Here is a 144,179-nt window from a genome sequence, read left to right on the forward strand (position 1 = left end):
AGCAAGTCATGCTCTTCTTCCTCTCACTTTTTGTCTGTCTTGTCTTTTTAGATAGTTCCTTCCCTTCCCTAAAGCTTATGGTCTCCTATTGTGTGTCTGTAGAGTGCCAAGCACAATAAGGTCCTATCTCAATTGTAGTCTCTAGGTACTATAATAACATAAATAAGTGACAATGGGTAACATTTTTAAAAGTGCTTAAGTGAATTAGTAGCCTAAGGCCCATTTTCTTTCAGTGGAATATATATGCATCTGACAGACAGACATGACCTACCCAAGAATAATCATTAGCCCAGTAGTTAGAGTCCTCACATGGTTTGTGGGAGACCCCGGAACAAATCCCTACTCTGAATCAATGTCCTAACACTGATCTACAGAGTCGGTCTCTGTTTGGCCCAATGAATATTTAATGATTTACATAAATTTGATCAGTTCCAACTTGTGAGAGAGACTGACTCTTTAGCTTGGTTTGTCAGAAAATGGAATGAGTGTTTTCCAGCTAGCTGTAATAATCACATGTATAAGCAAATAAGCAGATCTTCAATATGTGTAAGGGAAAATACCTCCCCCCCAATGATACTCTGAAAACAGAATGACTTCTTATGAATTTGATGGGAACAACGTTATCTACACAACTGGAGATGAGACCTGTTATAGAAACAGTGCAAATATCTATGCTTCAGAAATTGATTTCAGACTTACAGAATTGCTGTCATAATGGTGCATGAAAGCAATGCCATTCATTCTGAGACAAGCTAACACTAGGAGGAGGAATAGTACTGACAGCAGACACAGTCATAATATCTGTGTCTATGAAAAATGAAATAAGCTAGTGCATATCGGGGACATTTAGGAACTGAAACCACTTCCAAGTTGTTTACCAACCAAACCCAAATGAAAGCACCAAACCGATGAGAGGGAATTGAAGGACTTGTATTAAATATTATTGTCATGAGTTTAATTACAGGGTGGCATGGAGAAGAGGTGTTTTCTAAATTTTTTAGAAAGGGGGGGAAGAGGGACAAGACTACCTCTCCAGAGTCAGTGATACAGACCCCTGCCATCTGCATAACCCTTTGTAACTCTGACCCCTATTATATGATTAGGGCTAGGAAATAAAGATTAGTATTTTCCCAATACTCCTCTGTGTCACTCTTTTATGTGCATAGTGTCAGAGTAAACTGAAAATGTGTGAAAACTGGAGCAAATGAAGCTACCCAATCCCTGGGAAGGGAATCTGGCAGAGAACTGAAGGAGGTGATTGCAGATATTGCATACGTTCCTGGTAATGAAGAGAAGTCAGAGATGGTAGAATCGTCCCAGGCAGTTTCTTGTGATAGGAACAAAGAGGCTTTGTACAGACATGCTAAGTGTAGCATAATTGGTTCAAATTGTGGCATCTTTTTTAAAAAAGGAGGTTAAAAAAAGTATCTGTCATTAACAAAACACATTTAGATTTATGGGCTCTTCATGTACTGTAAATGGGATGCATATTTTGTCCTGCAGAGGTGACACTAAAATGCAAATTTACACCAATAAGATCTGCCCGGCAGCTGAACGTGCCCTAAAAATGCAGAGTTTAAAATACAACAGAAGAAATGCTGATAAATCAGCCTACCATTTTGTAACAGTAATGCAACAGAATATTGCAGATAGTGGGTAAGAGAATTTCCACCTCGAAACTCAGATATGAAATAGGGTTCTGAAGGAACTAACATCTAGATCTTTAAATGCCATATTACCAGGTATAAAAATCTTCTTCAGCAGGATCAGAACACATCTTCAGGAAACCGATGAGACATTTGAGTGTCTGCCAGGCATAGATACAGGTATGCTGCACTCAACTGGACAGGGTTTAAAGGAGATGGGATATGAGCCAGAGTATATGAAGTCAATACCAGACTTTGAAAACAATGAGACGAGTCGGGGAACAACAAAAGACAATTGACACTAACAAGGAGGCTGATAAACATATACAATAAAATGAAACTGGAGCAGATACTGATCAGTTATGGCTATGCAAATTAGTAATGTCTATGGAGCTACTTCTGAATTTACACTGGTCTCTGACCCAATATATTCATCTTTGGGGCCTCAAAAGGTCAAAGTGCATTACTGTACAATGCAAATGAGCAGAATTCACAAATAAATAATTAAGAGCTAAAAGAGGGAAAATATTGCATTTTGATGACTGACTGATTTAGATGTGTTTGATTTTCTTGTACAGAATTGAGAAACAGGGATACAATGATATACTGCAAAAGGCTACTGTGGTTAATGTTTATTGTAATATAATCTTCCCAATGAATAAAGGTGAAGCACAGATTCTCTCTTTTATTCTGCTGTTCTACAAGACTGATCAGAGATCTTCCAAAAACCTTCTTCTTCCAGATGAAATTGAGATGAAGGAGTTTTGAAAGGTCTATTTCACACACAAAGAAACAACTGACAGTATTAGGCTATTCTGAGAAAATAGTTTATTATGGGTTACTTCAGTAAAACACTCTGCTTGAAAACTGTTCTATAAAATATGAAAAATCATATTCACATATCAGCCACAAAAGCACTATCTTACAATGATCCACACAATTCTTGGACTGTTTCTCTGGCTCTTTAGTAATAACAAATTAGCAGGATTTAAAAACAGAGAGATGCATGGTGATACATCTGTTTAATATGGAGCTGTACAAATAACTGATTTTTTGGTTTGCTGCCCAAAAAGATCAGTTTCAGATCACCCCCAAACAATTTTTTTTTCACTTTTTTCACAGCAAACTAACATTTTTTCTTCATTTGTTTTGGGTCAAACTACGTTTCATTGACTTGAAAAAGGCATTTTGTTTTCTTTGACCTTTTAAAAAAAATTAAAATAAATTGGAGCAAATTTTGACATGAAAAGTTGTTTCAAATTGATCAAAACATTTCATTTTGAAAATGTCAAAATGAAATGTTTCAGTATTTTCTTTATTTTTAGGGGGCATTTTTTTTCGGCAGTGTCACAACAATTTGGTGAATTTGGCAAATGTTTCATTCCCCAAATCTGCATTTTTCAGCAAAAAAATGTTTTGGCCAAAAAATTTCATGCAGCTCTACTTTAATAAATATTTTGGTCACCACTTATTGACCTAAAAGTTGACATCAGTATTGACTACAGATAAGGGCAATATTTTCATCATTCAATATAAATTGCAAGACCATAAGGGATCCATAAGGGATCCAGAAGAGCTGTCCTCCAGGTGGATATTGAAAGCTGTTTATTCTCTCAAAATAAGATACAAAGGGCTTCTAAAAATATCCTCAACATCAAGATGGATAAACTGTATTGGAAAACTTACATTTCAGGGTATAATTTTTTTATCCCATAACTGATGGTCCAGAGGCAAAAAGAATGAAAAATGAAAGAATTCGAGCAATGCAGATAAGTGAATTACCTTTGCACAAAATAATAGAAGCCACCTTCATTTTGTACTTGCATATTTATTCATAATTAGTTAGAGTTATATCATCCCTTGGTATACATTTGCTCCAAAGAGCAGTTTCCAAAAAAATCAAGAGGGAATCTCTTGTTCATTGTTACTTTATGTTCCCAGTGAAATACCTTGATGGGTAAAGTAAACGAAGTTAATTTTACTTATTTGTTATGATAATTAACCAAAGTCATAAATACCACTATAAAGGGTTATTTTTCTATAATTCATTTTCTTTGAATCACCAACTGAATGTCAGAAACACCTACAGCTTCAAGCAACAAACTGTTCTGCTCTTCATAACAACTCACCTGAAATAGCCAACCAACCAAAGTTGGTAAATAAATAAAATGTCTCCCAGCAAAACAAAAACAAACAAAAAACCCACATCATCCTACCTTAAAAATGAATTGGTTTCTGCCAGCTTTACTCACACAGAGTATCATCTTACTCCTAACCAATGAGTATTCCCACTGGGGTCAATGAGTGTGTGCTCCCTACTTTGTCCATTCAGCTGTCCTGGTCTGTATGGAGGCAAGATGGGTCCTTTGTTCCTTTTGGATATGCCATCCTTTTGGATGTTCCTTTTGGATATGTACATTAACTTCCTACAGTCCTTACCCTCCATGAGTGCAAGAACTATAACGATGGAATTGGTTATTTTCAATCTGGGCATACCTGCTCTGCAGTCAGAAGTTCCTTTCACAGTTTAAGGCTCTATCTACATGAAAATACATACAAATTTCCAGCATTCGTGTCCTCTGAAAGGAATCAACCTGCAGAACAAGGCCAGAAAGGTAAAACACAATTCTACATCAGGAATTTGTAGAACTGTCTGGGGTCCTTTTGCTTACTGAAAATTCCTACATTAAGTCAGATCCCATCCTTTTTCTTTCCACTACTGAAATCATGAAGCCCACAAAAATTTCCAAAATCACTAAGACAGGAATAACTCCACTTTGTGTCCCCATTCCCACAGTGGAATGAGAACTGGCTCCCTCCACTAAGTGAGGAGGAGGAAAAGAGATTTTTGACTCACAATCAAGTAATCTATTAGGAGGTGAGGTTCTGTCCCATCCCCCCTTCATTTTACTGCAGATGGTTGAGGCTAACAGGATATTCTCTGTTAAGAGGCAGATTTTTCACCAGTACTTGCAAGTTCACGAATGCAGAGTTTTGGGGATCTCATTTAAGCCTCCTAGATGACCTCTCCATTTCAGCAGTGTCAGTTAAAGGAAAGATGAGCCAGTCATAGAAGAATTTACATCAGATCGTGCACTGATAGCTATGCATGGTGTCCTATGCTCACTTGGACCATGAATTCCCTACCAGTTTGATTGAAAAGTAGTGCCTAATCTTGTTATAGATATAGCCACCAGGGGGCATAACATAGCTTGCATAATGTATAAAAGTGACTACAGAGACATTTTCAAGACACTCCACTTGCAAAGTGTGCTTACACAAGCATACACCTTCATTTGTACATGTAACTCAGCCAGCCATCCTTGAAAACAACTCCATGTGTGTGCACATGGACAATTAGCAGAGCAGGGCACAGAACAAATAAGGGTGAACAGAGGCCAGCCCATCTTGTACACAAAACGCTCTGAAACGGCAACCTATTTTAATCAGCATGGATTTTCTGATACCCAAGAATTGAAGGTGATTAAGACAAGGGGGTCGGAGCTGTATTATTCTGAGTACAAATGATTTGTTCAAATGAAATGGAGAATATTGTTAAGCATCAAAGAAGGACTGAAATAGAAGGGACTCTGCTTATAGTTTCTCTCTTCATTTTTTCTTCTTTCATTCATTTGTTTAGAAACATTTTTTTCTGACTAACTAGCCTGTCATTTGACTTAATGGGTAACTCTCCACTGATACTAGATAAAAACCGGATGGTATCAAGAAATAGGCTTTGTTGTCACTTAGTTGTCAGAAAAGCTGTGTAAAGATCTTAGCTTCCTCTTTGATAAACACTGCATCTAAATAAATTATCACGACCTACACTTTGAAGCTGTAAAACATATAATAGAATGAACAGACTTAAGTTTGTTCAAAAGCTTTTAAGTTTTCTTTTTAAAACTATTCTACAAGAATAAAATAGCACTGGTGTATCAAACTCACTAGAATGTATTCAAATGCTCCATATCATTGAAAGATTCCTTAAAGAGATGCACTAGGTCCTTTGAACTGAACGGACTGCATATTTCTCCTATTCAACACTATATACGTACATGCCTGACACCGAAGAGACAAAGGATCTCAAATAAAAGACTGGCAGCCAGAAATATGTTCCAAACTCATAGATTCATAGATACTAAGGTCAGAAGGGACCATTCTGATCATCTAATCCAACCTCCTGCACAGCGCAGGCCACAGAATCTCACCCACCCACTCCTATGAAAAACCTCACTCATGTCCGAGCTATTGAAGTCCTTAAATCATGGTTTAAAGACTTCAAGAAGCAAAAAGACTCCCTCAAGTCAACCATGCCCCATGCTGCAGAGGAAGGCGAAAAACCTCCAGGGCCTCTCCAATCTGCCATGGAGGAAAATTCCTTCCCGACCCCAAATATGGCGATCAGCTAAACCCTGAGCATATGGACAAGATTCACCAGCCAGATACTACAGAAAATTCTTTCCTGGGTAACTCAGATCCCATCCATCTAATATCCCATCTCAGGGGATTAGGCCTATTTACCCTGAATATTTAAAGATCAATTACTTACCAAAATCCCATTATCCCATCATACCATCTCCTCCATAAACTTATCGAGTAGAATCTTAAAACCAGATAGATCTTTTGCCCCCACTGCTTCCCTTGGAAGGCTATTCCAAAACTTCACTCCTCTGATGGTTAAAATCCTTCATCTGATTTCAAGTCTAAACTTCCTGGTGGCCAGTTTATACCCATTTGTTCTTGTGTCCACATTGGTGCTGAGCTGAAATAATTCCTCTCCCTCTCCTGTATTTATCCCTCTGATACATTTATAGAGAGCAATCATATCTCCCCTCAACCTTCTTTTAGTTAGGCTAAACAAGCCAAGCTCCTTAAGTCTCCTTTCATAAGACAAGTTTAACATTCCTCGGATCATCCTAGTAGCCCTTCTCTGTACCTGCTCCAGTTTGAATTCATCCTTTTTAAACATGGGAGACCAGAACTGCACACAGTATTCTAGGTGAGGTCTCACCAGTGCCTTGGTACTAAAACCTCCTTATCCCTACTGGAAATGCCTCTCCTGATGCATCCCAAAAGCACATTAGCTTTTTTCCACAGCCATATCACATTGGCAGCTCATAGTCATCCTATGATCAACCAATACTCCAAGGTCCTTCTCCTCGTCCGTTACTTCTAATTGATGCGTCCCCAACTTATAACTAAAATTCTTGTTATTAATCCCTAAATGCATAACCTTACACTTCTCACTATTAAATTTCATCCTATTACTATTACTCCAGTTTACAAGGTCATCCAGATCCTCCTGTATAATATCCCGATCCTTCTCCGAATTGGCAATACCTCCCAGCTTTGTATCATCTGCAAACTTTATTAGCACACTCCCACTTTTTGTGCCACGGTCAGTAATAAAAAGATTAAATAAGATTGGTCCCAAAACCGATCCCTGAGGAACTCCACTGGTAACCTCCCTCCAACCTGACAGTTCGCCTTTCAGTAGGACCCGTTGCAGTCTCCCCTTTAACCAATTCGTTATCCACCTTTTGATGTTCATATTGATCCCCATCTTCTCCAATTTAACTAATAATTCCCCATGTGGCACGGTATCAAATGCCTTACTGAAATCTAGGTAAATTAGATCCACTGCATTTCCTTTATCTAAAAAATCTGTTACCTTTTCAAAAAAGGAGATTACGTTGGTTTGGCATGATCTACCTTTTGTAAAACCATGTTGTATTTTGTCCCATTTACCATTGACTTCAATGTCCTTAACTAATTTCTCCTTCAAAATTTTTTCCAGGACCTTGCATACTACAGGTGTCAAACTAACTGGCCTGTAGTTACCCGGATCACTTTTTTTTCCTTTCTTAAAAATAGGAACTATATTAGCAATTCTCCAATCATTCGGTATTACTCTTGAGTTTACAGATTCATTAAAAATTCTTGCTAATGGGCTTGCAATTTCAGGTGCCAATTCCTTTAATATTCTTAGATGAAGATTATCTGGGCCCCCCGATTTAGTCCCATTAAGCTGTTTCAGTTTCGCTTCTACCTCAGATATGGTAATGTCTACCTCTATATCCTCATTCCCATTTGTCATGCTACCATTATCCCTAAGATCCTCTTTAGCCTTATTAAAGACTGAGGTAAAGTATTTGTTTAGATATTGGGCCACGCCTAGATTATCTTTAACCTCCACTCCATCCTCAGTGTTAAGCGGCCCCACTTCTTCTTCCTTAGTTTTCTTCTTATTTATATGGCTATAGAACGTTTTTTCTATTGGTTTTAGTTCCCTTTGCAAGGTCCAACTCGACTTGACTTTTAGCCTGTCTCACTTTATCCCTACATGTTCTGACCTCAATTAGGTAGCTTTCCTTGCTGATCCCTCCCATCTTCCACTCCCTGTATGCTTTCTGCTTCTTCTTAATCACCTCTCTAAGATGCTTGCTCATCAAGCTTGGTCTACAACTCCTTCCTATGAATTTTTTCCCCTTTCTTGGGATACAGGCTTCCGATAGCTTCTGCAGCTTTGATTTAAAGTAATCCCAGGCCTCAACTACCTTTAGATCCATAAGTTCTTCAGTCCAATCCACTTCCCTAACTAATTTCCTTAATTTTTGAAAGTCAGCCCTTTTGAAATCAAAAACCCTAGTTGCAGATTTATTTTTGTTAATCCTTCCATTTAGTTTGAACTGAATTAGCTCATGATCACTTGAGCCAAGATTGTCCCCTACAACCATTTCTTCTATGAGGTCCTCGCTACTCACCAAAATTAAATCTAAAATGGCATCCCCTCTAGTCGGTTCAGAAACTACTTGATGAAGGAATCCATCAGCTATCGCATCTAGGAAAATCTGAGCCCTATTATTATTACTAGCACTGGTCCTCCAGTCTATATCTGGGAAGTTAAAGTCTCCCATGATCACGCAGTTTCCATTAGTATTTACTTTATTAAAGACATTAAAAAGGGCTCTATCCATATCCAGATCCCGGAGGTCTATAGCACACCCCAAGCACTATCGTAGGAGAGGCTTTACTAGTTATCTTCCCCAATGTAATTTTTGCCCAGACGGACTCTCTCTTATCCATTGCATCGCTTCTTATTTCTTTACATTCTACCTCATCATTGATATACAATGCTACTCCACCCCCTTTACCTTTGTTTCTCTCTTTCCTAAACAGCACATACCCTTCAATACCTGTAGTCCAGTCATGACTACTATTCCACCATGTTTCTGTTATCCCTATAATATCTGGTTTCACTTCCTGCACCGGTAACTCTAGTTCCTCCATTTTGTTACCTAGGCTCCTCGCATTGGTGTATAAACATATTAATTTTTGCTGTTTGGCCTCGCTCACATTTTGTACCCTATTAGGCACAGTCATTCTACAGCCAGTATAACCTATTGGACTAGTATCCACATCGCCCTCGCTCCTTATATACATTCTCCTACCAACGGATGTATCCTTTCTTACTTCGTCTTCTTCCCTCTCAATGCTAAAATCTGGTGTGGAGATTTCCTGAACATCTCCCATCCATCTCCCGCTAATTCCTAGTTTAAAGCTCTCTTGATCAGTTGTGCCAGCCTTGATCCTAGAAGTCTATTTCCTTCCCTACTCAGATGAAGTCCATCCCGAGAGAACTGTCCTCTGTCCGTGAATGCCTCCCAGTGGCCATACATCCCAAAGCCCTCCTTATAGCACCACTGCCTAAGCCATCTGTTGGCAGTCATAATCTTGTCACATCTTTGTTGCCCTTCTCTAGGAACAGGAAGGATCCCGCTAAAGATCACCTGAGCCTCAATTTCCTTAAGCGTCTTCCCCAGCCTAGCATAGTCTCCCTTAATACTTTCCAGCGAGAATCTAGCCGTATCATTTGTTCCCACATGAAGGATAACTAGGGGATTCTTTCCCGCTCCCTTTAGGGTCCTTTTCAACCTCAGGTCTACATCCCGTATCTTAGCACCCGGAAGACAGCACACCCTTCTATTCTCAGGATCAGCTCCAGTTACAGGCCTGTCTATTCTTCTCAATAAAGAGTCCCCGATCACATAGACCTGCCTTTTCCTGGTGACGGTGCTATTCTCCACTCTCTCCCCTGTTCCCTCTGGCTGCAAGTTCTTTCCATTCCTATTTTCCTTATAGTCTTCTTCAACCCATCCTGTATCCTCCTGGGGCTCATATTTGGTGTAGTCTCCCTTGACTCTTCCGCTTTTCCTATAGGACTAGCCTCTCTTTTCTTCCTTACCCTTCCACCTTCAACAAGTACCTGCTGAGCCCCTTCTTCATTTTCCAACTCTGACAACCTATTCCTAAACTCTATTTCTCCTTCACTAGCCTGTCTATTCCTCTTCCTGGTTCTTTTAGTCACACGTTTCCACTGACCACTTTCCTCACTCAGTCTCCCCTCAAAATTCCCCAGCCCTGCTTCCATCTGTGAGTCTGAGCTTTTCCCTTCAGATACCTCATATCTTTGCTCCATCATCTGCTCAAACCCCTTCCTAAACTCAACGAGACTTTCCACCTACATCTCCAAACCTCAGATCTTTTCCTCCATCAGCTCTATCAGATGGCATTTAATGCAGAAAAAACCCTTACCGGTTCCCCCTTCCAGGATCATGTACATACCACAGCTTCCACATCCAGTCATCCTCAATGTGTCTTCCACTACAGGAGTCACTCCCACAGCTGCCTCCATATTTGTCATCGCCTTCCCACCCAAGTCCTGTTAATCTGGGAAACACAAGCCACACCAAAAATACCACCCCCCCAGCAAGAGCAAACCCCAAACAAGCACCACAATCCAAACTCCCCTGTTTAGAGCTCTGTTTGCTAGCTCCTGTGCCGCTGCAGCTGTCTGTGCCGCTGCCTGACTGGCTGGCTACCTTTATAGGACCCCTAATCAGAAGCCCCACCCCCTAAGCAGGGCTCAGCTGCTCTCCCAGCACAAAGCCCCTATACACACACAAATACTAAAAATACAAAACCAAGTACAACTACCTTCTCCTCCAACAGAACTCCCACTCAAACTCCCCTGTTTAGAGCTCTGTTTCTCTCAAACTCTTCTATCAACACAAATATCTACTAGGAAAGCGATTTTCTTCCCATAGATATAATCGCTGAAGAAGGACAGACAGTAATTATAGTATATATAATACACAACAGGCAGTGTAAACAACTATTAAATATATTTGTATTCATATTGCTCATGATTCCCGCCTTCCAATCAACCATTAATCCTGGCAACAATAATTACATAAAGTTTAAGATTTCTTCCAAGGGTGTGAGGAAAATTCCTTCTACTGATGACTCTAATGTTACCCAACGATGGAAAATTCCCACCAATTGTTCTAAGAGGCAACTGTTTAGCTTTCACTATGGTCCACCTTATAAAAAGCATATATGTAAAAGTCTACATTCACTTTTATACATGTCTAACTTCCATGTGCAAGAAATGTTGCTCGGTGCACACAAACCCTGATTCATTTGACAGATGTATATGCCAGAGCTGGGTAAATCGGTGATTTTTCAGTTTGATGACTGAACTAAAAGATCCCCCCAAAATTTTGTTTTGGAGGAAACTAAACATTTCATTTGACCTGAAATAAAAATGTTTTGTTTCATTTTGGGGTTATATTTTACCTCCTAGTTAAATCTAGATAAAATTAGAAACAAAACATTGTTTCAAAATGAAAAATTGAAACATTTAAAAATGTCACCCGTTTGGAACTTTTTTTTTTTTGAGTGAAACCATTTGCCAAAAGTGACAAAACTCACAAACAGTTTGATCAAGCCAAAGCTGTCTTTTTTAGTGAATAAACATTCCCCAGCTCTACTATAAGCAAGCCTGGAAATCATAATATGCCTGGAACCTTATTTTGTAATCATTATGTTGCACAATCTGAATGATTGGGGTGTTCCCTAAGAACTTCATATAACTTATATTAATGTTGCCATTAGAAATGGCCAAATTGACAGCCAAATAAGATTCTCTAGCTTGCAACTTTATGACCTTGTTAACTGATCCCATCAGCTCTGGTAAACTAAACACAATGGGGGCTAAGCCAGGGCAGGGATGGGACACTGCTATGAATACCTAATACGGTAAATGCTATAATGAGTGATGTTGCTCATTCAGTAGGTGGCAATATTCCTTCATGACTCATCATTGCACCAACAATCCAGCAGGCTTTTGGACTATTCAGAAAGCATAAAGATATCATAAAACTGAAATAATGAAATCCTACTGTGACCCAGACTGCCCTTTGTGCCAGCTGGCAAAGGGTTCACACAACACTGTTGTCACAATATTTAGCCAAACAGTGTCTTGTAAGGTATCATATGATATGATAACAAATGACATGTTGGTCATTAATATTATAATGTGATATATATACAGCTTGTGTGTAAAGATTTCTCTGTTCTAAAATACGTTCCTAAAATACGGTCTTTGGCGACACCAAGCTTAATGTCTGTGAGTGACCAGTGGGAGGGACTGGACACTAGAGAGATACATTTCTGGAGAACTTGGGAATTGGGGTTCACTGAATGAATCCTGGAAGGCAAGGTTTCAACTGGCAGAGTCTTGAGGAATTTGCTAGTAAGGCAGATAGACTTCTCCCTGTGCATTGCCAAGAGAATAGGTTCCCAAGAAGAACACAATTTTAGGTATCACTCAACAATTCATATTTTCTCATACAGAAATATTATAAAAATTGCTACAATATTTACTTTCTTCATTGAGTTTAAAGCTTTCTATCTAGAAAAATGTGATAGAAAGAAATGCATTGTATTTATTGAGATTAAATCCCAATATACACTTTTTTAGAGCTGGCCAGAAAGACCTCAATGAAACAGTGTTCTGTTGGAAAATGTAGTTCCATCAAAATTAAAACTTTGATATTGTTAGAACTTCTCCCCTTTTTCACTGAACCAAAATTTCAGTGAAACTGACAAAATTTCACAAAGTCTCATTTTGACTGTTCCAAATTGAAACATTTTGATTGATCCTTAGTAAATGACTTGATTTTTTTTTCAGAATTTTCTTTCATACAGAATTTAGAAACATTTTGGGTTTTGTTTTTAATTGGAATGAAAACCAATTTTCAAATCTCAAAATCCTTTGCCAAACAAAATTTCTGTTCTCTGCCCAATTCTAACTTTATATAGCAAGCCAAGAGGAGAAATATGATGAACACTTGAAGAGCTACTTAAAGAGATGCTCTCTCCAACATTTTGGGGGGAAAGGTTTATAATATAAATTACTAGACAGAAGAGTCAGAATTTTCGAGAAATTAATTTTTATCTGCATCTGAAAGTTATCATATTTATTTTAGAGATGAAAAAATAAATGATCACACGTATAATTCACTTGTTTGGCTGTCTAAATTTCCCTTTAGGCATATATTTCTTTACAAGGTCTACAGTGTCCCCCATGTTTATTGCCTTCTGGTATGATACCTCTTTTTAGGTATGGTCTCCCAGGAGGATATGGAAAATGGCTTTGATGTCAGCTTCCATGATTTTACAATATCAAAAACAGGCAAAATTAATGATTACAGTGGAGGAAACAGCAAAGCACAGTTTCTAGAGATCTGAATTTCATATTGTTTAAGCACATGCCTTAAAGGATTGCTTCTGTGAGTGCCAGTGATAGTTGGAGAATAACTTGATGGTTTATTTATTTTATATAGAAAGAAATATCACCATTTGTACTAGCTCTGTCACTAATGGGAAGCCTTTAAGCAATTGAGTAACTAATGGGAGATATTCACAGTTTGCGATTTACAGTTTAGCTAGATGAAATGCTCAGAAGAAATGGACACTCTAAGAATTGCAAAACTTACCTGTCAAGTAAGCTCTTTCTTGTTTTTACCCTTACAAAGTTATCCAGGCTTCAGAGCACAGACTGAATTAATTAAAGTTAGAGAGTTTAGAAGGGAGAAAACACTAAAGGGTTTCTTTTTATTTTAAGAAACCCCCTTTCCCCCCACCTCCTCAAAAATATCCAAAACAAAACAGTGCACAAGGCCTGAATATCAGCTTGTGCTAAAATACTCTGACTGGAAAGATAGCTGAGATCTGGATGCAAACTCTGTCTATAATGGACTGAGCCAAACCCTACCACATCTATGGAATGTGTGAATCCAGATCTGAGCTTTGCAATTCCATCTCCATCTCCAACATCTTCCTCCAATACTTGTGACTTATCACAAGTTCTAATATGTAAATGGTGGGGAGGAAAAAACGGTGCATATGACTATGGCAAGCCCATAAGGACTAATTCAGAAACAGGTAAAGTATCATGACTTACATGTAAAATGTAACCTTTGGAATTCCTTAATGTGATCTGAGGTTGCTGTTATTCTGACTATGGAGATTTAGCCAGTGGCACAGCATGTGATTCTCTATTTTGAGCCAAGCTGTTTAGGTCAGTGTTTCTCAACATCTGATCCATGATTGGTGCTTGTCCCTGAGATCTCCCGGACACAGTTTAGGAAGGCAGCAAGTTGGTTCCTGGTATGAAAAAGGTTGAGATATACTGGTCTAGATGTATTCCAATTGGGATGTGTAAACCTGTTGGGCCACAACTCCATCTAAAGAAGGAGATGGCTAAAATCTGCTCCATTTTATGAAAATTAGCTTCAACCCCCAGGCTTCTTGCAGGTTTCCAATGTGGCCTACAGTCAGACAAAGTATGGGTAAATCTGTTAGCCCAAGATGAAATCTTAAGTATCTTTTTTGTAATTTGCCTGTTCCCAATTTGCTTCCAACAGATGCTGTTAGCAAAGGTTCATTCCAGTTGCTAGTTATTCACAGTTGCCAGCACGTTAATTGTTTGACTTTCAAACATTAGGGATAATGGCATTTTTAATTTAATGTCTTCAGCTATTTTTGCCTGCCTTTCCCTGAAAGGACTCTCCAAATCTTGCCGAACACATTAGCATTGAGGCAGCATGTATGGCATTTATCTTGCTTGATGATGAACAGCAGGGTAGAGCTCTCTATGTTGTTTTGATGAAATCCCACAAAGTGAAATTTGAATAGAAAATAACGCAGTTGCAGAGCTTTCAAAGAGAAATAAACAAAATGTGAAGAAAGACTTGGAGGTTGCGTTTGAAAATCTTTGAAGAAAAACATCATTGTTGCCTCTATAAGTCTCAGGAAGATGACAGAAGCTTTTATAAAGCTCATTTAATTATGAGTTTATTAAAACAGTAGTTTAGAATGGTGCCTGTAATCTCCTAATTCACTTAACTTGGAATCCCACCATTTACAAAACAGTATTAAGGAGAAAAAAAGTTTACGTATGACAAATAGCTATATGACAGCATATGGGGGAAGATTATGGTTAGGTTGCTTTAGGAATTTAGACACTATCCTGTCATTTAACAGAAACTGGGATGTCAGACAGTATTAGAAGATGACAGAATGTGCTCAGAGTGCATAAAAATATCACACTTCCCCATGCAAACCTCACATGGGAGTCAATAGTGTTTTGTCTCAAAGACTATATGATCAGGCCCTAAGTGTGCATCAGTTGATCATCATTAATCAAGCAACAGTAATTACCATAGAATAATGGTTTGTTTATCTTACAGTTGGTAAGCCAGACCCTCAGAATGTCAGCAACATAAATGGCCAAGCCCATGGTAACAAGGAGCTGTCAGGAAACCACACTCCTTCTCCGGTGAGTGAACAACAATCATCTGTATCCTCTTGCTCAGCCCTCGCAGACTGAAAATCTGTAGAGCTTTATCTGACTTTCTGACTTTTGGTTTCAGAGTTGTTGATTAAACTCTGTTGACACTGTGCATGTCATGAAACATTCTGTGGGAGCAGCAGTATGTCACATAGTGCATAGGAGAGAACAGTGAACAGTGACATTTGATGCTTAGCTATAAGATATACTTAGTGCTTTACATAATCAGCGTTAAATCTTTAAAAAGAAAGGTGAACATGAGCAACAAATTTCAGACAATGTAAAAGGCGTGCAGAAGACCAGAATACAAAAGGGGATTTAAAGATTAGATCACTTACAATGGGTATGTTTTCAAATGTCATTGAACTGACATTCTAATCTAATTGTTTGCTTCAGGCAACAGAAAAACTTAGAACTATTACTGAGTTTTAAGTTGACCTCTTCAAGCACAAGCAGTGAAAAAAAGACAAAAAAACAAAAACTCCAGACAAATGCATTCTGTAAAATCACTATCAGAAAGCCAAGAGAAGTACAACTGGCCTTATGGGGATGGTATATAAAGTTGGCCTGTAGTTCCAAAGTACTAGGTCAAGGTCAAGAACAATAACAGAAAGAAATGTAAGAAAATCTTGCTGCCCCATAGAGAAGAAACTGTTGTCAGTTTCTCGTAGATGATGCATAGTTATACAACTAAGCTGGTTGATAACTCCCTTTGATACACATAGCATTATTCCCACTTCTTAATCTCATTGTATTAATACTAATTCCTGATGATGTACAAAGTGTTGAAACAAACATCTTTTCCCATCACTTTGTGCATTATCAGCCATTTATTTTAGTGTTTTTGTGCCATCAGCATTTCGACTAACTGCTCTTTTTTCATTTTTAATATTGCCATTGCATAAACAAGAACATACTGTGTTAATGGTTTAGTTTTAGAAACAGCATTAATCTTCACTTAGTTGGGAATGTGCACATTTGTGGTTGCATCACTTGTGTTTTATGTTCTAATCTTCATCACCTAAATCATGAAGATGAATCAGATACCTAAAAATAAGTTATCACTATGTGTGTTTGGGGTTGGGAGTATATGTGTGCATATAACATGTGATGACAGACTCTGGGATCCTGGTCTTGGTTAAGTAAATACTGATTCTAAAAGATTTATAATTATTTTGTTTTTAGAGCCAACAAAATCCACTTAAAATGGCCAGGATTAGGGTCAAACATACATTAATAAATGAGCCCTTGTGTTTATGTACCACTGCTTTCTATTACATGGAATCAGAACTGTTTGCCTCTGTCATAGGCTCTCTACTATTAAATGCTAATGGAGAGATTCACCTTTAGTCCAGGTGGTAGAGACCTGTGTTGATGGAGAGGAAGGGCCTCAGCACTATCTCTGGTGACAGTGTAAATCTCCACGTGGCCTTATGGTGCAACATAACACCAACCATCAAGTTTTAGTCAGCCTAGAGTAGTTATGATATTCTGGTTTAACTCTTCTTATTGCCTACTCTGCAAATGAGTGATGCAGGGATGCTTGCCTCGTAATCCAGTATAAGGTAACCTTCATGTTGCAGTAACACATTTAGAAGAAAAAAAACTGTATTTGAGATATTACACATCTAAGGCCTGATTCTAAAATGTGCTGAATACCCTTAATGGGAATTGAAGGGATTCATCTTTCAGGAGATACTCAAGACACGATAATATTTGGCCCCTTCTATAGCTTTTGTGGTATATTTCCTTGCTCTTTAACTGTTTTCATCTCCCTAGTAGCTCTATCTGTGACAGCTGCTGTGTACCAACTAAGCACACAAAGAATTAGTTATTACATAGAGGAATATTTTTGTAGTCAACAGGACATTCCTTTCAGCCTGATTTGGAATGAGATAATTTGGATTAAGGTGTTTGCTCAGGAGTCAACACTTTGTTTTTTTGCCAGACCATTCCCCTCTCACAAAAATCTGATTCCAGCACACATACCGTGCACAGAGAGTTAGTAGGCCACCAAACAGAAATAGTTTCCACCTGAAAACTGAGAAATTGACTTTCAGTCAATCTCAGTTCAGATGAAACATGAGGATTTTGCCCATTGAGTGTTAACTAAAATGATAGGAATTTTGATTAAAACTAAGCTAAATGCTTTGGTTGGATCTCCCACCCCAACAAAAAATATAACTTTGATTGAATATATTTTGCTTCAGGGGAAAGGATCCCCCCACCCAGTATGAATTGAATTGGTATTCATAAACAGTTATGTACTATGGTGAAGATGAGAAACTTCTGTCAAATATATACCATGGTTTTAGAAATGCAGATAGACAGGAAATAACATCGACACTCAGCAATTTTCATCCAGACATCTCAAACCACTTTGAAGTTATTATTATGCATTATTTGCATTGCAGGAGCCCCTAAGAGCCTCAGTCATACACCAGGACCCCACAATGCTAGGTGCTGTACAAACACAGAACAAAAAGGGTAGTCTGTGGCCCAAAGAACTTACTATCTAATTATAAAATAAGTGAATAAGTATTGTTATCCAATCATCCACAAGACCCAAGTGCCCATAGCATCTGGGAAGATCAGGTGTCAGTCAGCACCTACATATGCATGATTATACAGCCTACAATAGCTTATGTTGCAAAGAGTGCGTACCTTACACAGTAGGTAAGCTTACTTATGAGAGAATGCCCCTTTATTGTTCTTCTCTTCCATAATATTTTTTTTAAAAAACACACACGATTTAGTAAGTAACATATTACAACTTCTAATTTAACTTTCCTTGTTTTTCCGGTTGCAGAGGTTTGTTCCTTTGTTTTGGACGAAGAGGCAATACTGGGAAAGAATTTGGAGATTTCAGAACAGAAAGCATGGAGTGACAGTATGGCAATATTTCCTGCAATATCCGGAAAAGACCTTATTGTATTAAGTTAATGTATAATTGTGGGTCGGGATTTTATGTAACCTCTCTGGGGGTGGAGGGACATGAGAGATATTGCAACCTCATGCAGTATCTATGGGTTTAATTTTTTTAAATGAATGGTTTATGTATGACTGTGTTCTGTTCCATGGAGGAGTGTTCCTGCAGCTCCTCCAGGAACTAAAAACAGCAGGTGGTGATTAATGCAAAACAGCCAGGTTGTAACACCTCCCCACTCCAAGAGGTTCCACCTCGAGGAAGTTCACATATATTAGTTCAACTGGATTCTCCAGAGGCCAGCAAAGAAAGGACTTTTGGATAAACAGCCTGGGTTTAATCTGATGCAGGGCCTTTTTTCCAATCCAGCAAATGAACAGGAACTTGTGTCCAAGGGAGAACCCCCAATCCCTGCAGAAGGATTGGACTGACTTGACTTATAAGGGCACCAAAAGACTGATGGGTGACCTCTGGTAAGCTCTCTAGCATACTTATAGGGTATTTTATTGTTTTCAATATGTTTTCTCTGTAACATATTCACCTTAAGAATAAATGTGCTTACTTAGAAGGAGCTGTGTGGTAACTTATAACTGCAGACAATTATGCTGTTCATAGCCTCTGCAAGAAAGCAAAGAGGAGACATTGGCTTTTTAGGCAGTCTGGCTTACCGGGGATATTACATTGTAGTCAGGGTACTATGCAGCCTAGGGAAAAAAAAAAAACAGATGGGAGGGAATGAAATGTCATCTTTGTCTAATGCAGGTGATTGCTGGAAGCCAGAAATTTTAGCTGTGTGTCCTCAACAGAACACAGAATGGAAATAAAGATTCAGTTATCCTGAAACTGATGCATGGTACCAAATTCTCAGTAACATTTCCCTATCAGAAATCTTAAGGAAAACAGAATGACTATGAATAAGGAGGTACAAAAGTACACATACTAATTATAGTTAAACTTTGTCATGTTAATAAAAGATGGCAGGAGCATATTATTCTGCTAGATGAAGTTTCAGCCTTTTATTATATGATTTGATTTTCTTGAGATCCATGCAGATAAACAGAAATATTTAGTGACAGCCAATTTTTTTACTGCCTTCTTCTCAGACACAGATCAAAGAAAGCAGGCCTACAATTTATTGTATTTGGCACCCTAATAAAATTCAGAATATTTACATGATTGAATCACTTTCTCAGTTCCAGTAGTTTCTTATCTATCAAAATTAGTAGTTCATATCTCTGGGTAAACAAGATATCCACAAAATTAAACAAAAATATAAATATGACGTTGAGAAATAAATGGGATGAATACATTAGAGACCAATGCCAGTCGGAGCACTATGGTTAATGTTCTGTCAACTTGTCCATTTTCTGCAGGGTTTACAGCTTAGCTGTAAAAATTCACACTGGACTGTCAAATATCTTTCAAAACACTAGAATGAGGAACATTTGGATTTTGCTTATTTGACTAGCATTTTTTAAATGTTATTGATCCATAACAAGCTTTCATTTCTCCACTTAATTTATATGATTTAAAATACAAAATGTGGTTATTCTGTGCAACAATATATATTTTAAGTGTTCTACTTTTTAAAAAGCCAGTTAAATGAATAATGTAGGTGCCTTTGGAATATAAAAAATGATATGACTGCTAAATTATTTAACCTTGGAATACTGACTTTTTATTATTTTCCTTGTGCTTATGTAAAGAGATATAGTATTAAGAGAAGTTATTTATAGTAAGCAATGCAGGAGTTATTTTTAAACTGCCCCCCCTTTTCTGCAGCCATGAATGTGTTAGGTGCTTTACAGAAACAAAAGTGTAATGTTTCTGCCCTGAAGAATTTACAGTCTAATTTCAATCTTAACACAATTATATGGTGACCAAAAAATCAGAGAGGAGAGATGGAAGAAGAGCCAGTGTTACAAAACTGAGATCATGAGGGCACTCAATTTTGGTGCAGACACATGTGGAAGATCTGTTAATTGTATTGTTTGTTTTTATTAACTCACTCATACTGCAAGAGTGAGTGAGTTTTAAAGAGTTCATGGTGTCTATTAAGTAAAGTCTACACTTGAAGGAGTTTAGTTAATGTTATTACTAGAGATAAACTCAAGCTGCAAACTTCACATCCTGATCTGAATTCTGCTACAGTTTAGGGATCTGCAGAGTTCAGATCCAGATTTTTAAAGTTCAGCTCATTATAGACACAGGGTTTGATCCTGTGAATACTTATGCACATAATTTTACTCACACGGGCAGGACCACTGTAATAAAAATTAATATTGAGGTAATGAACCACTCAGATGCTTAAGTATTTACAGGATCAGATCGGTGATGGCAAGCCACGAAGCTGAGATCTGGATCCAAATTTACCCCATACTTTGGAGGTGTTCAGAACAGAAGATTAGATTTGGGTTCCGACACATCTGAGTTATAACATCAAAACTTATAGCTGTAACTAACTACAGGTCTTGCTCACTTGTAATATCCATGACTTTATTGCCATTCATGGGTATATATTTCAAATCCCTTTCCATTACTCTTTTGCTTCATTGCACTGGGTCCATTGCACCGAAGTTAATGGAAAAAATCCCATTGTCTTTAATGGGAAGAGACTAGGTCCTCTATTATCAGTTAGACAATAGTGAACAGGTCTCTGTAGCACCTTTCATGGACAAAATGCTATTGTTTTCTTGTGCCCTAGTGTTGTGTGGGCAGGGAGCATCATGTGACATGCGTGTAGTATGCCATTCAGCTTGAATGCAGCAAATGAAGGGCACTACTAAAATATGTCATGTCAGTCTATCTTGTAGTAATGCACTCACTAATCACTTTAGTTTTTCCAAATTTAAATATAGCATAGGGACTTAACATCACTTTTAGTTCAAACCTCCTCTCCAAAATGATAAATTAAGTTTTACTATAGTTGGGATGTAACAATGTCTGAAATGTATTTCCCCAGTAGACCAGAACAAATTCTTTGCAGCAATTTAAATCTGTGTGGATAAGTAAATCTTATTTCCAAATAAATTAAATGGCTTGGCATCCTAGAAGGAGCACAATGCACAAATGCAAGGGGATGAGAGTATGGAATATTATTTTCATCATTATTATTATTTGTATTGTAGTAGCTGGCCCCATTGCACTGTACAGATGTGTCATAGCCAGACAATGGCTGCTGCCAGTGCCTCACAATCTAGGACTATACCAAGATGCAACAGGTGGTTGAAACAAAGAGATGGAGGGAAAAGAAACAAAGTAACAAGAAGATAACCTCATTTTTCATAATAAGCTTGCCAACTGCCTAGCAATTGATTTGAGCTTGAACCTTTACTGCCACTGCTCTAAGGTACTCATCTCACTCTCCAGCCATATCTGTGATCAATGCAGGGAGCAACATTAATGTACTCTAGTAGGAGTCATGTTCACCCTCCTCAACTCTAAGCGTTATCCAGAGGCAAGCTTAAAGATGGCAAAATACAGGTGATAGGAATTGGTGGGGGGAGATCCTGGGAGCGACGACAGGGAAGAGGATGGTCCTCCCCATGGGAAAGAGTTGTATTTAACTGATAAACTGAAACAGCCACAAAGGAAAGGTAAGGATGTGAATCATGTCATATTTTTCACAGCCATAATTCAGTTTTTGTCTATGTGGTGATACAGTATTTTGTGTGTTTTACCTGATACCATTGAGAGCTTGGTTGTAGAAAAGTGTGTGTGTGGGGGGGAGGTGTTCTTCTGTTCCTCCATTTAGATACATTCTAAATTTTGCTACTTGGCTACTAATGCATGTGGAGGGGCTGGGGGGGACTCTTTTTCTTCTTTGCTAATTACCAGTGAAAATCCTTTTGGTGCTTTCATTTGCAGCAGATTCTTTTTGAGTGAAAATCTTAAGTACATCACTTATCTTCTGTAAAAAGCCTAAGACTCTTTAATATCTCGCAACTGAAGTGCTAGATGTTTTCCCTTGAGGAATATAGATTTTCTTGACATTTGCCTATGTGTGCGTCCTTCTATAGAGGAACAGAATCTTCCAACACCTTCCTAGCAAATGACAAGATGACATTGTTTTAGATAAGTACAACCATTTATTTTCTAATAATCACTTAGGTAGGGCCATTTGTTTAAAATCTGGCTGTTTGATTTAGGTGACAACTCATTTAAAACTGACAGTTTATTTAGAAAGATAAATAAGTATATGGTAGTAATGAGGCTTAGCACTAATAAAGGTGACATACAGAGATTCACTAACAAAGATTTGCTCACTACAGACCTGGTAGAGCAGTTCTGATGAAGATAAGTGGTACAATTACAAGAATGGACTTCAGAAAACAAATTCCGCTTGTGCACACGTGTACAAATCTGTATGAAGTCAATGAGAATCAATCCCTTTCATCCAAGGGCAGGATTACGACCTAAAGTCCTCCCCTCCCCCCAAGACTCTTAAGCTATTGCTTGCACTTTTAACAAAGAATCTATAGTTAATGTTAAAGATCTGTCTGTCTTAAATCAATGGAAGAAGGAAAATTAACAAACTGTGATTCCATCCTGAATTCACACCACAGTGTTGCAGTATAACTGGAACATAAAATTACCAACCACAGTTTACAGTGTCTGCAATGTCTAAGAACAAGAGGATGAAGTAAGGATAGAGTGGCAACATTAAGTCAGAATGTTCCAAGTCTAAGGTAAAAAGTTTAGGTCTCCTGGAAAGTGTTTGTATTTCACAAGCTGCTAGAACCAGCTGCCAGGGCAGAGCTTTAAAGACCCATCTCCTCCAGTAGTCATAGCAGCAGCATAGCCTCTAGTCGTCTGCATATTTTCTAGATTCGCTCCTTCTGATATTCCTGCTTTCCTCTGAGTCAAACAGCTCCACACAAGCATCCAATTCTACAGGACATCTGAGGATTCAATGTTATTGACTATTTGCTTATTTGTTCTGATCCAGTCCCATGATACATGCTCTTACTGAGCACTTTCAATCTTTTTTTAAAATCCTTTGCCCTTTTTCTTTTATAGACAACTCTTATTTGTTCTGATCCCAGTTCCTCTTCCCTGTTATTCTTACTCACCCCCTCCCTTCCATTGTCTTCTTCCTATACCTTGCCAGATCATGAGGAAAAACTCCCCAACAACTTATGACCCAGGAATCCCTCAATACCAACTGGCTAGTGTGTTTGAAAGAGGGAGAGGAGGTTACAAAAGTAACCTGATTTTGTGGTGTATGCATTCTGGTTCACCAAATAACGAATGTTATGTGAGGTCTTAAATGAAAGCCACCATCACACTGGTCATTCATATTTTTGTATCTTATATGTACAGATAGGTTCCAGGGAGTTATGCATGTATACTAAAAATACGTTCTAAAGTCTGCATCAAGACAGAGTTAAGATTTTAGTTACTCCCTCTGTCTCTAGGCATATAAATTAAGCATTGTAAGCCAACACATTGTAGAGTCAACAGGAAAGGAAAAGAAAGGAAAGGAGCCTAAAGAGAAAAAGAATCCAGAGGCGATGGGACGGGTGGTGAGGGGCTGTTAATCCAGCAACATGCAAAGACAATGAACTTTGGGGAATATATCTAGGAGGCAAAGATGACACCCCATCATCCTCCACGTAGGAACTAATTGGACAATGCAATTACATTCAAGAAAAAGGACAAACAGCCTTCGCTGAAACATTGCAAAGAACATTTGGGAAGAAACTTCATTAGACTGAAGACTAGACTAAATTAAGGTTAGTCTTTTGAGATTATGTTATGATTTTGTTTTATATGTAACCTTTTGTTTTCATTATTCTTCCTTCTATCTTTTGAATCTTTGATAATAAACTTACTGATGTTTTCATTACACATATATCTCCGTAATGTGATATTATACAAGGAGCTGATCTTGAGTTGAATCATAACAGACTGGTGTGTACACTGTTCCCTTGGGAAGAGGGGACCTAGTATTTCTGAGGGTTCAGTGGAGAAGAGTCTGGACACTGCAGAGGGATGCTTCCAAGGGGCTCAGGAATTAGGGTGTACTTATTGTTAACCTTCAAAGCAAAGGAAGGGCTGGCACATCCCAAGAGGAGAGTGCTTAGGTCTCCCTTTCCTGAAGGCTCAGGGGAGGGGAGCTAACAAGGTGACACAGTACTGGGTATCCCAAGAACTGTCACACAACCACCTTAGCACACGCACAAACACCCCTTTAAGGGTTGGATTATGGTGTTCATACCACAGCTCTGAATAGGGAGCAGTTCAGACCCTCAGTATTCCAGGAGGGGCACAATTCCTTCTGAAGCTGCTTCATGAACATGGAAGGTGCACAGTCTGCTTGAATCATTATGATCGACCAGGCTGCTTCCTCCCAGGGACCCAATGTGTAAAGTGGTAGGGGCCATGACCCTGCCCCCTTTTTGTTTACTTACTCCCCACGGGAAGGTGGAGGACAAACTATAAACAGTCCCTGGACTCTTCAGGCAGAGGCTATTATAATGGGAGGTCTTGTGCATCGCCTCAAAGTCAGGGAGAAGCCTTCTTATTTACTTTCCCCTTCTCTGCTCTAGGAAGTGGTAGAAGGGCAATTATAATCTGGCTCTATACACATAGTATATTAAGACAAAGATTTATAATCATGTAATTAATAAGTCACATATCCATAGGTCACCGACTCCATGGGTGCTCCAGGGCTGGGTGCTGAGCACCCACGGAAAAAAAATAGTGGGTGCTCAGCACCCACCAGTTACTCTCTGATCCGATATTCGGCAGCAGGCACTGGGGGGAAATGGCAGAGTGAGGGCGGGAAGAGGTGGAGTGAGAGTGGGGCCTTTGGGGAAAGGGTGGAATGGGGGCGAGGCCTTGAGATGCAGTGGGATGAAGTGCATTTCAAAAAATGAAAGTCAGCATTTGTGCACATAACTATCATCACCTTTATCACGTTGCTTGTATGCGGTATCCCATTACCCACGTTCATATGCCTCTGTTTAGTCTGTCAGATCTTTGGGGCAATGCCCATGTCTTCTGATGGGTTTATACAATATCCATCCCCCCCTCTTTTTCTCTGTTGATCCTGCTTGTGCCCTGTGGGGTACTAGCAAACTGTAATACAATTAATCATCATAACACATCAGTTCCTTCAGATCATTCTTGCAGCATCGATTGCCTTCTAGCCAATCTCATTTGTCAGTGGGACATAAGCATTGTCGTCTGGTCCCTATGTTACCCCTTTAAAGGCCTTTTACTTCATTTTGATGTGATCTGGGACATGGACTCCAAGTCTATTCCTAGCGTAAAAAGTATGCTTGCAGTGGGGACCACCAGCCAAATATCAGTGATAGAAGCTTAACATTCAGTGATTTGGAAATCCTGACTTATGTCATATAATTATGTTTCCTGAATACTAAAAGGCAAGGCTAGACGTATTCCCACACTGCACTTGGAAAGTGGCATAGGCATATATGTCTTCTCATTCTAACAAATGATGAGCACTCTGATTTATTTTAAATGTTGCAACCTGTAGGGGAAACAGTAAGACAAAATATCCGATATATTTCATTTGTAAAATTTGTACATGAGGCAAATATCTAGATTAATGATACTACTTTGTAGTACAGAAAAGTGCACACCTTCTTACTTGTTTTACATAAACTGTATGGTGAGAAACATTCCTAAAGTCAGAGCGTGACAGAGAATGAGAATATCAGTTGCTATTGTAACATTCTATACAGTGACTGTTAAGATAGTTAAGGTTGCAAAGTGAAGTACTCAAACCCAGGAAATGCCAAAGCTGAGGTGACACATTTATGTTGAACTCTGTCTCCTTGAACATTATGATTTAGTCTTTAATTTAGATGACCATAAGAAATAACGTTACCACGTAGACACTGTATTGTAATATACATGCAAACGGGTAGAGTTACCATTAACTCTAGCATTACCAACCTTTTGATTATTTAAATATTTAAGTAACATTCTCTTCACAGAGTTTTTTAGCATTGAATTGTACATTGTATTTGGGGAATGATTTGTTTCTCTTTTGCTTTATTTTGTGGTGGCTTTAGGATTTATTTGGGAGATATTGCCCGTACATATTAATTAAGATACACACCAGCCTTTGAGTATTGGGCATAAAAAATAGTGGGGAAAAGAAAATTTTCTTTTCCCCATGCTCACACACAGAGTTTCACCCAAATGTATTTTTCTGGAATATAAAAATCTAGATTTTACATACAAATTCCCTATGGCGTGCAAGGCTCAGAGCACTGATGTTTGATATCCAGTTCTTTTATCTCTGATTGTAGATACAGAGATTTCAATAGTACTGAATTGGCTTTTAATTGAGGCGTCGTATGAAATTTCACTTCCTTTGAAACAAGATTTCAAAGTTATCATGAAAAGTTCTGGGGGTACGATTGAAGGGACAGAATTGGGGAGCACCCTCAAGTATCAGAGTACTCCTAGTCATGAGTATCAGAGGGATCCTTCTTTAGCTAACAGACTGACAAGAGCAAGGCTGAAGTTCTGGTAACGTATATGTTTGATTTTGCAGCGCTTGAAGTCAATGCCAAAATGCAGACAGACTTCAACAGGTACAGAGGCAGTTCCATGATAGGCTGAATTTTCTCCATATTGCAGAGACATCTTTGATCTACAGATCACGGAGATGAATTCATCACAGGTTTTGGTACAAGTTGCTCCATACTGTAAGCACACACTTACCCCCTGCAATGCTGCCACAGCTCTCTAACTCCTCTACTCCCTTCGTGTAATAATTCTATATCTGAGCTCAATCTGCCCTGCTTTAACATTTCATTCTTATTAGCCACATCCTTGGATCCCTGGAATAAAATGAGGGTGGAGTAGGTTTTGAAATATCCTGCCATTTGGCCTAAAATATAAAATAAAAGATGATTTAATAATTTTGATTGATACAGCACCTATCCATTGCTCTAGGCACCGTACAATAAGTAAAAGACAAAAGTGGGGCAAAGTGCCCCAGAACGTAGTATATATGGGGGTAAAAAACGAGAATCATGCTTCTAATGTGATAAAGAGTTTCCAAATGATATTGTTTTAAAGTGTATGCATTGTTTTAATACTGTTTGCTGATTTTTCAAGATTTAACGGACCTTGTCAAAATCACAATGCAAACACAGAAGTCCATGAGCTTCATATATAAATACATATATAAAGTCCAGCTTTGGCTTTGTAGTGCCATGTAGGAGCATTAGGATTCTAACCAGGGATGAGCAAGCCACAGAAAGGTTCCATATGAAAAGTGCCCAAGGGTATCGATGCTTAGCCAGACATCAAAATTATATTGCATTTTTTAAGACGTTCAATAGTCCTTATCTCCCTTTCTCCCCAATAGTCCTTATCTTCCTTTCTCCATAAAATTGGCCCCTTGACTTCCCCTTCTGATAAATTTATCAGTGAGAAAATCAGGGTACTTATTCACCTACCTAAATCCAGACCAAGGAAAATAACTTTAAACGCCAGTTTTAGAAAATCTTGGTCTAAATTGATATTTGTTAAATTCAGCCATCCTGGCCCCTATGTGGAGAAAGAGGGTCTGGATTGTATGATGAGACTGAGGGAGGTTAGCCATGTAGAAATAAGGCAGTCTTTGTGTGATTTGATGAAGGCTGGAAAAGGGGCGGCAAAGTCATAGAATAAGAAAACTCCCTTGATAATAGTCAGAACAATTGATTCTATATCCTTAAGAAATCTTAATATTCTATAAGAACTTCTACAGAAATGATTGAATAAATCAGTCACTTTAAACAACAGATAATTAATTTCTATGTCTAATGCTACTCCACTCTGTTTAGCGAAAACATGGTTCAGCAGGATGAGCACTCGGTCTCCATTCTACTGAAAGAGCTGTCTTATTAAATCCATTGACATCAGAAGTTACCTTCCCTAGAAACATTGCATTCTATGGAGCTCCAATACACTTTGGCCTATTTATTTGTTGCTTTCTCCAGTATATATATATAAACTGTATATATGCTTTCTTCAGTATATATAAACTGAAATAATATATATTAATTATATTATATTATTCAGTATATTTTATATATATATATATATATATATATATATATATATATATAAAAACACAAGGACAGATGTAGCCTTGTCAAGCAAAGTGAAATGAAATGCTGAAAGGATACAGAAACCAGAAAAAACTATAAATGTATATATAAGCCATTGCAGAATAACATCTTTCTTCTGCTTCCCCATTTATCACATCAATGTCTGACACTGAGTGAACGGATTAAAACATAACATTTTTTAAAAGACTCATACAGAGTGTTTGCTACACCTGACCTGGCCAATGAACCATCAGCTCTAATACTATATTGTGCCTGAAACATGGACATATGCAAGAGGTGATTTCAGGATACAGAGAGCTACAGTATAACTGCAATTTCTGCATAGTCAGGAATATAATCAGAATTACTTTGCTATCTGACATACCATGTCCATTTAACAAAAATCAGGCTTACTCTTGTGTCAGCAACTTTTATCAGGCTTGACATACTCACTAAACCTAACACATAGTGCTCATGATATACACTCAGAAGGTTACCTGTAATGTATCACTGGAAAAATAATAACTCACTGATCATTAATATTCTTGCATGATGTATGTATGGGAAGTACAAAGAGTTACGAACATATGCTAGAATTATATTCTTGGAAAACACTGCATAAGCACAGTATCCCTTAGACAAAGGAATGTATAGTTGTCGTCAGGCAAAAACAATGAAGGCACAGTTAATTGAAAAGTAAACAAAATGTATAATGCAAATACAATACCCTTGAGAATTGACTACTTTACTGACCTAGATGCTCTATCTTCTATTTATCCTCTGATAAAGTGCACACAGTGAGCTTCCCTCACATTACCCTGCTGATGTGCAAGGAGGAACACATCTCGGGCAGACAGTAGTCAGTACCTCATCACCTTGATTGATCAGTCAGTCCATCAGCCCTCAGAGAGAGAGAGAGAGCACACACTGATCACAACACCTCATTTGTGTTGTTGTCGCCAGTCCTTCAGCCACCCACTGGCCAGACTGTAAGTGGCACTGACAACCAATCAGCATAGTGCATCACAGGCCAGAACCCCTGAAAGATCTGCCAGCCTCAGCCTCCTAAGTAGCTAGGATTAAACAAGGATTGTTAATCTCAGAGACAGTGTATGTGTGTTGGAATAAGAGGTACACTAGCACCAAAAAAAGAGTCAAACACAACCTCTCTATTAAGCTAATATTTTAGCATATTTTCCCCCTGGAAAACTATGTAAAAAAAGTAACCTTTTTACTCAACCGATTTCCTACTTATGTGTATTCAGTCATACCTTTCTACTGTGGTGATTTAAAAAAATGTTTTTCTTCTATTAGCCCTGCAGACCCAACACAGTTAAGAGAGAGTGAGTTGGACTCTATTCTTTCCAGGTGCCAATGACTTTATATTGGATGGAGGCCTATGTAATCTAGAGCAGATTTTTGCCCATTGTTTAAAGATGAAATCTAATTTGCTGAAAGGGAAAATTCCATTTCTAGACATTTAGCCTTCACACACAAGTAGATGGCCCACAGGAGTCAACGTAGGCAATTAAGGAAATAGTCAAAGGATCTTCAAGGTACATGAATGCTCAGTAGCAAAATGTCAATGAGGTGGAAAATATGGTTTTGGCACATGATAACATAATTACAGTGCTTATCAAGGACAATATGAGGCTCTCCAGTAAAGTTGACAAGCTCAAGAATTAATCCAGGATTAAGCATTTAAGGATTACTGGTGTCCCAGAGGGGAAAAGAGACAGGGATTTAGTAGTCTTTTTGGCAGTGGCTCATAACAATTAAAGGGTGGTGGGAATATCCAGAATGACAATTTGCTGCCTTTCCCTTCTCAGCTCTGTCCAACCTTCTTTCTGTGGCCATCTCTGGAGTTGGTCCAGTACCTCCATTAACCAACTAGCAAAGAGCAGATGCATTACAAATTGAGAGTAAAAAGGTATACCCAATTTGGACACACATTTAAATGCATTTATTCCTCCCACTAGTCATGCATGTAAACACACACACTAAATGCATACCTAAGTAGCTATAAGAGTATGAAAAGGAAGGTTTGCATACAATTCTGTCTGTGGAAAGATAATTGGGCCTTCTGTGCTTCATTATTATACAATTTATCCTTCTGATTTGGTTAAATGATGAAAATTAGAAATATAAAATGTGCACATAATTTGAATACCAGATCTCAGATGCTAGCCAGCTCATTATGATTTTTTCCTACTAAAAGAGTCACTACATGAATTGATGGCTACATTCCCAGATGAGCATAACTTTTTATTATGTTGAACTTTGCCATGAAGCATCATTTTATTATTTCATCTTGGTGCTTGTTACACAGAAAATGAGGCTGACAAATGGCATGAGTCTCATAAACCAGCACCCTTCACATATCTAACACCTCCCACCCCCGCAAACACCACCACAGATAGAGAAAGTTCCTGCACCACGAAAAATGTGAAAGGATTTTCACCTATTTTCAGCTAGGAAAAGCAAAGCTAATTTATAAATGTGCTGACATGTGTTCTGGAAATTACATGATTGCATTCTAGTGGATAGACATAAGCTGTCACTTTCTGTTGCCGTGAAGGCCTAAACCTGAGCGACATGCCCAACTTGACATAACTGCTGTATCACATCTGATTGATGTCCTTTGCCTAATAAAAAATGGCAAACAGCACTGCAGAAATTGTTTCTGGAGATGAGCAATGTAAAATTTGGCTATAACTTGCAAAATACTGGTGGCAAAATAAAGATAGGGATGCCACCTGTTCCACTCTGAATAAGTCAGTCCTGGTTCTCTGTACTGCACAACCTGGGACATAAGTTAAGAAGAATGAATTATGTTTTAATTTATACCTACAAGGTTGGCTTTAGGACAATCCTACAAAATTGAGGAAAAAGATGGGACAGGAGATAGCAAGTCAAGTTTAAAACAAACAGCTTTTGATGATCAACAAGGGAGTCAGGGACAATTTTATAAAACAACATTTCTCAATCTGAATCTCAATCTTTAAAGTAGTACTAGTGGTAAATTTCATTAAGCCACCTACCCCTCTGTGTTTTTGTTTGCTTGTTTGTTTTATGTTCAGGGGAGAGACATAGGAGGCCTTATTTGTCAGGTCCTGGATCATAGATGGACAGGCCTGGTGATTGGAATGGTAGTCAAAGCCAGATGTAGGGTCAGGACCTGACTGAGGGCAGTGATGAAACCAGGGCCTGGGGACAGGCCATGGGTCAGAACCAAGGTCAGAGTCCACAGACATGCAAAATCAGGATCGTAGTCAGGAAACAGGTCGAAGGCCAAAGCCAGGTAGGAGTCAGCCAAGGGTGACTGTTCCAAGGGGTACAGGAGATGGGTGCAGATCAGGAACAGGGCTGGAATAGGATCGGGTAGAACATGGACAAGGCTGAATTAAGCTAGAACAAAGTTCAGGCCAGGGTGGGGGTAGGAACAGGTACCAGTTCAAGAGCAGACTGGATGCCTAGGAAGTCTCATACTGACGCAGCAGGAGGGGTCCTGGCAGAGTACTGTTGTTGCATAGAGTAGGGATGCAACTTGCAGCTCTGGCAGGATCAGTGAAACACCTGGGCCCAGTAGGGATGGTGGTCATCTGACCTGGGCCTTCCTCAGTGATAGGTTGCTGCAGCATGCTTGGGGGCTGAGTCGCCACAGACTCTATTTAGGAGATTAGTCAGTTGCTGCCATAAGCCTGAGTGATGAGTTACTGCAGGTCTGCTTCATGTTATTAGGTAACATATTAACAGAAAAGAGTCTTCCATGCTATTAGCATATTTTACCAGAAAAGTAATTCTGAGCCTGAATAATTCAATATTTTTTATAAACCCCAGCATTAAAATTAGGAACATTATGGTATTAAGAATCAGTGGCTGCAGTGGGAGTTCAGGACACCCAGAACTTTCCAGAAATCATGTAGGGCCTCCAGGACTGAGTATTAAACTCCTACACAGACATTGTAGGAGAAAATACCACTATGAATCTACACGAGAATGTCTCATCTCTTCAACTATAAACAAAGGAAAGCTAGAGGAAAACACACAACGTGCTTTTCCTTAGACTAAAGTGAAAGAGTTAATAAAACAAGAAGAGATGAGAACAAGGTAACCGTGAAATAATTGTAATTAATGTGATAAGCAGGGGTCACAACACATCAGCTGTCTAACCATTATCAAGTGGTTTGTAATCATCTAAGCAGAAGAAAGTTTTAAGAAGGGATTTGAAGAAAGACTAATGCCTTAGCGGATTTTTGTGGGGGTCCTATTTTCATGCACAAGAAGCAGCAAAAGAGAATGAATAAAAGTGCTTGTCACATTTTCCAACAGTCAGACAATGTACGCTGACATTGTTGGCAAAGAGTAGGTGAGAGTCAATGTCTCCAACCATAGCAAGTATGATAAGTTGGGCAGGGATAGGCCAGAAAGGGTTTTAAATGTGAAGGCAAGTTTTTTATGCTTGATGTAATAGAGAAAGGGAAGCAGCAGGGGTGGGGGGTGGAAGCAAAAAGGGGGATTAGTAATAGCTAATCCTAACTATGAAGGCTTGGGTGGTTTATGTAGATTGCGCCATGCATATTAGTAATGGATTTGTCGCAGAACGGCACCCAAATGTGTTTATTTTCCTGGAAATTATGAAGTTGAATCTGTCAAACTGTTTTTGAGTTACAAGTCATTAAAAAGTACTCAGAATACAGAGCTACTCCATAGCAGCTCAGTAGCATAGTTAAGATTACAAGCAGGGTTGTAGTATAAACCACTATGTTCAATCCCTTTTTATTTTGCACACAAAAATTATTTTTGTGATTGCTTTCACAGAATACTCAGAAGTTCTTTGCACAATTTGAAGGCAATTGCTCCAGCTATTAAGTCAGATGTTTTAAAATAGCCCTCTTTTGACACTTTATAGAAGCATGAAATGTGGAGTACCTTTAACTAAAAGAAAAAAAGTTTGATCACAATTCCAGATTTCAGAAGCAGTTAGATAACACTAAAACCTAGGAAATAGACCTTTTTTTAAAAAATAAAAAGGTCTGTTTTATCACTTGGTGTAGTGATACACATTTTATTAAGTCCATACAAAGAATTTTTGTGTAGGGAAAAGTAAAGCAGATGAGAAATGGCAAGCCAGGCATTGCTACATAGGGCACACACACCTTGAAATCTGCAGAACTCCAGTTCTCCACAATGGGATGGGAGGAAAGAGATTGGTCTGCTAGCCTAGTAGAGCTATCTTCCAACTGGGGACAAAATAGTCAGCTAGGCCCAATTCTATTTTTGCCTTATGTCCAGATTCTTTTATTCTTCTGCCATACACCCACAAAAAAAAATATGGAAAAGTAATAGTCCTGACCTGGACTAATACTACAGTATCCTCTACTTCCCAGGAGCTCAAGGTTCAAAGCTTTCCTTTTGTTTCAGAGGAATCATAGGGGTTACCCACTCTGTCATAACCATTCAGGAAAATATTCTAGCCCTACCTTCTCATCAAAAGCTGAGTCTTCACTTTTATCTTTCTGCTGGGAATCAGAGCTAATCATTAGCTTCTGTTTAACTGGATCTGTTTAGTCCTAACACCTGCCTGCTAGACTGCTCCTTAGGCCAGGGCTTGCTGCTCCTTTTTCCAGAGTCCCTTAAAGGGGAAGATTGCCCTACTACAGCCTTCATGGCAGTTTTAGCTAGGGAGAGCCAGGAACCCTGCAGAGCACTTAAATTCCACATGACAGGGACAGCTGAAACCCTGCAGAGCTCTTAAATTGTAAGACCAGAGAAAATTGAAAGAGTTGCTAGCAACTTGTGCTGCTCCTAAACTCTATGTTGCAAGAGAAATAGGAGAGCTGGGGACCCTGTGGAGTTTCTAGCAGAAATTGTCAGAGAACTGCAATATATGATGTAAACTAGCATTAACTGTTTTTGTTAATAATGGTTAGAAAATGAGGCCAAAGAAGGACATTCATAATCTGTGAATACTTCTTTATAAACCCACGCCCCAAAATTAGGCACATAACTACCTTTCTGTAGCAAAGAAATGTGTTGGTAATGAAAGGTTTGGAACTGTGTGTTCCTTTTATACCCCAAGCATAAATGGGTGCCTGCTTGTTTATTATCCTTTTAGTAGGTGTTCCTTGCTGTTCCTGAGTTCAACGTCGTTTAAACATGTGTTTTATTTAATAAAGTTTCCTCCCTGCAGAGATTATATTAATTAACTAAAAAAATGCTCTTAAACTTCAAGTGTGTCTGAATCTATATACTCTATTGAGTCAATGGTTCTTGTATTTGTTCCTTTACTATGTGATGCTTTTGAACGCCTTGAATATTTACACAGTGATGTATCTGAGAACTGTTCAATAAAATACTAAGTACAGAAATGGAGAACACCAGTGCTTAGTAGCAGAATATGAATCCCCACATCTCATGAGCAAGCCCTAAATCCTGCAATGGGGTTCTGTGCAGGCAGAACCTGTGAGCATGGAGAGCCTCATTGCAACAGGAGTGCCTTAATATTGAAGTTAAAGGTTCTGCAACCCTACCATTTTCCTGAGCCATCCTGTCATCAAAATGAGAGATTTCAGTTATAATTGTTTATTACATTTATAGTATACATAACTGAGGTAAACAGGTACAACATTGGGAAAATTAAGAGTATACAAGAAGTAATTTATTCTTGCTTTGCTATTGGCTTCAAAATTACATATTTAAAAGTGATACTATGCCAGGGGTCGGCAACCTTTGGCATGTGGGCCAGCAGGGTAATCCGCTGGCGGGCTGCAATACATTTTGTTTATCTTGATTGTCCGCAGGCCCGCCCCCTCCCCCTCCCAGCTCCCAGTGGCCGCAGTTCGCCATTCCAGCCACTGGGTGCTGCAGGGGGCCGTGCCTGTGGATGGTCAATGTAAACAAAATGTCTCACACCCTGCCAGTGGATTACCCTGGTGGACCGCGTGCCGAAGGTTGCTGATCTCTGTACTATACCATACATATCCTGTACACATCTCTAAAGATGTAGAAATATATTTAAACTTGGTATCTATTTCATTTGAATTTGTCCATTGTCTGTGGATAGAGCTGCAGAGAAAAAACTATATAGCTTGTCTAAACCTTTAAAAATCAGCCCTTAAAGATAACTAGACATGGGTGCTAAGTTGTTTTTCCAGAGATAAAACAGAATATTGTATGGAAGCATCCTGACTTATAGTGGTAAAATGACTTGGATTGCTAAATAATGTTGACAAACTGTTGTCAGAGTCACTTAATTCCCTAACAGCTTGAATTTTATCTTACAGGTGACAGTCAGGCAGTTTCCCAGTAGGTATGTAATGTTCCTTTTAGATAATCCTAATTTTTTTCCATTGTTGTGTCTCTGCTTCACAGAACTGCTTAAGATAGGGACTTCTTACTCTGCTGTCACATTCCAAATCTTTCTACCATGATGCTCTGAGTCTATGTGGTTATGCTCATTAATATCCACTGCTTTTACTCCTTTATTATTTCTCCACTGCCTGTTATTTCTGATGACTACATTACTGGCTTGTGTTAACCCTCTTCATATGGAGGTAACAGAAGTGCGAGTAGGAAACGGGAGACCTAGTTCCCTCCCACCCCATTGCCCATAAATATTACCATAAATTCACAGTCTCTCCTTGTCTCTCTGGTTGGAAGGGCAGGGAGAGGTGGTATGGAGCCAGGACAGCAGCTCTTCCTGAAGTTCCATGCCTTGGACCAGGCTCCCCACAATCCCAGGCTACTATTCCCTTATGCTGCCTCCTCTACGTCCAGGTATAAATATGACAAAAAGATTCAGTCATGTATGAAGATATATGATTTAGGGTACGTTCAGGGTGAATGCACTGTCATTGTTCTATGGTGGGGAGGTAATCCCTATTTGGAGAAAGTGGCCCATTCCCTCAGAAACTTAGAGGAGAAGAGGGGAATGGTGGAGGGACAGAGGCAGGCACGGGGAGCCTGAGATAAATAGAGAGTCTGTGAGCAACCTGAGAGACACAGGTTGGGTGGGAAGGGGACAGCGAGAGGGACAGGGGGGAACCAGCACTGAGAGAAAACGAGCAAGAATGGAGAGTCTGAGGTTGGGCAGGACAGACAGATGTGCAGAAGAGAGTCCCACAGTTTGTGTTTGGTGGTGTGTTCCTGTACATCAGATCCGGTTATCTCCTGTCATTGATTTTTGCTGCCCCAGAGATCCAGAACAGGCATAATGTGACAGTCTATACCACTATATTCACCACTATATGTTAACAAGTCTATGTCCAAAATTCATCAAAGTTTGCCTTGTGAGGCATCATTTGAAAACTCATAATCCGCTGAACATTATTGTCCTGGTAAAATGTGTGTATGTGAAATAATAGGATTCTTCTGTAACACATTGCTGTAACATGTTCCAAGTTTAGAAAAGTAGGCCCAAACCAGTTTCTCAGAAACAAAAGACAGACCAATACCCAAGCCAGGTATCAAAGTCAAGTAAAGTATCACTAAGTTAAGCATCCATTGTTTGGCAGGAAGAAGGGTGTGAGCAAGAGATTTGCATATTGGCAAAGACACAGTTGGGGGCTTCCATTCCGCAGACCTGCCGTCACCTGTACCCAGCTGGAGATATTCCTCAAAGAAGGGAGAATTGTGTAAGAATAGAGGACACACACAACTCTCTCTCTCCCCTCATCTGTACTCATGGCAGCTACAATGTTCAAAAGACTGAAAAAGCATCAGTGAACTAGAAGAGGGGTGTCCTGGCTGGAAGGCTTTTCAATCTGTACAGACTGCTCTGAGCACATGGTGAGACAAAACTTTTTTGCTTGAACTAATAATAGTAATTAACAACAACAACAAAACCCTGCAAGATAATAGCCTGTACATAAAGAAATAGATATAGATTTTTTCCCTAAGAGGTTTATATTTAGTTAAGTACACTTAGTAGTAAGTTATAGTTTGTGTATTCAAACTCTTAAATATATAAAAAATAGCATTATCATAGTTCTGTTTGTTCTAATTTAAATAAAATCCCTGTTATTTTTTGACAACCAATTATTTTATCTACCATTAAGTAACCTGATGTTATGGTTTAAAACTCCTGCTCCCCTCTCCCCAGCTCTCACCTGCCCAGTAAATTATACTACCACTGTGACAGACCATTGCTAAATCTTGGTCAGTAGTTTTGGAATGGGGTGACCCTCGGGTGTTTCAAATTATAACACAATAACTCTACTCTGCAAGGTCAGGACTGCTCTAGAAGGAGAGATAGCTCAGCAAGGACATGGCCGGTAACCTACGCCCACTCCTTAGGAAAATTCTGGTTGCACCCCTGAGAGGGGGTGAGCCAACTTCTAATACAAAGCACAGCCCATAAACTCCACAAGATCTTGCCCATCCCCACCACTGGGAAAATCCAGCATTCTTATATTTCTCACTCTTATTTGCTTTCATAATGTCTCCCTTTTGTAGCCATACTCCTATAAGCTTTAAATACACAGTAAATGCTCTGCAATCTTTGTCTCTCTTTTCCAAGGAAAAAAAAATGGTATGATGGGTTGTAGCAGCATCCCTGCAGAGCCCTCCTAGCTCCTGCCCCCACTGGGCTGAGAAAATCACACAGAGATCTGTAGGTGCAGTGCCCACTTAGTGCTTTTATTTATAGGCTGTGCTCCCACCACCTTTCTACCATACAAGTAGTCCCTTTGTTACGCTCCATCAGCAGGAGAGAGGGGGCAAGCTATCTTTTACTTCCCCAATTGCCTTTCCTCTACTGCAGCTTTTCTCTTCCTAGCTCCCACTTGGCTTTCTTCCCCTGGGGCTCTTATCCAGCCCCAGCCTGATGAGGCAGCAGCTGTTCAAGCTTCCCCAATCAGGGCTAGGTGGTCTACCCAGCTCCAATTCATCTCCCTTAACTGGAGCTGGAGTGACAGAGGGTTGGCTAAGCAGTTTTCTGCAAATTTCACTCTAAAATCCAGCCCACTGAAATTTTCTGCATTGTTCCTCTCCCTCCCCTTCCCAACATTACCACATTTTAAAAAAAAAGTGTCTTTAGTGTGTGCCAATGAAAGAGGTTGGGTAGTCTGCACTGGAGATAACTATTCACAAAATAGATACACAGCAATACAGGCTACCCACACTGCCACCAACATGCCTTGACTAAAGGTTCTAAATATGAAGGGGTCTGATACTCTTTTAACATATACCGATTTTACACTGGCATAACCCCATTGACCTCAGTCATTCCTAATTTAAACCAGGGTGAGTCAGAGGAGAATCAGGCCCAATATCTCTCCTAGGACTGCCAACTTGATTGTCATCAACTTTGTTTAAAGAAAAACAATCATTTGTATTACAGGGCCTGTAGGCACCACCTGAGATGGATTCCCACTGGTTCTATGCACTTTACAAATACACACCAAAAGATATTCCCTGAAGAGTTTATGAGCCAAATAGAAAAGGCAAAGGGTAGGAGGAGAAGTAAAAAGGTGAAGTGACTTGCCTAAAGTCACATAGCAGGTCAGCAGCAGAGCCAAAAATAGAACACAGGTGTTCTGAGTCCCAATGCAGAGCCCTAGCCACAGAAAGGGTGGTGCCACCCAACCCCAATGAGATAACCAACTCATTTCACAATGTACTACATGAGAAATAATTTATGTTACTAGTGCTTGAATTAGTGATCTAGCGGTTGTGCATACTCCCTTAGCTATTCAGCAATGTACTGGTGAAAAGTTTTGACTTTATTCCAGGAATACGAACTTTGTTAAAAGCTTAAATGCTGCAATTATTAAACTAAGTAGTGAACATCAAGTACTTAACACTGCGCCATCAAGTACATAACATCATATACCATTTTTGTTTTGAAAATAAAACTATATAATGCCCTGAACTCGAGATGCCTGTCAGTGGATATAATTTAACAGTGTAATGAAAATATTCCCTCACAACAAATGTTTTTTGGCTACAAATCCAATGTGTTTACATCATGATGCTTTTAGATGTAATGAATTAGCAGTGCTAATGCAAGATTTTGGGGGTGGGGGAGATATAAATTGATGGTTTTAATTTTCCTTTAACAGACATTATTAATCATAGTGCTTTTGCAACTAAATGTGCTCAGTCAGTTCCATTTACAAGTAAAGTATACATTCTTAACATGCAGGATGCAAGATTAAAGATGTGGCTATACACTTCTTTAATACCTCACAGCCTTTAATAGAATTTTATATATATATATATAAACAAGGCTGGGCTATATATATGTCTACACTGCAACGTAAGCCCAGGGTTCAAATACGGGTTCAAGCCTAAGCTCCTTCCATCTATACACAAATTGTGTAACCCAGGACTTGGACCCAGGGTCCCCAGACCTCATGGAGGTGGGGGGCTGAGCCTGAGTCAAGCTGGGACCAAAGGGTTCAAGCACTATTGCTTTGCAGTGTAGATGCAGCCCCACTGCATTTGGACTCTGGGAGTCCTCCAAAAGTATTCCACAGTCCTATGGGATGACGTTTTTGTCCTTTTGACAGTCATGTTTGGTGGACAGTCAAGTTTTCACATTCTGAACCATGAACAAAGGGCTAGAACATCCACATTTTTGAAGGGCTCTATGAAGTCTGGCATATGAGTGGTTGGACTTAGGCCTGCAAAATGCAATGTAGATGCTGAAGCCCCAGGTTTCAGCCCAGGGTTCAACAATTCCTAACCTGAGGTTACAAATGAATATAGATGCTCAAGCCCTAGCTTAACAAACCCAGGGGCTGCCAACTCAAGTTCTACTAACCCTGGGCTTACATCGCAATGTAGACATACCCTAAGGTACGTAGGACCTTAACTGCCACTGAAACTTTTAGGAAAGTAATGACAGGCCAGCCCATATGAGGGTAGAACAGAGACGAAGAGAATCCTTGTGCTCTCCCGCTGGGAGCACCCATTCAGGACCGGCTTTAGTCTTTCTCCTTAGTAATGAAATGAACATGTACATGCATCAGAATGAAGTTCACTAATGAATCACGCCTTCAAAATGGTGACTCTGAAGCAATACTCCTAACACGCAAAGGGAGCTCTAAAAGTTGTCTAGTTTATTTTGATTAGAATGCAAAAGGAAAAAGGAAACTTTGCTTTCACTTCTCAGCATAGCTCCCATCCAGTGCAATAGTCTCCTTAGGTGAACAAATTATATATCTCTGCAGGACATTCTCCTACCCATAATCCCTCAGTTTCTCATCAACCTCAAGAGCATGTTTTACTACTGCAATCACCATAAAATGTCAATTCTCACTGTGTTACTTCATGTTATCAGAGACATGACAATGATTTCCTATTCAAAATAAAGAAATAACTGCACTATATTGGGTACTATTGTGAACATTGTGCCATAACTGAGAAAATGCTCATTGTTTGTTAGGCCTAGTAGATACAATAGTACTGGAGATAGGTGAAAAATCTTTGATCAATGAGTAGATCCTGATTTTCTTGAATGTATTCCTTGTTTAAAATTATTTGCCAAATATTTCTTTATTTATTGATTGCTCATGAAAAGTCCTCTCTGATATTTTGGCCTATGAAATTCAGGCTTTTTAGATTGAACACCTAACCAATATGATAGAATCGTAGACTTTAAGGTATGAAGGGACCATTATGATCATCTAGTCTGACCTCCTGCACAATGCAGGCCACAGAACCTGACCCACTCCTGTAACAAACCCCTAACCTATGCCTGAGCAATTGAAGTCCTCAAATCGTGGTTTAAAGACTTCAGGGTGCAGAGAATCCTCCAGAAAGTGACCTGTGCCCCATGCTGCAGAGGAAGGCAAAAAAAACCGAGGGCCTCTGCCAATCTGCCCTGGAGGAAAATTCCTTCCCGACCCCAAATATGGTGATCAGCTAAATCCTGAGCATGTGGGCAAGATTCACCAGCCAGATACCCAGGAAAGAATTCTCTGTAGTAACTCAGATCCCACCCCATCTAACATCCCATCACAGGCCATTGGGCATATTTACCACTAATAGTCAAAGATCAATTAATTGCCAAAATTAGGCTATCCCATCATACCATCTCCTCCATAAACTTATCAAGTTTAGTTTTGAAGCCAGATATGTCTTTTGCCCCCACTTCTTCCTTTGGAAGGCTGTACTAGATCTTTACTCCTCTGATAGTTAGAAACATTTGTCTAATTTCAAGTCTAAACTTCTCGATGGCCAGTTTATATCCATTTGTTCTTTGTGTCCACATTGGTACTGAGCTTAAATAATTCCTCTCCCTCCCTGGTCTTTATCCCTCTGATATATTTACAGAGCAATCATATCTTCCCCTTGGCCTTCTTTTGGTTAGTCTAAACAAGCCAAGCTCCTTGAGTCTCCTTTCGTAAGACAGGTTTTCCATTCCTTGGATCATCCTAGTAGCCCTTCTCTGTACCTGTTCCAGTTTGAATTCATCCATTATAAACATGGGAGACCAGAACTGCACATAATATTCCAGATAAGGTCTCACCAGTGCCTTGTATAACGGTACTAACACCTCCTTATCTCTACTGGAAATATCTGGCCTGATGCATCCCAAGACCGCGTTAGCTTTTTGTCACAGCCATATCACCTTGGTGGCTCATAGTCATCCTGTGGTCAACCAGTACTCTGAGGTCTTTCTCCTCCTCTGTTACTTCCAAGTGATGCGTCCCCAGCTTATAACAATTTTTTTCTGTTCCCTGATGGTTTTGGGGAATACATTAATGAATATGAATGTTAAATTCAGTTTCTGTGGATACTCCTCCATAATAGCTTAAGATATAGTGTTTGACAAACATGCCTGCAAGTAACTTTGTTTTGACACGCTTTAGTTTGCAGCAAAGTAATCTAACAGATACAAACATAGTTAATGTGATTTTATTTTTAAAAATGAAAAATTAGGCATTGAAATTTGCGTGGCAAATATTCAGTTACTAAACTCTAGCAGGCTTGTAAGTTTTCTTTCTTTAATTGCTCAGAACTTTTTATGAAGGAAAAGAAGAATAGCACAGGATTACAAAGAGGTTTATCAAAAGCTAAGGAATTGTCTCTAGGCAGCATTTACTGGTGGGGGGGAAGTGGTCCCGGCAAAAGCATCACATCTACCAATGTGATATATGCCATCATGTGCCAGCAATGCTCTTCTGCCATGTACATTGGCCAAACTGGACAGTCTCCACGTAAAAGAATAAATGGACACAAATCAGACCTCAAGAATTATCACATTCAAAAACCAGTCGGAGAAAACTTCAATCTCTTTGGTCACTCGATTACAGACATAAAAGTAGCAATTCTTCAACAAAAAAACATCAGAAACAGACTCCAATAAGAGACTGCTGAATTGGAATTAATTTGCAAACTGGATACAATTAATTTAGGCTTAAATAAAGACTGGGAGTGGACGGGTCATTACACAAAGTAAAACTTGTCATGTTTATTTGTTATGTTTATTCCCGCCCCTCCCCCCCACTGTTCCTCAGATGTTCTTGTCAACTGCTGGAAATGGCCCACTTTGATTATCACTACAAAAGGTTTTTTCCCCCCTGCTATCCTGCTGGTAATAGCTCACCTTACCTGATCACTCTCCTTACAGTGTGTATGGTAACACTCATTGTTTCATGTTCTCTGTGTATATAAATCTCCCCACTGTATTTTCCACTGAATACATCTGATGGAGTCAGCTGTAGCTCACGAAAGCTTATGCTCAAATAAATTTGTTAATCTATAAGGTGCCACAAGTCCTCCTTTTCTTTTTAAAGTAAAAATAAGCTCTCTGGTTTACTAATGCATGTTGTTTGAAAACATGGTCTTAACTGAGTGAAAATCTACTCTATTTTATTCTCTGAACAAAGCCAGCAATCTAAGGCTATGGAATTGTTTATTCATTTATCTAGACTGGGTTAATTACAATTTCAACTAATTAGTGACTTTCATGTGGATTCAAAAGATCACAAATAAAAATCTGTGCACTCCAGATTTTCACTCAGTAAAATGAGCTATCCCTTTCCCTCCCCTGGTTCAATGCATCAGACATAGGCTATACACATTGCGCAACAAGCCAAGTCAACTCCTGTTCCATTTAATTAGATGACACAAATAAGTCTAGCTGTATCAAGCCACTTAAAGATAAAATGGGTTGATATTTCATGAAACTAAAGTGGGAAAAAAAGATAATTAGAGAGTTTTATCGTGCCCTGGAAGAAATTGTGGATTCAACTGCATTGTAGAGTAATGTAAAATAAATTTAGAAATATTATCCAAACCCAATCTAAATGCTTTGATTATAGTTAAATTACTGGTAACCTTTTTTTATTTAAAAACATTAGCACATCTTTTCCAATAATCTTCAGACTTTTTTAAAAAAAATAGTTCCAGTAAATAAGAAATAAATGGGTTTGCAAATAACATTTGAGCTGTCTGATAATGTGTTAGCCAAAGAAAGCAGTTCTGAAACTCTTAGGATCTGCATTGTCATTGTGATGTTGTATGAATGAAGATGACCATTTAAATCATCGTTGCTACCACTGTTGCACAAGTGCACTACATTTGACACAAAGTATGTCATGTCAGGTATCAATAGAAAAGTTATGAATTTTTAAGTGTGATTATCCTCTTTATGCATGTATCACTTTGTATCTGATGTTATGAATATTGGCTGTGCATTGGTATATCAAACATTTCTAAGTGACAACCCAAAGGTAAATTTTAGCTATTTGTTGATAGCCCATTAAGGACATCCACTCTCACATTGGGCAATTGAAGAAACTGATCCCATCCAGTAGGCCTTTCCTGCAGATGCATCACACAGTGAGGGTCACCCTTTAATTCAGGAAACCATATAAGGACATGAGATGAGGACACCTGACCTAAGACTCCATATTTTATCAGTAACTTTTCATGCTCATGTGACCCTGGACTCAATCTTGGGTCAGTATCTTTCCATTCAGCGGGGCTGGGCTATAAATTGCAAGCTATGACATCTCTACTTTTCCTCACTCCTGCTCCAACTTCTCTAGATTGTGGACTTTCAATTAAAAGGAGTATTTTGAAATATGGCCTGAGAACCTTCCAGTCTTTTGGGAGTTATCAGAGAGACTTTTGCAAGCCAGCTGTCTATTCCATCGCTGCTACAAACCTAATATAAGGATTTTGTAATTATTTGCATGCATATGATCTATTAACCATTTATAACTCTTCTTTTCCTTTATTAATAAATGATTATTTAGTTTACTGAAGATTGGCTGACAGTATGATATTTGGGTAAGATCTGAAATACATATTGACCTGGTGGTAAATTTCAGATTCTTTGGGATTAGTAGAACATCACCTATGATGAATTGGGTTTTCAGTGACCCCTCACTGTATTAGACTTATTTGGCTGGGAACCAATGGGTGGAATGGCTAAGAAGGACTGTTGTGGGCTTCTGGTTAGGGGACTGGAACACATGACTTATGAGGAGAGGCTGAGGGAACTGGGATTGTTTAGTCTGCAGAAGAGAAGAATGAGGGGGGATTTGATAGTGCTTTCAACTACCTGAAAGGAGGTTCCAAAGAGGATGGATCTAGACTGTTCTCAGTAGTAGCAGATGACAGAACAAGGAGGAATGGTCTCAAGTTGCAGTGGGGGAGGTTTAGGTTGGATATTAGGAAAAACTTTTTCAGTAGGATTGTGGTGAAGCTCTGGAATGCGTTACCTAGGGCGGTGGTTGAATCGCCTTCCTTTGAAGTTTTTAAGGTCAAGCTTAACAAAGCCCTGTCTGGGGTGATTTATTTGGGGATTGGTCCTGCTTTGAGCAGGGGGTTGGACTACATCACCTCCTGAGGTCCCTTCCAACCCTGATATTCTATGATTCAGTGTGGTACTGCAAAGCTCTTGTTACTGCCTTGGTGAATCTAATTATAGAATAAACCACCAGTTTGGGGGATTGTCTGCCCTGATTCTTGCAGTCTGCCCTGAGTGGGGCATTCTCAGTGTGGTCCATCCCAGGCCTCTGGTCACAGTCATTAATAATTCTTTGCATTTATACAATGTTAACTTTTTCCCTTAAGGGCTGTAATACCCTATTTATGTATAGGTCCATTTCTCAATTCATGGCCTATTCCAGCTTCCATGAAAGTGAAATGAAATACTCCTGTATGATAATTCCAGTGGAAATTGGATCAGGCTCTCAATTTTTACCCAGATGGCATAACTTGCTTCAGGGAATCATTCTGTAATGCAGTGCAGACACCCCTACATCTTTAAAGTTATGCTGATGTTACCCTGAAAACAGATTTAGGGTACCCCCAGAATAGCCCACTTATTGCCCTCTTTTGGGTTTACCGAGGGTTCTCTCAAAAACAGCCCACCTCTTATAAAACAGTCTCTTCTCATCAGGGATTGGTCTCTATGGTGACTCAGGAAATATTTGAAGGGCATGGATTCAGCCTTCTGATAAACAAATGATTGACACAAGCAGTGTTCTTTACAAAACAAGGCATCTTTTATTGGTGCAAAGAGCTGTCCCTGATACAATAATTAATCTAAAGCACAAATACCTTACAAATTAGAGCACCCCTAAACCACAATAACATACAACGGAGGTTATTCTAATAAACTGTACCCTGTTACAGATTACTAGGCTGTCACAGGTTGCTGACAGCAATTCTTAAATGGTTTTAATCTTATACATTTCTTTCACTATCAACACATACACACTAACACTATACAGTTCTATACTATAATTATAACCGACAGGCTTACTCTGCCTGCTGACTTCGCTTCAGTGGAAGGACTTCCTCTGGTGCTGGTTTTGCTGTTGCTGCTTGTTCCCTTGCTTCTTTGCCTTCAGCCACCAGCTGCTCTGTTCCACTCTGCTTGCTACTTGGCTCCTCATCTCCTTGCCTCTCAACTCCCTAGCTGCCCACTGACACACTGGCTTTTATACTATCTTGTCAGAACTTTCTAGACACTTTTGATAATATCTTTCTGTCAGATGTTTATTGCACATGCTCAGTACCCACATTCAAAGGACGCCCACTTTAGCCTGCAACTGGTGTTTACCTCAGAGTTATGAGCTGCTGACATTTCCCTTGCCTTTGATTACACTTGCTCAGTGACCTGCGGCTTCTAATGCTGATTCAAAATGGAGATCAGGAATGTGAAGTGGAATCTGGGGAACTTCTCTTGTATCATTATGTCTTTGCCAGATTTTGTACTCTTGTTTACCTCTTTGTGCTCTCCTTTCCTAGTGCTTCTTTAGCAAGAACTTTAGCAAAAACATACAGTTACTAGTTTCCCTAAAACGTCTTTCCTTCATGACAACAGGCTGCCCTTCTATCATTTCAGCAGGCCTATTTTTGTCATATGGCCCTACTCTTATTCTGTCCAGCTGGGGAAGTGGGCTAAGCCTGGCAAAGTTGCAACAGAGCCCCAGATCCCATAAAGGGTCACTAGGATTGTAAGAAGTAAAGACAAGACTGAAAAAACACAAACTAAACAGTGTGCCAAACAAAACGTTGAAAGGAAGGCAACAATCATGATTACTTAAATCAGGATACAGGAATGCAGATATGCATCCTGCATATCTTGCTTTATTCTTTCTGACAAAAGACAGGTGCACTGAAAAGAACATGCTCACTACTTATATTTGTTACATACGTATTTTATAAAATGTTTCAAGTAATGAATATTATAGAAGAAGTTAATGCAATTTAAAAATTCTCTTGCTGAGTGTTTTTGCTTTGAGGAACATAACATTCTGTAGCCATTAACTAAGCCTTGAAAAATCTTGGTGAAGGAATTATGTATTTTCTCCATTTAAAAAAAAATTGACTGATGGGAATGGAGGGAGAGAACATATGTATCCTGTTAAAGGCCATGAAGACAGAGAAGGAGTCCAGAATAGAACCTGTGCATCTGTCTCCTGGTCCCCTGCTTTAAACACTGGCTTGTGATCCCTCCCTAAAAACTCTATTGCTTTGATGTAAATAGAGTGAGGGTGTGCACTGTTTGGATTTCAGAATATCCCATATTAGGCCAAGGATAGATTTAGTTACTGAGGGTAAAGGATATTTGCAACAGAAGTAGTTTTCCAGTGGAGAACAAAGTTAATCTAAGATTGATCTGATTGATTAATATAGATGCTAAAAAGCTCGCTAGAAATCTGGAAGATTTACTGCTTCCATTGATCAACTTGAGCCTTTTTAATCAAAAAAGATCCTCAGTTATCAATGTTCATTGCCTTCTACCCATGATTTAATAAAAAGAAATAAGTTAAATATAAAGCTGACTTCATCTTATTGAATTCTTAGAAAATATGACACATCTCTTGTTCACAGTCATTTATTGGCAATATAAAAACCTTTATTTTTATGCATCCAAACTTTGAAAGAAGCAGTCAAAATGACATTTAATATTGATTTTGTGTACATGGCACTGAAGTTGTCAATGCAGCTTGTGCTGAATCTCTACAAGGCTATTTTTAACCGCATACTTCTGCATTTACAAAACAAAGCCAATACCCCTACCTGTAGGTATTTATACCGTACTCATCACCATAGTAACTAAGCACTCTACACACTAACAGCCAGTCTACACAAGAATTGCTACAGAGGTGCAGCTGTAGCGCAGCTAGTGCAGACACTCTATGCCAGGGATCGACAACCTTTGGCCCGCGGCCCACCAGGGTAAGCCCCCTGCCGGGCCGGGCCGTTTACCAGCCGTGTCCACAGGTTCGGCTGATCGCGGCTCCCACTGGCCATGATTCGCCGCTCCAGGCCAATGAGGGCTGCGGGAAGCGGCAGCCGGCACATCCCTCGGCCCGTGCCGCTTCCTGCAGCCCCCATTGATCTGGAGCGGCGAACCACGGCCAGTGGGAGGAGCTGCGATCTGCCGAACCTGCGGACATGACAGGTAAATAAACCGGACTGTCAGGGGGCTTACCCTGGTGGGCTGCATACCAAAGGTTGCCGATCCCTGCTCTATGCCACTGAGAGAGCTCCTTTCACTGACATAACACTGTTCATACCAGTGCTTAAATCTGTGTAACTTATGTCACTCCAGGTGGTGTCTTTTTCACACCCCTGAGCCACTTAATACTGAAGTAAGCCCTCGTGTGTACAAGTCCTAAGTCAATATATGCCAATAATCAGAGTATGTTGCAAGAGCAAGCCTGGAAGTCATGGGTGCATAGATTACAATGTATAACTGTCACCTGGACTCTGGTAGGACCAATTCTTCAACCACCCACTTTAGGGGAGTCTGTGTGGTTACCTTTTATCACAGCTTGAGCTCAGAACAAGCACCCTACTAACATGATTAGTTCCCTTTATATAGTCTGAGGGTCTTTGATCTGAGTTTCCAGAACCAAGTAATTAGTACACAATGGTTTTCTCTCCCCAGTGCTTATCTTCAAAAGGTTGGCTCAGAGAGGGAGAATTTGCATTCCCCTCACCCCAGAAACCACCCCACCCCAGTGGTTTTCCCAAGAAAACCACTTCACACATATTGTTCCAAAAAAGAATTTTCTAATACCTTTCAGACTATTAGACTGCTCTCATCTTGTCTCCTGCTCAAAAAATTCCGTACAATCTCACAACAGTACATAAATATTTGCATTTCTAATACAATGTACCTCAATGGTATTAACATTAATTCAGTAAGGTTTAATTTAATTCATCAAAGTTACTTTGGGATATTATATGTTATTGTCAGTCTGTCACAGACTCTGTCTAGTAATCAAGAAGGAGAGATCAGTTTTATAAGACCCCAAGACTACAAGTCAATGACACTCAGTAGACAGAAACCCACAGGTGAAAGTAGAGCTGATCAGGAAACAGATTCGGGTGTTTTTTGTTTTTGTTTGTTTGTTTGTTTATTTTTTACACTACAACGTAGCTTAAATTTTAAACAAAAAGCCATGGAAAAAATGATTTTTTCATTTTGAAAATGTCAAAACAGGATGTTTTTACATTTCAAGACTTTTAAATTCTGGGGATTTTTTTTCAGTGGGAAATTTGTCAAAACTGATCCTTTCCCACAAACAGTTTCATTTTAGACAAATCAGCATTTTCCAGTGGGGGGCAAAATTAAAAAAAAATATGGAAAATGCAGTTTCTGCAAAGTAGAAATTTTAGTTGAAAATATTTGATTTAGCCAATATATATTTTCCATTGAAAAATAATTTTTCTGTCAGGAAAATAAAATATTTCATGGCAAGTTGGTTTGACTTAAACGGGAGTATATTTTATTTTTGGTTTTTCAACTGACCAAAAATGTTTAATTTCAAATCAGTTAAACAAACCATTAGATTGCATTTTCCTATAATGGTGCATTATCTTAAGGAATTATAATTTAGTCTTCATCCTGTGTTATGGGCCCGGCTTCTAAGAGGCAATGCACTGATTTCACTCTGACCAGGCTGCATGGTGTGTCATGGGAGTTACCTGATTCTGGTTGCATTATGGAGGCTGTAGTCCGCCCAGGGACTCTGGCCTATATAGGAAAAAGGGGCATTGGTCTTCCAAACTAAAACTCTCAGAATGCATGAAGTCATGTGACTCCCATGATGCAACACCATAAGGAAATGCTGTTTAATGTTGAAGTGACACAAAACCAAGCATTTTAGCACATTTCAAAAAACTGAAATGAAATATTTCAGTTTTGAGAATGTCAAAATATTTTGTTTCCATCAAAAATATTGAAATGAAACATTTCAGCATTTCCAATTTAATTTTTTCAGACTTTCCATTCTGCAGAAATGTTAACATTAATTTTTCATCCTGTTTTCGGATTAAAACACATGATGAAATGTTGGAATTTTGCTTAGCTCTAATCATCAATGTATGGATGGAATCATAACTCCTTTCAGTCTTTCTTATGGGCAAGACAGCGATAATATCTCACTCTATGAAACTCCACAAGCAAGTACCCTAAGGGAGAAAGAGCAGTTGCTCAAAACTAGAGTTGGGCAACTACTGCAGAACATTTTCCATGAATATTTGTTTAAAGCGTTAAATGAATTGAGTTCAGCCATACTCACAGTCTTTTTGTGTATAAACATTCATGCAGCCAAGTTGTACTGGTAGAATGTTCATGAAAAGCAAATTTCAAACTAATATAAAAATTTAAAATTCAGACCTTGGTAATATCCTTGGAAGTGCTTGCACTCTCTTCAGATCAGATCAGAGAAAAGAAATATGATTTATCTAACGAAAAAGAGTTACTGTAAGGAGAGTGATGAGCTATTACCGGCAAGAGGGGGTGGGGGGAGGAAGAAAACCTGGGAGAGGATGGGTCATTACACAAAGTAAAATTATTTCCCCATGTTATTCCCCCTCCGACCCCCTACTGTTCCTCAGACGTTCTTGTCAACTGCTGGAAATGGCCCACCTTGATTATCACTACTAAAGGTTTTCTTCCTCCCCCCCCCCACCTTGCTGGTAATAGCTCATCTTAAGTGATCACTCTCCTTACAGTGTGTATGATAACACCCATTGTTTCATGTTCTCTATGTATATAAATCTCCCCACTGTATTTTCCACTGAATGCATCCAATGAAGTAGCTCATGAAAGCTTATGCTCAAATAAATTTGTTAGTCTCTAAGATGCCACAAGTACTCCTTTTCTTTTTGTGAATACAGACTAACACGGCTGCTACTCTGAAACTTATCTAACTAAACAACAAATATATTTGGGTTGATGGAAATCCTGATCTATTGGCAAATATTCTGCCAAAAGGGAAAAGGAAAGTAACTGGCATCAATGACTCAATGCAATCAGCTTCACTCAGCATAATCTTCTGTTTTTTCCACCAAATGCATCCGATGAAGTGAGCTGTAGCTCAAGAAAGCTTATGCTCTAATAAATTTGTTAGTCTCTAAGGTGCCACAAGTACTGCTTTTCTTTTTGCGAATACAGACTAACACGGCTGCTCCTCTGAAACCTGTCATAATCTTCTTAGAATCCCTTCAAAAGGCAAGTGTGATGTTGCCTTAACAGAACTCCACAAACTTCCATTAGGGGCTGCAGTGTCTTATGACCAATAGTGTTGAGTCACTCATAGATCTAACATCAGCATAGAATCCAGATGCTGTCCATTGCCCTCAAATGATCATTGGATGAGGATGAGATCAGAGTACATTAATAATATATTAATGTATATTATAGGGTCCACATGAACATATTGCAATAGGCTAGTACAGGTGGATTCATACCCCAGCTTGCTATGGTCTAATTGTTCATGTAGAGCAGCATCAATTTGAAGATTAGGGGGCCATATTTGCAAGGTATTTAGGCACCTAATGATGCAGGTGGACACCTAGTGGAATTTTTCAAATTTGCATAAGTGAGTTAGGTGCCCAAGTCCCATTGATTTCCATGGAAGGTAGGCATCTATGCTGCTTAGTGTTGTTTGTAAATCCCATTAGGCACCTACGTAATCTACATCCCTTATACTACAGCATTTGACTTTGTTTCTCCCAGGAAAGGGGAGAGAAGCAGCGGGGAGGAGACCTACATTTTAGCTGGACATTCTGTGTCTCTCCCGACATGCAGAGGGCAGGGCAACCCAGAACAGGGTATGGCAGTTACCTGTCATGCTCTATGTAGGCAGTTTCTGCTTTGGGGGGAACCCAGTTGTCAGGTCAAACCCTTGTCACTGTCTGAGAGCTGAGCCAATCAAAACACAAGAAAGGAAAGGTTATAAATACAGGAGTTAAAGACGGCCCTGTGGATTCAACTGTTGGTTGATGCAGGTCCAAAATATGTGTGTGAGTGTGTGCATGCTTGGACACACTGTTAGGGCTGGGTCCTGATCCCTGTACCACTTTGGATACAGACTACTGAGTTCTGTTTCACCTGCAACTGAGAGGAGCAGCCAGCTAATAAACCAAGGGTTGGAATGCTGCTGGCTGTGGAGAGCCCCAGCTTGTTTGCTGACAAAGAATGGAGATGCTGCCATTTCTCAAACTCTGAACATGCAAGATACCACACACACACATAATATTGGTACACAATAAAGACTGAAAAAGAGAGGATCAGAAGTATGATGATGTATGTGCTAAAGTATAGAAAATGTTATATTAAAACCTTATATTTGAATATTTGTGACAGCAACAAAAGGGGAAAAGTCTGCATAATGAACACCCATAGATTTCCTATCTAATAGCTTTTGTTTAAAAGTTATCCATAGTATTCTAAGCATCATTTACAATATTTTATACTACTTGCAATGTGTTTTGTGTGCATTAAATGTTTGCTTTACTAAGAAAGTGTATGGTACTCTCTCTTTGGGGATTATTCATATCTATTTACCTTGGTTTTACATACAATAGCCCTGAGGTTTAACTCTTATGAAATGTTTTCTCAAGAATCCTGGAGAGATTGAACTCTGAGCTGTGCTTCAGTAAGTGATAAGATTAGATGGAGAAGGAATGGTAGTGTACAGTTATACAGAATTTTGCCTGAGCATTCTCATCTCCCCTGCTCCCAGACACCTATCTGTATCTTTAGGTACCTAAAAACCTTTGCAGATTTGACCCTAGGATCTTAACTAGTACACTTCCTAATGGAAGTGTAAACACTGAATGTTTTCATTCCATTAATGTTGAGTTATTAGCGAGAAAAAAGAAAGTTAACTTTTTAAAAATCTGAATATTTATATGTATTTTATTTACGCTCCCATACATCAAAATAACTCAAGCAATTTTCCTGAAATTTCCCTGTTAAAATATCTATGTTTAGGGTGAAAGCATGCGTAACCCATGTGCTTTATATGGCAGCATTTGTTTCTCTGCACTGCCTTTAGTCCAAAAAAAGGCGAGAGAAGCAATCGGAGGGAGACATTGATTTTTGTCCCTGCACACATGCAGAGTGCAGGGAGGGGCAAGAAGGGTGCAAAAGCATCCAAAAGTAAGCTGTAGCAGTTGCTAGAGGTGCTCAGTCTCCACTTCTGAAGCTTGATAAGAAGTTTTAATTTACGTCAAACATTCTTGTGCGTCACATGCATTCACTATCTGAAAGCTGGGGGCAAAGGGGGGGGGGAGGGTATAAATAAGGGAGTCAAAGACAGCCCTGTGTACTCAGCAGATGAATGATACAGTATCAAGAGCTGGGTCTACTGTGGAAACTGTGGCTCAGTACCTGTAGCACTTCAGTTAGAGGTTACAGATTGCCCTTTCATCAGAAACTGAGGAAAGCAGTCAACTATTAACCCAAGGGCAGGAATGCTGCTAGTTGTAAGGATTTCCACACTTTTGTTTACTGACAAAGCTCAGAAGTGTTCGCAAGGGGACTGAGAGGCTCCCATTCTTCTTAAGCTCTGACGAATCCACTATACTACATATTATACCACATTACAGAGACTACGAAATAATCTCTGCCAGAGCAGAAAGGAAGGTGGGTGGGTGTGCATGCGTGCTGAAATTTAGTAGTGTAAATATTATGTTGGAACTTTGTATTTAAATATGCGTAGCAGCATCTGATGTGAGGAAGGTTGTATAATGAACAGTAGATTTACTCCCTAATATCTTTTGTTAGGAAATTATTCATAAGTATTCCAAATGCTATTTACAGTAGTTGGTTTGTATGTGTGAAATGTTTGTTTACTAAGAAATAGTGTGGTACTCTCTCTTTGAAGCTGACTAGGAACTATTATTAACAGCTACATTCAGATTTTACATACACTAGCCCTGACTCCTTGTAATGCTTTCTGACAAATCCTGAAAAAACAGAACTCTGGCCTTTGCTTCAACAAAAGTTAAGCTGAGATGCAAGAAAAAGGGAAGTATAATAGAGTTAAGCATTATTTAATCTGCTATATGAGCATTGAAAATTTCATCCCTAAAGGAACATTTTCGAGAAAGCTCTGAGCATGTGAAATAAATTTAGTTCATTTCCAGAAGTTACAGAATTCCTCACAATCCCCAAACACGTGTTAGAGTCTTCTAACTCAACTATAACATTTTGAAGCTTATTCAGCCGCTGATGTGTCCAGTACATTTTATAATATTATCTTAAATGCATATGGTGATTTGATACCACTCTTTTCAAATATATAGACATACATTTGTGCCATTTAAAATGGCTATAGCTTTAAATCTCTCTCTCTCTCTCTCTTTTTTTTTTAAACTAATGAATAGCTCTTTCCACAGAGTCTAATCTATTATATTTCTGTTTACCATCTTCTCCCCATTTCTGCCTACCGGGATATTTTGTGTCACTGTGTAGGGCTGGACTATTTTGAATAAAAACTCTGTATAAGCAAGAAGTTTCTTGTCATCAGAATAGAATTTCTATTAACAGAGTTGCACATTTGCCACCTGGAGACTTTTGGAAGAGAGACCTACTGCTTACAGCATTTTGGCTCTTAGCTGCAGCTATTGCAAGAAATCTGTTTCACATGAGCACTGGCTTTCGGTAAATACTGGACAGTAAAATACCTGTTTTTTTCAAAGTGATCTTTGATTCAGAGAACCTGTTCCTTCATCACTGACAGTTTAATATTGAACCCTTAATTGAAGTGTTTGTCCATGTTAATGTTTTAGTTAAGATATTTCTTATATTATTTTTCTAATGGATCCAATATCACTTTCCAGGATTTAGACTTGGGAAGGAGGAGAGGAAGAGATGGAACTCCTATAAAATTATGCTGTGCCTGTAGTAGGTCAGCAGCTATTTGGAAGAAAGAAAGCATCAGAAACAGAAGCTGCAATTTCTTTCATTTCTGATCCTTTTGTGTGGGTTTGTTTTGTTTTAACTTAAAGGGAACAAGATTGGATTTCAATAACAACAAGAACCTAAGATCTAATTATCCATTTGTGACATTCATTTGCTTGGGGACTCCAGAATTGTGAGACCCATGTGTTACTCCTGTCAATCTCATCAATGAGAGTTTCCCTGTTGTTAAGCTGTATATCAGCTCCATGACAAACCAGCTTGTCTGTATTGCCATCAAACTCTTGAGGACTCTGCCAGTCAAAATTTTGCCTTGCAAGTAACAGTCAGTGAACCCTGATTCCTGACTTGCTTAGAGACGTCTCACTGAAGTGTCCAGTCCCTCTCGCTGGAGGCTCACAGAAGTTAAGTTTGCTGCCTCTAAAGAGACAGAGTAAACACCAGTATGTTTGGCAAGCTGTTTGCCCACCAGTTTCGTACACAGCACTGAAATGGTTTTGTAATACAAGGACGATATGTTTATTAACAAAGACTAGTGTCAAGGTTCCTTCCCCACTCTGAACTCTAGGGTACAGATGTGGAGATCTGCATGAAAAACCCCCTAAGCTTATTTTTACCAGCTTAGGTTAAACCTTCCCCAAGGTATAAACTATTTACCTTTTGCCCCTGGAATTTATTGCTGCCACAACCAAGCGTCTAACAAATATATAACAGGGAAAGAGCCCGCTTGGAAAAATCTTTCCCCCCAAAATCCTCCCAAACCCTACACCACCTTTCCTGGGCAAGGCTTGATAAAAATTCTTACTGATTTGCATAGGTGAACACAGACCCAAACCCTTGGATCTTAAGAACAATGAAAAAGCAATCAGGTTCTTAAAAGAAGAATTTTACTTGAAGAAAAAGTAAAAGAATCACCTCTGTAAGATCAGGATGGTAAATACCTTACAGGGTAATCAGATTCAAAATATAGAGAATCCCTCTAGGCAAAACCTTAAGTTACAAAAGAGACACAAAAACAGGAATACACATTTCCTCCAGCACAGCTTATTTTATCAGCCATTTTAACAAAACAGAATCTAACGCATATCTAACTAGATTGCTTATTAGCCCTTTACAGGAGTTCTGACCTGAATTCCTGCTCTGTTCCCAGCAAAAGCAACAGACAGATTGAGAGAACCTTTGTTTCTCCCCCTCTCCAGCTTTGAAAGTATCTTGTCTCCTCATTGGTCATTTTGGTCAGGTGCCAGCAAGGTTATCCCAGCTTCTTAACCCTTTACAGGTGAAAGGGTTTTTCCTTTGGCCAGGAGGGATTTAAAGGTGTTTACCCTTCCCTTTATATTTATGACAACTAGAAAGCTTAATGATATGAAGCAGGAATGAAAGAGACAGGCATTACAAGCAAAACAAGACATGCTTTCTCATGACTAAAACTTAATTTCAACAAGTTACAATCTTTGTCTAAGAAGGTTTCTCACTTACAGCAAGATTCCAGCAGCTCTTGCCTTCCAGGCCAAGAGGATCCAGCTTTTATAGGCTCAAAGGGTATTGTACCCTATTATCCCCTAAGGGAAGAATAACTAACATGTCTCTTGGATCTCTTTATATTTCCTAAAGCCTCTTGCCTCTGTTTCAAGAACCAGCAGGTTTAGTGGGGTGCAGATTCTGTGTCCTGGTGTGATCATTAAACAATCTTTTCACCCAGTTATTAGTTTGATGGCTTTGTTTATCTTATAGGTAAATGTACTTTCATTGTCTTCTGCTGGTGATCAAGACATTCAGACAAGCATATATACATTCCTCTGTCTAGGACAAGATGAGGCTTTTTGTGCTGCTTCCCAAAAACAGTTAAAAAACTTATTTCCAGCTCACTCCAATACCTCTTTGTGCACAAGTCATACATAAATCATGCAGTGATTTTTGGGACCAGAGTGTCACCAGTTTACATATGATACTTTACATGATATCTTTGAGATACATATTATGACAAGAGTGTGTTGGGGCAATAAGTATGTCAGGCCTGATGTAAGTACAGTATGGGGCTGGGGGTAGGTGTGGCAGTTGGCATTGATGGGCTCCTAATGTCACACCATTATTTAACCCAAGACCTATTATTTAAATTGTCTTTCTCTTCTTCCCAAAAAGGAAAGTCAGTTAATATAATCTTTATTACCATCTAAGAAGATTGCAAAAATGTTTCTGCCTATAAAAAACTCCATGAGACTAAAGGGAAAAGGAATAAGGTAAATGGTAAAATGAAAACATGAATTTTTTACATTTCACATCCTTTAAATAGTTTTGGAGTTTTTTCTTCTTTCTTGTTTGTTTAATTAAAGGTTAAAGGTTTTTAATGGTGGTGTCACAATGGGAGTAAGCCACCATTAACCTTATGCAAAACTCCAGACCACACTTCTTAGCTATTTAGTCTAGTAAGATTAAACAAGAACTGTATTAACACTTTAAAACTTGTTGTAACCCAACATACCCTTTCATCAGTAAAACACTCTGCAGCCCACCATCAAATGTTATGCAAAATGCTCATAAACTTTAATGTGGTTTTATATGCAGAATAATGTGCAGATAGGACCCATATTAAACATTTAGATATCTATCCCCTTCCACCACCAGTGTCACTGACTGATATTTATTTATCCTGCATTTTGTAGCAGTCATTCATTACTCTTTTTCATACAGGATAAAATTTAAAGAAACACACCAACAATATTTTCTACTTGTTACAATATCTTTTTGCAAAAAAATCTTAATATATTCAGGGCCTTATTCTTATTTACACTAAGGTATCTTTATAGTGCTTTTATACTGCTCTAGTAATGTAAAGTAGGTGGGGAAGCAGTTTACATCCCCTTTTACATTTATACCACCAGAGGTATAAGTCCTTTAGTGCAAATGAGAATCAGACCTTGAACACTTTATTTCATATTTAATTCATCTAATAATATAGACACAAACACATGATTGTAATATGATTACTTATGTCTCCTACATGGAGTATTTCTGTACAAGAACAGGAAAATTCGCAATGTTCTCTTCACATATATTCTTCCTAATTCTTCCATTTTATGGTGACCACAGTGTGCTGCTCTGTAAAAAAAACTGGGGGATTGCCCCCACAAATCAGCAGTTTCCTGGAGATATACAGATGTAAGAGCAAAAAAGACCCAGTAATTACAAGATGGCATCTCATTCCTACTGGGGCTCTGAGTCCGTAACTCCTGCTTGACCAGACTGCTGAGTAATCTCCTATAAGTCGCCCAACCCCACAAGATTCCTCATTGCCAACAGGTAAGGTAGGTAAGTAGACACTTCATTACATGTGAATCCCCATCAATTTAACTGGAACTGCTTACCTACTTAAGGACATGCTTATGTGCTTTCCTGGATTACGGTGTAAATGATGAAAGGGTTAACAGAAGCTTGCGGACAAATGCCACTGTTATGTTTTGGGGTTCAACCCACACTAATTAAAGGTTGTGTCATTGCCAGCCCTATAACCTTGGGTAAATCCTGCTGCTGTGATTCACAGCCTGGACATCAGACAAACATGCAGTTCCCTGAGTATCTGTGTGCTGTGCATCAGTGGTTGAGTACTGTCACCCCAGCCTCTTGTGTACAACACAAAACCCACTCTGGTTTACATCAACCTTGGTTACTACTTGCAGGGTGACCCAAAGCACCTCCAGTCCCAACTTTACCCAAAACATTCTGCCCTGAAATGTCCAGCCCAATTCTGGAACATTTTGAGAAGTAATAAGGTTTGTTACTGGGTTTTGTCTCTTTAAAGGAGCAGGGAATTGCTTTAACTGGAATTAACAATCATTTCAATTCAAATACAGCACTGGGTTGGTTTATATTAAAAGTAAAACAAGGTTTTTTAGTAAAAAGAGAGCAGTTTTAAGTAATTACAAGTACATGGGATAAAGACAAAATGCTTACAAGCCAATAAAAGTAATATACACTTTCCAATGGTTAAGACCTAACAAGCTACAGACTAGGTTCAAGGTAAATTTCTTACCAATGTCCTCATACCAGGCATGGCTGATTCTCTCTCCATCAGAACCTTCTGCAGAAGTACAAGCTGATGGTTTCCCTTCTCTAATTAGGTGAAACATCTCAGCCTAAGCAGGTTTCTCACCTATATTTCATTCCCAGAGACTGCAACCCTGTTGGTTAAATGACCCATATTTCTCAGCTTGCAAGATTTTGGACCCATTATATCTGTTCAGTGATGGATACCAAGATAGCTTCTTCCTTTTCCTTATATTTTCCCAAATTCAGTATTTTTTCTCAGACTCAGGATAACCTCATGCTGTTCTTCCCTTCCTGTGGACTTCCCATCCCTCTGCTGATTTGTATGTTAATGGGGTTTCCATAGTTTTTGGTCACATCTTGCTTAATTTCCCTGGGGATAGCTGCCTTCCCTTCTGTCTGCAGGAAAATCTGATTCTCCATGTGTTTGATCACAGACTTCAAGCCATAATATCCTTTGATATTTATAATTTCTCATAGAGTATTAAAACATACATTTTATAATAATATAAATCACCAGTGGCATTAGCTTTCATAAAACACCTTATTTGATACACTTTTATAATGCAGTAATATTGTATAAAATCAGTTGATTCAATTATTTATCAATTGAGGTTCAGAATTTTCCTTCTTTATAGTCCAGATCTCCCAAACATACTAGGTTGATGGCTTTGTTTACTTTTTATGTAAATGTATCTTCATTGGCTCTGCCTGATGACCAAGCTGGTGAGACAAATACTCATTCCTTTGTCTAAGGCAGACTGTGCTTATATATTGCTTGCCAGACATATTTCAAGAACATAAATCTAGTTCATATTCATAATTCTTTGTACACACTTCATACATACTGCATGCAAGAGTATTAATGATCCATGAGTTATTAGTTCTCCAATGATATATTACATGACACCTTTTAAATTCTGACTGATGCATTAGGAGTAGTGATTATGTCAGGCCTGCCAAGAGATGCTGATACACAATAAAAAGAAAAGGAGTACTTGTGGCACCTTAGAGATGAACAAATTTATTTGAGCATAGGCTTTCATGAGCTACAGCTCCCTTCATCGGATGCATTCAGCTGTAGCTCACGAAAGCCTATGCTCAAATAAAATTTGTTCGTCTCTAAGGTGCCACAAGTCCTCCTTTTCTTTTGTGGATACAGACTAACACGGCTGCTACTCTGAAACCTGATACATAATAGTGACCCATCAGTGGGCCTCTATATCACAGCTCATCGTATTTCAAATGGATGATATACTGGAAACTGGCCATCTGCCATACCCTAGGTTACATTCCATTCTAAATTCTCTTAAGTAGTCTTGCAGAAGAGAATGGAGGAAACAAGATCCAAACTATGCCCATGCATAGGAAAGATAGGAAGTATGGTAATACCTCACCCTTGACTTAATCCAGAGATCTTCAATGACCTAAAACTCAAAGAAGACTCATACAAAAAGTAGAAAATAGGTCAATACACACACACGCGCGCGCGCACACACACACACACACACACATATACATACATATTTAGGGGGAAAATTAGGGCAAGATACAAAGCAAATTAAACTAGCTAGGGATATAAAGGGTAATAAGAATATATTTATAAATAAATTAGAAGCAAGAAGAACACCAAGAACATGGTAGGCCTGTTATTCAATGAAGAGGGAAAGACAAAAACAGAAAATGCAGCAATGGCCCAAATGTTAAATCCCTTTTTTGTTTCACTCAGTTAGGGTGACTAATTTAGTGAATATCAGTGTAAATGGGGTAGGATTTGCGGCTAAAATAGGGAAAGAACAAGTTAAGAATTACTTAGATCAATTAGATATCTTCAAGTTGGCAGGGCCTAATGAAATACATCCTAGAATACTTAGGAACTGGCTGAAGAAATCTCTGCGCCATTAATGAATATCTTTGAGAAGTTGTGGAGGATGGGACAGATCCCAGAGGACTGGAAAAGGGAAAATATAGTACCTATCTATAAAAAGCGGAATAAGGACAACCCAGGGAATTATAAACCATTCAGCTTAATTTTGGTACACAGACAGATAATGGAGCAAATAATCAAACAAACAATTTGAAAGCACTAGAAGATAATAAGGTGATAAGTGTCAAGAACAAATCATGTCAAACTAACCTGATATCCTTCTTTGACCAGGGTAATAAGCCTTGTGGATGTGGTGGAAGCAGTAGGTGTGATACATTTCAACTTCAGTAAAGCTTTTGATATTTTCTCACATGAGTATCTCATAAAGAAACTAGGGAAATACAACGTAGATGAACCTACTATAATGTGGGTGGACAACTGGTTAAAAAAACATACTCCGAGAGTAGTTATCACAGTTAAGCTGGAAGGACATATTGCTTGAGCTCATGCAAATCCAGTTCTATTAAATATCTTCATAAATGATTTGGATAATAGCATAGAGAGTGCACTTATAAAGTTTGTGGTCAATACCAAGGTGGAGCTGGTTCAGGGATGGAGTTTGCAAGAGCTTTGGAGGACAGAACTAGAATTCAAAATTATCTTGACAAACTGGAGAAATGGTCTGAAATAAATAGGATGGAATTCAATAAGGACAAATGCAACATACTATACTTGGGAAAGAATAATCAAATACACTAATACAAAAAGGGAAATGACTGCCTAGGATGGAACACTACAGAAAAAGATCTGAGGATTATTGTGTATCACAAACTGAATGTGAGTCAACAACGTAACACTGTTGCAAAAAAACTGAACATCATTCTGGGATTTATTAGCAGGAGTGTTTTAAGCAAAGCACAAGAAATATAATTATTCAGCTCTACTCTGCGCTGATTAGGCATCAACTGCAGTACTGTGTCCAGTTCTAGGTACCACATTTCAGGAAAAGATGTGGACAAATTGAAGAAAGTCCAGAGGTGAGCAACAAAAAATATTAAAGATCTAGAAAACATGACCTATGAGGAATAATTGAAAAAAAGTGTGTTTGTTTGTTTGTTTGTTTGATTGATTATTGATCTAGCCACCTCAGTGCTTGTGGTTGGTTAAGTGCTTTTTCATTTTGATTTCATTTACAGAGGGTGAGGGCAGCAGGTCACAATGACACCAACAGTTAACAATGGTAGAACAGGTAAGCTGTCTGCAGCCATCTCTTCTGAAATACTGATTGTCCTTGATGTTCATGTCTGGTGGTTTGCTATTGCTGAAGCAGCAGATAATATGTTGCAGCTAATGGTGGCAGCACAATGCCTTAATATATTGAATTATTTCCTCTATCCAGTGGCTGAGTCTGTGAAGCTTTAAACATCTAAATTTTTACATTGGATTGAGGAGAAGCATTATCAATCAATAAAATCACCTTGCATTTTAAGATACTTATGGAGTGGAAAAACACTAGGGCAGAACAAATAATTCACAGTGAATAATTTACTTGTCAAAGTTAGCCTCTTTTTCTCCTTGTGTAATGTCCATGGGAGGATTATAACTTCCTCACACACATGCATTATATGAATGTACTTGTCAAATATTTGTCCAAATTTCTGTCTTTACGTATTAGTTACAATTTGCTGGAAGTACTGAATTCTCAATGTAAGATGTGTTAATACACTGTAATTGCTCAAAAGTCACATGATATTGTTTCCGTTCCCTGAGTGGAGAAATGTGACACCTGTAACTAGGAATAGGACTTGAAAAAACTCATTGAGGTTTTCACTGTCAACTTATCAAAATTTTATCATGAGTCTTGCACTATTTGCTGTTTTTCTTAAAGCCCCAGCCAGCTGCTGGAATCAGATTTTTACCTAAGAATCTCAGCTTTCTTGCTTTTTTTTTTTTTTAAATAAAGGTAATTTTGTAACTGTCTTGGTTGCACGGAAAAGATTGAAAACATGTTGAGTTGCTTACAACTGAGTGCCTACCTCAGAGTAGACTGTCAAAAACAGGGCTGACACCCCAAATTGATGGGGTATTCTATAATTAGATTTCACTAAGTCAGTAAAAATGTAAACTCCTGGATCACTATAACAGTGTTACCATGGAGTCACAGACGGATCTTGCCACCTGAACAAATTGGATTTAGAGATAAATAGTCACCAAAAATCACACCACATTCAGGTTGCTTCTACTCCCAAGAGATTAGTCAATTACCCCAGATCAACTGGTACCCTAGTTCTGACATCAAGGACAATGCCTGTAGCAATCCTGTAATAAACAATCTAAAGGTTTCTTAGGAAAAAGAAATGAGAGTTATTTACAGGGTTAAAGCAAGCAACCAAACATACACACAAATGAGTTATATTCTAAATCCTAAGAGTGACAGAGTTGCAGTGATCTGTCAATTCAAACTATCTTTTAAGGCCAACCAGGGGGCAGCTTCTGTGGATCTCTTGCCTCTGTTTGGTGTCTCTAGCCCTGTAAGAGTTCAAACAGCCAAAAAGATGTTTCTTTTTTCCTGTGACTTTGTTTTATTTCCTTAATTCGGCATCCAAGTCCATAGGAAGAGCTTCCTTGCACGTACCATTTCCCAGGTGTGATAGGGCCATTATGATGTTCCTTGATGGTCCATCTGATTTTGATAGTCCTTCTGGATGGGCGGGAGGTGTAAGGTTAATTTTCAATAACCCAGGGAAGAGTGACAATTTAAGGAGAGCTAGCAGATAAATTGGATTAGGAAATTTTGGAAAACAGGAGACCTTTTTCTTATCTGAATCACCATACATTGCCTCATGCATCACTCATAGAAAAATTAGGCAATTCACATTTATTGACTGATAACAGAGTATACATTTAATTTTGTCTCATCCCAATAACAAAGCATGTGCCCACACTGAATGGTGTGACCAAATCCTGACCTTGCTTGTTGGCCTCTGTATTAGAGGTCTAGCAAGGAGTTTGGGAGCCTTGTCTTGCTATGCTAAACAGTAAACCATCCCACATAAAGTACACCTTTTCCAGTACAAATAGTCAATCCTGTGACCTTTAAATGATCTTTTCATGAGCATTTATCAATAAAATTCAAGAGCTTGAACGTTTGGATCATAAACAAAGGAGAATTTACACTAGGCTTTTTTGCCAAAAATCTGCTGTCACTAACTTTGCACCAGCGTGCAAGTGGCTTTGTACAGCTTCATCTTGATCCCTCATTGCTGCACTTTCAACTTCCACCCTGACTAATTGTGGGTATGCATGCATCAGCACTGGCATCTGCATTTGGAATACCATTCTTCTCCTTAACACACCCACTGGCTTTCATTCTAAAGTTATGAGAAAAATGAGCTAAGTCTATAACCTGGGTTTCTGGAAAAGATGTTATCAGAATGACTGATATCGGCAATGGAACACAATGGGGAAAAGTTTATTGCACAGCATAAGGGCCTAATATACAAAACTAGTAGTAATAGGTAGCTGAGTGTAGAATGTAAAGTAAAAAGAGAACACCACTCAGACTAGAGCAGAAGTGCAGTACAGATAATGTTCTCATAATTTCAGTCTCAATACAGCAATCACACCTGAAGATGGATTGAAATCTATCTTTAAAAGAATCAGGGGTTAGCTGGATTTATAATTGTAGCACAACAATTCCCCATCTCTCATCCTCAATAAATAGAGCAAGAGAAGATAAAAGTAGATGAGAACTCAAAAAAGCATCAATTAGGAGTAACGGTGACCTGCCACAGAGTTAGAGTGGCAGTCAAAGTTTACCTAATACAGTACAATGCCAGCTCCCAAGAAAGCATCAGTGAATAGTAATATCTGAAATAATAGGAATTATAATTGATAAACATCAGTTTTGATCAGGTAAACCAAGATTATCACATATTGTGAAGAATAAAATAGTAATAATGATCAAAGACCAAACAAGTCAATTTCTAATCTCAGGTTTCAGAGTAGCAGCGTTGTTAGTCTGTATTCTCAAAAAGAAAAGGAGTACTTGTGGCACCTTAGAGACTAACAAATTTATTTGAGCATAAGCTTTCGTGAGCTACAGCTCATTTCATCGGATGCATTCGGTGGAAAATACAGTGGGGAGATTTATATATGCACACACAGAGAACATGAAACAATGGATTTTATCATATACACTGTAAGGAGAGTGATCACTTAAGATGAGCCATCACCAGCAGGAGGGGGGGGAAAGGAGGAAAACCTTTCATGGTGACAAGCAAGGTGGGCCATTTCCAGCAGTTAACAAGAATGTCTGAGGAACAGTGGGGGGCGGGATGGGGGGGGAGAAATAACATGGGGAAATAGTTTTACTTTTGATTCATCCACTCCTAGTCTCTATTCAAGCCTAAGTTAATTGTATCCAGTTTGCAAATTAATTCCAATTCAGCAGTCTCTCACTTTTGAAGTTTTTTTTGTTGAAGGATAGCCACTCCCAGGTCTGTAATCGAGTGACCGGAGAGATTGAAGTGTTCTCTGACTGGTTTTTGAATGTTATAATTCTTGATGTCTGATTTGTGTCCATTTATTCTTTTACGTAGAGACTGTCTAGTTTGACCAATGTACATGGCAGAGGGGCAATGTTGTCCAGTGTGGGGTTTGTATACCACATCACATGGTGTAAAACAAAAATATAAATGAGAGGAGAGTTTGGCCCATTGGGCCTAATTCAGACCTAGTGCAAGTGTTTGCAAGTCTGCCTGTTCTGATGGATCAGATCAGTGGTCCGCCTAATACAGTAACTTGTCTCCAGCAGTAGCCAGAATCAGATGTGTCAGAGCACACAGTCAAAGAATCATAAGGGGTCGGTGAGACATGATTTTCCGACTTGTCCACTCTATCAGGCACTCTTACAAACTTGATCAGTACACTACCATCAGAACAAGATACAAGAGAAGATAGATTCTAGGCTTTTCATTACATTGATTTAAAGTTATTAAGAGGAAGATGAAAGAGACTTAAAACACCTAATTATTTTTGCCAGAATGGGAGATAACCTCCAAACTATAGACCTATTAATAGATATGATGAGAAAGAAGGTTAAGAAATCCAATGTTCAAACACTGACCTAGAGGAGTAAATCAATCACTAATTAACTGAACTTTATTGAACAGCAGATGTTCAGAAGTCCTTCCTGCTTACTACAAACTAAGGTTTTGATCCTGTAATCTCTATTTACAAGAGCCATCCCGTTAATTTCAACAAGACTGCTCATGTAAGAATTACTCATGAGTAAATTTGAAGAATCCAACTCCCAATAGAAAAAAAAAGAGGAATTATGGACCCTATCTTACATATTATTGAATTCCCCCAGCTCGCACTGAAATCAATGAGATGAGGGCAATCATCAACTTCCAGGAGACACTAACTTTTCTGAACTGGGCCATGTATTTTGAGATATTTGTTAAATATGATTTTAAATATTTCCTTTTGAAAGCAGAATCAATTTTTAAAATGGTAGTATTAAAATAACTAATGTTACTATACCAGAGGATTTCTGTATGAGTTTTAATTGTATAGTTTAAAGATCCCAAAGTAATGTTAATTAGAAGGTCTTTCCTTTTTCCTTTCTCTGTGAGCGGTTTGCAAGGCCAAACTGCTCAGCACATCCTGGGACAGAGAATCTGTTCTCAGAAGAGATAAAACTTTGCAAAAACAACTGTTCCTCGGAATAGCACACAGAGACTCTCACCCTTCTCACGTTTTTTTATCTTGCTTGTTATGTATGTTATATGGTAAAGGGGTTAAGCAGTTTTGTTACACAAGGATTACTTGTTTACTGTGCCTCTTTTTGTATTCACAATAAACATGGCATTTTGTCTTATCCCCTTTTAAAAGATCCTGTTGGGTTTTATTTTATTGGTATAACAATAATACAAAAAGCCATGTGCATTAGTCCATTAAAATTCTGTAAATATGTATACATAAATTGTATCTGTCCTTCATTTGGTGAACCTAACCCCATATAATGCATACCCTAAAATGTATATAGAAAAGGAGTACTTATGCCACCTTAGAGACTAACAAATTTAGTTGAGCATAAGCTTTCATGAGCTACAGCTCACTTGCATCCGATGAAGTGAACTGTAGCTCACGAAAACTTATGCTCAAATAAATTTGTTAGTCTCTAAGGTGCCACAAGTGCTCCTTTTCTTTTTGCGAATACAGACTAACACAGCTGCTACTCTGAAACCTAAAATATATAGTTTACTTTAATTTCTGGTAAACCATTAAAATTACATCACTGTTAATACAGATTACAAATAATGCTTTAAAATCTTACTGTTTTATTCATCCTATTTTTCTTTGTGTTTGCAACATCAGAATATATTTATAGGGGTAACTTAAAAATATACATGTACATATTATGTTACAAAAATTTCCTTGAGATTAACTGGAATATTTTTACATTTAATTTGGTTAGGGAAACATTCCTAATGATAACAGGTAAATTACATGTAAGTACATATGACACTAATCTTCTTTTCTGTGGAGATGCCTGGAGGACAAATATTAACGGACTTGACTTATTGACATTGCGAATGTTACCATAGCCAACACATATCATATGAAGATAAAAATACATCTTCCGCATCAAGATTTTTCTCTTTAATTTTTTTTTGGTACAGTTATCTAAAAGCTATGTTATGCCTCTGCAGCAAAATACTGTGCCAAATGCCAAAATGAAACCTGGTTGTCTTCAACCCCTATACACATCAGCTTTATAAGCTACAAGAACCACCATTGTTGAGATGGGATCGTATAATTTTGCCCTCCAACAGACAATTATGTTTTTTTCACAGAATATAATTGTAAGCCCTTTGAGGCAGGAAATATGCTTTTTTAAACACATGGTGTGCGTTGCTTTAGATTGGAATTTCTCTGTACACTACAAGAAAATCAGTTTTTAAATAGATTTTAAAGTATATAATTGTGACTAATGTACAGGGCTGATGTATAGTTGAATGATTGGAGGTTTTTTTCTAGAAAAATGCAATATAGTTTTATTGAGTCCATTTGTGGGATTTTATTTTCTTTAGATTTTGAAATACTGAAATAAATTCACTTTAGCTTTTTAAAGCAATATTTTAGACTTACTCTTTATCCATCTGCTAGACTTGTCATCACTATGAGACTCTCCATTCCCTTCTTCAATCCAACACAGTAGCTAAACAATCAAAAGGGGAAGAGCATACAGAAGAGCACAGTGGCATTAAGTATTGTTAAGCTACTGATTACAGCTGGTTATGGTGGTAATTACTGAATAGGGGTCAACCTTATGAAAGTGTGGCCTTACTTTTAGCAGGTATAATATCCATAAAAGCTTCATTCTCACTTTGGAATCTAGAGATGAATTGAAGGCAGAAATCCTGTCGCTTGCACTTCTAGCCTGGGTGCAAAAATACAAGAGCATTTTTTCCTCGGCTCTTGTGAAAATATATAGTATTCTTTCTTTACCTCATCTTCCTTCCCTTTATAAAACAAGCTCAGTCAATGAGATTTAAAAATAAAGCTTTGTTAGTATTATTGAATAAACTCAAACTTTTAAATAAAAAGTAGCAATACTACAGTAATTAATTATCTTATTTGATATTTTGTAGTGACTCTTCTTAGGTTGGCACTCTTGAACTACAGAATTAATTGCCAATACATAAGCTAGAATAGAATAAGTTAGATCTGAAAACCCATGGACTGAACACATCAATCTTAAAAAGAAACTAAACATGTTCAAGTATCTCTATCTTTTATCAGAGAGAGTTAGACTATTTTTCTGCTTGGTATAATGCACTTTTTCTTCTGATCTGTATTTGGCAGGGGTTCTCACTTCCAAGATAAGTCCGAACAACTATTTTCTGTATTTTCTCCTAAATGCTCAGGGGATGATCCCATGGAGGTTTGCTATTAATGGATGTTTTGATAGATATCTAAGGTAGTGAGTACTTGCCTGTTCCAGATGATACTTTGCAAGAATGGATTTGAATTTATTTGTGGGAATGCAGGATGGTTCTTTATTATGGATGTTAGGAAAAGATATGTGTTTAATCAGAGGATTCGACTGAGTATGTTTCAGTACCTACATAGTATATGGAGATAAGAAATGAAGTATGTGAGCAGGCATTAGATGGGTTTCATATAACATGTTTACCATAGATATATAAAACTTCATAACATAGTAAAAAGGAGATATATACTTAATATCAAACAAACACCATCTCACCATTTCTACTTGTATGGAATAGAATAATACTTGAGATTCTTGACAAGTGCTCCTTGCATGTATCTCTGAATTAATAAAGCTAAAAGATAAACCCATCACAGATATTACATTTTTGGGAGAAGGAGCGGGAAGAGAGAGAGCAAGTGTGTGTGTGTGTGTGTGTGTGTGTGTGTGTGTGTGTGTGTGAGAGAGAGAGACTTATGCTCTCCCAATGTCTGTTTTAGCCACTACCACACTCTGGCTTTGTTCAGGAGACCAGAATTTCAACCTTTGTGTAATGTAAGTGCATGGCTTCCTTTAAACTAAAGGATATTTCATACAACTACAAAAAACAATGTTGCAGTTGGGTTAGTGAGAGTAAATGTTTTTTGGATGAGAGTTCAATGATTATATCAACAATAGTCATTTAATCATCTCTTATATGTTAAATCCAAAGCATGGAAACACTAATAATGTCAGAAAATATGATTGCTTCAGAATACTGGGGAACGGAGAGTCCTGGTTAGACAAGCATGACGTAGAAGGCTAAAAGACTGAAATTCTGCAATAAAGCAGGTGATGAGGTGATATGCTATGTATCTTTTAGCACTAACAGTTCATATACATTCACAGAACACACAGCTATAAAAACAAAACCTATGAAATGCACTATGAAATGCAGTATGGCCGAAGTTTGGCAAAGCGCTTAAAGCAAGCTTAAGTCCCACTGACTTCAAGCAACCCTATGTGCTCATCAATTGATATACTTAAGTTCTTTGCTGAATACTATCAGACTTAAGCATCTGCAAGTCACTTTGTTAAGGTGGAAGAAATGATATATACCTCCTTTGTAAAATGCGTACAAGTGTAATGCACTATTGAACAGCTAGTTGTTAATACCATATATGTGTTTTGCTGTGCTGAGGCCTATATAAGTATGACTAGGATAAGCAGAAAAGGTTTGTGTGAGCTCAGTTCTATGCATCTGAACAAAGGGTATTCAAAGTAAGTGGTAACAAATTCTAGAGTATTAATTCATCAGCTAATGTAAATGCTTCATGGGCTTGCTGAAAGATGGACTAAGCCCTTTAATGTAATCAAAGTACATATACATTGGCTGACAAAAAACACGGTGCAGCGCCTTCATACTCATTATTTAGACTAAGCAGCTATTAAAATTAAGTGTAATTATTATTTATGTTTATAACCATTTCAGTGTGCAGTTTATTTGTAAGAACTCATTTATCTTAGAGCTCACATCAGCCGCGCTCAGAATAAACATACAAGTACTAAACAAACTATCACCAATGGAACAATTTGGGTAATGGTACTACTCAACATGAGTGAGGGTGGCAGAATTAAATCCTTGGGGTGCTCCAAGAATGAAGGCCAATATATGTGGCTATCTGCTTTCTTGGTCACAAATCACAATCCAAAACCTACCCAACTCCTTTCCTTACCCCCATAATATTTTTCATTTTCTATTTGAGTCTAATACAAGATTTTTTTGAAAATTTATTTGAAAACAACAACGAGGAGTACTTGTGGCTCTGAAACTTGAATTTCTAACAGAGCCACAACAGTTCATTTCACTCCTGTAAAACTGAGTGACTTAATCAAAAGCACAGTACTTTATTAAGAGTGGAGGATGTAGAGTGTTTTCAAGATGTTAGTAAGTAACTTTGCTAGTAATAAATTGTAGTATGCCTCAGAGTAGTAGCTTAATGAAATATGAAGACAGTTTCACTTCATAATAATCTTTTCATTCACATATAATTTTTATTGCCTGCTTTCCACTGTGCCATTCGGTTAAATGATTGTGTTTGAGGTTGATTCTAATTGGGTTATTGGCATATAGAATTGGTTGAATGGTAGAATATACTAGTATTTAAATAATTTATTTGAACATCATTCACTGAACAATGTGATTGACAATTAGTAGCTGGCCTGCTCTAGTGGCATGTCAGTTGCTAAATGGGTTTAACTATTTATGACATATTGGTCTTGTACCACTGTAACTGGCATCTGAATCTTCCCTTGTGCATCTGTGCCACAATTGTTATAACATTTGTATTTACATGCTGAATATTCTAATTACAAATTTTCAATTTAAAAATTAACCCCCTAAGTAATGCTTTTGCAGCCATGAGTTTGCAGCTGACAGAGCCAATATTCTATTTCCACAAGCAAACGGACATGAAATTAGAATGGATGGTAAATCGTTGAAAGGTATGTGGATGAGGTACTTGCATACTTATGGTTGAACACAAAAAATGATCAAAGCCAGGTTTCTTTTATATGTTGTGTTGTAATCACTCTTTTTTGCCTAAATGGAGAATCCCACGTAGGACACCTCCACTTGGACATTGGTTCCAAATGACTATCTGATCATCCAGCTGAAGAGTTGCTCGGATATGCACCTCTAACACAAAGAGGGTTTTACTGGGTAAAATCCTGGGAAATCATCGGAGTTTTGTCACTGACTTCAATAAGCCCATGATTTCACCCCGTGGGTGTATTTTGAAGCTAAGTTAAGACATATAGTCACACACTAGCTAAGAAGTAGAGTGTGACTGGCCTTTACATGATACAAAGAGTCTGCCTGACTCCCACCTAGTTCCACAACCTGTGCAAGTTCCACAACCTGTCACAATTGCTATCTCTGCATTATGGGGAACTCGGGTCAATTGTTCAGACACACTTGCTGGAGCTGACTGGACTATCTCGCTACACACCAGAATGCTTGGGGAGGGAGTCTGTCCCTCCAAGAGCTATCCATGAAGTTATGCAGCTTCCCTCCACAGTCTGTTCATGCCAGTGGCTAAATGCCACAATTTAGTCCTTGAGGTCATAGATTTCTTTCCTAATGGTTAAACAACATTCTCCTGAAATCCCATGTTCTTCAACTGCTTGGAAGTTGGGATGATAGCAAGATGCCAAGAAAACAATATTATTAAGCTGATGCAATGAAGGAAAGTCTGTAGAAAACAGGATCAAATTTAAGGATATTTGGGTGATCTTAGCTGTATTTTCCATACTATGTTGTCCACTATTAGGTGACTTTTTGAAAGTTACAACATTATCAAGGTTGGGTTTTTTTCCTTTGAGATAACTGACATATTTACCGTGTTAACCTTCCTTTTTTGTCCTTTATTTAAAAAAAAAATACAACAAACAACAACCCACAGTTATTAATTGTTCAGTGACAGGAGGCCAAGGACCCTACTAGCTTCTTTAGAAACATAAGGACTATAAGGACTCTGTAAAGTTGAATTGGGACCATACAATCCTTACAAAGTCCACCTGTGCTCCGTTGACGAGTTCATAACAACCTCATAACACCAATGTGCACTTTAAAAGCTGCTCCTACATACTCAGTAATAAATAACTGCTGTGACAGACTGACAATATCCTGGACAAACCTTGCTGAATTGAGTTAAATGTTATTGAATTGAGTTCAATATCTTTGGGGGCTACTGTATTAAAAATGCAATTGTCTGTGTGCTAACAGAGGGATTGTATGTTTTTCCATGGAAAGGGTAAAAAGGAGAAGAGCAGGGGATGATTAGACAAATTCACTCAGGTTGTCACATCCCCAGAGAAACATCAGTCCCCTGGAGAGGTCCTCATATACTAGTTCAAACTGGATTCTCCAGGGACCAACAGACAAAGAAAGGATTTTTGGATAAATAGCCTGGTTTTAAACTATCTCAGATCTTCTTCCTCAGCCAGCAAGTGAACACGTTGTCCAAGGTGGGGCCCACTCATTAGGGAAGGACGGGAAGAACTTAAGGACTTGGCCTACTGAGGCCCCATAAGACTGTGTGCTTGTTCTCAGCTGAGGCTGTGATTAAACTGGAAACCAAAAGCAAATGCCTTGTGGGGTAAGGGAAGTGTCGAAGGACTACTCATGCCAGATCTCATGTTAGTATTGGGCAAGTTGAGCTCTTGTAAGCTTATTAGTATGCATGCAGGTAATTTTATTGTTTTTAATAGGTTTCTGTGTATTGCTTTTACCTTAAGAATAAATACACTTGCATAAAAAGAGCTTTGTAGTATCAATACATGTGGCCAGACACACTGCTAACATTCTCTGAAGAGAAAGCAAGCAGGTACATTTGGGCAGCCTTGTCTCTGCTCGCAATTTCACAGTGAAGTCAGGGAATTGTGCAGCCTGGAAATAGCCCTGTCGGAAAGGAATGAGAAAGGCAGCAACTGGGAATCTGGAAGCTTAAGAGTGGGTGCCATTGCTGGACCACTGAAGGACATACAGAGGCAGTTACCCTGAGCTGTTACAACTACCATACCACTTTCAAACAGTCCTTTCCCCCAACAAAATCTGTCAAAAGCACTCGTTTTTGCTAAGATTAACAGATTAAAAGAAATTTGGAGATTCTCACCAAACATTTGGAGATATCTTATTAGGAAAATGTTCCAGTCATATCAGACAACAAAATATTTGGCACACTATATATCCTAAAAGCCCTGCTCAACTTACATAAAAATAGACCAATTTACCTGAAATATCACATGCATATTATTAGTCCAGGATATTTTTTTTCTGTAAAGTTATTCGTACGAGCAGTTGTCAAAACTAGTCTCAAAGGGCATACAAAAAAAATTAAGAAACAGTAATAAGCATGTTGTGCACACATACTTTGACATTTTAAAAATTACATTATGAGGTCTCAGTGTAAACTCATCTCCTCTCAGAGATCCATAAGGTAGCACTCTCTAATGTGTGTGAACCTTTTATTGACACCAGTGGGAGAGCAGATCTTTGGAATCAAAATCCACCGCCCTTCAGATCTAACAGATGATTTTTTTGAGCTTAGGTTGTAACATTTCTCCAGTAACTTGGAACGAATAATATTGTTAGGAAGGGAGAAATAGAAAAAACTGGTGCTCACACTTGTTTTATTTTTGTGGAATTATTTCTGTCATATTTTAAATTTAAAATAGTAGCCTGCAGTGCTGGGCCTAAGCCATGGAGCAGACATAGAGGCCTGAATTTCCCCAAAGTTAAAACAGGTTGAGATAGAACTGCTGTACCAAATCAGATCAGAATTCCATCTATTAGATATCCTGTCTCTGTTGGTAACACGTACCAGATATTTTAGAAGAAGGTGTGAGAATAATGGAATGGACAATAATGGAATAAATTGCTAATAGAAGTATTTTTTTCTAGCTTCTGTCAGCAAGTGTATGGCTTATGCCCGGAAGCATACAGGTTTATATTCCTTTATATATTTATTATTTTGTCATTTCTAATATAACTGTAGATCCTATTTTTATTCATATAAATTTCTAATCTTTGTTTTATTTCTGCTAAACTCCAACATATTTTTAAAATATAAAGATGAATACATTTCCTCCTATAAAATGTCATCTATTTTTAATGTAATGCTAATACAAGTGTTGTTACAGAATACTAATGTTGTAAAACTGTTACAACTATTTGTATTCTTCTATTATTTATACAACAGGTATTATTTTTAATGGAAAATTCAGTGTAATTCAGCATTAACTTTAGCAGGTTTTTAATCCCTAACCACTAGCACAGGACTTTGACTAGGTCTGTGAGATTCCAGGACTGTAGCTGAAGAGCTGGGGAAAGTCCAACAGCTGGACATAGAATCATCGCAATGTAGGGCTGGAAGGGACCTCAAGATCTTATCCATTCCCCTGCACCAAGGCAGGACCAAGTAAACTTAGACCACGCCCTGACAGCTGTTTATCTAACCTCTTCTTAAAAACCTCCAACAATGAAGATTCCACAACCTCGCTTTGGAAGCCTATTCCAGAGCTTAACTACCTATATAGTTAGAATGTGTTTCCTAATATCTAACTAAATCTCTCTTGCTACAGATTAAGTCCATTATTTCTTGTCCTACCTGCAGGGGACATAGAGAACAACTGATCACAGTGCTCTTTAAAACAGCCCTTAACATACTTGAAGACTATCATCAGGTCTCCCTTTATTCTTTTTTTCTCAAGACTAAACATTTCCAGTTTATTAAACCTTTCCTCACAGGTCATGTTTTCTAACTGTTTTACCATTTTTGTTGCTCTCCAGACTCTCTGCAATTTTTCCACTTATTCCTTGAGGTGTGGGGCCCAGAATTGGACGCAGCACTCCAGGTGACACCTCACCAGTGCTGAGTATAGCGGGACAATTACTGCCCATTTCTTATATACAACACTCTGTTAATATACTCAAGAGTGATAAAAGCCTTTTTCACAACTGCATCATATTGTTGACTCATATTCAATTTGCTATCCACAATAACCCTCAGTTCTTTTCCAGCACTACTAGCACCTAGCCACTTATTTCCCCTTTTGTAGTTGGGCATTTGATTTTTTCCTTCCTAACTGTAGTACTTTGCCCTTGTTTTTATTGAATTTCGAGTTGATTTCAGACCAATTCTCTAGTTTGTCAAGGTTTTATCTAGCAATTGTGAATGATGATGGTTCAGACTTAGGCAAACTTGGAAGAAAAAAAAAAGAACATTTATATAGAATGCAGAGGAGACTTATTGAGCCAGTTATTCCTTTTGTAACAGCTTTGCTATTATTTCAGAATTTTGAGCTTGGATAAGAGCTTATTCTTGAACAGTCCTTATTTCAGAACACTCTTCTGCTTGATCCTGTAGTGAAGTCATAATAATCCTATTGGCAACTTTACAGTCAGTTGCTCTGGAAATTAATATATTCTCTCAGAAAAATTACAGATGGGTTGAGGAGGGAACAAGCCCATACTTAAATACTGATCATTACAAGACTAGCTAATCCCCAAATGAATGGCAATTGGGGAACTAGCTAATTTCTAAAGCTTTCTTGAAGCCATAGGAGAAAGCTGTATTGCAGAGGAGAGAGGATATAAAAAGTTAGAAATCTTGCCTGGAAAGAGTCCAACTGTCCCTGTGTCCTGAACCCACCCATTCCCCTTCTGGTGTGGCCTACTTCCCTTTGCTACTTGTCCCAGGCCGCAGGTCAGGGGGAACAGTGATAGAGTCTTCAGGTTTCATCTCTGTGGTGGCCATAGCTGCATAACAGAAAGAAGAGTTTGATTGGGCCAGATTCTGCTCACTCTGTTTTCTGTGAACTGCCCAATTAAATGCAGAATAACCCAAGCTGCTGAAGGAACAGCAGTAAAGTAGTTGCAATTTGGCCTTTCAGTTCAGATGAAGAAAACTAGCCTCTTTTTTCTCTCTCTTGCCTTCTCTCTCAGGTTTGGTTTTTATTTTCTTAATTTTAAATAAAAGCAATCCAGAGTGAAAAGAACAATCAGAAGCAGAAGCTGCAAAAGACAGAATAGATCCCAGAGTGGCTCCACTAAGGAACTGGAAACAGGCACATTGCAACAGACATGCACCATGACTGCCATCTTCCAGCACATGTTAATTAAGGGAAAAAAGCATGTTCACTGGAAGGAGGGGAGAGCATATGCAACTCATACACCTCCTGGGTGTGGAATTCTGTCCCATCTAGGGACCACTTAGAGAGAGAGAGATAGAAAGACATTAATGAGTCCGCTCTATAGCTTTAGCTAACAGGCATATGGCTTTTAGCTCATGTGCTAGAGACTTATGCACTAAGATCCAGAGGCCTCAGGTTCGATCCCACCCACCAATGAGTGGGATCTGTCTGTGTTACACATAGCTGAGGCTTTGATGTTTCAGCAGACAACACTGAGGATTAAGATATTTGTTCTCAGTGCTCTTAGGGTTAATATACTCAAGAAGATGTTGGCAAAAATATGAAAAAACAAAACTACACAAGGAATGTAAATGGCCCCCATTCTCATGGTATTAGACCACCTTACAACTTTTCTTTCATGTACTTTTCTTTCACAATTCCCCAGTGAGATAGGTAAGTGCTATTATCTCCATTTTACAGATGAGGACCTGAGGCACAGAGAGGCTAAGTGATTTTCTCAAAGTCACACAGCAAGTCTGTTACACAGCAGGGATTTGGCCCCAGAGTCGTAAGCTAGCATTCTAGCTCTGGCACCATCTTTCCTCTCTAAAGAAAATAATATATAAAAAAATAGTCTGTGAAGAAGTGGACCCTAACCCTAAGCATTACATTATTTTGAGCTTATTTCAGAAAAAACCTTCCCTGTTATGAAAGTCTAATTTTCAGGTATCATTTTGATGTGTTCTAGCAAAAACAAAATAGAGGCCATACGGTTATAAACTAACATGAATATTAGTCATTCCCTAACATGGTTCATGTGTGACATCTGCTGAGCAAGAGCACACATCATGCTCTTTGCTACCCTTGACTATTTTTTAAAGTAAAATTAATCAGGTGGATATAGGGGACATTAACTTTTGCAGTTCTATTGAAGCATCTCTTGGGGACATAAGTGAGTAAGGGAGAATGAGTCCCAATAGACTGCTGTTGTTTGCTGTTAGGTGAAAGTCATGGCTAAATCAGAGCCATTATGAACATATAATAACGCTGCAGTTTCATAAAGACAAAAGCTGGTGCCCAAAGAATAGTAGATTTGAGGAGTAATGTATATATATGAATGACCTGGCCTCTTTTTGATACTTCCTTTGTCAATAGAGAATCACTTTGATTCACTGCTTTTATAGAGGTTGAATTGTTGGCAAGTCGAGCAAGGCTAACATTAGTGATAATGCTTTAATTGGATTTGTAATTTCTGTTTTAACAGATGTACTCTAGCTATTTGTTTTTAACTGGGAGGCTCAAGTGATTGAATCCTTGTGATGAAATTAGAGATTAATTAGGTACTGTACTTCCTGGAAGACACTAACAATGTCATATGGTCTGAAGATGGGATTAGGGTTTATGATATGATGACAAACATTAAGAGCACAGATGAATGTGCTGAGAGAAGGAGATGCTAGGAGACAGAATGAATTCACGCCAGAGGTCTTTTGGCATGCAGCACTTTGAGTGGAGTCTTGTAAAAAACTTCACATGTCAGGTATTGCAAAAGCACCTTTTACTATGATATCGGAGTGCCAATAAATAAATTAATAAACAAAATTTTCCCTTAGAAATTGAACTAAACTAGTACTAACAATTGTTTATTTAACCTACAGTAATTGTGGTTCTTTGAAATGTTGTAGTCTGTGTGGATCCCACTGTAGATGTCAATGATCCTCATATGTATAAGACTGGATGTTCTTGACTAGCAGTGTCCATCAGGACTGGACATGTGCCCTGTGCCTCCTCATGCTACAATGTGGGGTCATAAAAGGTGGGGTGGCCACCACTCTTTCTCAGTTCTCTCATTTCAAAGTCTGTGTTGCTGAGCATTCCAAAAAGCAAGGACGGAGAGTGGGTCACAGGATGCACACTGACTACAATATCTCAAAGGACCACAGTTACTGCATTCTGCTGTGATGAGGAAGCTTTGTGAGGAAGGGTCTCACCTGTCTGTTGTCAGAAAGACATACTTGGCCAGAGGGCCTGGCAGTTAGCTTCCTGTAGTTGTAGCAATGCTGAAGAGTATGACTTCCTCTCAAACAGGTCAAGGTTTTTTCCCTTTGGCATTCTTTTGTTTGATCTTGACTTTTCTTGTATGGCTGAGACAACTCAGGAAGCAGGGTTGGAGTGGTTGTAAAAATACTCAAACCCTGAATTGAATACCTGGACTCTCTTTTCAACACATTTCACTGTGGGTTTTGTAGTGTCTGGTATTTGCCACAGAGCTTTTGTAGAGACTATCAGTCCCTAATTAATGAAAAGGGTGATTGTGGCAGAACAGAAGCTGACAGGATGTTGAACAGCTTGTGGGACTTCTCTGGGATGACCAAAGTCTCAGGGCATGTCTACACTTGCAAAGTTACAGCGCCAGCAGTTACAGCGCCGCTCAGAGAGCACCGAAGGAAAACCACTGTTGTGTGTTCACACTGACAGCTACCTGTGCAATAGTGTGTTCACACTTGCAGCACTTGCAGTGCACTCTGGGCAGCTATCCCACAGAGCACCTCTTTCTCTTTTGCCACTAAGACTTGTGGGAAGGCAGTAGGGGTCGAATGAGAATGAGAGCCGCCTTGTCACTGGAGACGTGCGTGCTGACTGCACTGTGGAAGCTGGCTATTCCAGACTACTACCGATCGGTCGCTATCCAGTTCGGAGTGGGAAAGTTGACACTGGAGTTGTGTTGATGCAAGTGTGCAGGGCCATTAATCGCATTCTGCTCTGAAAGACCATGACTCTGGGTAATGTGCGTGAGATTGTGGATGGCTTTGCACAAATGGGCTTCCCTAATTGCGGAGGGGCGATCAATGGCACACAAATTCCAATTCTGGCACCAGACCACCTAGCCACAAAGTACATTAATAGCAAGGGGTATTTCTCAATGGTTCTCCAGGCCATGGGTGTTTCACAGACATTAACACAGGCTGATCCGGAAAGGTGCATTACGCACGCATCTTTCAGAACACTGGACTGTTCAAGAAGCTACAAGCTGAGACTTTCTTCCTGGACCAGAAGATCACCGTAGGGGAAGTCGAAATGCCCATTGTGATCCTGGGAGACCCTGCCTATCCCTTAATGCTGTGGCTCATGAAGCCATACACGGGCAACTCGATAGCAGCAAGGAGTGGTTGAACAACAGTGTCATAACCATACAGCTAAAGGTAGCCTAGAATTCCCCCTTACCTGTAAGGGGTTAAGAAGCTCAGATAACCTGTTGGCACCTGACCAAAAGAACCAATGGAGAAAGAAGATACTTTCAAATAGGGGGTGGGGGGTGGGGGAAGGCTTTGTTTGTGCTCTTTGTTTGTGTGTTTTTCTCCGGACTGAGGGGAGTCAGTCAGAAATCGGTCTTCTCCAAACAATCCTGAACAAGTCTCTAATATTACAAAAATAGTAAGTAAAAGCCAGGCAAGGCATGTTAGATTATCTTTTGTTTTAGCTTTTTCCCTGTGCTTAGAGGGAAGTTTATCCCTGTTTTTTGTAACTTTAAAGTTTTGCCTAGCGGGGAATCCTCTGTGTTTTGAATCTGATTACCCTCTAAAATTACCTTCCATCCTAATTTTACAGAGGTGATTCTTTTACTTTTTTTCTTTATAATAAAGTTCTGGTTTTTTTAAGAATCTGATTGGTTTTTAGTGTCCTAAAAACACAGGGATTTGGTGTGTGCTCAACTGTGAGAATTCTCAATTGGTGAGAATATTATTCTCAAGCCTCCCCACAGGCTGATCAACTGCAGAATGACTGTGGAGTGTGCATTTGGCTGTTCAAAAGCTCGCTGTCTATGCCGATAAGGGAAGCTGGGCGTGGCCGATGACAATATTCCTAGGCTTATAGCCGCGTGCTGTATGCTCCATAGTATTTGTGAAGGGAAAGGTGAAAGCTTCACTCAGGGCTGCACTGCAGAGTCTTAGCTCCTGGAGTTTGAACAGCTGGAGACCAGGGCTATTAGAGGGGAACAGTAGAGGGCCATAAGGATCAGGGATGCTTTGAGGCAGCAATTTTAAGCTGAAAGACACTAAATATTTGTTGCTATGCTCGGGATTGCTAGGAGGTGATTGGTGCAGAGATGTAAGAAGGGGCCTTAACGTAAATGTATGTTGCTTTTCAGAGCTCTTTTTGCTTACACTTAATAGAATAAAGCTTGCTTTCAAACAAAACACAATTCTTTTACTGAAAGACAACGATCAGAGGAGAGTGTCAAACAAAAACATTCATCAGCAGGGAGGGGGATGGGGGAATGGAAGGTCTCAAGAGGAGGAGGGGTCCCGGGACAGCTACAGATTTGTGTTTGTCCAGGGATCATATCCAACCTTCTCCTTTGGAGTACGATGCAATGGGTGCTGTACTTCAGCAGGGCCAAACTGCAGATGAATGGGTGTTATAGGTTCATAGATTCATAGATTCACTCTGATCATCTAGTCCGACCTCCTGCACAGCACAGGCCACAGAATGTCACCCACCCACTCCTATGAAAAACCTCACCCATGTCTGAGCTATTGAAGTCCTCAAATCATGGTTCAAAACTTCAAGGAGCAGAGAAGCCTCCCTCCAGTCAACCATGCCCCATGCTACAGAGGAAGGCAAAAAAACCTCCAGGGCCTCTCCAATCTGCCCTGGAGGAAAACTCCGTCCCGACCCCAAACATGGCAATCAGCCAAACCCTGAGCACATGGGCAAGATTCACCAGCCAGATACCCAGGAAAGAGTTTTCTATAGTAAATCAGATCCCATCCATCTAATATCCCATCTCAAGGGATTTGGCCTATTTACCCTGAATATTTAAAGATCAATTACTTACCAAAATCCCATTATCCCATCATACCATCTCCTCCATAAACTTATCGAGTAGAATCTTAAAGCCAGATAGATCTTTTGCCCCCACTGCTTCCCTTGGAAGGTTATTCCAAAACTCCACTCCTCTGATGGTTAAAAACCTTCGTCTGATTTCAAGTCTAAACTTCCTGGTGGTCAGTTTATATCCATTTGTTCTTGTGTCCACATTGGTGCTGAGCTTAAATAATTCCTCTCCCTCTCCTATATTTATCTCTCTGATATATTTATAGAGAGCAATCATATCTCCCCTCAACCTTCTTTTAGTTAGGCTAAACAAGCCAAGCTCCTTAAGTCTCCTTTCATAAGACAAGTTTTCCATTCCTCGGATCATCCTAGTAGCCCTTCTCTGTACCTGCTCCAGTTTGAATTCATCCTTTTTAAACATGGGAGACCAGAACTGCACACAGTATTCTAGGTGAGGTCTCACCAGTGCCTTGTATAACGGTACTAAAACCTCCTTATCCCTACTGGAAATGCCTCTCCTGATGCATCCCAAAACCGCATTAGCTTTTTTCACAGCCATATCACATTGGCAGCTCATAGTCATCCTATGATCAACCAATACTCCAAGGTCCTTCTCCTCTTCCATTACTTCTAATTGATGCGTCCCCAACTTATAACTAAAATTCTTATTATTAATCCCTAAATGCATAACCTTACACTTCTCACTATTAAATTTCATCCTATTACTATTACTCCAGTTTACAAGGTCATCCAGATCCTCCTGTATAATATCCCGATCCTTCTCCGAATTGGCAATACCTCCCAGCTTTGTATCATCTGCAAGCTTTATTAGCACACTCCCACTTTTTGTGCCAAGGTCAGTAACAAAAAAAATTAAATAAGATTGGTCCCAAAACCGATCCCTGAGGAACTCCACTGGTAACCTCCCTCCAACCTGACAGTTCGCCTTTCAGTAGGACCCGTTGCAGTCTCCCCTTTAACCAATTCCTTATCCACCTTCTGATGTTCATATTGATCCCCATCTTCTCCAATTTAACTAATAATTCCCCATGTGGCACGGTATCAAATGCCTTACTGAAATCTAGGTAAATTAGATCCACTGCATTTCCTTTATCTAAAAAATCTGTTACTTTTTCAAAAAAGGAGATTAGATTGGTTTGGCACGATCTACCTTTTGTAAAACCATGTTGTATTTTGTCCCATTTACCATTGACTTAAATGTCCTTAACTAATTTCTCCTTCAAAATTTTTTCCAGGACCTTGCATACTACAGATGTCAAACTAACTGGCCTGTAGTTACCCGGATCACTTTTTTTTCCTTTCTTAAAAATAGGAACTATATTAGCAATTCTCCAATCATTCGGTACTATTCCTGAGTTTACAGATTCATTAAAAATTCTTGCTAATGGGCTTGCAATTTCAGGTGCCAATTCCTTTAATATTCTTGGATGAAGATTATCTGGGCCCCCCGATTTAGTCCCATTAAGCTGTTTCAGTTTCGCTTCTACCTCTGATATGGTAATATCTACCTCTATATCCTCCTTCCCATTTGTCATGCTACCATTATCCCCAAGATCCTCTTTAGCCTTATTAAAGACTGAGGCAAAGTATTTGTTTAGATATTGGGCCATGCCTAGATTATCTTTAACCTCCGCTCCATCCTCAGTGTTAAGCGGCCCCACTTCTTCCTTCTTAGTTTTCTTCTTATTTATATGGCTATAGAATCTTTTACTATTGGTTTTAATTCCCTTTGCAAGGTCCAACTCTACTCGACTTTTAGCCTTTCTCACTTTATCCCTACATGTTCTGACCTCAATTAGATAGCTTTCCTTGCTGATCCCTCCCATCTTCCACTCCCTGTATGCTTTCTGCTTCTTCATAATCACCTCTCTAAGATGCTTGCTCATCCAGCTTGGTCTACAACTCCTTCCTATGAATTTTTCCCCCTTTCTTGGGATACAGGCTTCCGATAGCTTCTGCAGTTTTGATTTAAAGTAATCCCAGGCCTCCTCTACCTTTAGATCCATAAGTTCTTCAGTCCAATCCACTTCCCTAACTAATTTCCTTAATTTTTGAAAGTCAGCCCTTTTGAAATCAAAAACCCTAGTTGCAGATTTATTTTTGTTAATCCTTCCATTTAGTTTGAACTGAATTAGCTCATGGTCACTTGAGCCAAGATTGTCCCCTACAACCATTTCTTCTATGAGGTCCTCGCTACTCACCAAAATTAAATCTAAAATGGCATCCCCTCTAGTCGGTTCAGCAACTACTTGATGAAGGAATCTATCAGCTATCGCATCTAGGAAAATCTGAGCCCTATTATTATTACTAGCACTGGTCCTCCAGTCTATATCTGGGAAGTTAAAGTCTCCCATGATCACGCAGTTTCCATTAGTATTTACTTGATTAAAGACATTAAAAAGGGCTCTATCCATATCCAAATTAGATCCCGGAGGTCTATAGCACACCCCAAGCACTATCGTAGGAGAGGCTTTACTAGTTTGCTTCCCCAATGTAATTATTGCCCAGACGGACTCTGTCTTATCCATTGCATCGCTTCTTATTTCTTTACATTCTAACTCATCATTGATATACAATGCTACTCCACCCCCTTTACCTTTGTTTCTGTCTTTCCTAAAGAGCACATACCCTTCAATACCTGTAGTCCAGTCATGACTACTATTCCACCATGTTTCTGTTATCCCTATAATATCTGGTTTCACTTCCTGCACCAGTAGATCTAGTTCCTCCATTTTGTTACCTAGACTCCTCGCATTGGTGTACAAACATCTTAATTTTTGCTGTTTGGACTCGCTCACATTTTGTACCCTATTAGGCACAGTCATTCTACAGTCAGTATAACCTATTAGACTAGTATCCACACCGCCCTCGCTCCTTATATACATTCTCCTAGCCACGGCTATATCCTTTCTTACTTCATCTTCTTCCCTCTCAATGCTAAAATCTGGCGTGGAGATTTTCTGGACATCTCCCATCCATCTCCCCCCAATTCCTAGTTTAAAGCTCTCTTTATCAGCTGTGCCAGCCTCGATCCTAGAAGTCTATTTCCTTCCCTACTCAGATGAAGTCCATCCCGAGAGAACTGACCTCTGTCCGTGAATGCCTCCCAGTGGCCATACATCCCAAAGCCCTCCTTATAGCACCACTGCCTAAGCCATCTGTTGACAGTCATAATCTTGTCAGACCTCTGTTGCCCTTCTCTAGGAACAGGAAGGATCCCGCTAAAGATCACCTGAGCCTCAATTTCCTTAAGTGTCTTCCCCAGCCTAGCATAGTCTCCCTTGATACTTTCCAGCAAGAATCTGGCTGTATCATTTGTTCCCACATGAAGGATAATTAGGGGATTCTTTCCTGCTCCCTTGAGCATCCTTTTCAACCTCAGGTCTACATCCCGTATCTTAGCACCCGGAAGACAGCACACCCTTCTATTCTCAGGATCAGCTCTAGTTACAGGCCTGTCTATTCTTCTCAATAAAGAGTCCCCGATCACATAGACCTGCCTTTTCCTGGTGACAGTGCTATTCTCCAGTCTCTCCCCTCTTCCCTCTGGCTGCAAGTTCTTTCCATTCCTATTTTCCCTTACAATCCTCTTCAACCCATCCTGTATCCTCCTGGGGCTCATATTTGGTGTAGTCTCCCTTGACTCTTCCCCTTTTTCTATAGGGCTAGCCTCTCTTCTCTTCTTCCTTACCCTTCCACCTTCAGCGACTACCTGCTGAGCCCCTTCTTCATTTTCCAACTCTGCAAACTTGTTCCTAAGCTCTATTTCTCCTTCACTAGCCCATCTTTTTCTCTGCCTGGTTCTTTGAGTCACATGTTTCCACTGACCACTTTCCTCATCCAGTCTCTCCTCAAAATTCCCCAGCCCTGCTTCCATCCTTGAGTCTGAGCTTTTCCCTTCAGATACCTCATATCTTTGCTCCATCATCTGCTCAAACCCCTTCCAAAACTCAACCGGACTTTCCACCTGCATCTCCAAACCTCAGATCTTTTCCTCCATCAGCTCTATCAGATGGCATTTCATGCAGAAAAAACTCTTACCGGTTCCCCCCTCCAGGATCATGTACATACCACAGCTTCCACATCCAGTCATCCTCAAAGTGTCTTTCACTACAGGAGTCACTCCCACAGCTGCCTCTGTATCTGTCATCTCCTTCCCACCTAAATCCTGTTAATCTGGGAAACACAAGCCACACCAAAAAGACCACACACCCCCAGCAAAAGCAAACCCCAAACAAGCACCACAAGCCAAACTCCCACTCAAACTCCCCTGTTTAGAGCTCTGTTTGCTAGCTCCTGTGCCGCTGCAGCTGTCTGTGCCGTTGCCTGACTGGCTGGCTACCTTTATAGGGCCCCTAGTCAGAAGCCCCACCCCCTAGGCAGGGCTCAGCTGCTCTCTCAGCACAATACCCACTGTTGAGTGCAGTGGGTATTGGGAGTCCACACTGCAGGACTGTGAGGAGAGAGGAGTGGAATGCTGTTGGTACAGAGTGGAGCCAGGAGGTTGATAAGAGTGTATTGGCGGTGTGTGTGGGGGGGAAAGGAGGGTACATGGGAAAGAGTTTTGCGACAGCAGCTGCAGCGGAGGTTGGACGCGGAGCTGCTCGGTTTCAAGAGCTAGTATCACCTGGGGCATGTCCACTTGGCGCTCCATAACTGTTAAGAGCAACTCCATGGATTCTTTCTGGTGTACTGTATTCTCCTTTCATTCCCTCTTCTCTCTGTACCACCACTCTTTTAATTCCTTTTTCTCGGCAGTGGAGTGCATCATAAACTCACGCATAAAGTCCTCCTTAGTTCTTATTGACTGCTTTCTAATTCTTCACAACCATTCTGCCACCGATAAAGGAGGCTGGCTTCTAAAGGTCATCTCTGTGAAGTTTAAATGCAACCTTTTACAGAAGCAGTATTATTTGCAACACAGATAACACTGTTTCAGTGCTTTAAAACACAGCCAGTACTCACACACCTGACACTAACTGGCTGACCCGATAAGCACACATAAGCCACAAGACCCCAAAATGGTGAGTAGCCGCAGGGGCAGGGTAAATCACTGACCCTGCTGTACACTGGGCATGTGGCTCTTGGGCGCTTGAGGAAAGCCAGCACTGTAAGGGTGGCCTGATAATCATTCCTGTCCCCACACTTTCCACAGGAGGTGATCATTACGGAAGATATCTCACTGCTGAGGGTGAGCAGGGAATCAAGGGAGGGTCTTTTCCAAGCCTGCGGCTTCTGCCCTGATCCCTATGAAACTGGCCTCTGTGCAGCTATAGTCCTGCACCCTCTGTGATGGCACAGTGGCGTGGGAAAGTTACCATTAATAGGGCAAGAAACAAAGCATCTCTGCCAAGGATCCTGCGAGAGACGATTGCCCCGTGTCTCCGTGAGAGTTTCCTGGAATCTCTGAGGGAGATTCATATGAAGTGAGGGAGTGTATTAACAGCCTGTTCTGCCATTTAAACTAGGCATGAGATGGGAGACAAGCCAGCTTTCTGCAACTCTCCGGCCCCCAACAACTCCCAAAATCAGATCCACTTACCAGGGGCCTTCTATCCTGTTTGTGCTTCACCAATATCCACCTGCTGTGACTGGCTAGGCTCCCCTGTGGTAGAAAAGAGCTCCTGGCTGCACGCATCTCTGGCCTCCGAGTCATCCTCTGCCTCCAGGTCCCCCTCCCCCTCTTCATCCAAGATTGCCTCCTCCTGGCTCGGTCCACTCTCGACTGGCAATGAAGCCAACAAAGTATCCACAGGGGACTTTGCAGTGGAGGTGGGGTCACCACCGAGTATCGCATCCAGCTCTTTGTAGCTGGTAGCTCATGGGCACAGCACCAGAGCGGTGGTTTGCCTTCTGCACCTTATGGTAAGCGTTCCACAGCTCCTTCTCTTTGACCTGCACTGCAGTGTGTCCGGGTCATGGCCCTTTTCTATCATGCATCTAGAAATCTGCCCATTGGTATCATAATTCCTATGACTGGAGGGAAGCTGTGACTGCTCTGCCTCCTCTGCCCAACTGCCAATGAAGTTCAGCAGCTTGGCATTGCTCCAAGCAGGGGATCTCCTGGTGCATTGAGATGCACTGAGACCACTATATGCATCACCAAGCAAACAGGAAGGGGATTTTCAAATTTGCAAAGGAAGGTACATGGTGGGGCTGACAGTTGGTCACCTGAGGGCAGGGCAGTAGAGTTTGAGTTTGAACTCAGGCTAGAGAGGCGAGAACAGGTCATTGTGGGACATCTCCTGGAGGCCAATCGCAGTGCTGTAATCACCACAGTGTCTACACTGGCACCACAGTGCTGTAGCCCTGGTGCAGAAAGCTCTCCGCCTCTTGTTGGGGTGTTTTTTTTAGAGCGCTGCATCTGCGCAGTTTCTGTGCACTAAGTGGCTTGGCAATGTGTGCACCTCGGGAGTTACAGCACTCAAAGCTGCCTTACTGCACACAAACTTGCTCGTGTAGATGGGGTCTCAATCTCCAGAGTCTCAGTAATCCACATGAGGAGCTCCTAGAATGCTTTATATCATCCAGTGCCAGTACCAGTTCTGATGATACTCCTCCATCGATCAATTACAAAGAAAAGATCCTTAGGCAGCAAGACAGGGTACTGATGTTGCTCTGCCCCTGGATCAAGCACCTCTTGATTTTCTGGCACTGATGGTCTGGCCAGGAAAGCTGCTGGGGACTGGGGCCTCTTACTTGATGGAGACAAGCTCCTTGATGCCTCTGAAGGTGAGCCCCAATACCTCCCAATAGGCCATATCCTATATGCATATGGGTGACTCACAGGCTGTTGATTAAACCAGTGCCAATCTTGGCTGGCTAGTGGTGGCTACAACCTGTACAATAAGTCCATGGGTGTCTTAGTACCATCATCCACAGACGTCCGATGGAAGAGTACCCTGCTCAATGATAGGGAAAAAATATACCCCAGTGATAGTGAGGAGTAGACTTCCTCAAGGCGTAGCACTGATTCTACGATGCCTGAGGTACCAGAGTCTCTGTGCATGCCAATGGATATCTCAGCACCAGCAACAGTCCTCGTTCAGCCCAAACCTCCATCCCTGAAGTCGAGGTCAATGCCTATGGGGGCACTTTGGGTGCCAATGATGGCAGACTCTGCTGTGTCACAGTGTGATGCTTCTGTCCACCCCTCAATGTTGTGCAGCACTTGGAAGACTCAGCCCCAGAAGTCTTGCTCAGGACCCTGAGCTTTTATTTGAGTTCTTGCCTCAGTGTTCAGCTTCAGTGCCTGAGGTGTTGATGCAGCCTTTCATGTCAAACCTTAGATATGCTTCAGTTCTGGTGTCAGTGCTAATGTTAATGTCATTTCCAGGTCATTCTTCAGAGACTTCTTCTCTACAATGGACTTAGGAGTTGCCTATCTGCTTAATAGAGTGTTAGATGATGCTGGCTTGTCCCTTAGAAGGATTCTGGAGTTAATTTCTTCTGGGTCCAATGTGACCTTCAGAGATTGGTCCAGAAGGCGAAGCTTCAAACATGCATCTCGCACCTTGAGAGTCCATGCAGAAAAGGCTGAGCATACCGAGCCTCTGCTCACAACGTGAGATTCTCAGACAGAAATGACACATACTGTGCCCATCTTTAAGGTGGATTAGTCCATCAGAGGAGAGACAGGGCTTGATGCCATTACAGAAACCCTGCACGAGGCTCTGTACAAAGGCCTCTTACCAGAGAAGTTTGGTCCAATCAGTTCTTGATCAGTTCACAGTGGTTGAAACAGAAGATCAGAAGTGGCTCTGAAGATTTTGAAGAATTTTAGCCAGAGCTAAGAGATAATGGCACAGACAATTACTAGGTTCTGTCTCACTTCCAAGGATGCTAAGAGGGAATTGAAGGAGGGTCATAGTTGTCCCACCTTTTATGTCCTCGTATAGAAGCATGAGGAGGCACAGGGCACATGTGCAGCCCCAACAGACACTGCTATTCAGAAAATCCAATGTGGCTTGCAGAAGGCGCATGTACCCTGGCAGTGGGCTTCACTTAGACACATACTCAATAAAGAATGAATTGTTTCTTTACAAAGAACAATTGCACAAGTGTAAGAGCTCATCTGCTTCCAAAGTTATTGTTAAAGGGTCTGATCCAATGCCCATTAAAGTTGATGTAAAATTTCCATTGACTTCACTGGGTTTTGGATCAGGCTCTAAATGAATTTATAATCTCAATAAAGTTCCATAGCATGTTTCAGAAAATTGTAACATCTGTTGTGGAATAATAAGCAACAGGAGAGATAACTTTTTATTAACTCTATTTCATTTTTCATTCAAATCAAAGTTTAAATGTGTCTTTCAATGACAAAACCAGCATTTGTTTTCAAACAGTGCACCCATGGAGAAAAAGTTTTATTGATCTGAATAATGAAAATATAAGATTTCAGTCTAGCTGGCAGCAGTTTAAGAACAATATTCTCAATCACATCAGTTTGCTCAACTTTCCACACACTGGCTAAATAACTGTTCCTATATTTGTTGGGGGAAGAAAATGTCTCAGAATGTTAGAGACCACAAAATGTGAAAACTATAACATGAAAATTGAAAATAATTATTAATTATATTATATTATATTGGCATTTCACTGTGATCAAGCTAGATTATCAGCCACAACTGTATGTCCTAAGACACTAAAAACAATTAAACTGTGTACAGCATATGCAAATAAAACTTATTTACACTTTAAGAAACATATTTTCAATATTACTAATATTACCGGTGCCAAACATTCATCAATAATGATAGGACCAAAAAACATGAGTGATTGAAAAAATTATGAGATTTTAAGAAAATAAGTACTGTTTTTTTTGTTTTTTTTTCTTTTTGACCTTTAAATGTACACTCTGGTCATTTTTTCAAGCTTTTTTAGCAACTATGAAGGTTAGAAACTTAGTTTTTAAAAAATGATAGCTAAGATTCTCACATAATCACTAAACTCCAGGAGAAGGGATTTTAAAGATAATTCCAAATACTGCGAGGCTTGTGATAAAACCATGAGCGATGGGAAGACTGTATACTGATGACTGTTGTTGAAACCACTTTATATCTCCGGCATCTAGGACTCTTATTTTAATTTTTTAGCATTCAAAAGAAAAGAATACCCAGGAAATTGTTTTTTTTCTACCCATACAGTGTGTAGTTGAAGCACCCAAACCATTAGAATTTTAGTACGACTTGATTTTTCAAAAGAGCTAGTTTGTGGCAGGGTCTTATGAAGCTGTACAAGAAAGTAAGAGGAACAAAGGTCTTGCACACCCATTGTGCAGCCCCCCAAGCCAACCCTAGACATCTGGGGTAGAGCACGGTTGCAAGCCCCAGTGCTCCCTTCTGTGAGTGAGAGGGCAGGGAGGGGCAGCTATTTTAAAAAAAACTGCTAAAACCCCAAAAGTACCTTTGAAAAATATCTTGAAATTTCCGATATGTTTTCATTTTGAAGCATTCAATGCTGAACCATTTACATTTACATTAAAAATGTCAGGATACACACACACTTATATACATATAAAATCAAACAAATTATCAAAATGATTGCTGACAATTTTCAATCATGAGTTCAAAAAGTTTTATTATTATCAAAGCAAGAATTTTTGGGCAAAAAATGCAATAGTGTTGGAAAATTTTCATGAAGTTTTGTTTTTGGGAAAAATAAATCCTTTAAGACAAAAAAACAATATTTGATCTGAACAAAATCAATCAGTTCTCTTGCATATGGTACATCTACAAACTCATTCAGATTTCTCCTGTTGGGCCTGGGCCCACCTCCTAAAAACAGGAGAATTATTTTCTTTCAAATGTAATGTCTCCTTTAGACCTAGTAGTTCTAGTGACCCGGCCAGAGGGCCAAATCGTGAATAGGGACAAACCTGAGTCCAGAGAGAGATCACATGGCAACCTAATCAAAGCATCAGATGGGTTGAGAGCCAATCCCCAGAAGAGCCACAAGGAGGCATCATAGCAGTGAGTAATAAATTCTGTGGAACACCTGAGAAATCCAAGATGCATATTTTCCTGGCTTTAACTCTGTTTCTTGAATTTTATATATGTATTTGGGTTTATTTGCCTCTTCAAAATCAGAATATTTTTATTTGCTGTAGATAAAACACCTGGATCCTTTCTGGTCCTATCTCACTGACCTGAAATTTCTCTTCAACACTCCTTATCTTCCCCTTTCCACTTGATTTTCAGCATTTTTGTGCCCAGGCTTTCTAGCTTAGCTTCCAGAGATCAGTATTGTTTCCATATCATTAGCTGTTTCACAGAAGGCTTTAACGAATCGCAAGTTGCTTCAATTCAGCCAAACAAAGGGGCAGATTCTTCACCCTCTTACACTAGTTTTACACTGGTGTAAAACCATTAGTTTCAGTACAGTTAACCATTAAGGGCCTGGATCCTCAAACTACACTGAAATCTATAGAAAAACTCTCATTGATTTCAATAGACATTAGATCAGCCTTTAAGTGAGAATAGAATCTGGCCTAATAATTTTCTGTTTTTCTTCCCTATTTCTGTTTCTCCCCCCACTAATGGCTGAGCTAGGCAAAACTACATTTTATTTCCTATTAATATAGTTATCTTCTCACTGTTCAGGACATGGAAGTTTTACGAGTCATAAGCTGTAAGGCCCTGCTCCCACAAATATCTTGTTTTCATGTGTACAGGATGTCAGCAATAAAAACTGGGGGAAGAGAAATAGGCAATATGTACAAATACAATTATTTCAGAACAGAAAAAAGAAAAGGAGTACCCATGGCACCTTAGAGACTAACAAATTTATTAGAGCATAAGCTTTCGTAAGCTACAGCTCACTTCAATGCATCCGATGAAGTGAGCTGTAGCTCACGAAAGCTTATGCTCTAATAAATTTGTTAGTCTCTAAGGTGCCACGGGTACTCCTTTTCTTTTTGCGAATACAGACTAACACGGCTGCTACTCTGAAACCTTCAGAACAGAAAGTTTTCCATGTTGCAACACTGAGTTTGTAAACAGTTGACATCCCAGGCTTTTAAAAGCCAACATCAACTTGCCTCACTGTGGATCTACACAATCCGTTTCTGCATGAAACACAATGACCATAAAGCATCTAAGAGTGCTTTCTGCTTTGATGACCACAAATCACTTAAATACATACTATATGCACATTCTATTTTACCTCTGCAATCTACCTATAATTACCATCACAAATGCACCCTATAGTTTCACTGTATTCTTGTCTTAATTACTAAAAGGACATTGATCCCATTTTAGCTGCTCCTATTTCCAATAAAATTGATAGTAAATCTTACAGCACTCAAATGTATTTGAATTAGTTTAGTAGGAGGTATAAAAGCCACGATCATATATATTGAAGTTTTACTTGATCTTTATGCACCCTTTGGTCTAAGAAAACAAGACATTTATCAACTGGAAATGAACTATGCAGCCAATGTTGCACATTTGACTTCCAAAGCTAATTCTCCTGCTTTGCAGAGAACTCCAGCCTTGTGGGGTCACCACATCATTAAACAATTAAATCCAACCAGGCTTGTGCCAAGTCTCTTGGGGGAGGAGGGGAATCACCATCATCATCTTTGGTTCTATATGGCAAGTCTTCTATCTTATCATCTTGTCTTAGATAGTTTTGCTAATGGGGCTGGGCTGGGGCCTGGGCAACTGGGCTGGGTTGGGGCCGGGGGAGGGGTGCCTGTCCCCTAGTCTCAGCAGGTCTGGAAGTGGATTGGGTCCGGGGAAGGGGCACCTCTCCCCCAGCCGTTTCAGGTCTGTGGCTGGGGGAGAGGCATCTTTCCCCACTGCAGCCTGAGTGCCTGTGCGGTACTTAATAGGCTGTTGCTCGGCTGCGCAGCTTAGAGGGAACTTAGGTAACAAGATAAGAAGCAGAAAACAGTGCTATTAAGAGATGGAATAAATTATTTTCTTTGAGATAGACTCAAGTGATTATCCCTGTGATGAAGCCTGACATGACCAAAGTATTAGGTTTTGTCCTACTTTTATCTGTTTGTCCAGTTATTCTCATTAGTGGCTTTGCTTCAGCTTTACTAGCCATTTGCTGGGAAAAACACAAAAATAAGGCAGTGGGCCTAATCCTGTAGTCTCTACTCAGGCAGCTTCATAGGAGTTTTTCCCTGAGCCCCCCTCCCACACTCTGAACCCCTCAGCCCACACCAAATGAATTTTTTTATATGCACCAATATTGTTACCTAGCAGTTCTGTGTTCTTGGGGAACCAGGGTGCAGTACACTGTCTGTCTGAATCACAAAATACCTTCCCTCATCCCCAGCCACCTTCCCCTCCCCCCAGCCTCTGCTTGAACCAAAACAGATTAGAAGAAAGATTTACAAAAAACAATGAAAAGGCAGTGGGGGAGACACCTAAACCCCTGGGATAAGGATGACAGGATTAAGGATACTCCCCTAGCCTCATTTGCATTGGAGATGGGACAGGGAGGCATCTCCCTCAGTATACAGAATGGAGAACAGAGATTCCAAGGCAAGAACCACATGAAACTCTGGGACCAGAAAAGCAGGGAAACACTGCAGGATGGGGGATCTCTGCTCCTGATGTTAATGGACCCACACTCGCATACACCCTGCTCAGTAGTTATCAGACCAATTCTAGTAATACATCCTTTATTGGTATCCAAAATAGTGAAGCTCCCTAATTGCATTGTGAGCTCACTCCAAGGAACACTGCCCAAAGCCAGGAATGATCAGGTCCCATGTTTAGGCTGAACAAAACAATTTTGGTACATTCCCTTGTACCATAAACAAATCTAGTGTTCTCCCTAGAACCATTGTTGTTTCTCTACAGAAAACCCCTACCTATGCTCAAGTAAGTGTTCTGATGCCTGGATCCCAAACTGTGTCAGTTCTATTAGGACTTCATCTTCTCCTGACTGCTCATGATGGGGGCTCTGCCTGTCTCCAGACCCTCAGCTACCATGACCACCTGGGACCCCTGATCGATTCAAGCTTCATGGAGTGGTGAGAACCCATCTCTCTCTCTCTCTCGGTATAGCCTTCTGACCCTGACTTTTGTGATCAGTTATAGTTTTGTAAACCTGACTTTTATAATCAAATTTAAGTTATTACCTGACAATAAATAACTTTCATGATTAAGCTGGTTGCTTCTCTTTCTCTCTCTCCCCCTTGTGGGTGTCTTTTGGTTTCCTCATTTGCTCTGCAGCAATGCTCCTCGTACCTAAGTGTAAGGGGACTGTTGCCCCCTTACTAACATTCAGTGTGGGTGTTTTAGTTTCTAGCTCCCAGTACTTAAAGGGGGAAGGGTCTATGGGGAATCAGGACCCTGAGACTTACAGCCCCCAAGTACAATGGGGAGAGGCCAATGCTCCAGGTCAGCCTGAAAGACAGGGCGAGCAGGCTAATCAGGGAGTCAGGAGGCCAGGGAGGTCCCGTTCTCTGTGTGAGCTGGATTTGCCTGGGTCAGACAGAGTGGGGCCGAGCTAAGCAGAAAGCAGGGACTCAAGCTAAGCTGGGGGGCAGAGCCGTGCCAGATCAAGAGGGACCAGAAAAGCAGCCCAGAGAGAGTGGACCCTGACCTGGGAGCAGAGCTGCAGCCCCAAAGCTAGAGGCACAGCCCAGAGAGAGCAGACTTGCCCTAGGAGCAGAGCTGCAGCAACCCGAGCCAGAGGGGCCAAAGAAGCATCCCAGGGAGCTGGAGGCAGAACAGCAGCAACAGTTCTGAGACTGAGTGGTGGAGCTGGGGCTGTAGCAGTCCAGAGCTGGGTGCAGTGAGCAGCTGGGGAGAACGAGGGGGACCCTGCGCAGCAGGCCCAGCACAGGGAGGCACTTCAGCCAAGAGGCTCTGCAGGCCAGGCATGGATCATAATCCCGACAGGGAAGAAGGGTCCTACCACTTAGAGCCTGAGAGCGTGTGGCCACCACCAGAGCAAGTGTCCAACCCACAGCATCCCTGCAGCACAGCCAGGGCCTGAGAAGAAGGCCTGGGACTTACAAGGAACAGACTGTGAACTGCCCTAACAATCCAGAGACACTGTTTGTGATGTTCCCTGCCACAGAGCGGGTTGATGTGTTTCCTTTAACCTTTCCCATTTTTCCTTATACTTTTTAAAATTAATTGTTGATTAAGTAACTTGCATTTGCTTTAACTTGTATGTAATGGTCAGTGGGTCAGAGAAGTGTCCAGTGCAGAGAGAGTACCCAAGTCCTAGGTGACCACAGCAGGATTGGGGGTCGAGCCGCCCAGGAATCCTGGGCCCAGCCTTGTTGGAGTTACGAGGACTCTGCCAGACAGGAGAGTGGAAGGGGAGTCCTCAAGGGCAGGGAGGCCACTGGGTAAAGGAAGTGGGAGCGAGGACTCAGATCCTTTCGCTAGCCCACTTCACCGGGATAGTGCAGAAGCCAGGAAAATTCCCCACAAGAGCGGGACTATTCCCCTGCTTACATAATCTAAAAGATCCCTGCAGCGCCCAAAAATCCTGTGGGGTTTGCTCATCAAGTGGGTTACTACCAGAACAATTGTAATGTGAAAGTGGGGACAGAGATGTGCTGAACCTGGGACATATGAGGGTGACAGATAGAAAGTGCTGTTCGACCCAGCCTGCTCAGGAATGCTCTATTCTGGTGTAGTATCCATAGTTTATGAGGGTCGCAGCTTGGAAGTGCTGCTCGACCCAGCCTACTGAGTCCAGGGACATCTAAGGAATCAGCTAGGGAGTGCTGATTAACCTGGTCCTCTCAGATGCGCTCTGTTAATGTATGTGTGTGTGTGTGTTTGTCTGATTCTGGGGCTGAAAGAATCCAGCCCCGGGGAACCTAGGTTCTGCAGGATAGCTCCATTGGGCGGGTATTTGCACAGGGAGAAGTAGAGCTCTATATGAGAACACAAGTGACATAAGCAATACATTGATAGACATACAGACCCCGCTCCAGAAGTGTAACCCTAATAAATAAAAAGAGTACTTGTGGCACCTTAGAGACTAACAAATTTATCGGAGCATAAGCTTTCGTGAGCTACAGCTCACTTCATCGGATGCATTTGGTGGAAAGTACAATGGGGAGATTTATATACACACACAGAGAACATGAAACAATGGGTTTTATCATACACACTGTAAGGAGAGTGATCACTTAAGATGAGCCATCACCAGCAGCAAGGGGGGGGGAAGGAGGAAAACCTTTCATGGTGACAAGCAAGGTAGGCCATTTCCAGCAGTTAACAAGAACATCTGAGGAACAGTGGGGGGTGGGGTGGGGGGAGAAATAACATGGGGAAATAGTTTTACTTTGTGTAATGACTCATCCATTCCTAGTCTCTATTCAAGCCTAAGTTAATTGTATCCAGTTTACAAATTAATTCCAATTCAGCAGTCTCTCGTTGGAGTCTGTTTTTGAAGTTTTTTTGTTGAAGGATAGCCACCCTCAGGTCTGTAATCAAGTGACCGGAGAGACTGAAGTGTTCTCCGACTGGTTTTTGAATGTTATAATTCTTGACGTCTGATTTGTGTCCATTCATTCTTTTACGTAGAGACTGTCCAGTTTGACCAATTTACATGGCAGAGGGGCATTGCTGGCACATGATGGCATATATCACATTGGTAGATGTGCAGGTGAACGAGCCTCTGATAGTGTGGCTGATGTGATTAGGCCCTATGATGGTGTCCCCTGAATAGATATGTGGACAGAGTTGGCTACGGGCTTTGTTGCAAGGATAGGTTCCTGGGTTAGTGGTTCTGTTGTGTGGCGTGTGGTTGCTGGTGAGTATTTGCTTCAGGTTGGGGGGCTGTCTGTAAGCAAGAACTGGCCTGTCTCTCAAGATCTGTGAGAGTGATGGGTCGTCCTTCAGGATAGGTTGTAGATCCTTGATGATGCGTTGGAGAGGTTTTAGTTGGGGGCTGAAAGTGATGGCTAGTGGCGTTCTGTTCTTTTCTTTGTTGGGCCTGTTCTGTAGTAGGTGACTTCTGGGTACTCTTCTGGATCTGTCAATCTGTTTCTTCACTTCAGCAGGTGGGTATTGTAGTTGTAAGAATGCATGATAGAGATCTTGTAGGTGTTTGTCTCTGTCTGAGGGGTTGGAGCAAAAGCGGTTATATCGTAGAGCTTCACTGTAGACAATGGATCGTGTGGTATGATCTGGATGAAAGCTAGAGGCATGTAAGTAGGAATAATGGTCAGTAAGTTTCTGATATAGAGTGGTGTTTATGTGACCATCGCGTATTAGCATTGTAGTGTCCAAGAACTGGATCTCTTGTGTGGACTGGTCCAGGCTGAGGTTGATGGTGGGATGGAAATTGTTGAAATCCTGGTGGAATTCCTCAAGGGCTTCTTTTCCATGGGTCCAGATGATGAAGATGTCATCAATGTAGTGCAAATAGAGTAGGGGCATTAGGGGACGAGAGCTGAGGAAGCATTGTTCTAAGTCAGCCATAAAAATGTTGACATACTGTGGGGCAATGCGGGTACCCATCGCAGTGCCGTTGATTTGAAGGTATACATTGTCCCCAAATGTGAAATAGTTATGGGTGAGGACAAAGTCACAAAGTTCAGCCACCAGGTTAGCCGTGACATTATCGGGGATACTGTTCCTGACGGCTTGTAGTCCATCTTTGTGTGGAATGTTGGTGTAGAGGGCTTCTACATCCATAGTGGCTAGGATAGTATTTTTAGGAAGATCACCAAGGGATTGTAGTTTCCTAAGGAAGTCAGGGGTGTCTCGAAGATAGTTGGGAGTGCTGGTAACGTAGGGCCTGAGAAGGGAGTCTACATAGCCAGACAATCCTGATGTCAGGGTGCCAATGCCTGAGATGATGGGACTTCCACGATTTCCAGGTTTATGGATCTTGGGTAGCAGATAGAAAACCCCAGGTCGGGGTTCTAGGGGTGTGTCTGTGCGGATTTGTTCTTGTGCTTTTTCAGGGAGTTTCTTGAGCAAATGCTGTAGTTTCTTTTGGTAACTGTCAGTGGGATCAGAGGGTAATGGCTTGTAGAAAGTGGTGTTGGAGAGCTCCTAGTAGCCTCTTGTTCATATTCTGACCTATTCATGATAACAATAGCACCTCCTTTGTCAGCCTTTTTGATTATGATGTCAGAGTTGTTTCTGAGGCTGTGGATAGCATTGACGACCTATCACTCTCACAGATCTTGGGAGACAGGCCAGTCCTTGCTTACAGACAGCCCCCCAACCTGAAGCAAATACTTACCAGCAACCACACACCACACAACAGAACCACTAACCCAGGAACCTATCCTTACAACAAAGCCCGTAGCCAACTCTGTCCACATATCTATTCAGGGGACACCATCATAGGGCCTAATCATATCAGCCACACTAACAGAGGCTCGTTCACCTGCGCATCTACCAATGTGATATATGCCATCATGTTCCAGCAATGCCCCTCTGCCATGTACATTGGTCAAACTGGACAGTCTCTACGTAAAAGAATGAATGGACACAAATCAGACGTCAAGAATTATAACATTCAAAAACCAGTCGGAGAACACTTCAATCTCTCCGGTCACTCGATTACAGACCTGAGGGTGGCTATCCTTCAACAAAAAAACTTCAAAAACAGACTCCAATGAGAGACTGCTGAATTGGAATTAATTTGCAAACTGGATACAATTCACTTAGGCTTGAGTAGAGACTAGGAATGGATGAGTCATTACACAAAGTAAAACTATTTCCCCATGTTATTTCTCCCACCCCCACCCCCCCACTGTTCCTCAGATATTCTTGTTAACTGCTGGAAATGGCCTACCTTGCTTGTCACCCGGAAAGGTTTTCCTCCTCCACCCCCCCCCCCCCCCCGCTGCTGGTGATGGCTCATCTTAAGTGATCACTCTCCTTACAGTGTGTATGAAAAAACCCATTGTTTCATGTTCTCTGTGTGTGTATATAAATCTCCCCACTGTATTTTCTACCAAATGCATCCAATGAAGTGAGCTGTAGCTCATGAAAGCTTAAGCTCAAATAAATTTGTTAGTCTCTAAGGTGCCACAAGTATTCTTTTCTTTTTGCGAATACAGACTAATACGGCTGCTACTCTGAAACCTAACAAATAAGCATACCTCAAAGTAATGGGCAAAGCTGGTAACAATATGTAGGTGATATGTGACACATCACCTCCATATTGGTGCACATAGCAAAATTTATTCCACACGTTCATGGGAAAAATTAGAGAGAACTGCTTGTTACCATCTCTCAATGACAGTGGTGCTGCCACAACACCTGGCTTGAAATAGTAATAACAAACATAAAAAATGGTTTCCATAATCAGCACCCCCCACTATGAAAATTGTTCCAGCACCCCTGTTCAATCAATGCTCACTTGACATCTGCTTCCTTTCCTTATCCTTTCCACCACCAGTCCATTTTTCTTTATTATCCTAGTCACTTCATGCTTTAGCCACTAAATTACCAGTGATTAGAGTCCCACTTTGCACTTAGGAGTAAATTAGGGCTTGATATTCACAGAAATTGAGTAGCCACAGTTCCAACTAAAGCCAATGGGAGTTTGATGCTTCTAAGATCTTAATCCATTCACATGCATGGGATTTTTGCCATTGACTTTAATGCGAGCAGCACCTGATCCTAGATCAGCCTCCAGGTTTCTCAAGGTGAGAACCAAATGTCAAGGCATCCAAAATTAATGGACAGTTTTTAAAATTGTGGTTTTATTGTTCTGTATGTCAATTTGTCTTCTGTAGAATCAGATTAACAATATTTTCCTACTTCACATAAGCATCATGAGCTTTCATTCTGTAATGTATGTAAAGTGGTTTGAGCTCCTTGGAAGAAAGTATTGTATTCTGTGCCACTGCATGGGCACAGAATTCATATCATCCACAGATTTCTTTACTCCCTTGCAGAACAACAGGGAAGCAAAGAAATTTGTGGGGGACACGGAACCCTTCTCCAGCAGCCTTGGTGCATCTATTTGAGGACCTGGAGCAGACAGAAGAGATATGAATAACTGCGGAGTGGGGAGAAGAGGTGGGAGTGCATTTGTGGGAAGATGTTAATCACTGCTATGGGATAGGGCATGTGTGTAAATGAGAGAGAGAGAGAGAGAGAGAGAGAGAGAGAGAGAGAGAGACTTTGTCCCCCTCACACGCCCGGTGCAGAGGGGTAAGACTTCCTGTTGTTTGGAGGTAGGCATGAGGCAGACTCTGTCCCCTGAAGCAGAGCAGAAATGCAGCAGCCTTCCTTCATAGTTGTTAATATTCCTATTCTTAATTAATTGTTTCAGTTCTTAGGCTCTGTCTACACTACAGACCTTACAGCGGAACAGCTGTACTGCGGTAGCTGGGCCACAGTGAGGTCTCCTCTGTAGCCACTCTATGCTGGCAGGAGAGAGCTCTCCCACCAGCATAATTAAACCACCCCGAATGAGTGGCGGTAGTACGTCTCTCATTGACATAGCACTGTCCACACCGGCGCTTTTTTCAGTGAAACTTCTGTCGGTCAGTGGTGTCTTTGTTTCACACCCCTGACTGACAAAAGTTTTGCTGACAAAAGTGCTAGTTAGACAAAATCCTAGTAAATATCCCTAGGAGCATAAAACATGTGTAAAAGTTTTAAGGTTTCTTTACATTGCCAGAGTGGTAGAAAGGAGCCTTATTGTAAATGACAGTAAGGGAACCCTCAGCTAGAAAGATCTATGTGCTTTCTCCCTTTTTTCTTGTGCCAGATTGGTACAATTGTGTTAGATTACAGCTCAGGATCTATTTTACTTACACATTTTTTTTTTTTTAAAAAAAAGACCATTAGGGCAAATAAATCGTTTATAAAACAGTCAATAAAATGTCAGGACAATCAGAACCAAACACTTCCCAAAGTAGCTGGCCAGGATTATAACTGGAATGCAGGGTATTGGTTATTAAGTATTTGTAACTTAACTTTCATGTTTTTAGGAAATGCTGAATAGTTTTGGTGACTTTTTTTGTATTGTATTTTAAATAAATTACTAGGGCTGTCAAGTGATTAAAAATTGTGATTAATCACACAATTAAAAATAACGATTTATCATGATCAGTCATGCATTAAACAATAACAGAATACCATTTAATACAAATATTTGCACTGTAAATAACAAAACAAATAGTATTTTTCAATTCACCTAATACAAGTACTGTAGTACAATCTCTTCTACATTTGTAAGTTCAACTTTCATGATAAATTATGTACAAAAAACCTGCATTCAAAAATAAACCAGTGTAAAACTTTAGAGCGTACAAGTCCACTCAGTCCTACTTCTTCTACAGCCAATCACAAACAAGTTTGTTTACATTTGCAGAAGATAATGCTGCCTGCTGCTTGTTTACAATGTCATCTGAAAGTGAGAACAGGCATTTGCATGGCACTGTTTTAGCTGGTGTCTCAAGATTTTTACATGCCAGATACGCTAAAGATTCATATGTCTTTTGATGCTTCAACCACCATTCCAGAGGACATGCATCCATGCTAATGACGGATTCTGCTCAATAATGATCCAAAGCAGTGCAGACCAACGCATGTTCATTTTCATCATCTGAGTCAGATGCCACCAGCAGAAGGGTGATTTTCTTTTTTGCCTGCTTGGGTTCTGTAGTTTCCACATCAGAGTGTTGCTTTTTTAAGAATTCTGAAAGCATGCTCCACACCTCCATCCCTCTCAGATTTTGGAAAGCACTTCAGATTCTTAAACCTTGAGTCAAGTTCTGTAGCTATCTTTAGAAATTTCACATTGGTATCTTCTTTGCGTTTTGTCAGATATACAGTAAAAGCGTTCGTAAAACAAAACAACATGTGCTGGGTCACCATTCGAGACAGCTATAAAATATATGGCAGAATGTGAGTAAAACAGAGCAGGAGACATACAATTCTCCCCCAAAGAGTTCAGTCACAAATTTAATTAACGAGTGCCATCAACACGGATGCATGTCCTCTGGCATGATGGCCAAAGCATAAAGAGGCATATGAATCTTTAACGCATCTGTCACGTAAAGATCTTGAGATACCAGCTAAAACAGTGCCATGCGAATGCCTCTTCTCACTTTCAGGTGACATTGTAAATAAGAACTGTGCAGCATTATCGCCCTTAAATGGAAACAAACTTGTTTCTCTTAGGGATTGGCTGAATGAGATGTAGGACTGAGTGGATTTATAGGCTCTAAAGTTTTACATTCTTTTGGTTTTGAGTGCAGTTATGTAACAAAATAATCTACATTTGTAAATTGCACTTTCATGGTAAAGACATTGCACTACAGTACTTGTATGAGATGAATTAAAATACTGTTTCTTTTGTTTATCATTTTTACAGTGCAAATATTTGTAATCAAATATAATAAAGTGAGCACTGTACACTTTGTATTCTGTGTTGTAATTGAAATAGATATATTTGACAATGTAGAAAACCATCCAAAAGTATTTAATAAATGTCAATTGGTAGTCTATTGTTTAACAGTGCGATTAATTGCGATTAATTTTTTGAGTGAATTGCGGGAGTTAACTGTGATTAAGCGACAGCCCTATAAATTACCCAAAATACAGTAATTGAAACTGGGTCTGATTATATTGCATTATTTTGACAAATAAAATATGCAGAATTTTTTATTTTTTGGCACAGAATTCCCACAGGAGTACTAGGTACATAAAGTCAGGCACACACTTAGTATCCTCTTTTGAAGAAATGAGTCTAGATGATACACTGCGAGAACCAAAATATCTAAAGAACAAATTAGTATCAGCTTCCAAGTTCTGTTTCAAAACAAGTATACAAACACAGGTAAAACATATACACAAACTTATGATATAGTAGCAAATTGCCTTTGTTACTGTAACAGATATTAATTATAAATCAATAATGTAAACAGGAGACAGCTACTGTTATATCTTTGAGGAAATGCTGATTTTTTTTTTCACAAACTTTCCAAGGTTAAGGTCTACAAATACTAAAAAAGGCACTGAATGGAGATGTCTGCCTACAAAATACAATCTGAATGAAGAGGATGATGATTCAGCACCATCCTACTCAATGCTGCAACCAGCATCAAGTGAGAGGAAGAAGGCACTCAAAATCCTTTTTGAAATGGATATGTGAAGAATTGAGATTAAGGTCTTATCTACAGTAGAAAGAGCTTTTTTCAGTACAGCTAAATTGCCAAACTCCTCTAGTGGAGATGCAGTTTCTACTGGCAAATGAGTTTTTTGTAGTGGTATACCTTCTGCTAACCAACAAAACAAGCTATACTGACAAACTCTTTTTGCCAGTATAACTGCATCTACATTGGGGATTTTGCCAGCATAGTTATATCAATTGGGGGTGTATCCCCTCCCCCCCCCCGCCACTTCTAACTGACATAGCTATGCTAGCAACACTTTTTAAATGTAGACTAGGTCTATGATCATCCTGTGCAAAAATAATTCCCTGCCAAATTAACTCCACCTTCTGTACAAAAGGGGCGGGGGAAAGGTAAATTTGAGGAAAAACGTAGCTGGAGGCCAGAGAGATTATTCCTACCTATATGGAAAGCGTAGTTTTTTTGAGTGCAACAATCAGAGACATCACATAGTGAGAAGTGTCTTTGTATACACTGATTAGGTTCGGTCCATACTTAAAATTTAGGTACTCTTAGCTGCAGTGCTCAGGGGTGTGGGAAATCCACAACCTTGAGTGCTATAGTTATACCAACCCAACCCCCTGGTGTAGATGCAGCTATGTCAATGGAAAAATGCTTCTGTCAGCCTAGCTGCTGTTGCTCGGGGAGATGGTATTCTTATAGTGACAGAAAATCCTCTTCTGTGGTTATAGGCTGTGCCTATGCTACAACATTATGACAGCATAGCTATATGGAGCTGTAGCTATGCCACTATAGTCCCCGTCATGTAGACATTGCCTTATAGTTGAAAATAAGAGTAGCGTGCATGAATTGAATTTACTTCTGTGTAGATTCATGCACAAAGTCTATGTGCCATTTTACCCCTATTTAATGGTGTAAGTGTGAAATAGGCCTTCTATTGGCTTTCTTCCAAAGGGTTGATTTTTCACCCATTAGTGTTATGAGCCTGATCCAAGCACCTTTCAATTTACTTCATTGTGTGTGGGATCAAGCCCTAAGGTCATGTTCCTGCAATGAGAGTTTTGCCATTAACTTCAATGGGAGCAGGATAAGGTCACTATCTGAAGTTGAATACTGGTTTCCTATGTCTGACAGTATGCTGCCCCCAGCCACATGCTGCAATTGTCACAAATCATGCCAGTTTTCAGCATGATGGCTGCCCCCAGAAATTAGTGTAGAAGCACCAACTGGAATTAAAACTTTAATTTAAGATCCACTTCAAATTTTACAAACGTGAAGCAGTGTTTGTCCAAAAGTGAAATAAATTAATCAGCTTGTGGGGAAAAAAGGACTCAGCTTTGCTGTTGTATTTTGGGGTTTTTCCATCACAGTGGTTTTAAAATAGTTAACTTTTTGTTGTGTCTTTGTGTCACAGAAGCAGTAACAAGGGAGGATTAAAGTCAGAGTTGCATCCCTCTGTTAAAACCTTGTAATGTGAAAATGAGGGTTGGTGAAAATCCCTCCGTTAAAACCTTCATGGGTGAAAATGAGGACTCGTGATTTACATTTCAGCTTTTCACTTATGTTGTATATACCCCCTGCCTGAAACCTTCTCAGTTGATCCATTGTACTCAGAGAAAGAGAGGAGAGAGTCACACTTGAGTAAAAAGAAAAGGAGTACTTGTGGCACCTTAGTGACTAACAAATTTATTCGAGCATAAGCTTTCGTGAGCTACAGCTCACTTCATCGGGTGTATCTGGTGGAAAAAACAGAGGGGAGATTGATATACATACACAGAGAACATGAAACAATGGGTTTATCATACACACTGTAAGGAGAGTGCTCACTTAAGATAAGCCATCACTAGCAGCGGGGGGGGGGGGGGAGGAGGAAAACCTTTCATGGTGACAAGCAAGGCAGGCTATTTACAGCAGTTAACAAGAATATCTGAGGAACAGTGGGGAGTGAGGTGGGGTGGGGTGGAGTGGAGAAATAACATGGGGAAATAGTTTTACTTTGTGTAATGACTCATCCATTCCCAGTCTCTATTCAAGCCTAAGTGAATTGTATCCAGTTTGCAAATTAATTCCAATTCAGCAGTCTCTCGTTGGAGTCTGTTTTTGAAGCTTTTTTGTTGAAGGATAGCCGCCCTCAGGTCTGTAATCGAGTGACCGGAGAGATTGAAGTGTTCTCCGACTGGTTTTTGAATGTTATAATTCTTGATGTCTGATTTGTGTCCATTCATTCTTTTACCTAGAGACTGTCCAGTTTGGCCAATGTACATGGCAGAGGGGCATTGCTGGCACATGATGGCATATATCACATTGGTAGATGCGCAGGTGAACGAGCCTCTGAAAGTGTGGCTGATGTGATTAGGCCCTATGATGGTGTCCCCTGAATAGATATGTGGACAGAGTTGGAAACGGGCTTTGTTGCAAGGATAGGTTCCTGGGTTGGTGGTTCTGTTGTGTGGTGTGTGGTTGCTGGTGAGTATTTGCTTCAGATTGGGGGGCTGTCTGTAAGCAAGGACTGGCCTGTTTCCCAAGATCTGTGAGAGTGATGGGTCGTCCATCAACCACACTATCAGAGGCTCGTTCACCTGCGCATCTACCAATGTGATATATGCCATCATGTGCCAGCAATGCCCCTCTGCCATGTACATTGGTCAAACTGGACAGTCTCTACGTAAAAGAATGAATGGACACAAATCAGACGTCAAGAATTATAACGTTCAAAAACCAGTTGGAGAACACTTCAATTTCTCTGGTCACTCGATCACAGACCTAAGAGTGGCTATCCTTCAACAAAAAAGCTTCAAAAACAGACTCCAACGAGAGACTGCTGAATTGGAATTAATTTGCAAACTGGATACAATTCACTTAGGCTTGAATAGATACTGGGAATGGATGAGTCATTACACAAAGTAAAACTATTTCCCCATGTTATTTCTCCCCCCACCCCACCCCACCCCCCACTGTTCCTCAGATATTCTTGTTAACGGCTGGAAATAGCCTACCTTGCTTGTCACCATGAAAGGTTTTCCTCCTTTCCCCCCCCTGCTGCTGGTGATGGCTTATCTTAAGTGATCACTCTCCTTACAGTGTGTATGATAAACCCATTGTTTCATGTTCTCTGTGTGTGTATATATCAATCTCCCCTCTGTTTTTTCCACCAAATGCATCCGATGAAGTGAGCTGTAGCTCACGAAAGCTTATGCTCAGATAAATTTGTTAGTCTTTAAGGTGCCACAAGTACTCCTTTTCTTTTTGTGAATACAGACTAACACGGCTGCTACTCTAACACTTGTCAGAAAGTGTCAGAGAAACGCTTTCCCACCAGCCCTACATAACACATCAGGAAAAGCAAAGGAAGGGAGTTGTCAAAGAAAAATTAAAAATAATAATAAATATGCAGTTAACCCACAGAAAAACAGCTCACCACCAGTTGTATAGGCACTGTTTGATTTCAAAGGCTTGGGTTTGTTTTCTTTGTGAAGCTACTGTAGGAAATGCAGAACAGTGGATTAAGGCAGACCTGTGCTAGAAAGTCTCTCACACAATAAATTACCTCTATGTATTTGACAGGTTTCAGAGTAGCAGCCGTTTTAGTCTGTATTTGCAAAAAGAACAGGAGTACTTGTGGCACCTTAGAGACTAACAAATTTATTTGAGCATAAGCTTTCGTGAGCTACAGCTCACTTCATCGGATGTATGGAAAAAACAGAGGGGAGATTGATATACACACACAGAGAACATGAAACAATGGGTGTTACCATACACACTGTAATGAGAGTGATAACTTAAGGTGAGCTATTACCAGCAGGAGAGTGGGGGAGAAAAAAAAAATCAAATAAATTTGTTAGTCTCTAAGGTGCCAAAAGTATTCCTTTTCTTTTTGCTATGTATTTGAAATCGTGTCCTGAATACATTCCATGGGAAGTATCCATCATCAGCAGACACAGAAGGCCAGATCCTTGGTTTCTGATAAGTCCCCTTTGTGCTCTCCAATGGTGCAAAGAGAATCTAAAGATGCATTAAGGCAGCAGCTGAGGGGAATCCTCAAAAAGATGTATGGCTGACTTACCGATCACCATTCCAGGGTATACAAATGATAGGGTTTGACTCTCAGTATCTGGGGATTGAAGAGTGGTATATAAACTACGTATCCCCAACATTATCACCTCACCATTCTCCTTGTGCAGTGAATGCTGCTCCAGTGCATTTGTGGGTCAAACAATTTCCTTCCATTTTCTATACTTGCAGGGGAATCGACCCACTAATCTATACTACTGGGCCGTCTTATTCACCCGCATTCCAATTATATTTTCTATAATGTTTTATTCAGAAAGGCCCTGATCCTGCAAGCTGTTCTGTGTAGGTAGTCCCTCGTGCCTGGTGAAACCAGCTTCCAGAATTGGGCCCAATTACCATTATTTCTTCTTATGTCTAAGCCATTATATTGTTTGGGGGGCTCCTTTCTCAACAACCAATTCTGTTTCATTTCTATTTTACCAGTTTTCACGTCTCACAATCTGTTTCTTTTTTTCCCTTTTCTTCTCAAAACATTCAGTAACTTCTCTTCACTTTCACTTAGCCACAATTTGTGTCAAATTGTCACTATCACCTTCTAAATGAGCCAAACACCTACCTGGAACACCCACCACTCACTTCTCTCAGATAACTCAAAGTGGGTTACTTTCCCCACAGATTTGCTTCTGGCCTATGAAAAGCCAGAAGCAGCCTTACCAGATAATTCTGCTGGAAAGTGGGTGCATTATGACTTCTTACTCTGTGCCACCTAGTGTTGGGTGACTGGTTCAAGTAATAGGTGTAATAGAAATTAGACCTGTGTGAACCAGTTCAAATAAAATGCTCCCCCCAGTAAGCTTTGCTCCAAACTACAAGCAGGCGCTTAGCTTAAGATACAATTAGATGAGTATAGCATTGCTTGTACAAGTTAATTATGGAGACAACACTTTCCTCTCCTATTAAAAGGGTCATTGTGAGGTTAAGAGTTACCTGATTTAGTTTTTGTTGAAAGAGGTGAGATTTGATATGACAAATAAGGAATGGAAAATAGCAGGTAGGCCCTGACAATGGACCATCATTTAATGATACCATATTTGTTTAATGACATGAGTCCACTCCTTTGAATAGGCTTCAAAATAAAGTGGGAATTTGTGCAACCTCAAGTGACCTGCCAGGTGTCACCGTAGCACAAAACAACACAGCTGGAGGATTGCCTGGTATACTGGCTTCTGAAATTTAAAAAATACAAATAAAAATGGCTGATCTTGACTTTAACTGCTGTCCACTGTTAAAGCAGTCATCTTCCTAAAATTTATTCATAATATATTTTCAGGGCATTTGGGGACATTGTTATGAACTGACAAGAACGTCTAACTACTAAGATAACATTTGACATTCTTAAAGATACACAAGGAGTTTTTCACCTAGAAGATGATGGCAATGAAGCAACTGATATGGATGTCTCTCCTGACACTAATGGTGATGTGTGGTTTGGTGGTTCAAGATGAGAGGCTACAACATAGCACAAAGGAGACCTCTGAACATGGCTTAGATAGCACTGTGAGGCCAACAGAAAGCCCTAGTTTTCCTGAAGCATTGCCACAAATGAAACAGGCTGCATCTTTCTAATTGTCACAATCCCATCAATTCAGTTTCTCCAGATCTGCAGCCCACGTGAAGCTAATTCTTTGGGGGACTTTTAGCCCACACTTACTGATTCTCAAGCATCTCCTCATGTTCAGGGTAAACAATATACACTCTCCCCACTAAGAGACTGATTATGGCCATGCTTTAAAGTAGCACATTCACAAATTAATATAGAAAATAGTTTTTAAATAATGATAGTTTAGTATTTGCAGATAATCAGATAATTGGTACAGTGATGCACAGAGAATTACTACAAGCATGGAGAGTGATTAGCATAAATACCACTGCAATAGATTGTCTAAAACAAGGGTTCTCAAACATTACTGTGGATCATCTCCATTTCCCAGTCAATTGCAAAACATTCCTAAGACAACAATTGTTTACTTGAAAGATCAGTATTAAGGAAATATTTATATTCATTATAACTGTAATTTCTTCCCAGCTAGTCTGCACATTCTGCCATGCTTTACTGATCATTCTCCCCAGTTTCTTGGATATTCCACTCATTTTGGTGACTCTGATCCCATCCTTTCTCATGTCTCTCTGGTAGCTCCTGGAGGTGCCTGGCACCTCCAATTTCACTAGTAGATCAGGAAGCTTCAGTTTATTTTTCTTTTCTTCCTAAGTAGCATCATCTCCTAAAGGCAGTAGGACTAGCTCTCTCTGCTTGTTTCCAGCTGCTTTTATAAGCATCCAGGTAACTGATAGAAGCAGAAGGAAATAAAGATGAGGCAGTATCATGTAACCTGCCAGCTTTCTGCAGAATTCTAGCAAGTGCTTTGTCAGTCACTAATGATTTGTTGATGTTAGAGAACAACAGCTCTGAAACACTTTGTGGGCCATATTGTCTACTGACGTAAATCAGCATAACCAGTGGAAATTAGGCAGTTTTGCACCACCTGAGGATCTGGCTCTGTATCTTCAAAGCACTTTTCAACTTCATAACTGATTTAAATGTAAAGTAGGTTCATGAGGCCACCCTTTATTGCCCCCTTATAATTCTAAGAAATTATTTCTTGTCCTTTACATCGGTGATCTTAATACATTTCTCAGAGCTCTAGCAGAACTTCAGTTAAAGAAGGCTACTGCTCTAAGCATTCATGACATACTCATCATCACTGTATCCAATGAAAACATTTTTAAAGTAAAGTGCTGAGAGGAGGATCAGCTGGATTTGAAGTATATGATAGCATACATTCATATACTTGAAACAGGTGACTACGACCTGCAATATTGGGAAAGAGCCGGCTCAGCTTCATTAACATAATTTTGCTCAGGTTCTGCCTTTAACACATTGTTCCAAGGAGGATAAATGTCACTTCAGAGAAGACATTTCAGAGGAAGGATAAAAATAATAAGAAGAAATGGAACTGGAAAGGCCAAATAAAAATGCAGTTGTCAGACAAGAAAAATGCAAGGAGAGATTACCCACTGAAAAGATATTCAGGAGCTCAAATCAATCCAGTTGTTTTTATAACAGTAATATGAAATGAATAGAATGTATGCAGTTGGACCAGTGACCAATAATCATAGAAATTCAAGATGGAAAAAGTCAATTAGATCAGCCAGTCCATCCCTTTGCCAACACAGTGTTATTCTCTGTTCAACATTCTCAAATGCACTGTGTTGTGAACAATTCTACCGGCAGGAACGCTACCATTTCAACTGTAAAACTATTAGATAAGCCTCCATTGGCTCTGTTGTTAACATGGTTTAGTTATGGGCAGAAATTGGTCTTTGTTCATTTTTCTATCTTTATTTCTAGCAGTTGTAAATCTGATGTTACTCAGATATTGCACTATAAGATAGATGGACACTGGGCAAAGTCACAGTTAAGGTTGCTTGTGGAAACTTGCCTATGAATTTCCTGACTTACAATCATCTGCTTTTTAACTTTAATCAGAACTTTGAAATCCCAAATTTGGTTTGGTTTTATTTTGTAAAATGTACACTGCAAAAATAGTCTGCTAGTATAACTCATATATATTCCCAACCTTAATTATAATGTAAAATATATTGTTGGGAATTCTCAAATGCGAATGAATGGCCGCTCAACTTGTCATTGCTACTGGCTGGATGTTGTGGCCTGTCCTTTGTCTAGGGGACTACTGTTTACCCACTCCACAGACTTGCCTGGTAAATACATTTTAGTTCCACATTTCCTTCATATATATACAGTCACTTTAGTTTGTACTGTATATACACCTCACAATAATGATATGTGTGTTCTTTGTTTCCCAATAATAAATTACATGACATATATCAGATACAGTTTATGACATTAAGGAATTGGAGCACACTGAACTGGTCAGTTCAACTGAAACTCTCTACCCCAGAGAGCCTCTTTCACTGGAATGCTGTTAAGGTCACAGTGCTTTGTATCCAGACTAGGTGGCCATCCTGGAGTACAGACTAAAGAACATGCAAGAATTTTATTCGAGCTGGTAATCTAACCACTTTGCAGTGAGGATGCAGACTAAACCACTCAAGTGCTCATAGTCCAGCAGTGCCTTCCCATAATTCTCCTTGTGCACACAGAAAAACCAGAGAAGTTGTCCCACAACTCACTAGAAGAGAATCATAAAGCAAATCATATAACCATGGGATATGCCCCCAAATGTCCTAGCATGACATACAAGTGAGTGTGGCCTTAGGACATAATAACTTAGGTGTAGATTTGCAGCATGGCTGCTCAGACCTGGTTATCTGAGTTAACTGTGCAGTGAAGACAAATCCTTGATAAATCTCAATTTAAAAAAAAAATGATGATTGACGGTCTCTTGAGCCAGCTAACATAAGTTATTTGCTATTAGGCAACCTTTAGAAACTCAGAGAAACCTTGACTTTGGAATGCTTCCTATAATAAAAGTCTTTTGGCACCAATGTTGGAAATTACCTTTTCAATTGCAAGTTTACAACGGATGTGGCTTGTTGTTTTGGTAAATTCTTTGGTGCAAATAGTAAGTGGACAATATGTACCCAGTAGTTCATGTTCTACATACCATTGTAAAAAGCCACTGGTGTTTTTAGATCACACACAATTGTCTAGCATAATTATTTCTCTCACTGTCCCTTTCTTCTTCTCCTCCTCTTCTACATACATACATACATACATACATACATACATACATGCACATACTGTACAGAAACGTTTAAAAGCAAATGTTTTGCAAAGACAGCAATCTGAACAAAAAAGGATGCATCGTAAAGCCCTGATGGGTTTTTTTTCTAAAAAGGTTTATCACAATTATCAAAATATTATTTTATGACCCCAAAATAGACTTTGAAACATATTCCAGAAAAATTACTCATTAAATGTACCTGATTTTATGCACTTTGATTCCCAATGGCATTAACACTGATTTATATTTATAATGTTACAAACTATACCATCTGTTTTACTAACAGTAGAAGGCCAGCTTACTGTAGTCATAATGATTCATTTTTAATAAAAATCACATCTAGTTAATTATAATGTGAAGTGTCTCCTGGAAATGGAGCAGTTATTTGACTGGTATTTTTAATGGAGGCAAACCTGAAATACCAGATTTTTTGTCTTAAATTTTGCTGAAAAAAGCACAATATAAACCAAAAGTAGCATTTCTCAGTAAATAAACCAAATATGAAAATACACAAAACCCTAAACAAAAATCAAGCTTGAAAAGGTGAGCGGTTTTACCTTCATGCCAACATGGGGTAACCTCACCTGCTACCAATGTTTCTCTTATTACCTCTGTACTGATGACTCCTACATGTAACTGTTCACTCCTGATATCAGTGTTGCCTCTATTCTTGTCTCTCTAATATCTTCATAGGTAACTGCAACATGAAGTTTTTAAAAAGCAGCAATAGAAATTTTTCAACTTTCTTCCTAATCCCTCTACCCTCCATCACATTTAACACTGTTCTTCCCATCTCTCAGCCTTATCATTTATCAAATATGATGCTTTATGCTAGATGCATCACAGAACTTGGAGTAAAACAGGTCCCTGCCTGAACAGCCACTGTCTAGGCCTTGCCTCTGCGTTTAAGATTATACTGGCTTAACAGAAGGTGTTATTTTAAACCAGTTTAGTTAAATAATTGCAGACATAGCATGGACATTTTTAATTTGATTTAAGCCCACCTAGTGTAATGTTAGTATAAATTTGGTGAGGAATCAATTGAAATTACATTGATAAAAACCAAGTTTAAAATCAAATTAAGGTTGTCCATATGTTGTTCTGTGCATTGGTTTAACTAAAAACACTTTAAAACCAATTTAAAGTCAAACCAACTTTGGAAAAAGACACGACCTAAGTAGACAAGATGTAACTAAAGACCAAACAAACAAAAAAACAGTGTCAAGGAAGAAGGGGAGAATAAACAATAAGATTATGGTTACTAAGGTGTGTCTTTATACATCTTTTCATGGGAGGGGCCGTTAAATGGATGAGGAGAATGATGGGAAAGGAAAAAGACTGAAGGGAGCAAGAGAGGGAGAAGGGAAAGTTGGAGGGAAAGAGGACAAATAGAAAAGGAAGTGGTGGGAAGGGGAAAGAGTGGTGAGAGAAAGAAGACTGGTGAGAAACATGGTTGCTAGGGTCAAGGAAGATAAAGAGCCAAGGAGTGGTAGCATTAGTAGGAGAGGTGGGCTGAGGGAATGTCCAAGCACTAACAGGAAAGCAATAAATGTAGAGTTCGAATTTCAAAACTGCAGGAACACTGATACCATGATGGGACTGGAAGGGTGGGATGGTGAGAGAATAGAGAAAATTAGCAAGCCAAGATTTACACCCCCTAGGCTCTGCTGGACCTGTCAGTGCTGGTGGGAGTAGGGATATCTAGAGGCTGAAGCTCTTTATATAGCACCCTGAATCTCTTCCTGGCTGGTGTGGCTCCCCGGGTACAAGGAAGGGCAAACTCTAGGAGCTGGCATCTTTATGTGGACCATGTTGATTCCACTGGGAGAGCTGAGGACCTAAATTTTATTTGTATTACCTGAAGTTGGTGAGTTCCTTATTTGACTTCCCATCCATATTTTACCCTTCGCCACTTTCTCATCTCCTGAGAGCTTACAAGCTCATGCAGTGACTACAGAGGGACTATGTTGAAACTCTGAGACATCGTCTTGGACTGGAGGGATGCATCTCCCTCCAACCACCACATATTTCATGTGCATAAAGCTTGATTTTACATAGGTGAAATGAATTTAACCCAAAAATGAATTATATGCTACAATTACAAATTCAATCTGTACCAACACAGTTTTTTCACAACTAAGATTTTGTACCTGCAAAAAGCTTCGATTTGTGAGAGCAGGTTGGATATTTAGATAAAAATCTTGAAGATCTTGCCTAAAATGGATTCTGTCTCAAGGGAGGAGCATAAAAGCTATTCTGAAGAAACAGCACAGAAAGCGGGAATCAGCCAAGTCTAGATACATATTTGTGTCCATAATCCAAGAGGAATGGGATGGTGTAATGGGGCAGCTGCTTTTCACTGGTATGTAAGGGGTTAAAGCAAACCTGGGGAGGCTGTACAGGAGGCAGCCAATAAGGAAAGGGCTTGTAGTGCCAACCGATTAGGGGAAGGTTTATTGGAGGAGCCAATCAGAGCCAGGCTGGCCCACATAAGAAGGGGCTGCTGAGCAGAAAAAGGCAGTCACTCCATGGAGTTTGAGGGAGGAGAACTGCCTGCTTAGAGATCTGGAGCACCATGGACAGAGCAGAGTATGAGAAAGCTCCAGGCTGATGGCTGCCAAACTGAGGCCCTGACACAAGGAAAGAGAAGGTTCTTGGGTTGTGGGGGAAGTGGCCCAGGGAAGGAGATGGTGAAGTTGGAGGAGGGGCAGTACGTGGCTGCGGGCTATAGGGTTCCTGGGTTGGAGCCCGGAGTAGTGGGCAGGCCTGGGCTCCTCCCGCCCCCACTGGCCTCGGAGGGAAGTAGCCAATGCATGGACTGCAGTCTGCCACTGAGACAAGTGGCTAGAACTGGGACTGCAGATTGCCACTAAGGCAAGTGGTTGGACTGAGGACTATTGGTATCCTGCAAGTGGAGAAAGAACCGAATGGGTCATAGCCGAATAGATTTTTCTGAATTAGGGCACACTTCTGTCAAGACTTACATGCATGCTTAACTTCATGCACTCTGAATAGTCCTGTTAAAGTAAAAAGAGTTACAAATATGTAAAATTAAGCACCCACATAAGTCTTCGCAGGATGTTCACCTTAGAAGGGGCAGGTAACGTATCAGTTTTAAGTAACTGCTCTAACCAGACTTGTTTCTTCCTGAATCAGACATGATTATCCTTCAAGGGTATAAATAACACTTTAGTTCATGGATAAAGTAATGTCTCCTGTTGACTATTTGATACCTATTATGAAATTATGGACCCAAATTTAAGACAGCAGATTTTATTTCTGTTGATGTGTCACTATCTATTAATGTGGTGATCTTAAGATCTATAGACATCTTTTATTAAAAATTAATACTAAGGTGCAGAGTATTGAGCAGTTAACAGTATGTACTATACCAACACCTACAATTTATTGAGGTCCTATGAAGGTGGTTAGGAAATGGACAAAATGTCCATGACTTTGCTTTGCATCAAAACATTAGACCGAACTTATCCAGCTAACTCTACTAATTGCTTAAAATAGCCTTTAAGGCTAATAATTCACATGCATCAGTAGAACTGTGGAGAACTAGATGGCTGTGGAGAACTACACTGACCCTGGACATTAAATGCAATTAATTAATATGTTTGATTGGCTATTCATATTTTCCTTTTGTGATCATTAAGATGTATCTGCTCAAGAGTGATCCCCAAAGCCCATGTTTTAACCTACCTGTAAGGGTACGTTTATTTTACTCAGATTCATACAAAAGACATAATATTTCCTACAAGGAGAAATTGCATCAGTAGTATTCCGTATTGATTTTTTTTTAAAAATTAAAGAAAAAAAATTAGATAGAAGCACAATATATAGGAAATTAGCATTCATATTTGAGAATGGGTAATTACCCCTTGTTCAGAAGTAACCATAATCATGCAGAAATGTTTATAATACCTTAGTTAGCTCCTAATTATCGCTTCCCATCATTCAATTATACTTTCTTTGATATGCTTTAATTTAAATGTTTCCTTTATATGCAATTTCTTTGAAGATTGTTAATACTGCTTGAAGCATGTGTCAGCTTTCACTATATGCTTTTGCTGCTGTTGCTGTCCAGGGCATCACAGTAGATTACTTATGGATCTGTGAATTATTTTCCCCTTTTAAAGTTTTTGTTTCCAATCATTCATTTTTAATGGGCTGTTAGGTATGTGGATGAGCAACGTAGCAGATGAAATTGAAAACTTTAGAATCATTAATAGGAATGAGTCTGTGGCTGATCTTTGCCTCCTAGGAGGACAGCTGAATTCCTCTCCTAAGGCAGATGTGACACTGAGTGCTCACCAGTAGATGGTGCCCCCAGAGGAGTGGCACAATTCTTTCATTAAAACACACTTATTTGTCAGGGAAATATTTCCACGCATTGCCCAGCCCCCACAAATTTCGTAAATGAAGAGTACAAAATCTCCTAATTGGATCATTTTCTCTGTATTGCAACATGAGCCTATCACTGAAAAAGCATGGAGAGCTGTTATTATTAGTGGATATTATCATTTATTGGAAACAGAACTGGGGTTTCATGACAATGTTTAAAATTGGATGCCAAAGGTGGGCATCTCCTACACTTACATATTTGGGCACCTGACTAGAAGTGACCCTATATTCAAAAGTGCTCAACATTCATCACATCCATGTTAGTCACAATAATAAAATGACTCACTCTACAACCATGATTCTACACACACACACACACACAAAAAACCACACACAAGAATGAGAGCTTCTTAAATGGAAGGATGGGATTTTGAAAGGAGCCTAGTAATTTATTTTCCTTCTTAACATCCACTCTCCCCCTTCACACTTCCTTAAAGACTTTTTCCTGAAGGAGGACATTAACAGAAACACTTTGATTTAGAGATGCTGTATGATCCCTACATTAGTTATTAATGTCACCATTAGTGTGTGGGAACGTGTCCCAGAGAGTGCTATTATTCAAACAAATGTATTGCTTACGACAGTACCACCACCTACAATAAACACATTTTTCCCATACTCCCTTATATTCAAGTGTCTTCATATTCTGAGATGAGATTCAATATCTTAGAGTCTCTTTCATGCTCTTCAACTGCTGTAGTGTTAATGGCAATAAGCCAAAACCTTGATGTAGATCTGAGCATTTAGCCTAGTTTATGTCAAATATATCAGCATCATAAAGCAGTTATTGTTTTTTCTTCTTCCTTAAAATTGCTTGTTCTTGTTCAAGTAAATTACTGTCAGCATAAACTAAGAGGAAACTAATTTGAGATGTGGGGTTCCATTCATTAGTAGTTCTCTCAGCAAATAAAGAGCTGAAACAAGATTACTGTCTTTACTCAAAGCACTTTCTGGGTGTGTGGATTACATTCTCTTTGCTTGCATGTGAAATTTAACTAGCCTTTGATCTTAAGCAGATATGGTTGGTAGAGTTATCCACGAGACAAACATATTTTTCATGTTAGGCCAAATATTTGCAACACTAGCAGGGACTCATAATTCCCTCTATTTAATCCTATTTGTTAAGTGAGAGGAACAAAACATCGAAGGGGGAAGCTGATATTAACATGTAGTAAATATTGTTCTATCCAGGTGGTCTAAATGAATCGTTTTAGTCAAGATTGACTTGCAGCTGATTAAACAAGGATTATATTTTGCTTTGTAGTGATTAGAAAGTATAAATGAGTTCCTGCCAACCTTTTAACTAAAATGTAAGGTGATTCAAAGGGACAGTGTAGACATTTGGGGGAATTGTCCCTTGTTTTTTGCAGATTGTATATATTTTTCAATACATTGTGTTATGGTCCCAGTGCAGGCTTCCCCTTCTGAGATCTTTTCCTGTCTCCTGAGTGCACCCCTTTGAAGTGACAGGCCATGCATCCACTTCTCTTTAGGGTAGGACCCTGCAACACAGCCACTCTCCAATTGTTTCTCTGAGTTACAACTCCTGGGTGACAACCATGATACATAGCAGGCTCAACAAGTGCATAGAACAACAGAGTTATAAGGGACTGCAAGGATCATCTACTTTAACCCCTTGACAAGATGCAGGATTTGTTGTCTAAACCAATGGTTCTCAAAGCCGGTCCGCTGCTTGTTCAGGGAAAGCCCCTGGTGGGCCGAACCAGTTTGTTTACCTGCCGTGTCCTCCGATTCGGCCAATCGCAGCTCCCACTGGCCGTGGTTCGCCGCTTCTATAACCTCCCTAGGCAGTCTGTTCCATTTTCCTACAGTTCTAACAGTAAGAAAGTTTTCCTGAGATTTAATCTAAATCTGCTATGCTGTAGTTTGAACTCATTGGCTCTTGTCCTGCCTTCAGTGGCAAGAGAATTTATCTCCATCTTTTTTATGGCAGCCTTTCAAGTACCCGAAGACCATTATCTCCTCTTTTCCAAACTAAACATACTCAGTTTCTTCAGCCTTTGCTCACATGGCTTGCATTTCATCCCTTTGATCATCTTTGGGGTTCACCTCTGGATCCATTCCACTTTCTCTATATCCTTTCTACACACTGGTGACCAAAATTGGATGCTTATGAGAAGCACAGTACTCCAGCTGACTGGCACCGAGTAGAGTGATATTGTCATGTCCTGTGACTTGCAGGCTATGCCTCTGTTAAATAGAATTTTGGGTTGCATCGCCTTTTTTGCAACAGCATTGCATTGTTGACTCACGTTGAAGTCATGATCTACCACAACTCCCAAATCCTTCTCAGCAGTGCTGCAGCCAAGCCAGTTTTTCCCCATTCTGTATTTGTGCATTTCATTTTTCTTCTGTAAGGGTAGCACCTTAGTTTTGTCTTCGTTGAATTTCATGTTGTTGTTTATAGCCCAGTTCTCCAATTTATCAAGATCCCTCTGAATTTTAGCTGTATCCTCCAAAGTATTGGTAGCCCCTATAGCTTTGTTATTTGCATACTTGATCAGTATGCTCTCTATACCTACATCCAGGTCATTAATAAGGATGTTAAACACCAGACCGAGAACAGATTCCTGTGGAACTGCACTTGAGACCTCCTGCCAAGATGACATTCCTTTAATCATTACTCTTTGTTTGCAGTTGTTTACCCAATTATGTATCCACCTAATGGTAGTTCTGTCAAGCCCTTATTTCTGCAGCTTACTTAACAGAGTGTCATGGGGGACTGTGTCAAAAGCCTTGCTGAAATCTAGGCATATTATGTCCACCACATTCCCCCTCCAACAAATCAATATCCCTATAGAGCCTGTGGACAACAACAGTTTGCAGTGAGACAGAAGCAGCTTCAACACAAAATAGGGTTTACTGGTCAAAAAAGGTGCACAGTGCTCCAAGAAATGGATTTAAAAACAGACCTATACACGTAATATCTTATGTACACTTGGCATTCCCCTCCAGTCCTAAGGTTGGCATGACAGTCTTGGTAAGTACTGTGTGCTTGAGGACCAAGTTACAGCCTGTTTATTGCAGATGGCTTTGTCAGCCTACAACAGACTCCTGTCTGTAGAGTAGATCTTTCAACAGATCAGTAACTTTTTGATCTCCAGGTCCTCAGGTTTGGCAAAACAGCTGTCACCACGGATGGGTCTGAGAAGTCACCTATTCATTGCAATAAAACCTGGCTATTGTGTTTGTTTGTTGCTGGAATAACTTTATCTAGGCCATTTTCTTTCCTGTTTGGTTTCTTTAACAAACTGTTTTGCTCCAAGTCCATAGCAACTAACTCATCATGGATACATACATGGAGTGCACAATATTTATACAAATATTTCCAATACTCTACACATTGCAATAATTATTTATAGTTACTTACCTAACAGATCATTGGGATATTTTGAGGTAAAATTGTTCATTTGGGCTTCAAATATGTTGTCAGTGTAACAGACAATTGATAGCCTCCATCACAATTTAGTATGAAACATCTTGACATGTAATTAATATAATCAAGGCTTTGTATCAAGATGCAGTTAAAATAAACACAGACTTGAGTGAATGGTTCAATACGAGTACTGGTGTAAGACAAAGAGGCACTCTGTTATCTATTTGGCATTGCCTTTAACTTCATTATGAGAGCGTATAGTTGGATACAACACAGGCATTGCATGGCTCAGCAACACTGCACTAGAAGAATTAGTTTTACTGACATTGCTCTTTTAAGTAGCATTTTGAGCAACATGAAAGTCCAAAAGACTGTCTAGAATTGCTTAAAAAAAAACTAATGAGAATCCTCCAAGAATGCAAAGTAACACTGGGGTTGAGTCAATTTACATACCCATTGGCTTGCATGTTATTGCCAAGGTATGTCCAGAAGGAAATATGTCTCAAATTGAATACAGCTGCTGTCTGCCACCAGCTTAAACAAGATAGTCATCAAAACATCTACAATTTGATAGTCAAAACTATGAATCTTCAACTCAAATGTTATTTCCACCTTAACATATGGATGTGAAAACTGGAAATCTACCAAAGTTAGACAGATGTCTAATGCCTTTGAAATCTGCCACCTCAGGAAAATAGCAGGTATTAAATGGAACAAATATATTTAAAAAAAATCGAGTGTTTAACAACTTTTTATTGCTAAAGTCAATCAAAAGATGGAAATATCTGGGGTGTATGTTAAGCCAGAGCAGCTGGACGAACATGTAAAAGGTGCTGACCCAAAAGATTCCCTCCCTCAAACACTACCTCGAGAGGGAGAGTTTATGGGATTTAGCATAGGTCATGAAAAGAGCAGCCCATGATACACAGGGCTGGCAGAACAACATTCATGCCATAAGTGACTTCTAATGGTGAAGAAGGGATTTAGAGTCAATATAACAGAAGAATTAGACTCAGTCTCTTTAAATATGGTCTATGCAGACAAAAGTTAGTTTGGCAAAGTCACAGCTAAGGGATTCCCTGTGTAATGTAAGGCAGCAGCAATATCCTTACTGCATTTCCATGTGGGCCATAGTTGTCAGAGAAACTTTACCAACATTCACCAGACTTGAGTGATTTTTTGCTAACGTGATTTTAGCCATAGCTGCCAAACTTGCAATGAAATCTGCTAGCGTGAACACCTGTAGAATTCCGTACAAGCACAGGCTCCATATTAGCTGATCCAGTGCAGAGATGAGGCCATAAGGTGAACATAGCCAGGCTCACTGTAGAAGTCCTGTTCATACCAGTACATTAAAACAATTTAAGGAATGCAACAGGACTTAATGGTGGTTATCCTAGCTGTCTCTTCAATTTCCCATGATGACAAAATAATTTCCATTTAATAATGGAAAAATTACCTTGTAAACAAAACATTGTGAGTTAAAATCAGTTTAAATCCAGTGAGAAGAGTTATGAGCTGGTACATACATATAACAAGAAAAAGTTGGCCAAACTCTGCTCTGAGTTACATCTGCATAAAGCTGTAGTAACTTTATTGACGTGAGTGGAGTTACATCATCTTTATACTGATGTAACTGAAAGTGGAAGTTGCACTCACCAGGCCAAATTCTCTCCCCGCTGGCATGTGGAGTAGGTGCTGGGGAAGCATTAGGCACTAAAATCTGTTAGATCAGTGGTTCTCAAAGCCGGTCCGCCGCTAGCTCAGGGAAAGCCCCTGGCGGGCCAGACTACTTTGTTTACCTGCTGTGTCCACAGGTTTGGCCGATCACGGCTCCCACTGGCCGTGGTTCGCTGCTCCTGGCCAATGAGGGCTGCGGGAATGGTGGACAGCACGTCCCTTGGCCCGCACCGCTTCCCGCAGCCCCCATTGGCCTGGAGCGGCGAACTGCGGCCAGTGGGATCCGTCATCAGCCGAACCTGCTGACGCAGCAGGAAAACAAACTGGTCCGGCCCACCAGGGGCTTTCCCTGAACAAGCGGCGAACCGGCTTTGAGAACCACTGTGCTAGATGACTTTGAAAATCCCATCCTTTTTGCTATATATTATGAGCTTTAAGCAATACACCTCTCTCCACAGGGGTGAAAGAGAAAATTGAACTCTTACTGGTATGGAGCTGGCTCTGGTGGAAGGGGCAGGGTTGGAAGGTCAGCATCCCCCAGCCAGCCCATCTGTGCTGCCTGGCCTGTGCCCCCTGGGGCTCCTGCAGCTATTTGAAGGGCCTGGGGCTCTGGACATGCGGCCAGAGCCCTGGGCCCTTTAAAATCGCGTCCCTGGAGCACCTTTTACCCCCCCCACTCCACCTCCCGGGTCGGCAGCTGACGGGAGGGAAAAGGGGCAACATTAAAGGACTGCTCCTTTCTCTTCTCTGGTCTAGCAAACATGTTCCTTGATCCACTATCTTCAGATATGGGTTTCCACAGAATGAGACGTACCTGCTTAAGAAACTTTCACTGATTTTTAATATGGCAGGACTCGACCCAGAATTAGATTAAAATCTTTAAAAAGTAACTACTTTATCAAAACTTCAGGAACCTTGTAAAGGAGAATTTGGATTAAAGGTTTAGTCTTGGTCCCCTTCTAATACATATTGAAATATTATTGCAGATAATATGATAGAGGAAAGTGTTAATTTAGAAAATGCAGTTTTCCAAGACTATCACTATTATGTTTGCAATGTTGATTAGCCAGTAAGTTTAGTTTTTACATAACTTCTAAATTATTTTTTCAGTGTGTTCTCAATAGATATCCCACTGGAGGAAGAACTCTATGGATAATCAAGGAACTTTTTGCCCCATATGAAGCTCACTTAAAACTCAGTTGGGACTGATTCTCCTCTCATTGAGAACAGTTTTACTTCAAATATAACTCCACTGACTTGATGGAATAACTCTCAATTCATACAAAAACTACACCCACTTATCTTTATAACTTGTCTTAATGATATTTAAGAATCAGAAGGCAAGCACAACAATGGTAAGGCAATATTATGAAGAGAGCTTTATGTTCTTAGAAGCAGAAGTAGAAGATGTCCAAAAGCTAATTCTTAACAAATCGAGAGCTTAAGTAACAGGGTAGCTTGGTAATAGTAGCCACGAATTATTGAAATTTATCATCATAGGGACACAGAAAATGAAAAAAAAAATACAAAATGTATTAGATTTCACATAATAAAATTCTGAGCAGTTAAGATATCTAGTAATAAGTACAATGGGAGAAAGAATTAAAGTCCACCATAGGTAGAAAATGCATGATAAAAGGTATTAAATAGACATTGGACATAATTTTTCATTGCCTTGAAGAACATGTAATCATCATTCACTCATAGGGTTTATGGGTGCACATATATGAGCACAGACAACAAGAACACTTGGTGCAATGCTGTGATTCCTAGTTCATGTAAACACACTTGTACTAGCTCTTATTGAGCTAGCATGCTAAAAATAGTCATGTAACATGGGCAGCAGCAACTGTTGGCATAGGCTAGCCACCACAAGTACATACCCACAAGGACCAGTGAGTTTGTACATAGGGTGGCTAAAACACTAGCTTGATGAGAGCTATCATAGGTATGTCTAATGAGCTAGAAAATATACCTCTAGCTCTAGACATATTCCCAGCGTCTACATAGATTCATAGATACTAAGGTCAGAAGGGACCACTCTGATCATCTAGTCCGACCTCCTGCACAGCGCAGGCCACAGAATGTCACCCACCACTCCTATGAAAAACCTCACCCATGTCTGAGCTATTGAAGTCCTCAAATAATGGTTCAAAACTTCAAGGAGCAGAGAATCCTCCCTCAAGTGACCCGTGCCCCATGCTACAGAGGAAGGCAAAAAACCTCCAGGGCCTCTCCAATCTGCCCTGGAGGAAAACTCCCTCCCGACCCCAAACATGGCAATCAGCCAAAACCTGAGCACATGGGCAAGATTCACCAGCCAGATACCCAGGAAAGAGTTTTCTATAGTAAATCAGATCCCATCCATCTAATATCCCATCTCAGGGGATTTGGCCTATTTACCCTAAATATTTAAAGATCAATTACTTACCAAAATCCCATTATCCCATCATACCATCTCCTCCATAAACTTATCGAGTAGAATCTTAAAACCAGATAGATCTTTTGCCCCCACTGCTTCCCTTGGAAGGTTATTCCAAAACTTCACTCCTCTGATGGTTAAAAACCTTCGTCTGATTTCAAGTCTAAACTTCCTGGTGGTCAGTTTATATCCATTTGTTCTTGTGTCCACATTGGTGCTGAGCTTAAATAATTCCTCTCCCTCTCCTATATTTATCCCTCTGATATATTTATAGAGAGCAATCATATCTCCCCTCAACCTTCTTTTAGTTAGGCTAAACAAGCCAAGCTCCTTAAGTCTCCTTTCATAAGACAAGTTTTCCATTCCTCGGATCATCCTAGTAGCCCTTCTCTATACCTGCTCCAGTTTGAATTCATCGTTTTTAAACATGGGAGACCAGAACTGCACACAGTATTCTAGGTGAGGTCTCACCAGTGCCTTGTATAATGGTACTAAAACCTCCTTATCCCTACTGGAAATGCCTCTCCTGATGCATCCCAAAACCGCATTAGCTTTTTTCACAGCCATATCACATTGGCAGCTCATAGTCATCCTATGATCAACCAATACTCCAAGGTCCTTCTCCTCTTCCGTTACTTCTAATTGATGCGTCCCCAACTTATAACTAAAATTCTTATTATTAAATTTCATCCTATTACTATTACTCCAGTTTACAAGGTCATCCAGATCCTCCTGTATAATATCCCGATCCTTCTCCGAATTGGCAATACCTCCCAGCTTTGTATCATCTGCAAGCTTTATTAGCACACTCCCACTTTTTGTGCCAAGGTCAGTAACAAAAAAAATTAAATAAGATTGGTCCCAAAACCGATCCCTGAGGAACTCCACTGGTAACCTCCCTCCAACCTGACAGTTCGCCTTTCAGTAGGACCCGTTGCAGTCTCCCCTTTAACCAATTCCTTATCCACCTTCTGATGTTCATATTGATCCCCATCTTCTCCAATTTAACTAATAATTCCCCATGTGGCACGGTATCAAATGCCTTACTGAAATCTAGGTAAATTAGATCCACTGCATTTCCTTTATCTAAAAAATCTGTTACTTTTTCAAAAAAGGAGATTAGATTGGTTTGGCACGATCTACCTTTTGTAAAACCATGTTGTATTTTGTCCCATTTACCATTGACTTCAATGTCCTTAACTAATTTTTCCTTCAAAATTTTTTCCAGGACCTTGCATACTACAGATGTCAAACTGGCCTGTAGTTACCCGGATCACTTTTTTTTCCTTTCTTAAAAATAGGAACTATATTAGCAATTCTCCAATCATTTGGTACTATTCCTGAGTTTACAGATTCATTAAAAATTCTTGCTAATGGGCTTGCAATTTCAGGTGCCAATTCCTTTAATATTCTTGGATGAAGATTATCTGGGCCCCCCGATTTAGTCCCATTAAGCTGTTTCAGTTTCGCTTCTACCTCTGATATGGTAATATCTACCTCTATATCCTCCTTCCCATTTGTCATGCTACCATTATCCCCAAGATCCTCTTTAGCCTTATTGAAGACTGAGGCAAAGTATTTGTTTAGATATTGGGCCATGCCTAGATTATCTTTAACCTCCGCTCCATCCTCAGTGTTAAGCGGCCCCACTTCTTCCTTCTTAGTTTTCTTCTTATTTATATGGCTATAGAACCTTTTACTATTGGTTTTAATTCCCTTTGCAAGGTCCAACTCTACTCGACTTTTAGCCTCTCTGACTTTATCCCTACATCTTCTGACCTCAATTAGGTAGCTTTCCTTGCTGATCCCTCCCATCTTCCACTCCCTGTATGCTTTCTGCTTCTTCATAATCACCTCTCTAAGATGCTTGCTCATCCAGCTTGGTCTACAACTCCTTCCTTTGAATTTTTTCCCCTTTCTTGGGATACAGGCTTCCGATAGCTTCTGCAGTTTTGATTTAAAGTAATCCCAGGCCTCAACTACCTTTAGATCCATAAGTTCTTCAGTCCAATCCACTTCCCTAACTAATTTCCTTAATTTTTGAAAGTCAGCCCTTTTGAAATCAAAAACCCTAGTTGCAGATTTATTTTTGTTAATCCTTCCATTTAGTTTGAACTGAATTAGCTCATGATCACTTGAGCCAAGATTGTCCCCTACAACCATTTCTTCTATGAGGTCCTCGCTACTCACCAAAATTAAATCTAAAATGGCATCCCCTCTAGTCGGTTCAGCTACTACTTGATGAAGGAATCCATCAGCTATCGCATCTAGGAAAATCTGAGCCCTATTATTATTACTAGCACTGGTCCTCCAGTCTATATCTGGGAAGTTAAAGTCTCTCATGATCACGCAGTTTCCATTAGTATTTATTTTATTAAAGACATTAAAAAGGGCTCTATCCATATCCAAATTAGATCCCGGAGGTCTATAGCACACCCCAAGCACTATCGTAGGAGAGGCTTTACTAGTTATCTTCCCCAATGTAATTTTTGCCCAGACGGACTCTGTCTTATCCATTGCATCGCTTCTTATTTCTTTACATTCTAACTCATCGTTGATATACAATGCTACTCCACCCCCTTTACCTTTGTTTCTGTCTTTCCTAAACAGCACATACCCTTCAATACCTGTAGTCCAGTCATGACTACTATTCCACCATGTTTCTGTTATCCCTATAATATCTGGTTTCACTTCCTGCATCAGTAGCTCTAGTTCCTCCATTTTGTTACCTAGACTCCTCCCATTGGTGTACAAACATCTTAATTTTTGCTGTTTGGCCTCGCTCACATTTTGTACCCTATTAGGCACAGTCATTCTACAGCCAGTATAACCTATTAGACTAGTATCCACACCGCCCTCGCTCCTTATATACATTCTCCTACCCATGGCTGTATCCTTTCTTACTTCATCTTCTTCCCTCTCAATGCTAAAATCTGGCGTGGAGATTTTCTGGACATCTCCCATCCATCTCCCCCCAATTCCTAGTTTAAAGCTCTCTTTATCAGTTGTGCCAGCCTCGATCCTAGAAGTCTATTTCCTTCCCTACTCAGATGAAGTCCATCCCGAGAGAACTGACCTCTGTCCGTGAATGCCTCCCAGTGGCCATACATCCCAAAGCCCTCCTTATAGCACCACTGCCTAAGCCATCTGTTGACAGTCATAGTCTTGTCACACCTTTGTTGCCCTTCTCTAGGAACAGGAAGGATCCCGCTAAAGATCACCTGAGCCTCAATTTCCTTAAGCGTCTTCCCCAGCCTAGCATAGTCTCCCTTGATACTTTCCAGCGAGAATCTGGCTGTATCATTTGTTCCCACATGAAGGATAATTAGGGGATTCTTTCCCGCTCCCTTGAGGATCCTTTTCAACCTCAGGTCTACATCCCGTATCTTAGCACCCGGAAGACAGCACACCCTTCTATTCTCAGGATCAGCTCTAGTTACAGGCCTGTCTATTCTTCTCAATAAAGAGTCCCCGATCACATAGACCTGCCTTTTCCTGGTGACAGTGCTATTCTCCAGTCTCTCCCCTGTTCCCTCTGGCTGCAAGTTCTTTCCATTCCTGTTTTCCCTTACAATTTTCTTCAACCCATCCTGTATCCTCCTGGGGCTCATATTTGGTGTAGTCTCCCTTGACTCTTCCCCTTTTTCTATAGGGCTAGCCTCTCTTCTCTTCTTCCTTACCCTTCCACCTTCAGCGACTACCTGCTGAGCCCCTTCTTCATTTTCCAACTCTGCAAACCTGTTCCTAAGCTCTATTTCTCCTGCACTAGCCTGTCTTTTTCTCTGCCTGGTTCTTTGAGTCACATGTTTCCACTGACCACTTTCGTCATCCAGTCTCCCCTCAAAATTCCCCAGCCCTGCTTCCATCTGCGAGTCTGAGCTTTTCCCTTCAGATACCTCATATCTTTGCTCCATCATCTGCTCAAACCCCTTCCTAAACTCAACCAGACTTTCCACCTGCATCTCCAAACCTCGGATCTTTTCCTCCATCAGCTCTATCAGACGGCATTTCATGCAGACAAAACTCTTACCGGTTCCCCCCTCCAGGATTATGTACATAACACAGCTTCCACATCCAGTCATCCTCAATGTGTCTTTCACTGCAGGAGTCACTCCCACAGCTGCCTCTGTATCTGTCATCTCCTTCCCACCTAAATCCTGTTAATCTGGGAAACACAAGCCACACCAAAAAGACCACCCCCCCAGCAAAAGCAAACCCCAAACAAGCACAATACAAACTCCCTTTTCAAACTCCCACTCAAACTCCCCTGTTTAGAGCTCTGTTTGCTAGCTCCTGTGCCACTGCAGCTGTCTGATGTACATGTGTACAGCCTTTCCAAAGTGTATACTTGTGACGATTTAGGCCTTAAATCAGTTTCAAAAACTGGTACTGTATGTTACAATGTGCTTACCTTTGATTATGGTGAATTTGCAATGTTCCACTGTATATCATTTAAGGACTGAGTTGTTTTTTCATTCAAATTCTAATTCTGAAGTTTTAGAAGGAAATGAATTTAAGCAAGAGCAATTAAAACAGTATGTTCATTATCTTAGGGCCTTATCTTGTTCCAACTGAAGTCAATATGATCTTTTACCAATGACGGAGAGAAAAGAATTGGGTCTTGTCACATTTCAGGGCAACTGAACCTATATTCCTGCTCCATGGTCCAGCAAAAGCACCCCCTTTTAGGCTTTTGGCTCCCCAGCCCTCACCTCCCTTGGGCAGAGACCCACCTCTCTCGCTCGTGACTAGGGTATTTGCAGGCTGGACAGTCAGACTGTCTCAACAGGCCTGCTTTCCCTTTCTTCTTCAGAGTCTATTAAACAGTGTAAATGTCCATAGTCACAAGTTACCACACAGCTCTAAAAAAGCACATTTATTCTCAAGGTGAAAGCATTACAGAGAAAACATTAAAAACTGACATGGATGCTAATAAGATTACCCGAGATTATTCCACCTCCAACAGAGGATCTGGCAGGTGAACAGTCCTTCAAATGCCAAAGGGCTTTTCTGTGGTTGCAAATTCATAATCAACTTGGCTCAGAACACATACTCTCATGAGAAGTTCAGTCCTTCCTTCATACAGCCTAGATCTCTGATGTAGAAATAGGTAATTCATAGACAATGGGTTTCTCCAGTATCAAAAGGTTTGTTTGTTCCCCCCATAACTGGAAGAGTTACATTTGCTGACACTTCCCCCTAGAGATTTAATGGGAATCCCACTTAACTTTAAATTTCACATGGTTTCAAATAGCTGACAACACTTCTCAGGATTTGCATACGTCTGGGTTCTCTTCCCCTGCCTCCCGCCCCGCCCCAAGCCTTTACACACAATCCCACAATAATACATTTGTGTTTTTAATACAATGAATTCCTAAGATACTTAAACTCAATTCAATAAGGTTTGTCCAGGATATTGCTGTATCTGTGTCACTGATATTTTAAATAAGAACACAAAATAAAATGAATGTGCTGGCATTCCAATAAGCAACTGAAGGCTAGGAAAACAGCAAGTGAATTTATTTCAGTGCAATTTCACATCTAGCAGTTATAAGCTTATTTATCATATATGGGTTGACTTTACCATTGTAATTCATTTGACAAACATCTGTACTTTATTTGATAAAAATATGTCTACCTGATTATCCAGTAGCTATGAAGGATGACAGCTTGTTGGCATGTGTAACAGGTATAAGTTAGGAAGCTTCTTGATTTTGGTTTTGTTGTACTTTCAGCTTGAGTAATTGGTCATCTTGACTCCTTTAGCAGTTATTCAATTTATTTTCTCATTATGTCCCCACATTTTCTTTACATTGACTGACTAGAAGGGAGAGAGATTTTTTTAAAGCCCTCAGTGCTGACATTCAATATTAAAAATCTGCTCCTTGAAACATTATGTGCATATTTGTCTTCATACACTAACTAACACTGGTTTAGCATCTCTACCATCATATAGGAAGCTGGCAGGCAATTGTTGAATTTGTGCTTTTGCTGCTGTGTGTGCTGCAGTGTAGGCATGCGGTATCACTCTGAGGGACATGGTATAAATGCCTTAACAGACAAGCAGATCTCACATCCCTTTGAAATCCATTTGAGTGCACCCATCCCACTTGAAAGATTGCCAGCTGTCATAAATATAAAGGGAAGGGTAAACACCTTTAAAATCCCTCCTGGTCAGAGGAAAAATCCTTTCACCTGTAAAGGGTTAAGAAGCTAGGATAACCTCACTGGCATCTGACCACAATGACCAATGAGGAGACAAGATACTTTCAAAGCTGGAGGGAGGGAGAAACAAAGGGTCTGTCAGTGTGAGGCTTTTGCTGGGGACAGAACAGGAATGGAGTCTTAGAACTTAGTAAGTAATCTAGCTAGATATGCGTTAGATTATGATTTCTTTAAATGGCTGAGAAATTAGACTGTGCTGAATAGAATGAATATTCTTGTCTTTGTGTCTTTCTTGTAACTTACGGTTTTGCCTTGAGGGATTCTCTATGTTTTGAATCTAATTACCCTGTAAGGTATTTACCATACTGATTTTACAGAGGTGATTCTTTTTACCTTTTCCTATATTAAAATTCTTCTTGTAAGAAATTGAATGTTTTTTTCATTGTTCTTAAGATCTTGGGTCTGTGCTCACCTATGCAGATTGGTGAGGATTTTTATCAAGCCTTCCCCAGGCAGGGGGGTGCAAGGTTTTGGTGAGGATTTCGGGGGGGGGGGAAGATGTTTCCAAACAACTTTCTCAAAAAATAAACCTGGATGTTTGGTGGTGGCAGTGGAAGTCCAAGGGTAAAATAGTTTGTACCTTGGGGAAGTTTTAACCTAAGCTGGTCAAAGTAAGCTTAGGAGGTTTTCATGCAGGTCCCCACATCTGTACCCTAGAGTTCAGAGTGGAAAGGAACCTTGACATGGTGGCAGAGTGATAGAATCAACTTGAAATCATTGAGATTTTTTTGAACAAGGAGCAGATTTGAAAAGGATTTTTTTTTTCCTTTGGGCTGCTGAAAAGCAGGGATTTGGCTGAAAGCAGCTAGGTTGTTTTTGTTTTTTTTTTTTTGCGCACTTTGGGGCCAGAGCAGAGACAAAACGGAATTGTCTTTTGTGACCTGGAGTTCTCTCTACCTAAATGCAGGATAGTTAACCTCCTGCAGGGAAATTCACCAGTCTTCACAGACCTGAAGTTTTTTTTTTCCTAAGAGCAACTAGAGGGGTTTTCTGCCTATTTGCCTCGAGCCAAAGGTGTTAGGGTTTTTTTTTTAATGTAGGCTAACAATCATTATCAGAGAATATAGGTATCCTATTACAGCACAGCAAAATTTTACAAGCCAAGTTTTTTTTGTTTTTATTTTTAAACCTCAGGTGTAAAGTTAGTTAAAAACAGAGAGGTAAAGATGACAGAAACCAAGACACTACACAAATTGGAGTTAGCCAAACTGGAGGCAGTGAAAGAAGCAGAAAAAGCTCAAGAAGCTGCCCACAGGAGAGAACTGGAGGCCAAGGACAAAGAAATGGAGGCAAGGGCCAAAGCCTGGAGGAGAAGGCAAAAGAGGAAGCATGTGGAGGAGGAGAAGGAAAAAGAGAGGAAGCAGGCACTGGAGACGGAGAAGGCAAAGGCTCAGCAGAATATACCAACAAACCCTAACAATCTTTCTCCAAAAACCACTTTCCATCCCAGAAAGTTCCCCACCTACAAGGCAGGCGATGATACTGAGGCCTTCTGAGAAAACTTTGAAAGAGCCTGCCTTGGGTACAGCATCTCTACAGACCAATACATCGTAGAGCTGAGGCCACAGCTCAGTGGACCCTTAGCTGAGGTGGCGGCTGAAATGCCTAAGGTACGCATGAACCAGTATGAACTGTTTAAAACCAAGGCGAGAATCAGAATGGGGCTAACCCCCAAGCATTCCCGTCGGCAGTTCAGAGCCCTAAGGTGGAAACCAGATGTGTCATTTACCCAACATGCCGACCACATTGTGAAACATTGGGATGCCTGGATATCAGGAGCAAGTGTTAAGTCTCCAGAAGATTTGCACTTCCTAATGCAAATGGAGCAATTCTGAGAGCGTGTTCCTGAGAAAATAGAAAGATGCATCCTAGATGGGAACCCCAAAACTGTAATCGAGGTGGGGGAGATTGGAGCCAAATGGGTGGAGGTGGCAGAGAGGAAAAAAAACTGGTTGCAGTTGGAGCGGATACCAGAAGGGACAACCTCAGATCACACCCTACTACCGGGGGCCGCCCAAGGCTCCACTTACCCCCCAAGGAACCCTCCAGCCACCTTATCCCGCCACACTGTTCTCCAGCAACCCACCTCGCCCCAGTGACCCGTCAGCTAGACAATGTTTTAAATGTAACGAGCTGGGGCATGTGAAGGCAAACTGCCCCAAGAACCCCAACAGATTACAGTTCATTGCACCAGAATCACACCAGACATCCTCAGGCCCAGATACCTCCCAGATACCCTTGGAGCGGAGGGAAACTATGCGTGTGGGCAGGAAGAAGGTCACCGCATGGAGGGACACCGGAGCACAAATGTCAGCTATCCATGCTTTCTTAGTGGACCCCAATTTAATCAACCCAGAGATCCAAGTGATGATTCAACCCTTCAAGTCCAACTCTTTCAATTTGCCTACAGCCAAGTTGCCTGTCGAGTACAAGGGCTGGTGAGGAACGTGGACTTTTGCAGTCTATGATGGTTATCTCATGCTGTGGGGGGAAGACTTGGCCAATCATGTGAAGTCAGCCAAGAGGGTGGGAATGGTCACCTGCAGCCAGACTAAACCAGCCATCATGCCTAGCGCTGTTATGGAAACTTCTACCAGGACCCAGTCAGAGGTGATGGACCCAGACCCCAGGCCAATGTCTGCAACAGCAGTAGTGGATTCAGTCCCAGAGACCCAGACCGAGCCAGTCTCAGAACCAGAAACGGTGGAACCACCAGCATCAGACCCATTGCCAGCACTGAATCCAGTACTTGCAACCCCAGAGGGCCCCACTGAACCTGAACCGGCAGCAGCTGATAACCCTATACAAGAGGCTCAGCTGGAGCCTGAACCCCAACATAGTGCACCAGCAGAGAGCGGTTCACAGTCAATGGAAACAGCCCCATCCCCTACATCGCTTCCAGAGGGACCAAGCATAGGTCCACAATCCAATGAGGAACTGATGTCTCCAGCATCAAGGGAACAGTTCCAGGCTGAACAGGAAGTAGATGAAAGTCTCCATAGAGCTTGGATGGCGGCGCAGAGCAACCCACTGCCTCTCAGCTCTTCTAATTGATCCAAATTTGTTGTAGAAAGAGAACTCTTATACAAGGAAACACCTTCTGGTGGACATCAGGAAGACTGGCATCCTCGGACAGTTGGTAGTTCCAACTAAGTACCAGGTCAAGCTCTTGAGCTTAGCCCACGATCATTCTAGTGGCCATGCTGGGGTGAACAGGAGCAAAGACCGTTTGGGGAGGTCATTCCACTGGGAGCGAATGGGCAAGGATGTTTCTACCCATGTCCAGTCTTGTGAGGTATGCCAAAAAATGGGAAAACCCCAAGACTAGGTCAAAGCCCTCTCCAGCCACTCCCCATCATTGAAGTTGAATTTCAGCGAGTAGCTGTGGATATTCTGGGTCCTTTTCTGAAAAAGACACCCAGAGAAAAGCAGTACATACTGACTTTCATGGATTTTGCCACCCGATGGCCAGAAGCAGTAGCTCTAAGCAACACCAGGACTAAAAGTGTGTGCCAGGCACTAGCAGACATTTTTGCCAGGGTATGTTGCCCCTCTGACATCCTCACAGATGCAGGAACTAATTTCCTGGCAGGAGCTATGGAAAGCTTTTGGGAAGCTCATGGGGTAAATCACTTGGTTGCCACTCCTTACCACCATCAAACAAATGGCATGGTGGATTAGTTTAATGGAACTTTGGCGGCTATGATACATAAATTCATAAATGAGGAGTCCAATGATTGGGACCTAGTGTTGCAGCAGTTGCTCTTGGCCTACAGAGCTGTACCATATCCCAGTTTAGGGTTTTCACCATTTGAACTTGTTTATGGCCATGAGGTTAAGGGGCCATTACAGTTGGTGAAGCAGCAATGGGAGAGATTTACACCTTCTCCAGGAACTAACATTCTGGACTTTGTAACCAACCTACAAAACAACCTCCGAACCTCTCTAGTCCTTGCTAAAGAAAACCTACAGGATGCTCAAAAAGAGCAAAAAGCCTGGTATGATAAACATGCCAGAGATTGTTCTTTCAAAGTAGGAGACCAGGTTATGTTCTTAAAGGCGCTCCAGGCCCATAAAATGGAAGCGTTGTGGGAAAGGCCATTCATGGTCCAGGAGTGCCTGGGAGCTAGTAATTCCCCACCTCCAACTGAAAGCCTAAGATATACCATATTAATTCTCTAAAGCCTTTTTATTCCAGAGAATTAAAAGTTTGTCAGTTTACAGGGAGGAGATGACGCTGAATGGCCTGAAGGTGTCTACTACGAAGGGAAAAGTGCTGGTGGCGTGGAAGAGGTGAACCTCTCCATGACCCTCAGGTGTATGCAGTGAAAGCAGATCCAGGAGCTGTGCACTAGCTATGTGCCGATGTTCTCAAGCCACCCCAGGACTGACTGAACAGGCATACCAGTCCATTGACACAGGTAATGCTCACCCAATTAAAGCCCAGCCTTACCGGGTGTCTTCTCAAGCTAAAACTGCTATAGAGTGGGAGATCCAGAATATGTTACAGATGGGTGTAATCCACCCCTCTGGCAGTGCATGGGCATCTCCAGTGGTTCTAGTTCCCAAACCAGATGGGGAAGATACATTTTTGCGTGGACTACCGTAAGCTAAATGCTAAACTTGCCCAGACAACTATCCAATGCCACACTCAGATGAACCATTAGAGAAACTGGGACAGGCTCAGTTCATCTCTACCGTGGACTTAACCAAGGGGTACTGGCAGGTACCGCTAAATAAATCCACCAAGGAAAGGTCAGCCTTCCCCACACATGTCGGGCTGTATGAATTTAATGTACTCCCTTTCGGGCTGCAGAATGCACCCGCCACCTTCCAAAGACTTGTAGATGGTCTCCTAGTGGGATTAGGAGAATATGCAGTTGCCTACCTTGACAATGTGGCCATATTTTCGGATTCCTGGGCAGAACACCTGGAACATCTACAAAAAGTCTGAGCGCATAAAGGAGGCAGTACTAACTGTTAAGGCTAAGAAGTGTCAAATAGGCCTAAACAGAGTGACTTACGTTGGACACCAGTGGGTCAAGGAACTATCAACCTCCTACAGGCCAAAGTGGATGCTATCCAAAAGTGGCCTGTCCCAAAGTCAAAGAAACAGGTTCAATCCTTCTTAGGCTTGGCCGGTTATTACAGACTATTTGCACCGCAATACAGCCAAATCGCCGTCCCACTGACAGACCTAACCAAAAACAAACAGGCAAATGCCGTTCAGTGGACCGAAGAGTGTCAGAAGGCCTTTAACCAACTTAAAGTGACACTAATGTCTGACCCTGTACTAAGGGCCCCAGACTTTGACAAACTGTTCCTAGTAACCACAGAGGCGTCAGAGCATGGTGTGGGAGCAGCATGGGGTGCAGGAAGGACCAGATCAAGAATTCCACCCTGTAGTGTTTCTCAGCAAAAAACTGTCTGAGAGGGAAAGCAACTGGTCAGTCAGTGAAAAAGAATGTTACGCCATTGTCTACGCTCTGGAAAAGCTACGCCCATATGTTTGGGGACGGCGTTTCCACCTGCAAACCGACCATGCTGTGCTACAGTGGCTTCATACTGCCACGGGAAACAACAAAAAACTTATTCAGTGGAGGTTAGCTCTCCAAGATTTTGATTTCAACATCCAACACATCTCAGGAGCTTCTAACAAAGTGGCTGATGCACTCTCCTGTGAAAGTTTCTCAGAATCAACTGGTTAAAATCATCCTTGGGATGTGGAAAATATTGTTAGTCTTTATATACTTGGTAATATATTTAGAGGTGCATGTGTCTTATTAACTCTTTTTCCTAGAGCTCCAGGAAGAAATCCCAGCCAGTGTTTCACCCTAGCTGTAATTTGGGGGGCATGTCATGAATATAAAGGGAAGTGTACATTCATAGATACTAAGGTCAGAAGGGACCATTCTGATCATCTAGTCCGACCTCCTGCACAGCACAGGCCACAGAATCTCACCCACCCCCTCCTATGAAAAAACTCACCTATGTCTGAGCTATTGAAGTACTTAAATCATGGTTTAAAGACTTCAAGGAGCAGAGACGCCTCCCTCAAGTCAACCATGCCCCATGCTACAGAGGAAGGCGAAAAACCTCCAGGGCCTCTACAATCTGCCCTGGAGGGAAATTCCTTCCCGACCCCAAATAAGGCAATCAGCTAAACCTTGAGCATATGGGCAAGATTCACCAGCCAGATACCAAGGAAAGAATTTTCTGTAGTAACTCAGATCCCATCCATCTAATATCCCATCTCAGGGAATTAGTCCTATTTACCCTGAATATTTAAAGATCAATTACTTACCAAAATCCCATTATCCCATCATACCATCTCCTCCATAAACTTATCGAGTAGAATCTTAAAACCAGATAGATCTTTTGCCCCCACTGCTTCCCTTGGAAGACTATTCCAAAACTTCACTCTTCTGATGGTTAGAAACCTTTATCTAATTTCAAGTCTAAACTTCCTGGTGGCCAGTTTATACCCATTTGTTCTTGTGTCCACATTGGTGCTGACCTTAAATAATTCCTCTCCCTTTCCTGTATTTATCCCTCTGATATATTTATAGAGAGCAATCATATCTCCCCTCAACCTTCTTTTAGTTAGGCTAAACAAGCCAAGCTCCTTAAGTCTCCTTTCATAAGACAAGTTTTCCATTCCTTGGATCATCCTAGTAGCCCTTCTCTATACCTGCTCCAGTTTGAATTCATCGTTTTTAAACATGGGAGACCAGAACTGCACACAGTATTCTAGGTGAGGTCTCACCAGTGCCTTGTATAATGGTACTAAAACCTCCTTATCCCTACTGGAAATGCCTCTCCTGATGCATCCCAAAAGCGCATTAGCTTTTTTCCACAGCCATATCACATTGGCAGCTCATAGTCATCCTATGATCAACCAATACTCCAAGGTCCTTCTCCTCTTCCGTTACTTCTAATTGATGCGTCCCCAATTTATAACTAAAATTCTTGTTATTAATCCCTAAATGCATAACCTTACACTTCTCACTATTAAATTTCATCCTATTACTATTACTCCAGTTTACAAGGTCATCCAGATCCTCCTGTATAATATCCCGATCCTTCTCTGAATTGGCAATACCTCCCAGCTTTGTATCATCTGCAAACTTTATTAGCACACTCCCACTTTTTGTGCCAAGGTCAGTAATAAAAAGATTAAATAAGATTGGTCCCAAAACCGATCCCTGAGGAACTCCACTGGTAACCTCCCTCCAGCCTGACAGTTCGCCTTTCAGTGGGACCCATTGCAGTCTCCCCTTTAACCAATTCCTTATCCACCTTTTAATGTTCATATTGATCCCCATCTTCTCCAATTTAACTAATAATTCCCCATGTGGCACGGTATCAAATGTCTTACTGAAATCTAGGTAAATTAGATCCACTGCATTTCCTTTATCTAAAAAAATCTGTTACTGTCTCAAAGAAGGAGATCAGGTTGGTTTGGAACGATCTACCTTTTGTAAAACCATGCTGTATTTTGTCCCATTTACCATTGACTTCAATGTCCTTAACTAATTTCTGCTTCAAAATTTTTTCCAGGACCTTGCATACTACCGATGTCAAACTAACTGGCCTGTAGTTACCCGGATCACTTTTTTTTCCCTTTCTTAAAAATAGGAACTATGTTAGCAATTCTACAATCATATGGTACAACCCCTGAATTTACAGATTCATTAAAAATTCTTGCTAATGGGCTTGCCATTTCAGGTGCCAATTCTTTTAATATTCTTGGATGAAGATTATCTGGGCCCCCCGATTTAGTCCCATTAAGCTGTTTCAGTTTCGCTTCTACCTTAGATATGGTAATATCTACCTCCATATCCTCATTCCCATTTGTCATGCTACCATTATCCCTAAGATCCTCTTTAGCCTTATTAAAGACTGAGGCAAAGTATTTGTTTAGATATTGGGCCATGCCTAGATTATCTTTAACCTCCACTCTATCCTCAGTGTTAAGCGGCCCCACTTCTTTTTTAGTTTTCTTCTTATTTATATGGCTATAGAACCTTTTACTATTGGTAAAATTTTATTATTGGTAAAAACTATTGGTTTTAATTCCCTTTGCAAGGTCCAACTCGACTTGACTTTTAGCTTGTCTCACTTTATCCCTACATGTTCTGACCTCAATTAGGTAGCTTTCCTTGCTGATCTCTCCCATCTTCCACTCCCTGTATGCTTTCTGCTTCTTCTTAATCACCTCTCTAAGATGCTTGCTCATCCAGCTTGGTCTACAACTCCTTCCTATGAATTTTTTCCCCTTTCTTGGGATACAGGCTTCCGATAGCTTCTGCAGCTTTGATTTAAAGTAATCCCAGGCCTCCTCTACCTGTAGATACATAAGTTCTTCAGTCCAATCCACTTCCCTAACTAATTTCCTTAATTTTTGAAAGTCAGCCCTTTTGAAATCAAAAACCCTAGTTGCAGATTTCTGTTAATCCTTCCATTTAGTTTGAACTGAGTTAGTTCATGATGACTTGAGCCAAGATTGTCCCCTACAACCATTTCTTCTATGAGGTCCTCGCTACTCACCAAAATTAAATCTAAAATGGCATCCCCTCTAGTCGGTTCAGCTACTACTTGATGAAGTAATCCATCAGCTATCGCATCTAGGAAAATCTGAGCCCTATTATTATTACTAGCACTGGTCCTCCAGTCTATATCTGGGAAGTTAAAGTCTCTCATGATCACGCAGTTTCCATTAGTATTTACTTTATTAAAAACATTAAAAAGGGCTTTATCCATATCCAAATTAGATCCCGGAGGTCTATAGCACACCCCAAGCACTATCGTAGGAGAGGCTTTACTAGTTATCTTCCCCAATGTAATTTTTGCCCAGAAGGACTCTGTCTTATCCATTCCATCGCTTCTTATTTCTTTGCATTCTAGCTCATCATTGATATACAGTGCTACTCCACCCCCTTTACCTTTGTTTCTGTCTTTCCTAAAGAGCACATACCCTTCAATACCTGTAGTCCAGTCATGACTACTATTCCACCATGTTTCTGTTATCCCTATAATATCTGGTTTCACTTCCTGCACCAGTAGCTCTAGTTCCTCCATTTTGTTACCTAGGCTCCTCACATTGGTGTACAAACATCTTAATTTTTGCTGTTTGGCCTCGCTCACATTTTGTACCCTATTAGGCACAGTCATTCTACAACCAGTATAACCTATTAGACTAGTATCCACACCGCCCTCACTCCTTATATACATTCTCCTAGCCACGGCTGTATCCTTTCTTACTTTGTCTTCTTCCCTCTCAATGCTAAAATCTGGTGTGGAGATTACCTGGACATCTCCCAACCATCTCCCCCTAATTCCTAGTTTAAAGCTCTCTATCAGTTGTGCCAGCCTCGATCCTAGAAGTCTATTTCCTTCCCTACTCAGATGAAGTCCATCCCGAGAGAACTGTCCTCTGTCCGTGAATGCCTCCCAGTGGCCATATAAACACCTTTAAAATCCCTCCTGGCCAGCGGAAAAATCCTTTCACCTGTAAAGGGTTAAGAAGCTAGGATAACCTTGCTGGCATCTGACCAATGAAGAGACAAGATACTTTCAAAGCTGGAGGGAGGGAGAAACAAAGAAACAACGCTTTCTCAAAAGGTAAACTGGATGTTTGGTGGTGGTAGTGGAAGTCCAAGGGCAAAGGGTAAAATAGTTTGTACATTGGGGAAGTTTTAACCTAAGCTGGTAAAAGTAAGCTTAGGAGGTTTTCATGCAGATCCCCACATCTGTACCCTAGAGTTCAGAGTGGTGAAGGAACCTTTACACCAGTGAGTCAGACTGGGAGAGTTCACAAGAGCCCAGTATGGAGGTCTCCACCAGGCCAGTCATTGCCTTCAAGCAGATGCCCAAGATTCCGGGTAGATCTCAAAAAACAAATCTTTTTAGACTCTGGGGAAAGAATGCCTTACCCATTCCATGAGGTGGGGAAAGTCACTCCCACCTTCCCAACCCAACAATCTGCTGAAAACTCCACAAAGTGGTACCTTGCAGAGTTTTCCTTCCCCATATCCTCTTCTCACTGTTCTTGCACAACGGGGAAAACTGACCAAGTATTAATTGCTTTGAAGCAATGTGCTTGAGATCTAATTCTGCTCAGTTTTATCTCACTGTCACTCTTCAATACAACTTGAAAACACAGTTCTCCAGCCGCCAAACATTCTACTGTTCTTTGACTGTAAGGAATCTATCATACTTTGCATGATTTCTGCAGTCTTTTTTTAAAATTTGTTTTGTTTCTTTGAAAATGTGGATCACAGAGGAGTGGATTCATTGTTCCACAGCTAACTGGCAAATGATAGAAGATTCCAAGAAACTGTTAATCACAAACTTCAGAATTGCAGGAAATGTGCGGATTGTACTTTTTCATGTCAGAACAATTCATTTCCATCAAGTAGTCAGCCTTGTCAACATCCATGAGCACTTCAAAAATAAATAAATAGAATCAAAGCCCAGAGCAGCTCTGGTAAGAAAACCAAAGCAAGCATACCATCAGCAGAGTGGAATGGTCATGCAGAAGTAGGGACCCTCTTCCTCATTTTCTGGTTGTTCAATGTGTTATGCAGGAAGTTAGAAACAGCTTATTTAAACAGGAAGTAATCAATATGGCAAAAGATGCACATGACTAATACTATTCCTAGAGACCCTCAACTTCAATAGCACTTCTCACATGCATAATTGTATGCAGTATGAGTGCTTCAAACTGCAGCAATACAGCAACATGGACTGGTTTAAAAATATCTACCAACTAAAAGGGGCTGGGATCAGCATAGAAAAATGGAAATGATAACTATTCTCTACTTGTATGACAGGACAATACTAGCTGGACTATTTGTGAGTAGAGGTAGGACAACTGTTAGTCTAAACTATATTTAATATTTTGCTGATGTATGTAATTGTTGCATAGATATACAATTCAAAGGGAGACTCTCACTTGCGTTATCTACTATCCAACAAATATGCTTTATCAGTTTTGGTTAAATAATATATTGTGTTTGTGTAGTTTACACATACGCAGTTTGAATGAGTGAGGCCTGAAGAAGAGCTCTGTATCATCTCAAAAGCTTGTCTCTCTCACCAACAAAAGTTGGTCCAATAAAAGATATTACCTCACCCACCTTGTCTCTGTCTAGTTTACATGTAGTTAAGAGAACATAATACATTTAAAAAGATGAACTAATCACAAAATGTCTTGTCACATGTCTAGCCTTCTCTATTGGAAACCCTCCTTCCTATACTGCATATTATTCTGTAAAGCATTGTGTGTCTCTCAGCAAATTCTCCCCCCTTCTCCTTTCCCAAGCATTCATACCTTGTTTTATCATCCCATAGAAAAGCACTTCAGCCAGGATTCAACTAGTGGCTCCCATTATTAAAGTCCACATTTATCCACAGTCATTCACTTCCTATTTGAAGCATACGGGAAAACTGCAACATCTTAGATATCACTGTGTAATAACCATGTTGACTTTTTAAACATTGACCTCCAGTTATGGTTCTCCATACATACTTTAACACTTATAAACTATTTGCAGTTTGTGTACAGTATGATTGCAATAATGCAATGATATTTATTTTGTTGGAGTACATGGGGCATATATGGCTCCCATGCTGATGATTATATGCCTTGGCCATGGACAGTCTCAGAATTCAATGGATGATATGAGAGCTTTTTATCTCTGTATACTACTGTCAACCAAATATTATAGATTAATTAAATTGATGAAGAAGAGATTGTGACAATATGCTATACTGGTAGAATGACAAAATATGGGATTATCTATTATCGTAGGTAGATCAACTATTAAATTTTCCTAATGCCTGAATGACAAGAACACCCTTCTCAAAAAAGAAAAGCAATATACTCTAAGAAAAGGCTAAAAATAGTATTGGAAAAACTAAAAAGAACTATCTTTTGCTCTAAAAGGGAAGACAGTTTATGGACCAAACTCTGCAAATTGAAGAGCACCTTTACCCCCATTAAAACTCAACAGGAGTTTAGTGAGGGGTCAGCACCTTATGGTTGGGAGAACTCTGATATTTCAAATGCTGGGAGAAAGATGAACCTCCCTAAAGTTCAGATTTAGGGTCAAGGATTGTCATTCTATTGACATGCCTACATTTTACAAGTCTACAATTGCGAAGCAGTGTGGCTAGCAGATAGAGTTAGAGAGTGGGACTCAGGAGATGTGGGTTCTATGCCACTGGTCCACTGGATGACTACTTCCCAGTCCCTTTACTTTTGTGCCTTGGTTTCCCCATTTGTAAAAATAGAGATATCTATTTGCCTTCTTTGTAATGAGAGAGCTAGGACTAAGTAATATTAGTTTGTTTTCTTTCTAACTTAATTGGAAAGTAGCGTGCATTCTCAGAGCCCAGCATGGTAATTTGGTGTAGGACACCTTGCAACAAGAGCTGATGTGTGGAGTGTAGGTAGAGTACAGCCTTGCTTTCAGAAAAGTCAAAGGGAGTTTTGTATTATTTCGCAGCACAGGGTTGTGTTCTAGCACTCTGCAGTATGACTGCTCCTGATTATGCAAGTGGCCTTGATGTCAGTTTTGGTGGTAGAAGTGGCCTCCATAATGATGAGGGAGAAAATCCTCATTTAAGGCCCGATTCTGAATCATGGAAATCAGTGGGAGAATAGGAGTGAACCTCTAAAGGATTCAGGAGGACCTGTGATGGAGTTTATATATCTGGACCCCAGTTGGATAATGGATGAATTCCCTTCACTGGAGAGTTCACAGACTGAATTAACAAAAGACTAGAAGGAAAGGCCTTAGGCAATTCTTGGTAAGGCCCCAATCTTGCAAGCAGTGAGTATTCTGGTCATGAAGCACAAAGCATTTAAGAACATGCTTAACTTTTAAGCATGTGCATAAGTACCATGGACCTCAGTGAGAATTAAGCATGTGCTTAAAGTTAAATCAAAACCCATCCCATTATTGCCATAATGACAAAAGTAAGGTTTTTCTCTTATCTAGCTGTTACATTTTAAAATGGAATTCAGAATTTATACAATTTTCTATCACATTTTAAATTAGTAGAAAGTCTAATTTATATCAAATATTTTATATTCTTAAATTACCCTTACTATTGACAGCAACCTGTATATCGGCATTGTTTGCTCACAGCTATTTCAAATACCCTTGACATATGTTTTTAAATGTTTCTTTCTAATGCAATTTAGAACTACATTCTCTTTGACATTAAACTATTTTCCATCAAAAAGGTTTATCCTTTGCATAAAGCAGAGAATCTTCATTGTATTATCCACAAACATTAAGGAATGAGTAAGCCTTGGAAGTCTGTTTATTCATAAACAGTACTGATTTTTTCTTTTTTTATTGTTATTCATTTGCGTGTTGTCTTTAGGACAAGGCACAATCACTTTTAAATTTTATTTTTCTTCCTATTCTAGACTTTTTATATTCTCTAATTTTTCCCTCTTGATAGAATGGGAAGCACTCCATATATAGCCGGGATGCACTTGGCATAGTTATTTAATGTTCTTAAAGTCCATGCCATACTTTCTTGGAAGGTCGACAGTACCCATTTTTCTTCCATGTGACCAAATACATCAATAAATAAAGATGACCTTTTCTAGTCAGGCAGAACTGTAATGAAAGCAAAAAATTCAGTCTACAAACATTCAGAAAAAATCCTTCAAACCACAGTATGCCTTGCTCTTGTAATTTTGTGCAACAGAATTTATTTGTTATGAGATATTTTATATATGCAAAGAGGAAATGT

This window comes from Dermochelys coriacea, chromosome 2, assembly GCF_009764565.3.
Source record: "Dermochelys coriacea isolate rDerCor1 chromosome 2, rDerCor1.pri.v4, whole genome shotgun sequence".
NCBI classification, from domain to species: domain Eukaryota; kingdom Metazoa; phylum Chordata; order Testudines; family Dermochelyidae; genus Dermochelys; species Dermochelys coriacea.